General features: G+C 44.1%; 2 protein-coding genes and 1 pseudogene across 6 annotated transcripts; 1 reads left to right on the plus strand and 2 right to left on the minus strand.

Moving 5' to 3' along the window:
- Positions 1–2,334: 2,334 nt before the first annotated feature.
- On the minus strand, positions 2,335–109,873 carry LOC147443060 (Nuclear transport factor 2 (NTF2) family protein). 5 transcript variants are annotated; one of them, XM_086528987.1, is made up of 3 exons: positions 109,737–109,873; positions 109,583–109,660; positions 2,335–3,037 (listed from the first exon to the last, which is right to left on the minus strand). In XM_086528987.1, exons 1-3 carry the CDS (start codon positions 109,780–109,782, stop codon positions 2,451–2,453), a joined length of 711 nt encoding a protein of 236 aa, XP_086385113.1. In that variant the 5' UTR covers positions 109,783–109,873; the 3' UTR covers positions 2,335–2,450. The 5 variants fall into 5 exon arrangements, with proteins under 5 accessions (XP_086385113.1, XP_086385115.1, XP_086385112.1 ...); XM_086528989.1 differs by having other exon boundaries at positions 109,579–109,660; positions 109,737–109,867; XM_086528986.1 differs by having other exon boundaries at positions 109,583–109,663; positions 109,737–109,849.
- Positions 25,431–27,863, minus strand: LOC147443061 (uncharacterized; the record flags this gene model as incomplete). The annotated part of the gene is made up of 1 exon (XM_086529907.1): positions 25,431–27,863. A coding segment is annotated over exon 1 (1,044 nt), but the record flags the coding sequence as incomplete, so codon positions are not given.
- Positions 74,123–77,045, plus strand: LOC147443062 (uncharacterized; annotated as a pseudogene).
- Positions 109,874–144,179: the final 34,306 nt, after the last annotated feature.

A 144,179-nucleotide genomic window follows, 5' to 3' on the forward strand; every position in this document is an offset into this window, starting at 1 on the left:
AAGAAATTGTTTTAGAGTCCCAAAAAGACAAACATTAAATTCGAAAATATGATTTCTTGAATCACTTTCAGCCACACATGAAAAGGCCATCCCTACATATCCATGATCTTGTCAAACAAGTGCCAGATATCAAAGACACCAAATAAATGACAATAACGTACACATCCACTCAACTCTCTCTCCCCCCCCCCCCCCCCGCCTACATGTATGGTATATAGGAAAAGAATGTAAGAGTGAGAGCCTTGATCCTCTCCTATGGAAAACCACCATGAGCCAATTATACAGGTGTGCATCTAAATATCAATTCTCCACTCAATGTATGGTGCATTGTACCGTGACTAGGCTAGAGGACATATCTATGATGGAGCTTCTCATCCAAACACAAAATCATATGGAAATCTCCATACAAAAAACACATTCTATTGTCACCTGGCAAGTCAACAAAAATCCCCTTGAAAAAAAGTGAGACCACTCAGTTACATAGGATTCATCTATTCTATTGTATGCCTCACATATCAATTCATCTTCCATATAATGGAGTTGAGCATGTGGCTTCATTTAGATTTATGTAACCCACACAAGCTTTGGCTTTTCCCTTTTCTTGGGTGTAAAAATACATCATAACCAAGTGGCCTTGGCCAGTTTGAGCATCACGGACCTTATTTGATTATCTAGCTCCTTTACTACCCATTTTTCATTCTTCACCTAATTTTGAAAACTTATCTTTGGGATTTACAGAAAGATAAATTAGGACTTTTTGTGTTCTGTTGGAGTACGACATTATTTGATGTTCTAGGACCCCCCCCCCCCCCCCCCCCCCCCCCACACACACACACACACACACTCTCTCAAAAAAAAAAAAAGATCAAGAACATCTATGTGATTGTGTCATGCAAGGACACCTTTGTGCAATTTTGTCCCCAAAGCCCTTGCTCAAACGTTACATATTTTTTGCATCATTATCTTAATGAAGTATAACTTTGCCGAGCTTGCCCTTAAAACGTATCACTTTTTAGGCTCCTCCATCAAGTGACATATGTCAATATCTTAGTAATTTTTTGCAAACCTTTCTTGTACATACTAATCTCTCCACCCCTCCGGATCCCATTTAGAAGTCAACGTTTTGTTTTTTGGCAAAATAGTGAATGAGGCAAGATTGGAGTATGAGGCAAAGCTCATATCCAACAACCCTCGTTGCAATTAGGGCTAATTTATCGGTACATGTTGAATGGTTCTCTTGGATACATCATTGTAATTCACTTTAGATACATTAACCATAGTTCTTTTAGATTCATGTTTTGTAGGCTTGAATGATGGGTGTACATAGGGTGTTAGTCCAGTTTTGGTAAGTGACTCCGCTGAAATGTGTTGCCACAATTGACATTAATAAGTACAATAGTGACTACCACTATGCCAATTAATATGAATGGAGTAACGGTAGATCAAAATAGTATAAAGCCATGGCCACAGAAGGTGTGAGATAGAGGGCAGCTCGTAAGATCTTGTTTGTTTGCTCTTGTCACATTGAATATCAATTTTTGAATTCTTGAAATTAAAGGGGTTTCCTATATTGAGGCCCAAGCAAAGGCTTATCCCCAACGTTCTTTGGCAGACGTCAAAACTACTTTTGACAATGGTAGTTAATATATAGCTGCCAGCATTGAAAGAAAGCTTAATGACTATCGGACTGTCAAAGTTATGGGAGTCCAGAGAGAAGGCACAAAAGCAGAGACATGCCTTTGAACAAGAAACAGCCATCAAATATCTACAATATACTAGAGATGGCATCCAAGTGTTTTGTTGCCCTATCATTTAGGACCTATTTGCTCTTGTCCAATGCCACCTATCTTTCAAAAAACTATCATTACTACGTTTTAAATACCTCAGCAAACAGAGGTTGTAACAATGCCACTTCAATATCCAAAGGAAGATGACTAGCCCATGAGAAGGAGACACATGAACATTCCACAGACACTCTCCCACGACCTGCCATCAAGCAATCGACACAGGGTGCCCTACAGCTTTTAATTTGGTAGAGACCTGAATGCACACAAAATGCAAGCTCAATGAGAGAGAGAGAGAGAGAGATGCTTCTCTGCTCATCAGTGACAAAAAGAGGCTGATGTATTTTGTGCGTAAGTAGCGCACTTTCTTCAGTAACTACTTTTTGTTGAAAAAGCTCTGCATCTATTTTCCTAAAAGACAGACATGGGTCAAAACTTGCTCTCTGCATTTACCATGCAGCGTTCAAAAAAAGGCCTAACTTGATTTACTGTCTCCTCATAAGTCACTCCAAAAGAAATCACAAATTAAGGAATGAATGCAGCAAAGAAAGGCACAAAGACGACATAATTTACAGCACTTTTCTTAAAACATCCAATGGAGGCACCTGCATACTACGAGGGGAAGCTAATGCATCCCTGCAGCTTCATATAAGCATCAAAAAAGCATCAGATGGTTATGTGAGAAGCATGATGCACACATATATACCAAGTCCCATTCTGTTTCTCAAAAATATTCGTCGCCAGCTGTTTTCCCCAGCTGGAACCGCTGGTTCGCACAACCTCCAAGCATGTAACATACCCCATGTTTCCTTTCACTTGCACATCAAGGTTGTGTAGCTCAATCTTCAGCGGTATAGACGTATCTGGGCCCAGCATCAACTCCCAGCTCGCAATGACCATATCATAGCCAGATATACGGCCTGCACCAGGGTGTATACAATGCGCATTGTCTCCACAACACCACACCTCTCTCATCTCCTTCATATTGCCCGTCATGAATGCTTCGTAGAACTTTGCATTTGCAGCTCTGACACCCGCCCTGTTATCATCCTGCAAGGCTCTAAGCCGGTCCCTTAACTCAGCAGCTTTTGTGTAATTCTCTGATTCTACAGCTTCTCTCAACTTGGCCTCCAGCGCATACTCATCCACTTGTGTAGGTTTTTCAATCTTAACCTTGTTGTCCAAATCCTCGCTCATGGACCCCTCTAAACATCTCGATACAGAAAGCTGCCGCCGTTGTTTTGATAATTGAACTGCATATATACACGAGATCAGTAGAATCAGTTTGAGACCCAAATGTGTTGAAAGCTCTATCTGATCAGTATCTTGAAATGCCACAAAAAATATATGAGATAAATCTTGAAAAGCAATGTGTAAATTCAGGTGACATCCGGACATACAAGGGCCACATAAATCTGGAATTTCAAATGGATTGATCGCAACTTATGGAGAACCCATCCCTTTCAATGCCCCTTCCTTGGATCTTGAGCACAAATGTAACCGAGATACAAAAAAATGCACATTCCATTGACTACACCTATTGCATTGCACATGAATTCAATGTAAATGTGCATCTAACAATGCCTACAGTGCAATCAAGGGTTTGTGTTGTGTGCATGCATGTCTGCACACAATGAGAAAGAGAGGTGATATTAATCTCCATAAAAGGCCAACATGATCTACAGGACAAAATTGGGACATTTGATGGTCAGTATGTTCCACTTTGGGACGCCAACATGCAAGTTGCGAACTTTAGATGTATTGATCTCTCCAATCAATGCTTTTCCCCCCCTGTACACAGCCCATAATGCATAGCTCACAAGCCGCTGCATTACCATCCTAAGCTCACATTCCAAACCTTACTTACCTGCACTTTACACTCACTCACTCACACTCACATATATTTTGATGATACAATACAAGGGGGTAGGGGTCCTTATATAGGGAGTCCCCTAAGTTGCCCTACTCAGTATCCTACAAACTGCCCTGATAAATACTTGGGCGCTCCATAAATATGCCCCATCATCTCACATGATAATAAACTAGCCTAGGGGAGCAGAGCAAATTGTCTCCCGGCTGGCCGGAGAGGGGAAAACTGCAGATAAATAGAGACTCGCACCCCAGGGGTGGTGTCACAGACTTGGGCACCCCAAGTTGAGAATCTGACACGACACACAAGAGAATCACTTATAATACTTCACAACTTAAAAATTTGAGTCGACACGGCCCGGTGTAGTTCCATGCCCAATGGTGTTGGCCCCAAAATTATGGCGCCCCTTTTAGTATTTATTTTTCTATTAACACTTGCGCAAAGTTACAACTCCCGAGGACCTCTACTCTTAAGACTCTGTGTCCAGATGCTCTGCAGAGTGAGGCCCCAAGGGTCTATTTATTCTTACAAGGTATGCCCCAAAAGCAGAGCCCCAAAAGAAATTAAACTCAAAAGCAGCCAAATCCCAAAAGCACCTGGTCCCAAAAACTGCCAAAAAAGCAATCAACCCAAATTACAGAACTCTGTACAGCAACCACGTCAGCATGTCAACGCATAATGCGGAAATCCGTACTAGTGCTATGTGGCACCTATCAACGCAAATCACGGATTGTCGTATAGCATGTCACGTCATCTGTCTGTACTGTATGTCCATGTCAACGGTTTGGTACCGGGTGGTAATGCCGCGTCAACACTTTTGTCCTCTTGAAAGAATTGTAATCGCCTTCGATTATGCCAGCAAAATCAGACATAAGCCATAAAGCAGTTTAGTAGACACTGGCTCTAAGTACCGTCACACTAGACGACATTAAATCCAACCAGCGTAACCGCGAAACGTTTCAGACCCGAAACGTTTCACCCCGAAACGTTTCACCCTAGGCTAAGGCCTCACTGAAACGTAAGACCGAAACGCCAATTTTGTGTGTATATAGTGTTATGTATAGACAAAATAGGTGTTCACAGTGCAGTGAGTAAAGAGACATGCTATGTTAACCTTGAAATAGCATATACATAATAAATAAATAATTATTTAATGCCCAAATTCTCAAAAGGGATTTCTTTTTAAAAAGGCGTTTCACTCCAGGCGTTTCACCTGGCAGGTGAAACGTTTCGGCCGTTTCACCCGTTTCGCGTTTCAGGCCTGTTGAAACGCGTTTCGCGGTTTCGTTGAATCCAACACTTCTACAAAGACAACAGTCACATCACATCACATTCAGATTGAAACACTCTGTTCAGTATGAACTAAGTGTGTGATTCGTGAACTGCATGGAAATTTCCCAAGATGAAACTGATTTATATATTAAATTAATATTTTTTGGAAGAACTTACTAGTTGTGTGCAGATTAGGTGAAAATTGCGAATGAGATGATGATGAATTCGGAGCAATGACAGCTCCAGAATGAACCTCATAACGATAAGAATCAGGAATTTTGAATCATGTTGAATGATTGAATGAAACTGTCATGAGCACATCAAGAGTTCCCGAGGGATGAGATGGCCACACAGCTAGGACTGAATGATTGAAACATTCTGTACAGTGTGAACTCAGTGTCTGATTGATGGATTGGATTTCCCAGAAATGATTACTCAAAGATAATTGTGTTTAAGTGTAGATGTTATGATTGACGAAATGACTGCAGTATTTCGGTCTAGAGAAATCTATGGACATGATCGCAATATGGGATTAGTTAATCTGACATCAGTGAGGTCCGATGCGGATTTAGATGCGATTGTCTGAATACGTTGCTACGAATCATGGTCCTAGATCAGAATGAATTCTATGTGATATGACTTTGTTGTACTAGAATCTTAATTCATCATGCATCATCATTCAAATTTCAAAACAAAATTCATCATTTTTATCTTGAATCGACGGATTCATTCCTGAGCTACCGTTCCTCCTGATTGCTTTCAGAGCAAATTCCTTGCCATGTGATCCTCGATTTCACTTGCAAAACATGTAAAACTTCAAGCAAATGATTCACCTCGTTGCAAAAGAGTCGATGTCAGGCTTCATGCTTCCAAATGCTTTTATATACATGTTCCTCGCCCCTAGTAGTTATCTGCACACAGATAACAAGAGCTTCCAAAAACATTAATTCCACACTCCTGATTTTTTTTGCAAAAACCATAATTTTTCAAAGTTGTTGGATATAAAATTTGTTCGTGTCAATGCGTAGAGCTTGTTGAGAGGATCAACTTTGCCTTCTGTCGCATATCCAAATTCTCAACCATCAAAGAGATTTTTGAAGGTGTTCTGGTAAACTTCCCTGCCAAAAATTTGTCATATTCTTAATTCTATTCTTCAATTCTTGCACCAGACTTCAATTTTTCTTTGCCTGCCCACCGAGAGATGTTCTCTCTGTCCGATTCTCCATGAAAACCCATGTGTACTCTTGGGTTTTTGATGGCTTTTGCCCTGTAAAAAAGAGCAATGAAGACGGGAGCGCACCCGATGCGCGATGAAGTAAGGGTGGCAGTGGCTAATAAGTCCGGGGTCGGAATACAAAGATTCTTTGATCAGATTTCATGTAAACTTTGGAAGCCCCAAAGCGCTCTTTGGTAGGACCAGTGTGCTTTGAGAAAAGCACACGCCTAAAGCTCTGATATCAACGTCACAGACTTGGGCACCCCAAGTCGAGAATCCCACACGACACACAAGAGAATCACTTAAAATACTTCACAACTTTTAAATTTGAGTCGACACGGCTCAACATAGTTCCGTGCCCAAAGGGTGTTGGCCCCAAAATTCTTGTGCGCCTTTCAATATTTACTTTTACATTAACGCTTGAGCAAAGACAACTCCCGAGGGACCTCTACTATTAGACTCTACGTCCAGATGCTCTGCAGAGTGAGGCCCCAACGGTCTATTTATTCTTACAAGGGATGCCCCAAAAGCAAGTAGTCAAATCTCAAAAGCATCCAATCCCAACAATTGCCTTAAAGGCAGTCAGCGCAAATTATTGAATTCCGTACAGCAGCCACCTCCGCATGTCAACGCATAATGAGGAAATCCGTACTACTGCCACATGGCACATGTCAACGCGAATCACGGGTCTGTCGTACAACCTGCCACGTCATCTATCCGTATTGTCTGTCTACATCGACAGACTGAACAGGGGTCCCCTCTCATGCCAACCTATCAGGAGGGCACAACATGTGTATGCCCACCACCGAGAAGGTACATCTATCTCAGGTACGGCCAAGCATAGCCATAAAATAGCCCTCACTCCCTAACCTGCTCCAAGGAGATATTGTAAGAAATATAGAGGATGTAGGATCTTGTAGCAAGGTGAGTAGAGAGAGATACGATGCAAAGTCGATTAGTGGCAAATCAAAATTCAGATTAGCACTAATACAAAGTAATGGCGTTATCCACCCTTGCGCTCTCAAGGTAGAGCTTAGATGGCGATATAGACAAGTATAGCTAGTAAGCAAAAATACAAGGGACTGATGCCATGGTTCATGGAGATGGCCTCCTTATATAGATGCAAAGGAGCCTCTATGGTCTGCGCTCTCTCATGAGAGGACAGTCCATGCACCCATGCGTAGTTGTCCATGTGTAGCCAAGTCCACCTAGAAAACGGGCCTTTGAATGCCGCTTATCGCTCATTGACCTCTGGCCACCGGCCCGGCTGTTTACCGATCGCTTTGCAGTCGCCATCCAACCAAGATATTCCGAGTATGAATTTTTGGTTTTCTGGCCAGTGATTTTTCTTGGCTTATGAATTTTCTTTGTCCCATCCATGATCACCGATTAAGACCTAATCGGCGTGTCAGCTAGAATCCACCAAATATAAATGTGCACTATTGGCTTCTCCTTATATGGGGGCCTTACAAACTGTGCAACATACATTATGGTGTGCAAAACTAACACGTGGGCTGAAACGAACACTCGATCTCCCGGCTACACGGACCGCCTACAAACATGCATCGGACGAACCACCCAACCATAGCCACCATCCGGCAGCACCCCCGTGCTGGGCAGTGTCATAGGACGTAGCTGTGCACCTGTAAGACCGAGCGTCGCATACCACCCGGCCCCACCTCCTCGAGGTAACCTCGCGCACTCCTAGCCTCACGGGCTAACCACTTGCACTCTCCCACTGGGGGTCAATAACTAGAAATGAGGCCTTGGCCTCCCTTTTATAATAGTGGCCGACCACACCGATCGGGTTCACACTACGTCCGCTCGGACACTGGACGCCTATCCCGACGATGTCTTAGACCAAATCCCCTCTCTTGTGAGTGGGACATAACATACTTCCCCCCTTCAGAACCATTGATGTCCTCATCAATGAAATAGGGATACTAAGCTTTCAAAGCTCTAATTGATTCCCAAGTAGCAAACCTCTCAGATTAACCCCTTCATTTAATTAGGTACTCATTTAATTAGGTACTCATCGTAAGCTTTTGGCACAAATGATGGGTACGATGATCTAGAACGGCCTCTGGTTCTCAAGGAATATACTCAGTTTTGATATCTTGCCACACATTTTTCCTCAATGGGCACAAGAGTGTCGGCTTCGCCTAACTTTTCATAAAGGCGGCTAACATGAAACACTGGATGTACACTAACATCCGAAGGAAGAGCGAGTTTTTATAGGCAACCTAGCCAATTTTCTTTGTGATCAAGAAGGGACCACAAAATCTAGCTGAAAGCTTATAATGCTTTCTAGTTCGCATGGTCTATGGAATCCTTGGGTATCTTCAAATAGACCCATTGTCCCACCTCTAGAGTTCTTGGAGATCTCTTTTAATTAGCATAAGTGGTAATTTGATCACAAGCTGTCCTTTTCCTATCCTTAGCCAATTCGAGCATTTCTTGCATATCATACAAGAAATCACGAGCTTGGCGATCTTTGACTTTCTCTAAGCCAATAGCAATAGGGGATTTAGGTTTAAATCCATACATCAGCGAATAGGCTAAATCTAGTAGCAGAATGCTTGCTACTAATATAGGCAAACTCTAATTTGGAAGATACCTTTCCCAATCGAACTTTACTTGGCGCACATTCTTCAGAATGGGCCAATTCTGCATTTTATCCAGTTTTTCATGGTCAACGCAAATTGCATTGCGAGTAATGATATGACCCAAATATAGAAGCTCTTTCTTAAAGAATTCACACTTAGAAGCCTTAGCATAAAGCTTCTCCGCTCTCAGTACCTTAAGAACAACACGTATATGCGCTAGATGCTCAGACAAACTTTGGTTGTAAATCAAGATGGCATCGATAAATACAACAACGAAGTTATCTAGAAACAACCTCACAAATCATTGATCATCTGCTAAAACGTAGGTGGAGTGTTGGTCAAACCAAAAGGTAAGATCAAAAATTGGTAGTGACCATAACGCGTATGGAAACCTGTTTTAGGAACATCTTCAATTTTGATTAGAGCGGAGAAGCTTTATGCTAAGGCTTCTAAGTGTGAATTCTTTAAGAACAGCACGTATATGCGCTAGATGCTCAAACAAACTTTGGTTGTAAATCAGGATGGCATCGATAAATACAACAACGAAGTTATCTAGAAACAACCTCACAAATCATTGATCATCTGCTAAAACGTAGCTGGAGTGTTGGTCAAACCAAAAGGTAAGATCAAAAATTGGTAGTGACCATAACGCGTATGGAAACCTGTTTTAGGAACATCTTCAATTTTGATTCATATCTGATGATAGCTTGATCGCAGGTCTATCTTTGTAAAATACAACGCTCCATGGAGTCGATCTATCAGAACATCCATACGCGGGAGAGGATACTTATTCTTGACAGTGAGCTTATTCAACCCCTTGTAATAACACAAAAGCGCAGTGTTATCCTTCTTTCGAGAAAGTAACACAGGTACTCTCCACGGTGATTTACTTGGCCGAACAAAACCCTTGGCAAGAGCTATTGCTGAATCTCGTCCTCTTCGGTTTTACTAAACCGATAGGGTTGCTTCGAAAAAAGCTGAGTATCAGCCACTAGCTCGATGGCATGATCTACTCCTCTCCAATCTGCAAGCCAAGCGGTAGATCGTCAAGAAAAACATCCTTGAAATCAGTCATGATTTCTTGGATAAGGGTGGATTGGTCAGAATCCAGAAGTTCAACAAAAGAAAACGAAACATTTTTACGAAATTCAATGACAGAAGTACTAAGCGCTAATGAATCAAACCAAGCACTAAAACCAAGTAGATGGTATACACAGATAAAAGTCAACATCAAAAGACTTTGTATCCTTAAACATTTCCAGAGCAGTAACAATCGGTATTGCAAAACCATTATTCACAAAAATCTGATTATAAAGCGAAACAGATACATAAGGCATGTCTTGTTTAACAAAAACAAGAGAGTGATGTACACACTCTATATACAACGTATCTTGTTTATCATAAAATCATGGAATTCCTATAATAACATCTGCTCTATTTAGGCGCATGATGTGGGAATCTAAGTTCTCTATGTAATTAGATAGCTTGAGCCTCAAGTCAAGAACCATCTAATCCCATACATCCGTATCCTCGCCACGAGCCATCTTCGCGCAATACTCATGGTCACTGTCCCGCGTCTGTAGGTACAGTTACTGAACTTTGAGGAGCTCTACGCGTCGGCTTGAGTGACCGGAGGCGAGAAAGTCATAGAGGGAGCCCGTGAGCACGAGCAAATGGAGAGAGGAGCGTCGAGAGAGTAGCAGGAGTTTAGAAAGTTCATGGCCACTTAATACAATAGAAGTTGCAGCGTTAGAAAAAACTCAATGCAAGGGAGGGAGATAGCGTAAAAAAAATCGAGCGTTAGTAGCCTGCGTAGATACCGCGTGGAGGAAGAGAATCGAAAGCGTGCGTGTGCCCGCTTGTGGTCGACTCACGAAGTGCCCCAGCTTGGATACCAGTGCTACACAACCCTCTTCCACGCCAGCAGCTTCTTTCCAGTTATTCTCTTGCGCAGAAGTTCAAGCCACGTTGCAGAGAGGGAGGTACTTCTCTCTCTCTCTCTCTCTCTCTCTCTCTCTCTCTCTCTCTCTCTCTCTCTCTCTCTCTCTCTCTCTCTCTCTCTCTCTCTCTCTCTCTCTCTCTCTCTCTCTCCCCTTCTCCTTGTACCAAAATGCGAGGACAAGGAGGTGTAACCGTAATATATAAGGAAGAGCTTCAAAAGATGGTTGATGTATGCAAGGTTGACGAGCACAAACGCTATATATGGGTTAAGGTTTGCTCATCAAAAGGATTGATCTTTATCGCAGGATGCTATATCCCGCATCGAGAGTCACCTTTTTATGACACAAACCAGCTACCTAAAAAGGATTCCTTTGCTGACCTATGTACAGACATTGCAATGTATGCACGTGAGGGAGCAGTTGTCATTCTTGGGGATCTGAATGCCCGGATTGCAAACACACAGGTCCAATTGATGGACCATTCACTGCACCCTGTGGATAAGAATGGAGAACTTATGCTTGGTCCTATGTGGGACAGATGTTCAAGTGATAACATCATGAATGCACAGGAGTCAGCTATGATAAGTATGATGAACTCAATGCAGCTTGTAGCCATGAATGGTGCGGATAAGTTCATACACTCTGGATCATACACTTGTTACACGGCAAGTCATGGGAGGAGTACAAATGACTGCCTTGGTGAGATACGATGCATTGGACTTGGTCCACCGTTTTGAAGTGGGTAGCAGGTTACCGACCTCAGACCATACACCAATCCATATATGCCTACACATGCCAAGTATGCCTATTGTCAACATAATGGATACACCGAACTGGTCATACAAGATGCAACTCACAAAAAAAGAGGACTATGCTAGTCTCTTAGATAGCTTACTCTTTGACCGGAACATGCCTTGTGACATTGAAGAAACGTGGAAGATCTTCCGACATGCAATGGAGGAAGCGGCAAGAACCATTATGGGAAAATATCAAAGTGGCAAACAGATTAGGAAGGGTTTACCTCATAATCCTTGGTTTGATGCAGAATGCAAGGAGGCCAAACGTAAGATGAGAGGCCTATCACAACACTCAAATGAATGGGAATGTGCTGCTAGAGAATACAATACACTCACGAGGAAAAAGAGACGCATGTATGAACTCTCAAAAGAACAACTAGACTTGAGCAGGTTCAAGAAAGAGCCAAAGAAAGCTTGGCGTAACATGAAGGGGAAGAAAGGGGACGTGAAGGGAGATTTCAGCCCACACGAAATGTATGCTTATGTACAAACTCTGTATGCCCCGCCGAGGGCTCAAGAGGTGATATACACAGGGCCTCAGGCTGAATATCCAAAGCCCATCACCTTCCAGGCAGTCATTAAAGGCCTCAAAAGCCTGACGAATGGGAAAGCAGCTGACACATTATGATGAAATGTTGAAATGGTCAGGTAGTGAGGCTAAGAAATGGATACACCATATGATGAATCAAGCAATCAGCCAATACCTACCTCAAGACTGGCAAGAGAACTTGGTGAAAGCGCTCTTCAAAGGAGGTGACCGCAATTTGCTTACTAATTATCGCACCATCATGGTGAGCTCATGTATGGCAAAAAATTTTGGAAGATTTATCGAGAAAGATCTTAGCACATGGGCTGAAAATAACGGGAAACGCGCCATTGGACAAGCAGGATTTAGAGCCCGTCATAGCACAGTAGACCACCTGATGACACCCCGGGTCTTGATGGAAGAAGCCAGGCTAAAAAGCAAAACTCTATATTGCTGTTTTGTGGACTTCAAGAAAGCGTTTGACACAGTACCCCGTCAAGGTCTATGGTCACGTATGGAAACTCTAGGAGTTCCTATGCATATCAAGGCAGCCGTAGGGCACCTATACCAAGAGGTCAGATGCAAACTCAAGACAAAAACAGGTTTCTCACAAGAATTCAGGAGCACCATGGGAGTTGAACAAGGATGCCCTTTGTCACCTACGCTTTTCGGACTATGCATAGACAAGCTTGATGACTTCATCAACGAGGCTATGAGAGAGGGGGGAGATCACCCTAGTATTGGCACTTTCACGCTTCTTCTCCTCATATATGCCGATGATGTAGTTCTCCTTGCCTACAATGCCCTCATTCTACAGAAACTTCTGGATGCAGTACATGCATTTTGCAATGCAACGGGCCTGTCAGTCAATAGCCAAAACAAAGATTATGTCAGTCCACACATGTAGAAATGAGATTCAGCCCATCATCACGTATGACGGGCAAACACTCCAAGCGGTTGAGAGTTTCAAGTACTTGGGCATCTATGTTCCCTCAAACCATGCATGGGGGAGTTGCGTGCAAAACAGAATTGATGCATGACATGCAAAATACTATGAATTTGAGAACATGTGCAAGCAGAGTGTCACAAAGCGATGGGAAATTAAGTCTATGGCATTTGATGCATGTGTGGTCCAAACAATACTTTATGGTGTAGAGGTATGGGAGGGGAGTATCCCCGCTAGCACTTGGAACGGCATTGAAAAGATACAGAAGAAATTCCTATGTAGACACATGGGGATCAAAACTACCACCCCATACTCAATGATGCTTTTGGAGACAGGCAAGAGACCTTTGGAAATGCAAGCCTTACAGAGAGTACACAGATACCTCATGAAAGTTAAGATGATGCCAGAGAGCCGTCTACCCCACATGGCATGGCAAACCGGATGTAAGCCGCAAAAGAATTACAAGAGTAAGTTTCTCACATCTAGTCTTGTAGAAGACATACGGAAATGGTTCTCTAGATGGAATGTGGGAGACCATGTGGACATGCATATAGAGGAACACACCGAACATGAACATGGGCTGAATTTTGACATAAGCATACTTGAAGCCCTACACACCAGATGGAAGACAACAGTACACAGGTCCAAATTTGAGTATTACTCCAAGCACATCAATACACAATACTGGGAGACCTACAAGACTGGGGACACTCAGATGCATATAAAGACACCCATGTCCCACCAGGCAAGACGAGCCATTACTTTGATGCGGACGCGATCACACATGCTCAAGATTGAAAGGGGAGGGTGGCTGAATATTAAGGAAAATAGGAGGACATGCCCACAATGCAAGTTGAACAAAGTGGAAAACGAGGCTCATGTCACCGTTGAGTGCCCAACATACACACACATCCGTGTTGAATTTCCACAACTCTTTCAAGGGAATGTCACCTTTGAGGAGCTTCTCTCTCGGATACACCCCTCCCCGGTAGCTTTAGGCATCTACTTTGCCAAAATATTGGATCATCACACAACACTCACACACAAGAAAGCTACTAGCCCACTACCCCCTCTCACATGAGGGGAGCATCTTGTAGACCTTTTGTGGTTCCATGGGTCATTTTGGCCCCCCGAGGACGTCAATACAACATCAATGCCCTCTGAATGCACATGAGCACAACAAGTGTCTGCTAGGTGTAGGCATTGGAGAGTGTTCCTATACATTTGCATTAGTACCCAACCTAGGTATTTATCTGCATGTGAAGCACCTCTTATTAGTAGTTCATCAACTTATCAATAAGTGATATTTTAGCCAACAATTACCAAATAGTGGGATTTTTAATGAGTTTTCCTGACCCAGCCTTAATCCCATATATAAGTGACCCTAGGGTTCACTTCCAAGGCATAAGTCAGTACCCTCAGTACGAGCACCAAGTACCCATGTTTTTGCACCAACAACTCAATAAAACTTGTGAGCTGAAAACTGATGCTACATAGCACTCCCCAAGCATCCCTAGATGCAACCTCATGCATAGATGCAATGCAGACATAGACTTCCTCCTGGGAGAGCATCTGCTTCCCCGGAAAGCACTTAAAAACATCCTGCTTTTTATCAAAAGCTTCTAAGAACCCATCTTTATTATGTGCTTACATCTTTACAAGTAATCCTTTACCAAGTTCGGATTTCCTCCCAAACTGATGGCACTCCCCAGGCATGCTCTGATACCACTATAACAGACTTGGACGCTCCAAATCAAGAATCTACCGCGACAGCACCAAATAACCACTTCAAAACACTGGCCCGGTGGAGTTCCGTGCCTAGAGATATTGGCCCCAAAGACTGGCACCCCTTTCGGTATTTCTTTTTGTATTAATCTGAGTTCAAAGTACAAGAGTGTGAGCAGGCCTCTCACAACTCAGAGCATCTGATACCTAGATGCAACCTCATGCACAGATGCAATGCAGACATAATTTCCTCCCAGGAGAGCATTTGCTTACCCAGAAAGCACTTCAAAACATCCTGCTTTTTATCAAAAGCTTCTCAGAACCCATGTTTATTCTTGTGCTTAAACTTTCACACGTAATCCTTTACCAAGTTCCGATTTCCTCCCAGACCAATGGAATACTCCCTATCCGATGCTCCCGTCATCCATCCTCTGACGCATCAAGAATATCCATTTACCGGTCTCTCCCACCGAGCTTACATAACAACTCCTTCATGATGCTTAATGTCACATATCATATGATACATCGAAGATGTCCATTCCTCATGGCTTTTATTAGTTCCAATAAATCTACAATTCCTAACTTTATCAGTTCAAGTGTACACATTTGAATTTCCTAATTTCATTAAATAGAAATTAATAGGAAAATAAGAAAATAGTCCATTTAGCGACATTCCTCAAGCTTCTAAACAACTATCCTCCAACTATTGTGCTTGTACATATCCTTCCAAAATCTCGGGATAAGATGCTAACTCTTGCTCGGTCATCCACTAAGCGTCCAAAGTAGAATAATTCTTGAACTTTACCAAATACCCATGTAATCTTTCCGGACTTGAGTAGCTGCTCCTGATGATGGATAATTTGCTTCGGTTGGAGTATTTGTTCTATTTCCTCAACCTCAGGGGTTCCTCGGCAATAGGTTGACTTGGAGGCGGTCCCACATATGGCAAGAGAAAACTAACATGGAAAGCATTATGGATCTTCCAATTAGGCGGTAGCTCTAATTGGAACGTCCACCATTCACTTGGTGAATTATCTTAAACGGCCAATAATAACGATTGGAAAGTTTTACAACTTTCCTCTTATGAGTCGCTTCTTTCTTTAGCCTTGCCTTCTCAAACTTGCGTAAGATCAATTGACCGACTTTTAAGTCCAAGTTCCTGTTGTGCTTGTGTGCAGCTTTCTTATGGTTTTCCTAAGAGTGTAATATCACTCTCTTAACTTGCCCATAGGCCATGTCCATATCCCGAACAAACTCATCCGTTGCAAATATCTTATCCTTAGTTAAAAGGATTGTGGAAGCAAATGCTTACCATAAAGACTCTCAAAAGGTGTCTTCCCTATAGACGAATGTACGGTATTGCTATACGCGTACTCGACAAGGAGATACTTTTCTCAATCTAATTGTCTATCTGACACATAGGATTTCAACATTCCAATATTGTGGAATTGGCGATCTCACTCTACCCATCCGTTTGGGGATGGTATGCAGAATAAAAATTCAACTTCATGCCAAGGTTATCAAACGAAGTGCACCAAAAACTTATTGCCATGCTTGAAAATCTGTGCCAGAAAAACCCTAGCCATATGATCTGTTTTGATCGTTTTTACGATTGGATTAAAGTGAGTTTGCTTGCTAAATCAGTCCATATTGGTCCATATCGAATGGCTTCCAGTTTGAGTCTTAGGGAGATCCATAATAAAATCCATGGCAATACTCTCCCAAGGTTGATCACGTGCAGGTAAAGGTTGAAGCAACCAAGGCGTCTTATGCTGATCGTAGTTGACTTTTTGGCAAACTAAGCATTCCCTAACATACTGATTGATGTCTTCTTTAAGGCTTGGCTAAAAGAAATATCTTTCCAATGCTAAATTCGTAGGGAGAAACCCCAGTCACCTACATAAGGCGAAGTTATCCATGATTTTCTTCCTCAATGGCACCGCCATGCAAATTGTTTGACAGAGGTAGAGGTAACCATCCCAAATGGAATAGGGATATTCATTCTCTCTGTTTCGTAACTTGCCCAGAATGGAGAAGAAGTCTGGGTCGTCTGGGTACAAATCTGGAAGCGATTCTACTTCTTGGTGATATACAGAAGTGATTGCATTCACCCTTGACCGTCTAGTCAGTGCGCCTGCAACCACGTTCTTACTTCTAGTCGTATGAAGGATCTAGAAATGAAACATGGACAAAAAGTTTGCCCAGCTCATCTGGTTCTCAGATAATTGCCATTCTGTGAAAAAATACCGCAAACTCTCGTGATCGATTTTGATCACAAAGTTTGCTCCTAGTAGATAATGCTTCCAGGTAGACAAGGCATAAATCACGGCCATAAGTTCCTTCTTAAGCATGAAATCATGCATCCTACCTACATCATGTACCATAGTAGGAGTTGGCCAGTCTTATACCACCTAGATCTTTGTTGGATCCATATCACTTGGTTGTGAGGAACTATATGGCCGAGATAGTGTATCTTCATGAGAAAGATCTCACTTTTCTTTGCATTAATATGCAACTCATGCTTTCGCATTTCCTGAAACACTATATCCAAGACAAGTATGTCATCAAAGAATACTCCTGTAAAAGCTCGGTGTCGGCTGAAAATCCGATCCATCATTTGATTGAACGCGGCGGGAGCATTGGTCAACCTGAAAGGCATTAGCAAATATTGATACACTTCAAAGGTAGTGCGAAACACAATCTTATAGACATCCTCACGATCGATTCGTATCTAATGATACCTGCTCTATAAATCTATGCGACAAAAGATGCTTGCACACTACAACCTATCCAAGATATCATCAATCCGAGAAATCGGAAAGCGATTCTTGACGGTGATCTTGTTTAGAGATCGGTAGTCTATGCATATTCGAAACGTGACATCTTTCTTCCGCACCGGTATAGAGAGCAGTAGGGCGAAGTACTTGGTTGTACTATACCTTTTTCCAAAAGCTCGTTGACTTGCTTCAAAATTTCCTCTTGTTAAGCAAGACTTACCCTGTAAGGGGGTTGAATAGAAGGAGAGCTACCCAATATGAGATCAATGCAATGATCTTCTGGACGTTCCGAAGCTAGCTTATTAAGAAGACCGGTTGCATGTGGAAGTGTCATGCCATACCCAAGACAATATCACATCCCTCGATGGGTGCTATCAAAGATAATTCGCGGTCCTCGTACTCGCCAATCCGAAGATCGAGTGTCCTTGCACGAGAGTTGCATTGGTGGTCAACCCCTAAAATGTTGATCCGGATGCGACGAGAGTGCCTAACTCATCCGATGTGTGTAACAAACTTGGACACCCCAAGTCAAGATTCTACCGCGACAATAGAGTTCACTTTAACACAGTTCACAACGACGACACGACCCGACGTAATTTCGTGCCCAGAGGTATTGGCCCCAAAGACTGGCCCTCCTTTCAATATTTCTTTTTATATTAGTCTGTGTTTAAAGTACAAAGAGGGCCCGCGGGTCTCACTCTCAGACTCTGCGTCCAAATGTTATAAGAAGTGAGCCCCAAAGGCCACTTATAAAGGTTACATAGGGTTGCTAAAAGCAGAGCCCCCAAAAGCTTCAAACTCCAAAAGCAATCAGTTTCCAAAAGCAATTGGGTGTCAAAAACTGCCAAAAGCTGTCAGCGTAATTTCCGACAAGCTGTATGGTAGTCAGTGCGAATTGTGGAGATCCGTACAGTCAGCGCTATTTGCGGAATTCCGTACGCCAGCCTCGTCAGTAGCCGCTTGCTTTAAGTTTCTTGTGTCCCAGGGGGTCCCCTCGTCACTTCGCCATAAGTTGGGACAACTTAAGGGGTTGCCATGTCACCAGTTTGTGGCATACCCCCCTCTTGAAAGAATTGTAATCACCCTCGATTACGCCTGCAAAACAGACAGAGGCCATAAACTGTCTTAGTAGACACTAACTGTTAGTACGGACGCACCAGACACGAGACATCTAGTACTTGTACAGATCGACAGTCACATCACCGGACATCACTTGACATCATCGGACATCACATGACAAATCACATTCAAATTCATTCTAAATCTCAGACCATGATTAATCGGCAACATATTTAGTAATCGCATCTAGATCAAGTCGGAACCTCACAGATGCCCGATTAAGTAATCCTTATTGCAATCATGTCTATAGAGATTTATGAGACCGAAATGCTACAATCATTTCGTCTTTCAGTTCTTGCACTCAAACAAGTCAAGTACAAATCAATCAATTTTATTTTTGGGAATTCCAATTCATAAAGTCATACAGCAGAATACTGTCAGCCCAACAATATCCTTGAAACCCAAAGGGACATCAGTGACTCTATATCGAAAATCGGGGTAATCTGTTGACAAAGGAGCGGAGCGACTCCCCTCTTGTGCAAGCCCGCTGCACTAGATTCACCCATGCTAAACTCAGGGTTCTATCGGAGTCGGCTATGCTAAACCGAATGCTTCAAGGTAAAGTTCCAAAATCTAAGTAGTATCTGCTAGGTCCTCCTCCTCCATCCACTTCACATCCAATGCAGGATAATTCTTGAATTTAACCAAGAACCGCCTAATCACTTTACCTTTAATCTTTCTATCTTTATGTGCGAGTATCTGTTCTGGAACGAGTATCTCCTCGCTTTCCTCCACTTCGGGTTGCTCATTTGGCTCCCCTTCATCGGGCACATCGCCTTTAAAAGACTTCAAGAGACTCACATGAAAAGCATTGTGAATCCTCCAAGTATCGGGCAACTTCAGTCTAAAGGAGACATCATTTATCTTTTCTTTTATCTGGAAAGGTTCATAGTATCTCATGCTAAGCTTTGGAAAAAGCCGCTCTTTTCCCTTTTTCTTTCTTCGGCATGCCTTCTCAAAACGTAACAACACCCAATTGTCTTTTTTTAATTTCAAGTCGCGATGGTGTCGATCTGCTGCCTTCTTGTGTCTTTCCTGAGATTTCGCTAAAGCCTCCCGGACCTTGGCAACAGGAGTGTCCAAGTCCCTCGTGTACTGGTCGGCTTAAAAAATCTTATCTTTCGTGCCAAGGGTGGAACCCTCGTAGCACCTGCACTAATCTCAAATGGCCCCTTCCCCGTCGAAGAGTGGATCCTTTTATTGTAGGCAAATTTTACCAAGTGGAAAAAAAAATTCCCATTGAGTCTTTTGATCAGAAATGGAAGACTTCAATAAATCCAGTACGACTGAATTTGCAATCTCAAATTGCCAATCTGTTTGCGTGTGGAAAGATGACAAGAACTGCAACCCTGTGACAATGTTCTCCCAAATAGCCTTCCAAAACAAACTCGTGAATCGGGGATCTCTATCAGAGACTATTGTCTCAAGCATGCCATGTATTCTAAAAATCTGTGAAATGAACAAGCTCGCTAAATGATCCGGCTTGATTGTTTTCTTCACTGGAACGAAGTGAGCTTGCTTGCTAAATCTGTCGATGACAATCCAAATGCCATCATACCCACTCTGTGTCTTCGGGAGATCAAAAATAAAATCCATTGCAATACTTTCCCAGGGGCGGGTGGGAATGGGTAAAGGCTGTAACAATCCCTATGCTTTATGCCTGTCAAACTTGACCTTCTGGCATACCAAGCAACTACATACAAAGTCGTCCACATCCTTCTTGAGTCTCGGCCAAAAGAAGTAACGCTCCACACCTTTCAAGGTCGTGTCAATGCCGCGATGACCCGTAAAAGGTGGACAATGGCATTCAGTTAAAACCTTTTCCCTCAACGACTGTGCAACGCACAACATCGTTTTCTTCATCAAGTAGCCATTCTTTTCTTCATCAAATAGCCATTATTTTCTTCATCAAGTAGCCATCCCATATGGAATATTCCGCTACTACCTCTCCATTCTGTATTCGAGTGAATACATCAGAAAAATTTGGATCTGTGGCATACTGATCGACCATGTCCTCGAAGCTTCTATGGTGAATCGCCGAAATAGCCAAGACTAACGGCTTCCGAGACAAAGCATCTGCCACCAAGTTCATTTGTCCCTGTACGTGGACAATCTGGAAGTGAAACTGTGACAAGATGTTAACCCACCGCATCTGCTTTTCCGAAAGCTGCTTCTGTGACAAGTAGTAGCGTAAACTCTGATAATCAATGAAGACCGTAAAATCGGCTCCGAGTAGGTAATGTCGCCACTGAGTAAGAGCATGCATAACCGCCAATAGCTCTTTCTCATAAATCTCTACAGTCAATTCCGGCCTTACAAACAATCGGCTCTCATAGGCAATGACATGGCCTTCTTGCATTAAGACCGCACCAGACTACGACCAAAAGCATCACAATATACTTCGAATGACTTTTGAAAATCCGGCAAAAAATCAAAATTGGTCCTGTAGTCAATTTCTCTTTCAAGTCTGAAAGGCAGTCACCTCTGTGGGTCCCCACGAGAAAGGGACTCCTTTCTTGTGTCAAAATGTGCAAAGGGGAAGCAGCCTCTCCAAACTTTCTAATGAATCGCAGGTAGTAAGAACATAAGCCAAAAAAGCTTCTAACTTCATGAACATTCTTCAAATCGGGCAAATCACGTATAGTCTCAATCTTGGCCAGTTCCATCTGTACTCCTGCTGTTTGAGACGATGTGTCCCAAAAAGTGTATCTCTGGTAAGAAAAATTCATTCTTCTTGGCATTGATTACTAACTTGTGATCTCGCAATGCCTAAAAGACCTGTCGCAGATGATGTCTATGTTCAGCCTCATCCTTAGAGAAGACTATAATATCATCAAAGAAAGTGCCGACAAAAGATCTATACTCTCTAAAAATCCTATCCATCATTCGGTTGAAAGTCGTTGTAGCATTGGTAAGCCCAAAAGGCATCACCAAAAATTCATATAAACCGAAGCTCGTCCAAAAAGTTGTCTAATAGACATCTCCTAGCACGATTTTGCTCTGATGATATCCGCTTTTCAAATCGATCCTGCTGAAACAAGAGAATCCTTGAAGTCGGTCAAGAATATCATCGATCCTCCGAACCGGAAATCTATTCTTGATGGTGATTTTATTGGGAGCTCTATAATCAATGCATTTTTACTTTTTACTTTTTTGGGCTAGAGCCGGCAAGCCAGCAAGGAACTGCCTTTGCTTCGCGTGCACGCAAACGAGTCAAAGAAAAATTACCTTGCGGACTTGCCGACAAAGGGAAAAGCGCTTCCATGCCGTATCGTGGCATGTCAACGGGGAATGGAAGCAAGTTTCCCCCTCGGGGGAGTAAAAAGTCTTTTCATGCCATGTTAGTCAGTCCATGTTCCCTTGTTAGTCACGCCACCCGAGGGTAACGTCGGGAAATCACCAAACGAATTCAGTGATGCATTTAAGGACCAAGGCTGAGAGAGAGGGACAAACCCTTGTAACTCACAGACCGTACTGAATCTTGCCCAGGTACTCCAGGATTTTCGCCTGGTAGAAAAAGGCCCCCGTCCAGCGAATGTCCGGTAGGACTGCCATACCCAAGGTGGGCGTCGGCTCAAAGGAGGCATCCCGATCCGGCCAACCATGGTCACCAAGGCCCGCTCGGAAAGCCCCAGGACCATGTTAGGCGGGACCGCACCGTACGCAATAACTACAAGCCCTACGAGCTTTCAACACCCTCACGGGCCAGAGCATTGTAGTATCGCGGTACGGCCCCGCAGAGGAATGCTGCAACGTTATCCGCATAGGCACTCCTCAGCTGCGGTCCACGACGACCATTATGGGCCCCACGGGGGACAACCCATCTTGGCAATCGCTTTCCACTAATCTCCCCTCCCAGAAGTAACACTTCGGTATCTTCACCGCTCGGATTGTTTAACAGCCGTCTAGCATGTTCCAAACAGGGTCGTATTGAGCTTCTGAGATTGTCCAGTTCAGGGCACTGTACCAACAAGTGCGTAAGTGACCTTGAACCTTCTTCCATTCCGCATAACGGGCAAGTCCTCGACTGTGCCCGTTCAATCTTATCCTTAAGCCTTAAGCCATCCACTCTTGCTAGTAACAAGACTTTCTCCTCCATCCCACCGGGGTTCTTCCCAATGCTCTGCCTATAGAGGTATCCACGCGTGTCCTCATACTTCCTCTCGATATAAGGATCAAGGGAGACACATTGATGTGAGTGTTCCCAGAGCTTCCAGCTCTCCTGCCTTGCGGTTTCAACAGAAGCGCTGTTGATATACCTTTGCCCCCAAAACTTTGTCCTTTTACACCAGGTCCACTTCTTGAATTGGTTCCATTCTGGTATATTATTAACCAAATCTGCAATCCAAGTCTTTAGACCTGCGTACTTGGTAAAAGCTCGTACCCTCTGTCTTGCACAGTAAGCTGGTACGGGGGGGAGCCCTAACTCCCGGTGAAGAGTCGCTGCTGCCACAGAACTCGACTTCACGGCCTTACCGACTACCCACCTCATTCCAGTTGCTATAAGCGTCTCTAATGGGTTCAACTTCCTCATGTCATGTGAGCCCATAATCTCCGCTCCATAAGTCGCCACTGGGAAGACGCACGCCTTGAGAAAGGCCAACCTTGACCACATCGGAATTTTCTTAGAGCATAGAAGGTGTTTATGGGCATATAAAGACTTACGTGCGCTCTCAATCCTATCCTTAAGGATAGTATCGATCGAGACTTCGCTGTCTATTAAGATGCCCAAGTATCTATATTCCGAAGCTACCTGAATCTCCTCAGGTCCGATGTGGGGTTTGAAGGCAATAAGTTCCTCAAGGTCCCCGTTGAACACGGTCGCCTGGCATTTCTTTATGCCGAACTTCATCCCCCACTTCTCCGCCCAACTATGCAATCTATCTAAACTAGCCTGCAACTCCTCCTTAGACTTCGCAAATAAAACTAAATCATCTGCAAAAAGCAGGCCCTGGATCTTCAGGAGTAGGCCTGGAATAGCCACCCCAAGGTCAGTCGCACTCTCATCCAAGATGTCATTAATGAATATATTAAAGAGAGTAGGCGACGCGGGACACCCTTGACGCACGCCACGGGCGATTTGGACCTCCTCACTCAACTTCGCTCCCACCCGCACTCTGACCTTGGAAGATTGGTACAAGGCTCGAAAGAAATTCAAGCAGCGACCTCCAATCCCTATGGCTTCCATCTTAAAAAAGAGCGCCTCGTGTGGCACTGTATCGTACGCCTTTTCAAAGTCAATATATGCCGCAAACGTCGGTTTCTTAACAACCTTTCGTCTGAGCACAATCTCTTTCAAGGCAATCACTTGTGCCACACACTCCTCCTGAGTCCGAAATCCGGCTTGACCACGCAAGAAGAAGTTTCTTTCCTCAAGTTTCACTGAGATCCTATTGATCACGAGTGAGGTCAAGAGCTTCAGAGAGATTGGAATCAGAGAAATCCCTCTGTAGTTGTCCGGATTAGAAAGATCACCCTTCTTCGGGATATACACCACTACCGAGGTAGATGATGCCTCCGGCAACTTCCCTGAATCAAACCAAGTACATAGCAGTTTGAAGACTACTCTTCCCATGTCTGTATTTGGTTTAAATCGATCCGATCTAGTTCCCTTGTCTTGCATAAGGATCTTGAAAAATTCAGGGGGAATGCCATCTATCCCAGCTGCTTTATGCCGCTTGATCTTGCGGCATCCCTCTCGAACTTCAGTCCATTTAATAGAGTCATTGATGTCCTCTATTCTAGGCCAAAGTCGCACAGCATGGTTTTGCCAGTGTTCTGGGTCCTTGCTGTGTCCGGAGGGATCGGCAAAGACGCGAGAAGCATGATCCTTCCAAATGTCTCGGATCTTCTCTTCGTCCGCCTGCAGCTCGCCGTTCTGGTCTCTTAGGGGTTGAGCGGGCCCTCCTTTTCTGCTCCCCCCTAGAACGGCTTTCATATGCTTCCACCAAGCATACCATTCCTTGCGTCTTGCCAATTCGACGCTCTTGAGCATGAATCGTTTGAGAGCCTCTCTCTCGCTTCTCTTCGTTTCAGCTCGCGCCTCTTTTCGGCATTCAACAAACTTCCTCCACGCCCTATCTTCACTAGAGGAATCACTCTCTGCATCCCGCAGAGACTTCCACGCTTCCCGTCTTCGGTTGATGGATCTCCGGGCTCTCGGGTCTAGCCTAAAGCCTCTATTAGGCCTCTTGGGGGGCCTTACGGAGAACGCACCAACATCTCGAGAGACTCTTTCAGCTGCCTCCTCAAAGCTCTTCGACTGACGGTTCACCGCCGCCTGCGTGATTTCCCCCTCCTCCGCTGCTTCTGGTAGGGAATCCCAGAAGTTGTGGTGTAAAAAGAGTTGAGCCGCTGGCTCAATTCTAGTCGCATCAATGGAGGGGGGGGGTGGTGGGGGAGGCTCCGCACACACCGCATCATACACCAACTTCACCTTAACAGGCCAGTGGTCCGAAACATCCACCGATCTCTGGACACTGGCATGGCCGAGGAATTGAAGGGCCAGATCATTGGCCAAAAAGAAGTCAATGTCTGATCGTCCTTTACCACGGGAAGAGTGATACGAGAGTCCAGAGCCTCTCGTTTGGACAATCTTAAAATCAAGGTCTTCATTCCCCAGCCATCTCTTCATCGGGCGCCGTCTAAGATTCCAATCCCCTCCGATCAGGAGAGGAAGGCCCTTTCTGCCCAACCTACGAAGCTTCGAAGCTAACGCACTTAAGACGTCTGCTCGCTCATCCACTAACTGCCTCTGCGGGACATAAACATTTCCATAAATCCAACCATCCTTCATATTTAAAGGGAAGAGTTGAACAAACAAGGAGTTTACGTCCGACATTCCCAACTCAAAGGATCTGAGCTCCTGGAGACCAAGGTCACAAGTCCCCTGGCCCCTGGTTTATCAGACCCTGGCACTTGGAATGTCGAATACCCCGCCATTCTAAGGGGCCATGCACCCTGAAATAGTCGAGTCTCTTGGAGACCCACCACATTCCAAGTCTTTTGTAACATTATGTACTCCAACTCCCCCCGCTTCGACCGGAGTCCATTAATGTTAAGCGTGGCAAAGATCGGCGATTTCAACACTTCCATCGCCGGCCTCAAACGGTTCCTATCTCTCCTAGCGAAAGGAAGCGAGATCTTAGCAAACCACCTAAGCCTACTCTCCGATTGGATGACCTGGAGGGCATCTAGGGCTGCTTGTTTACTAGAAGTGAAAACATCAAAGCGGGTGCTCCCCGTCCGATTGTTAAGGAATCGATCCAAAAGCTCAATACTTGCAAACAGGGAGGTTGATCTCAGTGCGCGCCTCAAGGCCTTGCTGAATGACACTTCGGTGTGTTCATTAGCGCCCCAAATGCACAGCTTGCCAACCGTCCCTTCTGAAACACCCCTCCCAAGCCTGCCTCTCATCATTACCCGTTCCTCTCTAGCCGGCCTGCTTGGGGCGGTGACCGGGTCAATCTCGGGTACCGACAAGGATCTTAGCCTGTTGGTTTGAAGTTGATCGGCATTCATGACCTCAATGTACCGTACTTCCCTTGTTGAGTTCGTTCCATCTTGGTCTATGCCCCCGCCCCTCAGCTCCTCAGATGGTTGCCCTTCCGAGTTAACTGTGAGGCGTCCAGTCTCAGCCATAGCTAGTGAGTTTTGCTGCCCCGCTACGCACTGGTTCATCCCGTCCTTCCCGGTTTCTGTGAGTTCGGGTTCACCGTAGCAGCGACCAGCGGGGCCCCGCTCCCCACTTTCTGGGGTGCTGTCGATCGCAGTACTCGGGGAAGCTCCCAGCGCCCGCCTCCCCGAGGGTACCTGGTAGCAGCCCTCTTCCACGTCAGCCCAGGTACCCTTAACTGGTGCTCTTGGATCGTTTATATAATATGGTTGTGAATTCATAGAAAATGCACGACTATACTTAATGAACAGGTTGTTCACCTTAAATTTGGAGGGGTCCGGGTTAGGTATGTCGTTCCCGGGGGATCGACCACCCACTTTCCGGACTATGGTTATCCTGCATGTAAGATTTCATGGTCACAACTGCCAACGTGTTGACGAATCAACTCCATCCTCTAAATTCGTGGATTCACATGAGGTATCGGTACAATCCGCACAGCGTTTTGCTTCTCAATCGGTGGGCGAGACCGAGGGACAAGCGGGTCCTTGATCTGGGTGTGGTCCATAACGGTCCCGTGTTTAGCAAGACTTTAGAATCCACACCCTACTGTAACTCATCACGTAGTTGGTACACTTGCGGGTGGATCACCAAGCCCGAGGGTCCATGATTTTGGCTCGAAGTAGAGGGTGTTCCGTGAAATGGGATGGGTCAGGGGAACTCGGCGCCTCACCTCACCCGTCTCCCGTTTCATGGTGCACCCACCCTTCCGCAAGCGTTGACTGTTCCGTGGAGGGTGACATTGGCACCGCCCCGAGGGAGGGTGGATCGTGAAATGGAGTGGGTCAGGGGAACTCGACGCCTCACCTCACCCGTCCCCCGTTTCACAACCCACCAGTCCGTCTCAGGACGTCACCGCCACCCCTCTAGTTTGGAGTTTACTCTCTCCGTGAGTCAAGGGGGGGACCAGCGGAAAGGTTACACAAGGAGCGCTTTCAACCCACCAACCTCAGCTGTATGAAACACCCATCCGCTGGTGGGTCGTGAAATGAAGTGGGTCAGGGGAACTCGTCGCCTCACCTCACCCGTCCCTCGTTTCACAGTCCACCAGTCTAGGTTCTGGTCTCAGGCCGTCACCGTCCCCCCTTCCGCTGGGTAAGTGTTTCACACCACTGGTGCGGAATTACGGCCAAAAGCCTCTCCCCCCAAGCGGTCCTCCAGGGATTATGTCCCTCTTGGCTACCACCGGTTGTGTCATGAGGTACATTCCTTCTCCCCTTGCATTCAAATATGAGAAGCCGAGCCTTTACACCTAAGGGGGTTGGTTGTAAACCGACGGAAAGTATCTGGGCGTTCAGGGTGTTCCCCCCTCGAGTCCACTCGACATCCTTGTATGATTTTTACAGAACTTTCCCTGAATGGGTCCGTTCGACATTCTCGGATGATTTTTACAGGGCTTTCCCTAGGTCCGACCATCCTTCTTGCCTTCCATATTCTCCCAGTTTCAACCCCACCCCGATCTAGCTTTGCAGCTCATACTCGTCTTTAAGGCATTATGATCACTAATGTCCTCTCCCCTCCCCTTTGGGATTTTACTCCTACACACGGAGAGGGTTTTTCAACCGTACGTGGTCCCCCCATTGAGGTTTTGAGAAGCACTTAGTCGACGTCCAGTCCCGCCACGTGGAGGCGGCTTCCCGTTGGGACCTCTATAATCAATGCACATTCTCCAAGATCCGTCTTTCTTTAAAACCAACAACACCGGAGAGCAGTAGGGTGAAGTACTTGGCTAGATAAGACCCTTTCCCAAAGGGTCTTTCACTTGGTTCATAATCTCTTCATTCTAGGCTCGACTAACATGATAAGGTGGCCGGTTCGGTGGTGTGCTTCCAGGTATCAGATCAATAGTATGATCCTCACGACGAGATGGTGGAAACTCGCCTGGCAAGGCCCTCAGAAAAGCAATCAGCATGAGTGTGGAGAAAATCTCGGCGTTCTTTATCTAGTTCAGACATATTCGTTCTGTGTTCATCATTTAACTCTTTCAAATAGGTCGAGTAAACAAACAAACTGGATTTCATTATTTGGAAACGGCCGAAGCCAATACAATAGGGACAAACTCGCCCTTTAGTTTCACATCAAGTTCAATGTTTCGGCCCTTTTCATTTATTAAAGTCGCTTTCTTCGCTCGATAATAGACCACGGCGTTGTTCTTATGGTACCAAGGGACTCCAAGGAGGACGTCACAACCTTCCAAGGGCATTATTTAAAAGTTCTCGTACCCCAAATACCCATGACAATGCAACCGAAGTTTACCAATGACAGGTGTTATGGCTATGTCCTATCCGGGTGTCGCTAGAACTGCCGATCGGGTGTAATCTCAAGCCGCGCCGCCAATTCAGGTGAAATGAAGTTGGCCTTAGCTCCTCCATCAAAGAAAATCGAGGCTTCTTGATCTTTCACTTTGCCCCAAGCTCGGCAAAGTTCTGTACTTTCATCGATCATGCTTGGGTCAGTACCCATGCGATCTGGAACTATTCCTGCTTTCATCTTGCCTTTTCTGCCACGTTCCTCAGTTGCTCTCGAACTCGCTGGCCCGTCTCCATGTGGTTCTTGCTGGGCCTTTTTAGGGCACTTCGCGGAGACATGCCCACATCCAAAACACTTCCCTTCTTTGATGTAATTGGCCCTCTCTCGAAGAGTGAGCCGGGGTCATGTATCCTTGTCTTTCTTTTCTTGGGAACTCTTTCTCTTTTTACTTTAATTGTTAGAAGTCTGTTGGGTTCTCTAAGTCAAGATCTCATCAGTGGGGTAAGTCAAATTTCCCGAATGTATCGCAAAACCTCGTTTTGCATGACCCATCAATTCTTGAATAGAATTTGACGTTTGTTCCAAGCAGTAGTCTCGTATCTCTGTAGAAAGTCTGCAGCAAAACCGCTCAATCTATTCCTTAAACAAGACCTTCTTAAATGAAGAGATTGGTAGAAAAGAGTTCCAAAATCTCTCGCAATAAGCCTCCAAAGAATCTCCCTTGGTCATCCGAAAATGATTCCAAGCGGTTTGTATATCTCGTTCGTACTCCCGAGTCAACCAAGAGAGCCTTTTGAATTTTAACCATTTAACTGGAGATTCCTGCCTCAAAGAAGAGTGGACCACTATCTTCGAGTATTTCCCTTGAAGAAAGATGCAGCCCTCCTAATCTTGGAGTGCTTTGAGTAATGCCCTCCAGAGAAAGCTATGTCAAACTGTTGAATGAAGGCCAAAGCCCTCGGAGCATCTCGGAACCAGAAAAGGAATCAAACTTAATCGACTGTCCACCTTCTTTGAATACTTCTCCTTTCTTGCTTTTATCTTCGAGAAAATCATATTGGTTGGCTCTATAAAAATGCTTCTTCGTTGCATAAAACATGTGATCGTCGGAGTCCGAACTACCTGAGGATGACTCCTCTATAGAACTGTCAAAAACTAGGCGAAATCTGGGCTTCTTTGCCTTTTTCTTGCCCTTTCCGAAGCTTCGCTTTTTGCCTTCTCTGTCTTCTTCGCTCGAGTTAGAGAGCTAGAAGAACTGTCAGAAGAAGAAGAAAAAGAAGAACTAGGTAGTCCTTCAAATCGTTCACGCTTCTTCTGCTTTCTTGCCGATGCAAAAGAAGATTGACGACCCAAATAACCCGGAAAGTTAGTCCCTTTCTTGTGCTTTTTCTCTCGCTTTTTGGATTTGTTGTTTGCGTCCAAAAGCCGATTGATCTGTGTCTGAACCACCTCTTGTAATTCTTGCTTTGTAAACATCCTCGAAGAAAGAGGTTTCTTGCTTGCCGGTTTGATGGGTGGTTCTGTGGCTTTCTGCCACTAGGTGTGCACTTTTGCGATGGATTGCTAAGACAAAAATTTTGCAAATTTCGGATCCTTCGCAATTTTAGTCATCTGCATCGTTGCCTCGCTAACCAGCTGTCGACGTTCCAACTCTTCAAGCTCGAACTGAGTAGGCCGAGGTGGGCCGTACTCTTCCTTTGTTTGATCATGAGAACCTTCTTCGTGATCTCCTCCCGCATTCGCATATGCAGAAGAAGTCAAGTGATTCTTGTTGGAATCCATAAGCGCCGCGAGAAGAGGATCGGATTTCCCCGGTAGAAGAGAAATCGACCGCGCTCTAATACCACTGTAACAAACTTGGACACACCAAAATCAAGATTCTACAGAGACAACAACAGAGATTCACTTCAAAACAGTTCACAAAGACGACACAGCCCGGTGTAGTTCTGTGCCCGGAGGTATTGGCCCCAAAGACTGGCGCCCCTTTCGGTATTTCTTTTTACATTAATCTGCGTTCAAAGTACAAAGAGGGCCCACACGTCTCATTCTCAGACTCTCCATCCAGATGCTCTAGGAAGTGAGCCCCAAAGGCCACTTATGAAGGTTACGTAGGGTTGCTAAAAACCAAGCCCCCAAAAGCTTCAAACTCCAAAAGCAATCAGTTTCCAAAAGCAACTGGGCGTCAAAAACTGCCAAAAGCTGTCAGCGTAATTTTCGACAGGCAGTACGACAGTCAGCGCCAATTGCGGAGATCCGTACAATCAGCACTATTTGCGGAATTCCGTACACCAGCCACGTCAACAATGGCTTGCTTTAAGTTTCTTGTGTCCCCGGGGGTCCCCTCATCACTTGGCCATAAGTTGGGACAACTTATGGGGTTGCCACGTCACCAGTTTGTGACAGTGTGAGGCCCAAGCGTTGTGCAATATTTAGTGAGATAAAGTTGTCTGTTGATCTGGGATCATAGAGGATCAATACCCGCTAGTTATTCAGAGATCCCCAACCCTTTAGAGGCTAACGCTTCCCTTTTTCCGTTTTCGTATTCCCTTGTACATCGGGAATAGAATTCGAGCTCGGTGGAGCAAGTTCCTTCTTCGTTTTTTCTTTCTTCGAAGATGCATGTTCCTGTTATTGCTACCAAAGAGAGTAGTCGGGCTTAATGTGTCCTTTCTCACCACAGTAGAAACATCTACCTTGCTCTTTGAAGGTTCGTACTTGGGCGGACGAAAGATACTTAAGCCGCTTTCCGGTACCCTCTGGCTTGTTAGCCTGATTTGGGTCCTCAAAGGGACGCTTTTGCCTGATCACCGTGGTCATCATAGACCGGTCTTTGTCTTCCACGATACGTGCTTTGTTCCATCCTTCTAGAACTGAACTGAACTGAACTGAATGAAAGAGAGAGACAAGAGAGAGAAAAGAGACGACACATGTATGTCAGGTCCCAAACCCTCAAGGGCCCCCTTGCTCTGTTGCCAGAGCAAGTACTTTCTTTATTCTTGCACAAATGCTCATACAATGACTGAATGTTGAGATACTGATGCTAATGGGTACCGATACTACTGATGCTGGGTACTGCTGAGTCTATGTCAACGACAATGACGACGATGACAATGACGATGATGGCCTCGACAACGACAATGATGTCAAGGCTGAAAGCTGAAAACGCTAGGTACTTCTGTTGTGGATCTGCAATTTGCGGCAGTACAGAGGCGAGGATCTGCAATTGCCAATGCATGCAAAGCTGAAATGCAAAAACGCTAGCTGATCTGGGCTGAATCTGCAAAGCACTGGCTGCTTTGGTCTGAAACCAAAAACGCTAGGCTGATCTGGGCGTTAATGGTCGATGCGGCGAGCTTTTGCAACCGGGAAGGGTGCGGTACGGCGAGGTTCACGGCTGAACTGAAAACGCTGGTTTTATGGGCAGAAAACGCTGGTCTTCTAATGCTGAAAACGCTGGGCTGATCCTGGAGAAACGCTAGAGGTCCTAAGGTGCTACCGATCGGGTGCCTGCATCCTTGTGTCTCTACGTTCATCTGCTCTCTATTGGCGCCCCTTGCTTCCTTTTATAGTTCCTTTAGCCATTTGCCCTACCTACATTCCAACAAGGATAAATGAAAAGTCATAAATGACCTATGAGAGGCTTTTCCTCATCTTGGATTACCCTACCTACTGGTAGGACACCATCCGGTGGTGGTTCGTGTGGTCTCTCGGTGACTACTGCAACTTACGGTAGCTTCTACAGTGCGGACTGTTTAGTCTGGCATTCCTTGGTTCGAGGGAGTTTACGGCGCAGATTGCTACATCTGGCCTTCCTAGAGTTTTACACAGCTTAGCCACTTGGCCACATTGGGTTGCAAGTTCATGCATTGACAGGCTTTCGATCATTCTCATGACGATTCCTGCGCTTCTCCATTTTCTCTAGCCGGTTTGACTACAGACACCACAGCTCCTATTGGGCAGGACACTTGCAGGTCTATTGGCACTTCTTTCACGACAAGGAGTTGCTTTCACACTTAGTTCGGGACCTTTACGCAGTATCTTCACCCTATATAGGCGGAGTACAACAGTTTGCTACACTGCTCGTGATGGCACTTTACCATGGAGATTTCTCATAGGTTGAGACACCCCAAACTGCTACAGATATCGCAACGGACATCTTCATCATTTGCCTCACATCTTCGGCTTCATACGGTTTGTTCAGCATCCGGTGCTAAGAGGGGGTGTTAGACTTACACCACTCTGCTGCTTGACAGGTCTAGGGCATACTTGTACGGCTAGAATGTCTCCGGGCTGGCCATCCATAGTCTAGGTTGTACCTAGTCCGGCCACCTGAGTTTGGGGCCGGCTGCCCACTTTGTTTGGTTGCCCTCATATATTTCCATATATCATTTTCTTGTTGGGTTGTGGGGGATTTTTCCAAGCATTGCCCTACCTCCCCTTGGCAACCTATTTATGGGGCCAAAGGGGTACCCGCTTCCAATATATCTGATGTATTGACAGGTCTTGTGGTTGATGGTAGTCATGGGGGGCTGATCGACCCCTCCTCTCACACCTTGCGTTTATGGTCTCTCTCTCTCTCTCTCTCTCTCTCTCTCTCTCTCTCTCTCTCTCTCTCTCTCTCTCTCTCTCTCTCTCTCTCTCTCTCTCTCTCTCTCTCTCTCTCACATGCGCACTCTCACAGAATTGCATGGAAGCATTATCTTCTAGGAGCGGAATTTGTGATCAAAACCGATCACCAGAGTTTGCGGTATTTCCTTACGCAACACAAATTATATGAGAAGCAGATGAGATGGGCCAACTTTTTATCCATGTTTCACTTCCAGATCCTTCATATGGCTGGGAGAAAAAATGTGGCTGCAAACACATTGTCTAGACGGCCTAGGGTGAATGCAGTTACTTCTGTCTATCACCAAGAACTGGAATCACTTCCAGATTTATATCCAAATGACCCCGACTTCTCCCCCATTTCGAGTAAGCTACAGAACGAAGAAAAAGAATATCCCTATTCTATTCGGGATGGTTACCTCTATCACCACCAAGCAATTTGCGTGGTGAAACCATTGAGAAAGCAAATCATGGAAGAAGCATATCACCTTATGCGAGTCATCGGGAAATTCTCCCTACGCCTTTAGCATTGGAAAGATATTTCTTTTGGCCAAGCCTTAATGTAGACATTGATTGATATGTGAGGGAATGTTTAGTTTGCCAAAAAGTAAAGTACGATGGTATAAGACGCCTGGGTTACTCCAACCTTTGCTTGTGCCTGATCAACCTTAGGAGTGCATTGCCATGGATTTCATTGTGGATCTCCCAAAGTCTCAGACTGGAAATGCGACCTAGACCATTGTGAACAGATTTAGCAAGCAAACTCACTTTATTCCAGTCAAGAAAACGATCAAAGCGGATCGTATGGCTAGGATTTTTCTAGCACAGATCTTTAAGCATCATGGGATGCCCAAGTCTATTGTGAATGATCGAGATCCTCGCATGACAGGAGACTTTTGGCATGCCTTGTTTGATAACCTTGGCACGAAGTTAAATTTTTCTTCGACATATCATCCTCAAATAGATGGGCAAAGTGAGATCGCTAATTCCACAGTATTGGATATGCTGAAATCTTATGTGTCAGAAAGACAATCTGACTGGAAAAAGTATTTGCCCCTTGTCGAGTACGCCTATAACAATACCATACATTTGTCTACGAGGAAAGCACCTTTTGAGATTCTTTATGGTAAGCCTTTGCTTTCACCAATCCTTGTCACTAAGGATAAGACTTTTGCAGCAGATGAGTTTGTCCAAGATTTGGACACGGCCTACGGGCAAGTTAAGAGAGCAATTTTGCGCTCTCAAGAAAAACATAAGAAAAGTTGCGGACAAGCACAAAAAGAATCTGGACTTAACAGTCGGTCAATTAGTCTTACTCAAGTTTGAGAACGCAAGACTAAAGAAACAAGCACCTCATAAAGGGAAAGTGGTAAAACTTTCCAATCATTATTTAAGATAATTGATCAAGTGAACGATGTGACATTTCGATTAGATCTACCATCTAATTGGAAGACCCGCAATGCTTTCCATGTTAGTTTACTACGGCCATATGTGGGACCGCCTCCAAGTCAGCCTATCGCTAAGAAACCTCCTGAGATTGAGAAAACGGAAGAAATACTCCAACCAGAACAAATCATTCATCATCAGAAGCGGCCACTCAAGTCCGGAAACATTATGTGGAAGTATTTGGTAAAGTTTAAGAATTATTGAAACCGGCCCGTAGGGCGGTAGACGTAAGCTTTCACCCGAAACTTTACTTTAGACTTTAAGGACACGGAGAAACTTTGCAAAAGAAAACCTGTAACAGGAATTGATACTTCAAACACACACGGTTTGGAAGCTAAAGCGCTACCAAGCAGACGCCGACACCTGTTGGCCCCAAAGACTGGCGCCCCTTCCGGTATTTCTTTATTGTATTAACAGGGGGAATAAAACCTGTAATTTTTTACGAGCTATCTTGTATAATCCGGGCTGAAAACCACCCGTTTTGGCCCGATTTCGGTAATATAACTATACTAGGACGCTTCACAGACAGTACCCCCACGCAATAGATGACTTTCACGACACATACAGGCGCTTTGCAAAACCTGGCGAGAATCTGCAGCACGCTGAATTCTCTGTTTTCTGCCCTGAAAATGCGCCAAATCACCTCTATAGCGACCCCCTCGCATCACGGGACCTCCTAGGGGTGTTTAGGGCCGAAACCCTAAACCTGCAATATTACACAGCAAGCTGTATTTCCCTGTTTTGGGCTCCATTTCGCGAGCCGCTCGCATCCGTAGCAATTCCTCGAGCTCCCGCACCTGTAGGGCTACTTGCCCTTTGAATCGGACTAGATTTCTCACGTGAAACCTCCTCGACTTCACCTGTACCTGCGGGGGATAAGCAACTAACTAATCCAATACCTGTGCAAGAGGCTCTTGCCTCAGGAACCCCGCATGAACCCACACAAATGTACATACGTCAAACGAAAAGCCCTCTTGTGGAGCATCACATAACTGCACGGAGGGGAGAGAGAGAGCAGTGAATGTTGTGCAAAGCTTCAGTTCTTGCACTTCACTGTACATAGAGAGTAGGCAAGCACACAGTAGCTTTGGTACCTGCAACAATCCACCATACAGCTAAAAAATATAGCCCATTGTTTTAATGTTTCTCTCTCTCTTTAGTTGGAAAAGTGCCCAAGAATGTGCCAAGTGGCACTCATGCATTAATTCCCCGCTTTGGACCTTCTCGTCTAAAAACATCTCAACCAGTTGCTCACTTGACTTAGCAGCAGAGTAATGAAATGTTCCTCTTGTCATTCCGGAGCTAATGACGCGAACAGATTTCATCGCCATCGACATCATCCCAGACATAGAGTCAGAATTCAGCAGATAAAGATTTGCAGATTTCAGCCCTTAGAGTTTTCAGATTTCAGTCCGTCTCGCAGTCGTCCTCATCGTCGGCAAGTCCAAGCATTGTAGAGATTTGTGCAATCATAAGTAGCCCACTCTCGCCATAGAGAGTGGGGCCTTCGGAGGAGGGTTTTACAACGTCTCTGGTGTCGTATTCTCTTCTCTATCTCTGAGTCTCATGTACTTCCATTCACAGTGTCCATTCACTTTGTTTGTGTCCATTGCACTCTCTCATTATAGGAACGGAAGGCTCTCCCTTCCATAAGTAAAAGGAACCTTAAGCACAGTTCGGAGCACTCATCTTGAGCAAAGTTCAAAATTCACTTCCGCTGCACCGTACATTGGTATCAGAGCTTTGGCAATGTTCTGTATCACTCAAGGAAGGAACCACAAGAACCACAAAAAAAATTTGATTGTTGAGGTCGCACGAACCCAAGTTCACTTGGGCGTGTCAATGCCTAATCGTGTTTTTGAAGAGTGACAGGAAACCCAAGACAGAAGGGCTTGTCCAGCCTCCCCTTGTGTCTTTTTTCACTCATTGAGAGCGAACCGTGCACTTAGCGGCCGGCCATTCGACATGAGATGGGAAAAAGCAACCTTGGTGTGAGCGCAAGGCCGCCAAGGGGTGCGCCCGCGGAAAAGAGCAAAACTAGGGTGAAGAGAAGATCCTTCTCTAACACAGATTGCAAGCGAAAGAAAAACCTCAAGAACCTCAAGCCCCTCAAGAACACAAGACCCCCAAGAACTTAAGAACCCAAGACCACAAGAACCCACGACTTTAGTGGATGGTCATCACTCGAAGCGGAATGGATACTTCGCTTGGAGGTGATGAGCATGAGAGAGGCGAAGAAGAATTTTCCCCACCAGGAGGTTTTTCCGACCCTCCCCCTTCCCCATCTACGCCAAGGATTGCACTAACTCCTATGGAGGAGTTGGAGCAATTGTTTATGGAAAGGAAGTTAGAACGAGAAGAAAGAATGGAAGCCATAGCACGTGAACGCGAAGAAAGAAGGGCAGCCATAGAGTGTGAGCGCGAGCAAGCACGCTTGGAAGCAAGCAAGAAGAGCTGAAATGGAGCGTGAGCACAACGGAAGGAAAGCCGCATTGGTCCTATTCTTTTCTCAAGTGCAGGCACAGATGCAAGAGATTCGGGAAAAGGAGACTCTCTCTGTCTCTTCTTCTCCCACGCATGACACACATGATTTGCATGATGATGATTTGAATGACAATGATAAGCATGATGATTTGGATGATGATGATGAGCATGATGATTTGCATGATCAAGATGTGATTTCTCACAAGCATGATGATTTGCATGATCAAGATGTGATTTCTCACAAGCATGATGAGTTGCATGAGGACGATGTGATTGTTCACAAGGATGATGTGTTCGTTGATACTTTTTCTAGTGAAGCTAATCTCATTACAGATTCGATCAATCACCAAGAACCAATCTTGGCTCTCGAGTAGAGGTCCAAAGAACCCCCTCAGAAAGAACGCACTCAGAAAGAACACACTCAGGAGGAACAGATCTTGGCTCTGGAACCTAGGTCCAAGGAACCCTCACAGGAAGTATTATGTGTTCAAATCATTAGTCAACACGCATTGTTTGAGTGTTTCATTCGTGATCGTTTCCTGTATTTTAGTCAGCGTCTTTATGTGATCCCTTTTCCTAGGCATGACATATTGTACGTTGAGCACGTTTCACTCATGAATGAGCACGGATGTAAGGTGCAGCGGAATGAATGTTGTTCTTTCTCAAGATGAGTGTTCCGAACTGTGCTCAAGGTTCCATTTTGTTCTTATGGAAGGGAGAGCCTTCCGTTCTTGATGAGAGGTGCAATGATCATAAACAAAGTAAATAGACACTATGCGTGCAAGTGTATGAGACTGAGAGATAGAGATAGAAGAGAAATACGACACCAGAGACGTTGTAAAACCCTCCTCCGAAGGCCCCACTCTCGTTGGCGAGAGTGGTCTACGATTGATTGTATAAACTGGTACAAAGTGAATGCATGTGACTGATGCAAGTCTAGGCTAGATCGATGATGACGACGGGGATGGCGAGACCCATCTAAGGGCTGAAAACTGATGCTTTTGTACTGCTGTCCAAAAACACTACTGGCTGAGATCTGTCGCTGATTTGCTGCTATCCCAAAAATGCTAATGGTTGAAAATCATTGGAACCAAAAACGCTGATATGGCTGGGTGTCTGATGGCTGAAATCTGATGTTCCTTTAGGTGGTCAAAGGCTGAAATCTGCTAGTTCTTTATCTGCTGAAAAAACGCCATGCAAATGGGGCGATTTGGGGGTTCTGGAAAACGCCAAGGCTAAGGTGGTCTGAGCGATGGGTGCTTGATGGAAAACACTAGGGCTAGGATGTCTTGCTTGGAGGAGAAACGCCACCAAGGGGGATCTTGCTAAGAAGTTGCCTGTTGAGCAATGGTGCTCCTGCTGCCTCTTCTACCAATTAGTGCTAGTCTAGGTTTGCTTATATACAAACTTACTCAATTTGCCCTCCCTACTTTCCAACAAAAGTCACTTACATTAATAAGTGAAAAATGTCAAAAATAGGGAAAATAGGTAAAATGCACTGGAAAATTCCCCTGAAGGATTCTGATGGATTCTGATGGGAATGCTTATGATCATGTTGTGTGCAACCAGAGGATATGCATCTACACTAAGTGCCTGGGCATGCACGGTCTGCGAACAGACTCACAAAAGTCCCAGAACACTTCTAATCTAGACTGACTGGACTGACTGAACCCTCATCATGCTGTAGCTTGTCCACGGACACATAAGGTTGGATGTGTCACGTGACAACGGATGTATGCAGATTGTTTATGAAAAGCTGAAAAGTATGCATTCAAGGAAGTCACATTCGCTGTCTCTCCCTTGGCACGACACAATTGTAGAAAGAGCACATGAAAGTATGAGCACCAAGCATGGGCATTTCCGTTGTGAATTGCCACAGTTGATTGCTTTAGATCAAAAGAGAAAGATTCGATCTCATTGTTTGCGTGTGTGTGGTGAACGGTTTGGCATTCAGTTCTACATTGCATGCACAGTCTTTGAGGAAGACAAGATTTAATGGAAGTGCATGAGACTGAGAGATAGAGAGAGAAGAGAATACGACACCAGAGACGTTGTAAAACCCTCCTCCGAAGGCCCCACTCTCTATGGCGAGAGCGGTCTACTTATGATTGCACAAATCTCTACAATGCTTGGACTTGCCGACGATGTCGACGACGATGAGGACGACGACAAGACGGCTGAAATCTGAAAACGCTAATGGCTGAAATCTGCAAATCTTTATCTCCTGAATTCTGCCTCTATGTCGGTGATGATGGTACGACAACGGTGCGCTGAAAACGCAGATGCTGAAATCTGCATTTTCCGGGCTGAATCTGCAAACTTCGTTGGATCTGACCGTGTGGCGAGGATCTGTTGCGCGAAGGTGAGATCTGCGAGGTTCGGGACTTCTTCTGCGAGTGCTAAAGGCTGAAAACTGAAAACGCTGGTCCTATCGCTGATTCTATCGCGATGATCTGCAAAAACGCTGAGGTTGATCTGCAAACCAAAAACGCTAGGGCTGAAAACTGACCTTGCGGGGAAATCTGTTGTGTTGCTGTGGGAATTTGCTAATGCTAGGGCTGATTTGCTGTATACTGTCGCCGGGAATCTGCAAATGCAAAAACGTTGGCTGATCTCGTGCAAAAACGCTAGGCCTTCTGTTGAGAGAATACGCTAGAGTTGTCACGGGGGTTGGTCTGGCTGAGAAGTTGCATGTTGAGCAAGGTGCTCCTGTTGCCTCTTCTGCCAGAAAGTGCTAGCGCTAGGTTTTCTTATATATAACTTAGTAAACTTGCCCTACCTACTTTCCAACAAAAGTCACTTAAAAATAATAAGTGAAAAATGTCAAAAATAGGGAAAATAGGCCTATGCACTGTAAAAATGCTACTGATGGGATCTAATGGGAATCTGATGGTCATGCTGTGTGCAACCAGAGGATATGCATCTAATCTAAGTGTCTGGACATGCACGGTCTGCGAACAGACTCACAAAAGTGCCAGATCACTTCCTATTCTAGACTAACTTGACGAAACTGAACCCTGGTCATGTTGTAGCTTGTCCACGGACACATAGGGTTGGATGTGTCACGTGACACGTGATGGGGTGACGGGAGCATTGGAAAGGGAATATTTCGTTGGTCAGGCAAGAAACCCAAACCGGAAAAAGTAATATGCGTAAACACGCAAGCAAAAGAATAAAGATGGGTTTTGAGAAGCTTTTTTTTTTAAAAGCAGAATATTTTTAAGTATTTTCCGAGAAGCACGAATGCTTTCCCGCGAGGAATCTGTGTTTACATTGCATCTGTGCTTGAGGACTACACGCCTAGAATGTGACTGCACAGCATCAATTTCACTTCATTGAGTTTTATGAAGTTTTGTCAAGGTTCACATTATTTAAATAAGTGACCGGCCGCCCATTAATAAGTGGGCAGCCCACTTAAATTAAAGCAAGAGCTTATAAAAAAAAGACCAACAATCTCTGTACTGCTGCAAAAACAGCCAGCGCAAACTTTCTCTTTCCTCTCTCTAATTGCTGGCCGCTAGCCCTTAGTCTCTCTCTCTCTGCTATCCTTGGCCGAGTTCGGACCGGCTATTCCTGTCGGTCCTCAGAGCCTATAAAAGCAACACTTGTCCCACTCTCTGAGAGAGAGATTTTGCCAGCGCTAGCTTGGGAAGAGACTCTGTCGTGAAGGAGACACGGGTGATCATGAGACTACGGAGCACGGAGGTCGTTTTTTTGTGCAAGGAGCGACGGGTATCAATTGTGAAATCGCCATACAAATTTTTGTCTCGTGTTTGTGTTTTTGCAGGTACTCCACGGAGAAGAAGCAATAAGGCCTCTGCCTATGCTCAGAGATTCCACGAACGGAATCGAAAACGGTCTGTAGAGGTTTTACGCTCTGGGAACAGACGGAAACAGAATTGAGAGCTTGTCTCTCGGGAAACTCCCGCACGAGAAGGAAACTGACCATCGAGTCGGAAGATCTAGAACGGAGGGGTCACTCCGGTTCTTGTGCAAAAGATTCTCCCGAATAAAGATTCTCTTCAAGGGGGGAGACCAGCCCATCTTCTGGTCCAAAATACTGTGTCCATTTTCTCCTTCAACTCTTTTTAGTTGAAAGATTATTTATTTTCAGCTTGTTGATTACTCATGTGCGCTCCCGTTTGTGACACGTGCCCATAGCACTTAAAATACGCGTATTTTATTTAGAATACACGACGTCCCGTATTGAAACGTACAATACATCTCATAACGTTTTCTATTCTAACGTTTTTTGCTCAAAACATATGTCTTTTTCTAATTGATCAATTGTGTTTTAGAGCTTCATGGTGCTTGTTTATGTATGCTATGGCTAAATATAGAAGATTCATTGAGGAGGTCCATGAACCGCTTCGTTTGTTCTTATTAAAGTATCATATCTAAAAAAGTTGACGTATTTTATTTTTGATTCTCAAAAATACGTCTAGTACACGTATTGTACACCGCGTATTAAACGTCCCATCCCATACTGTAGCTGCTATGCACATGCCACACAAAGAGCCTTGAGGAAAATAAAGGTAACCATCCTTAATAGAGCAGGGAAAATTTGAAGTACCAGTTTGTAGCTGTTTCCAGATTTCACTGAAGTCGAAGTCGAAGTCGAAGTTGTCATGGTACATCACAGGTAGAGATTCCAACTCTTAATGATGTATACTCGTTATAGCATTTACTTGTGACCATAGAGAGAGAGCATATGCCAACACATTCTTGCTTCCGAATGTGTGTAGTATTTGAAAGTGAAACATGGAGAGAAAATTGGCCCACCACATCTGCTTCTCAAACAACTTGCATTGAGAAAGAAAGTATCAAAGACTTCATTTGAAAGTGAAACATAAAGAGAAAATTGGCCCACCGCATCTGTTTCTCAAACAACTTGCGTTGAGAGAGAAAGTATTGAAGACTTTAATGATCCGTCTTGATCGTAAAATCTGCTCCCAAAAAGTAGTGTTTCCAAATTGAGAGAGCATGGATAACTGGCATGAGTTCCTTCTCATAGATGGACAAATAAAGCTCCGCATCACAAAGTCGCCCAGGCCCCACTTTCATAAGCTATTGCGTGGTCTTCTTGATGAAGAACTGATCCAATGCAATCGCCTAAAGCATCACAATGTACTTCAAATGGTTTTCAGAGATCAAGTACAATGAGGATTGGTCCATGGATGAGAAGGTACCTAAGCTTTTCAAAAACTTCTTTCTGTTTACAAAGGATATCTTTTTCTTTGTGAGATCGCAAAGGTGCAGCTACATGAGCAAAATGGCGAATAAAACATCTATAGTAGGAACAAAAGCAAGAAAACTTCGGATATCATGAACCGAAGCAGGATATGGCCAGCGTAACCGCAAAACGCGTTTCAGCAAGCCTGAAACGCGAAACGGGTGAAACGGCCGAGCAAGGTGAAACGCCTAGAGTGAAACGCCTGAAATAAAATATTTCCTTTAATGAATTTGGCCATTAAATAGTTATTTATTTATTATGTATATGCTATTTCAAGGTTAACATAGCATGTGTCTCTACTCACTGCACTGTGAACACCTATTTTGTCGATACATAACTCTATATATACACAAAATTGGCGTTTCGGTCAGACGTTTGAGTGAGGCCTTAGCCTAGGGTGAAACGTTTCGGGGTGAAACGCACGTTTCGGGTCTGAAATGTTTCGCGGTTACGCTGGCTATGGCCAATCTGAAATAGCTTGAACCTTTGTCAGGTCCATGCGTACTTGATTATGAGAGACAATGTGTCCCAGATAGTGAATCTCTATTAAGAAAAATTCACTCTTCTTAGCATTAACTTTAAGTTTATGCTGCTGCACTTCTTGGAAGACAATCTGCACGTGTCGGTTATGCTCTTTCTCTGTGTGAGAGAAGACCAAAATGTCGTCAAAGAAAATCCCAGTAATTGTCGATGAGGTCAAAAGATTTGATCCATCATTCGATTACAAGTTGCTTGAGCGTTAGTAAGGCCGAAAGACATTACTAAAAACTCATACAATCCAAAGGTTGTACGGAATGCAATCTTATGTATGTCTTCTGGAGCAATATGAATCTGATGGTAGCTGCTCTTGAGATCTCTGTGGCTGAAAATCCATGCCCCTTGTAGCCAGTGTAACCACGAAACGTTTCAAGGCCGAAACGTTTCACCCTGAAACGAGGTGTTTCACCACGAAACGTTTCAGTCCAAAATTTGAGCACAGTGAAACGTGAGACCGAATTGTGCGTTTAGTGACTTCGAAACTAAAACTATGGTGACTTCTTGTTAGTGAAACGGCTTTTGTTTCACTTACTGAGCGAAACGTTTCAAGGCCCAAAATGTTTCACCTGTCTCGACCCGTCGAAACGCGTTTCATGGTGACGCTGCTTGTAGCTTGTCTAAATATCATCGATTCAGGGAATCGAAAATCTATTCTTAATGGTAATCTTATTTACAGAACGATAATCAATGCACATTCAAAAAGTGTCGTCTTTCTTCTAAACAAGCAAGACTAGTGAACAATAAGGAGAAGTGCTAGGTCGAACAAGACTCTACTCAAGAAGTTCATTTACTTATTTAAGAATTTCTTCTTGTTGTAAGAGACTAGCTCTATAAGGTGGCTGATTTGGGAGTGAACTGCCCGGAGTTAGATCAATTCGATGATCTTCCAGTCTTTCGGGGAGGTAATTCATATGGGAGAGTGACGGTAAAACAATCCTAATACTGATGAAAAAAAGTTAACCAAACTTTATCTAAATTCGACAAGACATTTTCATCACTCATCTCTTTGTCTTTGACAAAAATCGGGTAAGCAGAAAGACACTTTTTCATTTCTTTTTTAATAGTGATGTAACTGTAAGGAGCAGCGGAAGTGAATGTTGAACTTTGCTCAAGATGAGTGCTCCGAATTGTGCTCAAGGGTTCCTTTTACTTGCGGAAGGGAGAGCCTTCCGTTCTTTAATGAGAGAGTGCAAATGATTACAAACAAAGTGAATGACAATGTGAATGAAGGTGCAAAGACTGAGAGAGACAGAGAGAGAGAGAAAGAGAGAGAGAGAGAGAGAGAGAAGAATGCGACACCAAAATGTTGTCAAACCCTCCTCCAAGGGCCCCTCTCTCGATGACGAGAGAAGTCTATGCTATTGATTGCACAAATCTTGTACAAAGGTGCTGATGCAAGTTCTTGATGCTATGATGCAATGACGAGCTTGTCGTGAGTAAGACTCTTGAGCCTTGCTTAGCCGAAGCTTCACACTCTCAGAAATCTCATCCAACGACTGACTTTCAACTTGGCATCACGTATCTGACTGAACGAGCGAGTCAAAAGTGACTGGAACGGACGGCAAAAAGCTGTCTCATACGGAGTTCGACCAATGGCAGAGGAAAAAGATTCATTCAAAATAGCCTGAACCAATGGGAGATAGAGCTCCCAATGAGATTGTTGATCATACACATATGACTTTAAAACATCAAAAGCCAATTGATTGTAAATCTCTGTCTGATCATCTGACTGTGGATGAAAAGCCGATGAAAAATTTAGCTTAGTGCCAAAAATTTCAAAGAGTGAAAGCCAAAAATTGGACGTGAACTTAAATCCCTATCTGAAACAATCGATTTTGGCAAACCACAGAGGGAGTACCAATGCTTAATGAGCAACCCCGTTACATCTTGCAACATGCAAAACTTGCTGAAACGATCAACAATTGTCAAACATTGAGTGTTCCTTGAATGCAAACTAGGTGGAAGGTTAAGTCACAAAATCCATAGAAATATCCTAAAAAGGTCCATCGGGAATAGGCAGCGGAAGCAAGAGGCCTTGCTGCTTACCCCGAGGAGCTTTTACCTTTTGACAAATAGTGTACTGTGTGACATAACAAAACACATCCTTTCGCATTTTAGGCCAAGAAAAGCATCTTTCAATTTTTCCAAGAGTGGTGTTCACTTCCTTGTGCCCACCCGTGAGAGAGTCATGTGCATCGTGCAATACGGTTGTCCTGATAGGGCAACACACATAGACAGTGACGAAAATATAACAAACCATCACGAATGAGATAGTTGTCAGGCCCTTAGGAAGCAAGAGCCTCCAACCATTGCTTACCAAACTCGGAATCTGCGTACTGGTTCTTCATGCTGTCAAAAGACACACCCTGAAGAGAAATTGTGGATCTTGACTCAAGAGCCAGGATCTGTCCTTTGCCACATCTGCAACAGAGTTAGCTTTTCCAGGCACATACTCAATCAAACCTAATTGCTTAAAAAATTATAACCACCGTGCTTGGGGATCACTCCAATTTGCACTAGGCATAGACTGGAGCCACTTGAGGGCTTGGTGATCTAAGCGAACTGTGAACTCTCTACCATACAGAAAATGCTTCCAATGCTTTAGAGAGTGAATGACAGACAAAAGTTCTTTATCATAAACTGAATAGTTCTTTTTTACACTATTCGGCTCTAAGGAATGCAACTGGACGGCCATGCTATTGAAACACAGCACCTATGGCCACATTGCTCGCATCCGTTCATACCTCAAAGGGGTCATCCCAAGAGACAAGGATAAGACACGGCGCTTCTGTCACCGCAACCTTGAGAGCTGCGAAAGCCTCAATGGCTGCTTCCGGCAATCCACGCACTGTCGCCGAGTCTTTACCCCTTTCAAAACATCTGTCATGGGTGCGGCAATGCGTGCAAAATTTTCTATGTGCGAACTATATGCTTGACATAAACCAAGAAAAGAACGCACATCATATGCAGTTTTGGGCAAATCCCAATTATGTACTTGTTCCACCTTCGCCGGGTCTAGCTTGACGCCTTCTGTAGAAATGATATAACCGAGATAAGTAACTTTAGTGAGAAAAAACTCCGATTTCTTAGCTACAATGTACAGCTGACACTCATCCAAATGGGTTAATACCCTTTCTACATCCTTTTCATGTTGTTCCCACGATGCAGAAAAAATGAGAATATCATCATCAAGAAAGATGAACACACATACACCAACCATATCGCCAAAACGGCCTACCATGAGACGGTTAAATGTACCCACGGTACCTGTCAATCCAAAAGGCATAACCACATAGTCCCATTGCCCTCTGCGAAAAGCGGTCTTATAGATGTCGCCTTTGAATACCCTTACCTGATGGTATCCATTTTTGAGATCGACTTTGTTGAAGCCCTTTGTCCCATTATCGACGATATACTCAATGCGAGGCATCGGAAACTTGTTCTTGACGGTCATCTTGTTCAATGCCCTGTAATCACACACAAACCAGACGAACCATCCTTCTTGCAAACACACAAAATAGGAGCAACAAAAGGACTTACACTACGACGTATGAATCCTCTGGCCACCAACTCTGTGAGTTGCCGGTCTAACTCTTCTTCTAGTGTCTTGTTCAAACAATAGGGAGCCTTAGTGACAAGCTGTGCCCCCTCCGTATGCTCGATGCAATGGTCCTCCGGCCACTAGGGTGGGAGACGGGGTGGAAGATCATCCTGCAAAAAGAGATGCTTAAACTTGGTAAACAAAGCTCAATACATGCCTGGAGCCTGAATGCTCTGGGTAACTAGAGAGGCATAGATGAATTCCGCTTATGCTCCTCTTCGTAATTCACGCTTCGCTTGCACATGAGAAATGAGAGGCAAAGAATGCAGGCCGCCCTCACCACAAATGATCATGGGAGAGTGTCACGGGGACGTGGTAGCTGTTAACTATGTCACGAGGACGTGGCAACTGCTAACCTTAATTGTTGGTTTCTTTCCAATAATTTTTGTTTTATTTTTGAGCCCCTCTTTTTGAAGTAGCAAACGGTCGCCCACTGTATGGCCATTGTGAACGGTAGTTTCACCCGCAGACGGAAAGTGGTCGGCACTGGAATTTGTATAGAAAGAGGATGTCTAGGCTCAGAGCAAGATCATGTAGGTCCCCTCGTCGCACTTAGCAAAGGATACTAGGAAGTGAACTCAATAAAGGCATAAAGTCAAGGTGGGATCATCAACAGAAAGTATCCGATAGTTCGGCCACATTGCACTTTTGGATGCGGTCCCAATGAGGATAGATCGTCAAATGACCAGTGGGATCACAATGAAAGCATCTCCTAAAATTTAGGGAAATTGCTATTTGGGGCCACGAAATCTATTCGCGTCATTAGCTTCAGAATGACAAGGGGAACATTTTATTACTCTGTTGTAAAGTCAATTAATGCACCAGTTGAGAGATTTTTAAGCGGGAAGCCCAATGCGGGGAAACTGCATGCATGAGTGCCAAGTGACACTTTTTGGCCAATTTACCAAGTTTGGGAGAACAGAACTCATAATTGACTTTTTGGACCACTTTTGGAGGCTGATAACTGTGATTTTCAGCCGTTTCTCTCCATTTTTGAGCTTCCCATTACCTTACCAAGGACCAAGAAACACGTGTTTACAGGGCTATTTTGCTGCGTTTTCAGCGATACGCAGGTTTTGGCAACCATGGAAATCTTCTCCTTTTTGCATCTATTTGTTCACAGATGCATTACAGGTCAAGCCCAGAAGAGGGGACGCTCGATTTATGTTGGGGGGATGCTTCATTGAGAACCTGTCACAGGTTAAGAGCTATGGAGTGCTTTCTTTCCACTCTATGTACAGTGTGGTGCTAGGAGTGATGCCCTGCACACTACACACTACTCTCTCTCTCCCCTAACTGCAGTTATGTGATGCCCCACAAGAGGGCTCTTCATTTGACTGATGTACAGTTGTGTGGTTTCATGCTTTTGTGCTGAGCAAAGAGCCTCTTTGAACAGGAACAGGGGTAGCTAACTGCTACTCCAAAGCACGCACCGGTGAGGGTCACAACCTCACCGTACAGGTGCGTTTTCAGCGCTGTGTATGCGCTGTAAATTGACTGTTTTTCAGCCATACGGATGCCAGAACCATTGGGAACAGTGCCCCACTGGCAGAGGACAATTTGGGGACTGTTTAGGGCTGAAAACAGGGCAAAAACCAGTAAATACAGCGTGCTGAATTTACTGTTTTTGAGCAGGAATCAGAGGGTTTATGCTAGTGGAAGTGAGTTCCAGTAGGGGAATTGGTTTCGCACAAGTTTTGGGGCTGTTATGGTGCCGAAATTTGGCCAAAACAGTTGGTATCTAGCTGGATACAAGTAAAGGATTCCCAGGAATCTACTTTGTAATTTACCCTCTTGAAGTAAAAAGAAATACCGAAAGGGGCACCAATTTTGGGACCTACAGGTTGTCGACGTCTGCTCAGAGCATTCTAGCTTCCGAGCCGTGTGTGTGCTTAAGTGTTAATTCCCGTCGCAGGTTACCTTTGCAAAGTGCTCTCTGTGTGTGTCTAAAGTAAAGAATTTCAGGTGAAAGCCAATGCCTACCGCCCCACAGGCCGGTTTCAGAGTGTCACTTTTGGCATTTAGAGCGCCCAATCAATGAGTGGGTTATGCTCACGAAACCGTCTAATGCCCAAAAGCATATCACATCCTGAGAGAGGAGACACGACAAATTTTCTACGGAAGGCAACTTGTTGAACTGTAAACAACACATCAAGACACTCTTGCCTGATGAGAGAGTCCATACCTCTAGGCGGGCTCTCTCTACAAAAGGGACACTAATCACATCATGCATACTGCCTGAATCAAACAATATGACAAATCGCTAACCCTTCACATAACCATAACAAATTAAAGAGAGACTCATGAATGTGTGTGTCAGAAACATGTGAAGATTTAGATTGGTTCATTAAAGTGCTTGTGGTAGTTGTTGGTGCATTCGGTTCCTTAGGTGGGGTTGTCTTAGGACAAGCCGTTTTAATGTGACCCTTGACGTGACATTGATAACGACGACCTTCCTTAAGCATAAATGACTTGCTCTTCTGCCGTTATGTATCCTCCTATAATTCCTTTTGCGGCTTTTTCACCCAAGGTTAGCTTAGGTTTAGCAAGTGTTTTAGCTTTCCCCTTAAATTCATTTTGTGAGTTCTTTTCCGATTAGAGGAAGATTAGCTAGAAAAGTTACCGTTCTTACCGTTCTGAGGGTTCTGAGGAGTCTAAGAGGTACTTTGAGGAGACTTGTTCTCCTTAGGCTTTCCCTTATTGTGCTTTATCTCCTGTGCGAGAGCAATCGCTACCGCCTTGTTGAGATCTATGGGATCGAGTACTTCGACATCATACTTGATATACTCGTCCAATCCATAAAGGATGCCTCTTTGTGCTCCTCATCCGATTTGCGTAATTGGGTGCCGAGTTGCAAAACACGATTAGAAAAAGACATATTGGCATACCATTTTGCTTGAGACTGCACCATTCATCTTTCAACCGTGCTAGGTACTGTGGTGGCATAAACCGTGCCTTGAGCTTGTCTTGGAAGTTGGCCCAATTGAAGGAAAGGGGCACGCCTTCTTCGGCTTTCTCTAGGTGCGCGGTCAATTGTGCCTCTTGCCATGCGTGGTACCAATTAGTGGCATCACTGGAAAGGTACATGGCTGCCGTCAAAACCTTGCTATTTCTTGTCTTCTTAGTTGTCGCAAACTAAGCATTAAATTGATACAACGAAGAATGAATAATAGTAGCATCCATCTTACCGTCATACTTACTGAACGTCAACTTCTCAATGACGGGTTATTGGAGTCTGAATCTCTGCTTGAGCTACTTGATGAACTACCAACATCTTTGACCGGCTCGGGTTTCGAGGTAAGTACTTGTAGGACCAACTCTTGCATGCGTTGGTCTCTATGCGCCTCATGCTCTAACTCCAAGGCCGCTCGTCTTTCTTCGGCCGCCAAGCACACTTGCTCACGCTAAAAGGCTAACCTTCGTTCGTCGCGCTCGCACTCCAAGGTAGCGCGTTGTGCCTCTTGTTGTAGCATCATGTCCATCATCGACTTGAACAAAACCTCCGTGGCGTAGATGGGGAAGGGAGAGGGTCGGAAAAACCTCCTAATGGGGAAAATTCTTCTTCACCACCTCCATGCTCATCACCTTCATGCAAAGTATCCATTCCGCTTCGGGTGATGACCATACACTGAGATCTTGGGTTCTTGAGTTAACGAGGAACTTGGGTTCTTGAGGTTCTTGAGGTTCTTGAGGTTCTTTCTTTAGCTTGCAATCTCTGTTAGAGAAGGATCTTCTCTTACCCGAGCTCTACTCTTTCCTGCGGGCCCACCCCTTGGCGGCCTTGCGCTCACACCAAGGTTGCTTTTTCCCACCTCACGTCGATTGGCCGGCCGCTAAGTGCATGGTCCGCTCTCAATGAGTGAAAAGAGGAACAAGGGGAGGCTGGACAAGCCCTTCTTTCTTGGGTTTCCTGTCACTCGTCAAAAACACGATTAGGAATCGACACGCCCAAGTAGACTTGGGTTACGTGCGACTGCAACAAGCAAAAAACTTTATGTGGTTCTTTCCTTGAGTGATACAGAACACTGCCAAAGCTCTGTTACCAATGTAAGGTGCAGCGGAAGTGAATGTTGAACTTTGCTCAAGATGAGTGCTCGGAACTGTGCTCAAGGGTTCCTTGTACTTACGGAAGGGAGAGCCTTCCGTTCTTTAATGAGAGAGTGCAAATGATTACAAACAAAGTGAATGACACTGTGAATGGAGAGAGAGAGAGACAGAGAGAGAGAGAGAGAGAGAAGAATACAACACCAGAATGTTGTCCAAGGGCCCCTCTTTCGATGGCGAGAGAAGTCTATGCTATTGATTGCACAAATTTGATACAAAGGTGCTGATGCAAGATCTTGATGCTATAATGCAATGACGATCTAAGTCAGAGACGAAGGTGACGACGAGGGTGACGACGACGCTATCGATTGCTGGCTGAACACGCTGCTATCTTTGGCTGAAAACACTGCTATCTTTGGCTGAAAAACACTGTTGTAGCAAGGCTGATGTAAAACGCTGACGCTGGCTGTTGTAGCGCTGATGCAAGCTGTGTAAAAACGTTGATGCAGGCTATGTAAAAACGCTGATACAAGCTGTGCAAAAACGTGCTACTGATCTGCAAACGCTGGCTGCTAATTTGCAAACGCTGGCGCTAAGTGCTGAAGACGCTTTTAGAAAAACGCTGGTCTTGATGAGGTTCTTGCTGAGGAGAAATACTAGAGGGCCTGATGTAGATTCTGCATGTGCTCTTGTAACAGACTTGGACACTCCAAGTCGAGAATCTACCGCGACACCTTATTCTTTGTGTCCTTATGTGCCAAAAATCTGTTTAGGAACCAGAATCTCCTCGTTTTCTTCCACTTCGGGTTGCTCATCGAGCTCCCCATCTTCAGGCACATCACCTTTGAAAGGTTTCAAGAGACTCACATGAAATGCATTGTGAATCCTCCAATGTGAATCCTCCAAGTGTCAGGCAGTTTCAATCAGAAGGAGACATCATTGATCTTTTCAGAGATCTGGAAAGGTCCGTAGTATCGCATATTAAGCTTTGGAAAAAGCCTCTCCTTTTCCTTTTTCTTTCTCAGGCGTGCCTTCTCAACACGTAAGAGCACCCAATCATCCTCCTTCAATTTCAAATCGCGACGATGGTGATCCGCTGCCTTTTTCTATCTTTCTTGAGATTTCTGCAAAGCCTCGCAGACCTTGGCAAAAGCCGTGTCTAGGTCGCGCGTGTACTCATCAGCTACAAAAATCTTATCTTTCGTGCTTAGGAAGGGTGAAACCTTCGCAGCACCTTCAATAATCTCAAATGGCGCCTTCCTCGTCGAACAATGTATCGTGTTGTTGTAGGCAAATTCCAACAAAGGTAGATACTTTTCCCATTGAGTCTTCTGATCCCGGATATAAGACTTCAATAAATCTAAAACCACTGAATTGGCAATCTGAGATCGCCCGTTAGTCTAGAGGTGGAAAGATGACAAGAACTGCAACCGCGTGCCAATGTTCTCCCAAATTGCCTTCCAAAACAAACTCGTGGACCTGGGGTCCCTGTCCAAGACAATCGTCTCAGGCATGCCATGTAATCTGAAATCTGGGCCACAAACAGTCTCGCTAAGTGATCCGGCTTGACAATTTTCTTCACTGGAATGAAATGAGCATGCTTGCTAGATCTGTCAATAACAGTCTAGATACCATCGTAACCACTGTGTTCTTGGGAGATCAAAAATGAAATCCATTGCAATACTTTCCCAAGGGCGGGTGGGTATGGGCAAAGGCTGTAACAATCCCTCTGCTTTATGCATGTCAAACTTGGCCTTCTGGCATACCAGGCAACTGCGCACAAACTCGTCCACGTCCTTCTTGAGTCTCGGCCAAAAGAAGTATCTCTCTACCCCTTTCATGGTGGTAGCAATGCCGCGGTGACCCGTAAAAGGCGGACAGTGGCATTCAGTCATAACCTTTTCCCTCAACGGCTGTGTAACGCACAACATGGTTTTCCTTATCAAGTAGCCATCCTGAATGGAATATCCCTCTATTGTCTCCCCATCTCGTATCCGTGTGAAAACGTCTGCAAAATTCGGATATGTGGCATACTGGTCGACCATATCCTCAAAGCTCCTATGATGTATCGCGGAAATAGCCAGAAGCAACGGCTTCCGAGACAAAGCATCTGCCACCAAATTCTTATGTCCCTTAACATGGACAACCTGGAAGTGAAACTGTGACAAGATGTTCGCCCACCGCATCTGCTTTTCCGATAGCTGCTTCTGTGACAAGTAGCGCAAACTCTGATGGTCTGTGAAGACAGTAAAATCCGCTCCGAGTAGGTAGTGCCCCCACTGAGTAAGAGCATGGATAACTACCAAAAGCTCTTTCTCATAAATCTGTGCTGTCAATTCCGGCCTTGAGAACAATCCGCTCTCGTAAGCAATGGCGTGGCCTTCTTGCATTAAGACCGCACCCAGACTATGACCACAAGCATCACAGTATACGTCAAATGACTTCTGTAAGTCCGACAAAGTCAAAACTGGTCCGGTAGTCGGTTTTTCTTTCAAAGTCTGAAAGGCAGTCACCTCTATGAGTCCCCACAAGAAAGGGACTCCTTTCTATGTCAAGATATTAAAAGGGGAAGCGACCTCTGCAAACTTTCGAATGAACCGCCTATAGTACGATCACAATCCCAAGAAGCTTCTAACTTCATGGACATTCTTCAAATCGGACCAATCACGGATAGTCTCTATCTTGGCCGGATCCATTTGCACTCCTGCTGCTGACACAATGTGTCCCAAAAAGTGTATCTCTGGTAAGAAAAATTCACTTTTCTTTGCATTAATCACTACCTTGTGGTCTCGTAATGCCTGAAAGACCTGAAGCAGATGATCTCTATGTTCTGCCTCATTCTTGGAGAAAAGAATGATATCGTCAAAGAAAGTGCCAACAAATAGTCTGTACTCTCGAAAAATCCTGTCCATCATCCGGTTAAATGTCGCAGGAGCATTGGTTATGCGAAATGGCATCACCAAAAACTCAAATAACCCAAAAGTCGTCTGAAAGGCTGTCTTGTAGACGTCTCCCGGCACGATTCGGATCTGATGATATCCACTCTTCAAATCAATCCTGCTAAAACACGAGGATCCATGTAATCTGTGGACTGTCGAGTATATCATCGATCCTAGGAATCGAAAATCTGTTCTTGATGGTGATTTTGTTGAGAACTCTACAATTGATGCACATTCTCCAAGATCCGTCTTTCTTCAAAACCAGCAACACTAGAGAGCATACGGTGAAGTACTAGGCTAGACAAGGCCCTTTTCCAAGAGGTCTTTCACTTGGTTCATAATCTCTTCGTTTTGTGCTCGGCTCACACGGTAAGGCGGCCGGTTCGGTGGTGTGCTCCAAGTATCATATTAATAATATGATCTTCATGACGAGCGGGTGGTAACTCGCCTGGCAGACCCTCTGAGAAACAATCGGCATGAGTGGAGAAAATCTTGGCATTCTTTATCAAGTTCAAACATATTTGTCCTATCCTCATCACTCAACTCTTTCAAAAAGATCGAGTAAACAAACAGACTGGATTTCATTGACTTTGAAATGACCGAAGCCGATACAATAGGGACAGACTCGCCCTTAAGTTTAATGTCAAGTACAATGGTTCTGCCCTTCTCTGTTGTCAATGTCGTTTTCCTCGCCCAATAGTCGACCACGGGGTTGTTCTTGTGGTACAAAGGAATTCCCAAGAGGACATCACAACCTTACAAAGGCATTATGTAAAAGTCCTCATGCCCCAAATACCCCTGACAATGCAACCGAAGTTTGCCAATGACAAGTGTAATGGCTACGTCCCTGTCGGGTGCCGCTACAACTGCCTCTGCAAGTGGTCCCATCCAATCGGGAGTGATCTCGAGACGCCACCAATTCCGGTGAAATAAAGTTGACCTTGGCTCCTCCATCAAAGAAGATCAGGGCTTCTTGATCTTTCACTTTGCCCCAAGCTCGGCAAAGTTCTGTACTCTCGTCCACCGTGCTAGGATCGGTACCCACGCAATCTGGAACCAGTCCTGTTTTCATCTTGCCTTTTCTTCCACGTACCTCATTTGCTCTCGAACTCAGGCCTTTCGTCGTCCTTGTCGTTTTGTTCTTTCTGTGCCTTTTTAGGGCACTTCGCAGAGATATGTCTAGTTTCCCCGCATCCAAAGCACTTCCCTTCCTTGATGTAGCGAGCTCTCTCCTGAGGAGTGAGTTTGGGTCGTGTATCTTTCTTTTCTGGGTTGCTCTTCCTCTTTCTACTTTCTTTTGTCGAAGTCTATTCGGCTCTTTGTGTCATGATCTCATCGATGGGGTAGGTCAAACTGCCTGAGATAATGGCAAAACCCCGTTTCACATGACTCATCAACTCCTGAATGGAAGCTGACTTCTATTCCAAACAGTGATCTTGGATCTCTATAGGAAGACCGAAGGTAAACCGCTCAATCTGTTCCTTGAACAAGATCTTCTTAAATGAAGAGGCGGGTAGAAAAGAGCGCCAGAATCTCTCGCAATAAGTGTCCACTGTATCCTTCTTGGTCATCCGAAGATGGTTCCAAGCAGTTCGTATATGGCGTTCATACTCTCGAGTCACCCAAGAAGAAATAAAAAGGCTCTTGAATTTCAGCCATTTAACTGGCGCAGTCTTGCTTAATAGAACCGTGGACCACCAAGTTCGAGCATTCCCCTTAAAGTAAGAAGCAGCTCTCCGAATCTTAAGAGTGCTTTGAGTAACGCCCTCCCGCGAAAGCGATGTCAAACTGTTGTACAAAAGACAAAGCCTTCGAAGCATCTCTATAACCAGAAAACGTGTCAAATTTGATTGATTGTCCACCTTCCTTCAACTCTCAGACTTTCTTGCTTTTGTCTTCCAGAAAGTCATACTGGTTGGCGCTTTATAAAAATTCTTCTTCTTTGCATAAAAGTTGCTGACATCAGAGTCTGAACTGTCTATAGGTGTGTCCTCTATAGAACTGTCACTCACGGGGCGAGATTTAGCTTCTTTGCCTTTTTCTTGCCCTTTCCGAAGCCTTGCTTTTTGCTTCGCTTTTTACCTTTTCTGTCTTCTTCGCTCGAGTCAGATGAGCTAGAAGAACAATCAGAAGAAGAAGAAGAAGAAGAAGAAGAAGAAGAAAAAGAAGAACTAGGTCCTCCTTCAAATCAAGCACGCTTCTTTTGTTTCTTTGCCTTTTCAAATGTCAACTGACGACCCAAATAACCCGGGAAATCAGTGCCTTTCTTCTGCTTTTTGTCGTGCTTTTTCACTTTGTTTTGCGCGTCAAAAAGCTGTGCAATTCGTGCATCAACCACCTCTTCTAATTCCTTCTCTGTATACTTCTTGGGAGTAGGAGGTTTCTTGAGAGCGGGTTTTGGGGGGTAGTTTTGTGGTCTTTTGCCACTGCGTGTGCACCTCATTGAAAGAAGTCTTGCTCATATATTTAGCCAATTTCGGGTCCTTGGCAGAATTAAGCACCATCTTTGTTGCATCACCGATCAATCGTTGACCCTCCATCTCTCGATGCTCCGCCGAAGTTGGCCGAGGCGAGCTGTACTCCTTGCCTGAATCTTCGTTGTGATCCCTTCCCGCATCTCCGGATGCAGAGGGTGTCAACTGATCTTTGCCTAAACAGTGAAGCCATAGGTGCCGCGGAAAAAAAAATTAAGGGATCGGATTTCCCGTAGAAGAGAAATTGGTCGTGCTCTGATACCATTATAACAGACTTGGACACTCCAAGTCGAGAATCTACCACGACAGCACAAATAACCACTTCAAAACAGTTCACGGTTCACAATTGATTCGACACTGGCCCGGCCAAGTTCCGTGCCTACAGATATTGGCCCCAAAGACTGGCGTCCCTTTCGGTATTTCTTTTTGTATTAATCTGAGTTCAAAGTACAAGAGTGCGGACACGCGCTCACACTCAGACTCTGCATCCAGATACTCTGAGTTGTGAGTGGCCTACCCACTTATTTAAAGAGTACAAGGGATGCCAAAAGCAGAGCCCCCAAAAGCTGAAAATCAAAAGCCCCAAAAGCTTCCCATAAAAAGCTGCCCCAATAAGAGGCTTGCAATTTAAAGCATCTTTAAAAATTGAAGCTCTTTCTCTCTCCCATGCTGGTTTGCGTAGAAAAAGCGAAAGCAAGAGCTCTCTCTCTCATCTCTGAGACTGCGTAGCCAAAAGCAGAAAAGCTGTTGTACAACGTTGCCACATCAGCAGTACAGACCTCCGCAATCTGCGCCGCGATTTGCCGGCCTGACCGTACTGTGCAGCCACGTCATCACTGCAGCCAGCCAGCCACGTCGCCTTTTTCTTGCCAGAGGGTGTGTGTATGGGCAGCCACGTCACCGAGTTGTGACAGCTCTCTTGGTTTCTTATGCTCTACTAAGTGACTACCAGGTTTCTTTCATATTAACTTAGCAAATTTGCCCTACCCAATTTTCCAACAAAGTCAATTATTAATAATAAGTGAAATATGGCTAAAACAAGCAAAATGGGTTCTGTGCACTGTAAATTGCTCATGATGGCTATTGACTATAATGCTGATGATCATGTTGTGTGCAACCATAGGATATGCAACTACTCTAAGTGCCTGGACATGCACGGCCTGCGCACAGGCTCACAAAGGTGCCATAACACTTCTTAAGCTGATCTCAACCCTGGACCTGAAGTAGCTTGTCCACATGCACATAGGGTTAGATGTGCATGTGACAGTAACTAACCATGGCTATAGACCAGTCACTAGCACTTGCATCTACATCATACCGTTGCCCTTTGAAAGAAAAGGACGATTTCTTATTTACATAATCTGGAATAGGATGGATTCCGTAATGCCAAGGTATTCCCAAAATAGCATCACATCCTTGTATCGAGACAGCTAGGAGAGACTCTCGATCAGATTACTTTCCAATCTTCAGATTTAAATGCCCTTGCACTAGAGTGGAATCCGTAGTCAACCCTTCAAACGATGATCTTGACCATGGGTATAGGCCAATCACCATGTCACAAACTGGTGACGTGTCAAGCCACTGAAGAACGGAGCCAACCTTCAGATCACGGTCGAGGGGCCTAAACCCTAAGAAGAACAAGCAACAGAAGAAGAAGAAGTCCTACCAACTTATGGACCCCCTCCGATGGGGCCCAAGTCCAGATTTTCCGTTGCCCAAGTCCAGATCTTCCGTTGACTACTGACGTGGCTGAACTGTACGGTTTTCCGCAAAACGTGTTGACAATGCTGACATGGCAGTTGTCTGATTTTCGCAAAACATACTGGCAGATTTTTGGGCATTGCTTTTGGACCAGATGCTTTTGAGTTTGAAGGCTTTTTATGTAAATTGCTTTTGGGCCTAGGGCCTTTAAATATGAGGCCATGGGCTCATTCTCTAGCATGCTTCCTGGAGAAGGTGCAAAGTCTGGAGTACTGACTTGTACTATGTTGATGCAATATAAAGAAATACCGAAAGGGGCGCCAAGGTTTGGGGCCAATACTCTCTGGGGTGGAATTCCGGCACTCCGTGTCGCGTGTTGTCTCTCTCTCTCTCTCTCTCTCTCTCTCTCTCTCTCTCTCTCTCTCTCTCTCTCTCTCTCTCAGTTCAATTGTTATTGAAGTGCTCAAAGTCTGTTTAGTTTTTTCTTCTCTATTGGCACGTGGTGCCCGTCTTGTGACACACTAGCACTTGAATCCACATCATATTGTTGCCCTTTGAAAGAAAAGGACAGGTCAGTTTCTTATTTACATAATCTCGGATAGGATGGAATCTGTAACGCCAAGACATTCCCAAAATAACATCACATCTTGTATTGGGACCGCTAGTAGAGACACAATCAAAGTACTTCCCAATCTTCAGATTTAAATGCCCTTGCATTCGAGTGGAATTCATTGGAGTGGAATTCGTAGTCAACCCTTCTAACGCTGATCCTGAATTGATTAGAGTTTTCAATCTCTCGAGAGTAAGTCCAAGAGATTCTGAGGTATCCACTAAAATAAAATTATCGTTTGAGCCTGTATCAAACAAAATCAATTGTCATATGCACATCTAACCCTTTGTGCACGTGGACAAGCTACTTTAGGTCCAGGGTTCAGGTCAGCTTAGGAAGTGTTTTGGCACCTTTGTGAGCCTGTGCGCATGCCGTGCATGTCCAAGCACTTAGAGTAGTTGCATATCCTTTGGTTGCCCACAACATGATCATCAGCATGACAGTCAGTACCCATCATGAGCATTTTACAGTGCACAGAACCCATTTTCCCTATTTATCCATTTTTCACTTATTATTAATAAGTGACTTTGTTGGGAAACTGGGTAGGGCAAATTTGCTAAGTTGGTATAAATAAAACCTAGCGCTAGCATTTTCTGGCAAAAGAAGCAACAGAAGTTCCAGCAACTTGCAGTGCACCTTCTTAGCAAGACCGGCAGGAGGCCTAGCGTTTTCCAACCAACAAGAAGCAGATAGCGTTTGGTTGCAGATCAGCCTAGCATTTTCTACAACAGAATCAGCCTAGCGTTTTCAGCAGTTACCACATCAGCCTTGGCGTTTTTGCCACACATCCACTAGCATTTTCAGTTGCAACAATTGACCTAGCGTTTTGCAAATTTCCGGCGTCAGATCAACCCCTACCATCAGCGTTTTCAGTTTGCAGCACTTAGACACCGCAGAATCAACTCTAGCCTCGCAGATCTCACCTACTCGCAACACATCCTCGCCGCGCCGTCAAATCAGCCAGTGTTTTCACATTCAGCCCATCCTCGTCGTCGTCACAATGTCACAATTCAGCAGTTAGCAGATTTGCAGATTTCAGCCCTAGCGTTTTCAGATTTCAGCCCATCCTCGTCGTCGTCACCATTGTCGTCGACATCGTCGGCAAGTCCATTGCATCTAGACCATTGTACCAGATTTGTGCAATCAATAGCATAGACCTCTCTCACCATAGAGAGGGGGGCCCTTGGAGGAGGGTTTGAGAACCGTCTAGTGTCGTATTCTTTTCTCTCTCTCTCTCAATCTCAGCACCTTCATTCACCGTGTCATTCACTTTGTTTGTGATCATTGCACTCTCTCAGTAAAGGAACGAAAGGCTCTCCCTTCCATAAGTAAAAGGAACCCTTGAGCACAATTCGGAGCACTCATCTTGAGCAAGGTTCAACCTTCACTTCCGCTGCACCTTACATCAATACTCTCTACCCATTCAAGTTGCCCCACCCTTTAACAGTTGCCTTTATCCTTTCTCTTTCTTAGCATTAGCTCGTACGTCAAGTACTGAAATTGATGCAAGAGCAAGAGAAGCTTTCTTAAGCTGTGGGCAATCTCGTCTCCTATGGCCTTTCTCGCCACAATAGAAACATTTGCCCTCCTCCATGTAGGCCTTCAACTAAGAGGGAGTGAGGAATTTGCTTTTCTTTGCCCCCTCTGGCTCTTTCTGGGCCTTTGGGTTGATCTAAAGCCCGCTTTCATGTGGAGGATTTTGTGGTGAGAGCCTTCTGTTTGCATGAAAGGTACTAAACTCATGCTTACGAGGAGTTCCTTTCAAATGCAAGTTACCACATAATAGGGCCGATTGCATCATAATTTGAAGGGTGCTCCGACGGTACAACTTCATGCTTTCTTGAAGTACCAGCTCAAGTCCAGCTTCAAACTTGAGCATCTTCTCTTCATCAAAAAGTTTCATAAAAGGAGTGACCTTGAGAAGGACCTCCCAAAATTTGTCGACGTAGTCGGACACAACTTCATTCTCTCTATGGGAGAGCCAATCCCATTCTTTCTCACATCGATGTCGAAGTCCAGAGGAAAGAACTGAGCATAGAACTCCTTTTTGAACTCTTCTCAGTCTTTGGGTTTGCGTTTTTCCAAAATTGTGATAAGCCACCAGTTGCTAGTCGTTTCTTTCAAATACATGCTAGCTTGGCGTAGTTTTGGGATGTCAAAAGAAGAGCCTCAAAAGCTTCTAACTCAAAAGCTTGCACATCCAAAAGCATCTAGCTCAAAAAGCTCACGTAAAAACTGCCAAAAATTTTGCCAGTAAAAAACATGGAAATCTACATTGCTTCCACGTGGCACCTGACAGCGCAAAACGCATAGTAAGCCACGTGTCACTGTCAGTGCAAATTGTGGGTCCATACAGCTAGGCCACATCATCAATTGCGCAGGGCTGATTTTAATCTGCTAGAGAGCCTTTTATTATTTTAGGCCACTTGGAAAGAACCTGTAAGTTGGTAAACTTTCTTATTCTTCTTCTCCGTTTTAAGCCCCTCGGTCGGTTCCAGCAAAACTCAATAAAGTTAGTCCAAGATCCGAAGGTCACTCAAATCTCCTAGTGTCATGCAAGAGATCACAGATGCACGCACCACATAGTGTCACGTGACACATCCAACCCTATGTGTCCGTGGACAAGCTACTTCATAACAAGGGTTCAGTCAGTCTAGATTAGAAGTGTTCTGGCACTTTTATGAGTCTGTTCGCAGACCTTGCATGCCCAAGCACTTAGTGTAGATGCATATCCTCTAGTTGCACACAACATGATCATAAGCATTTCCATCAGAATCCTTCAAGGGAATTTTCCAATGCATTTTACCTATTCTCCCTATTTTTGACATTTTTCACTTATTAATGTAAGTGACTTTTGTTGGAAAGTAAGTAGGGCAAATTGAGTAAGTTTGTATATAAGCAAACCTAGGCTAGCACTAATTGGCAGAAGAGGCAGCAGGAGCACAAGCTCAACAGGCAACTTCTCAACAAGAACCCTCTTGGTGGCGTTTTCTCCTCCAAGCAAGACACCCTAGCCCTAGTGTTTTCCATCAAGCACCCATCGCCCATAGCCTCCCAAGCATTGGCGTTTTCAGCAGGCATCAGCATCGCCATAGCCTCCCAAGCATTAGCGTTTTGGATCAAGCACCCATCGCCCAGACACCTCAGCCCTGGCGTTTTCCAGAAGCCTAAATCGCCCCCTTTGCATGGCGTAAGAACCAGCAGAATTCAACCTTTGACCACCTAAAGAAACAGCAGATTTCAGCCATCAGAGACCTAGCCATATCAGCGTTTTTGGTTCCCATGATTTGCAGCCATTATTAGCGTTTTTGGGACAGCAGCAAATCTACGTCTGATTTCAACCAGTAGCGTTTTTGGACATCAGTACAAAAGCATCAGTTTTCAGCCCTTCGATCAGTCTCGCCATTCCCGTCGTCGTCATCGATCTAGCCTAGATTTGCATCAGTCACATGCATCCACTTTGTACCAGTTTGTGCAATCAATAGTAGACCACTCTCGCCGATGAGAGTGGGGCCTTCGGAGGAGGGTTTTACAACGTCCTTGGTGTTGTATTCTCTTCTCTCTCTATCTCTCAGTCTCATACAATTGCATGCACAGTGTCCATTCACTTTGTTGTGATCATTGCACTCTCTCAGTAAGAACGGAAGGCCCTCCCTTCCATAAGAACAAAAGGAACCTTGAGCACAGTTCGGAGCACTCATCTTGAGCAAAGTTCAAACATTCATTCCGCTGCACCTTACATCGGTATCAGAGCTTTGGCAACGTTCTGTATCACTCAAGGAAAGAACCACAAGAACCACAGAATTTTTTTGCTTGTTGAGGTCGCACAAACCCAAGTTCTCTTGGGCCTGTCGATTCCTAATCATGTTTTGAAGAGTGACAGGAATCCCAAGAAAGAAGGGCTTGTCCAACCTCCCCTTGTGCCTCTTTTCACTCATTGAGAGTGGACCGTGCACTTAGCGGCCGGCCAATCGACGAGAGGTGGATAAAAGCAACCTTGGCGTGAGCGCAAGGCCGCCAAGGGATGCGCCCGCGGAAAAGAGCAGAACTCGGGTGAAGAGAAGATCCTTCTCGAACACAGATTGCAAGCAAAAGAAGACCCTCAAGACCCTCAAGAACCCAAGAACCCAAGACCCTCAAGAACCCAAGTTCCTCGTGAACTTAAGAACCAAAGATCATAGTGCATGGTCATCACCCAAAGCGGAATGGATACTTCGCATACAGGTGATGAGCATGAGAGAGGCGACGAAGAATTTTTTCCCACCAGGAGGTTTTGCCGACCCTCCCCCTTCCCCATCTACGTCAAGGATTGCACTAACTCCTATGGAGGGTTGGAGCAATTGTTTATGGAAAGACAGTTAGAACGCGAAGAAAGAAAAGCAAAAAGAGAAGCAGAAAGAAAGGCCTACGAAGAACGAAGGGCAGCCATAGATCGTGAATACGAAGAAGGAATGGCAGCCATAGAGCGTGAGCACAAGCAAGCACGCTTGGAAGCCAAAGAAAAACAAGCAGAATTTGATCGCGAGAACAAAGCAAGAAAAGACAAGAGCGACCAACACATAAAAGAGTTCTTGCGACTCTTTTTCATTGTGCACGCACTGTTTGAACAGAATCAGGAAAAGGAGACTCTCTCAATCTCTTCTTCTCTAAAGCATGACACACCGAATTTGCATGATGATACGCATGATGATTTTAATGATAATGATGAGCATGATGATTTGGATGACACTGACAAGTATGATGATTTGCATGATCAAGATGTGATTTCTCACAAGCATGATGATTTGCATGAAGATGACGTGATTGTTCACAAGGATGACGAGTCAGTTGATGCTTTTTCTAGCGAAGCTAACCTTGTTGCAGATTCGATCAATCACGAAGAACCGATCTTGGCTCTTGAGCCTAGGTCCAAAGAACCCTTACAGGAAGTGTTATGTGTTCGCATGATTAGTACGCACGCAATGTACAAGTGTTTCATTCGTAATCGTTTCCTATATTTTCGTGAGCGTCTTTGTGTGATCCCTTTTTCTAGGCATGACATATTGTACGTTGAGCACGTTTCACTCATGAATGAGCACGAATGTATGCGGATTGTTCATGAAAAGCTGAAAAGTATGCATTCAAGGAAGTCACATTCCATGTCTCTTCCTTGGCATGACACATTCGTAGAACGAGCACATGAAAGGATGAGCACCAAGCATGGGCATTTTCGTTGTGAATTGCTACAATTGATTGCTTTAGATCAGAAGAGAAAGATTCGATCTCATTCTTTGCGTTTGTGTGGTGAACGGTTTGGCACTCCGTCTCTTTGTTCATCTACATTGCATGCACAGTCGTTTAGGAAGACAAGATTTTTTCCAGTCACTTTACATGGAATAGGTATATTCATGGTTTTGTGTTGAAAGTGGTTTCGGCAATTTTCAGCCTCGGAGATTCTTGAAGGTGGACTTACGTCCATAGAAGAAGTGGAAGCATTGAAGGAGACTCACAAGACTATCGCTTTCGGTGCGGCCCAAAGACGCAAGCGTTGCAAACCTTTATGAAGTTCAAATACCGCACGACCCACACAAGTGTGGGCCAGCGAAGAGTCCCTTCCAGGATTCTGAATGCTATTGGCGATCTCCCTCGACGCCATACAGTTCAGTACCAGTACCTCACTTTGAAAAGGAGGGGATGTCACGTGACACATCCAACCCTATGTGTCCATGGACAAGCTACTTCATAGCAATGGGTTCCGTTAGTCCAGTCAGTCTAGATTAGAAGTGTTCCGGCACTTTTGTGAGTCTATTCGCAGACCATGCATGCCCAGGCACTTAGTGTAGATGCATATCCTCAGGTTGCACACAGCATGATCATAAGCATTTCCTGGGTGCTTAGTGCATGATCATCCTCAGGTTGCACACAGCATGATCATAAGCATTTCCTCTCAAGCATTAGCGTTTTACATCAAGCACCCATCGCCCAGACCACCTCAGCCCTCGCGTTTTCCAGAAGCCCAAATCGTCCCCTTTGCATGGCGTTTTTCAGCAGATAAAGAACCAGCAGATTTCAGCCTTTGACCACCTAAAGGAACAGCAGATTTCAGCCATCAGAGACCCAGCCATATCAGCGTTTTTGGTTCCCATGATTTGCAGCCATTAGCGTTTTTGGGACAGCAGCAAATCTGCGTCAGATTTCAGCCAGTAGAGTTTTTGGACAGCAGTACAAAAGCATCAGTTTTCAGCCCTTAGATCACTCTCGCCATTCCCGTTGTCGTCATCGATCTAGCCTAGATTTGCATCAGTCACATGCATCCACTTTGTACCAGTTTGTGCAATCAATAGTAGACCACTCTCGCCGACGAGAGTGGGGCCTTCGGAGGAGGGTTTTACAACGTCCTTGGTGTCGTATTCTCTTCTCTCTCTATCTTTCAGTCTCATACACTTGCACGCACAGTGTCCATTCACTTTGTTGTGATCATTGCACTCTCTCAATAAGAACGGAAGGCTCTCCCTTCCATAAGAACAAAAGGAACCTTGAGCACAATTCGGAGCCTCATCTTGAGCAAAGTTCAAACATTCATTCCGCTGCACCTTACACATAGAGAGAATTACGCACAACACAGAGGGTTCTGGCTTTGACCGCGAAATTGGCATGGACCACCTTCCTAGGGAGAGTGAGTCTGGGACAGACCAAACAAACGCATTGGATCCATGCGTCTATGACCTCGACGCAGAAACCCTAATCCTAAAACCCAACACACACCGCCTTCTAAAATCAAAGCAATCGTCCTCGATTGCAGGATGCAAAAATGTTCACACTTCTAACATTCATGCAACTTAAAATCTCACAATGGATCATTCACTCATGCATTCTTCTGTCATGATGGTTGTGCACACATAAAAGCTAGTTGCAGACAAGTTTCTTAGCCAATCCTATAAAAGGTCATTAGATCGTGGTTGGATGTCGATGACACCCCCAAGATCTTAGCCAATGCCTATAAAAGGTCATCGGATCCTGCTCATGGTGCTTGTCACAAATTGCTGACGTGTCAAGCCATTGAAGAACGGAGCCAGCCTACAGATCCCAGTCGAGGGGCCTAAACCTTAAAAAGAAGCAACATAATAAGTAGAAGTTCAACCAACTTATGGGACCCCTCCGATGGGGCCCAGAGGGCCTAAAGGCATTAATATAATGCAGGACCACACGCATACACTCACCTGCGTAAAGGATGATGACGTGGCAAAGCTGTACGGATTTTCGCAATTTCTACTAACAACGCCACGTGGCAGTTATACGGAATCCGGATTTCCGCAAAACGCGCTACTTGCTTTTCGGGTGCCAGCTTTTGAGCCACTTGCTGAGTTTCAAGCTTTTCATGTAACTGCTTTTGAAGGGCAAGGGCCTTTAAATATGCGCAGAGGGCTCAGTCTCTGGCACTCTTGTAGGTGAAGGTGCAGAGCGTGAGTACTAGCATTGTACCGAGTTCAAGTAATATAAAGAAATACCGAAAGGGGCGCTAAGGTTTAGCGCCAGTACTCTCTAGGGTGGAATTTCACCACTCCATGTCGTGTGTACTCTCTCTCTCTCTCTCTCTCTTTCAATCCAATTGTTATTCAAGTGCTGAAAGTCTGTTCAGTCTGTTCTTTTCCGTTGGCACGTGATGCCCGTTCCGTGACAACGTGCACACACCGAAGATCATAATCATAATCATAATGTTTATTAATCATAAATTTGTACAAAAGAATTCTCAGTTCATGAATAATCATTACTCATAATTTCTTTCCTTCGATTCGTGATTCTAAGTTTGTAACTTTGTCGTCACTCCTTGAGGAGCTTGATTACAGAAGTTCAACACCCACTCTATGTTCTTGTGCTTCGATCAGATTGTTCGTTCTCTTGTAGTCAAAGTGGTCCAATCAATGGTGTTAATGACGTGTATGTTCCAATAGCCATTTGTGCTTCAACTTGTGTCCCTTGGCATATTCTTCAATACCTAATCTTGTAGCTAATTCTGGGGAGAGAAAATTTTGCATGGAGCCTAAAAAGAGGATGAGGGCATCTTGATCTTTGACGTTTCCCATAGCTTTACATGGTTCATTGCATGCGTCGACAGTAAGAACACCTATTAAATCAAAAATCAATCCAACTGATGCTCAGAATTTCTTCTTTCCTCTGCTTTCATATGTGAATGATCTCTTGTTATTGGGGTTATCTGGGTAGTCCCATTCAATATGGCCATGAAGGCCACACTTGTAACACCCTCCTTCTGATCAGTATTGTGTCATCCCTTCAACAGTCCGCCGTCGAGTAGATGTGTTCGCAACTACACTAGTTCATGGTTGTTGGGTATCTTGAGTCGAGAATTGAGGATTTGGGTTCCTCTTTTGGGAAGGAATGGTAATGTCAGTGAATACGAGTTCTTTTCTTCATAATGTGATACCCCACTCTTGCATGTGACATAAGTTGTCGTATAATGGACCACTTTCCCTATACAGTAATCTCAAAGTGGAAAGGGTAGGCCCACAGCGTACTTCTCAATATGTTCCGCAAATTTAATATCTCTGAAGGTGGAAATTGGCAGATAGGCGTCCCAAAATCTTTGATTGTAAACCGGAAGGCGTCTGAGGGGTACATTTCGAGGCTAGACCATGCTGCAATTATATCTACTTCAAATGTCTCATTGAGGAAGCTTGGGTAGAAAGTGAGCTGAAAGTCATGTCAGGTCTTTGGATTGTCTAGTTTCTTGGTTAGGGCAGCCCAACATGTCAAAGCACTATCTTTGAGAAAAGAATGACTCATAGCACCTTAGATTCTTCTATAAAGTTTCCGTTACTAAGCAGAACGTCAAACTATTGTAAGAACTTGAGAGCATTGTGGGAATCTTGGACGCTTGAGAAGGTGAAAAAAGCTAACCGTAGCCCCACCATCCTTCAAGGGTTTTAGACTTCAATCGGGCACAAGAGGTGCTAAGTATTAATAATAATGGTGATGATGCCCATCCATTGAATAGGTGGCACAGTGGATGATGGTGGGACATAGGGGGGTAAGCAGTGGGTATCGGTAGTGGTACTTCCGGAACCACCCGTAGTCATTCTCCTGAAGTTCTTGAAAATGCCTCCCAAAAACTGAGACGTCTCCAAAGTTATGTCGTGAAGTGGTAGTCACGTGATTGCGAGAAGGAAGAGAGGAATAAATCTGAGAAGGTTGGGGTGGCATAACAGGTTTAAAAGGGGGATTTAAAGTGCTTAAATAGCTTTGCAAAGCTTCCAAGTCAATCATGTCATCTATCAGCCTCTATCTCTGTTGTTCTGCTAATATACCAATTGTTGTACCACATACTGAGAATGTGTCTCGTCAAGGATCTGAGTGGATGGACTCAGAGGATTTCCTCCCTCGACAGTGTGATCTCCCGATGCTCAGTCTATGTCGATAGGATCATGTTCTTGTTTGCAGAGGGCAAGGGAGCAAGCTACGCTCTGACACCATTGTAATCACTTTCAATGAGGGATCGGAAGTAATTACACAGAGATAACTGCAAACTTCACACTTTACAATTCAACACTTAAATATCTGAGAGAGAGAGAGAGACGACACGACTCGCAGAGTTCCAAGCCGAGACGCATTGACCCCAAAGATTGGCGCCCCTTTCAATATTTCTTTATTCTTAGGGCACGCAAAGTACAACTTTGTCACGGGAACGTGGCAGCTGTTAACTATGTCACGAGGACGTGCAACTGCTAACTTTAGTTGTTGGTTTCTTTCCAATGGGTTTTGTTTTATTTTTGAGACCCTCTTTTTGAAGTAGCAAACGGTCGGACATTGTATGGCCGATGTGTAACGGTAGTTTCACCTGCAGACGGGAAGTGGTCGGCACTGGAATTTGTATAGTAAGAGGATGTCTAGGCTCAGAGCAAGATTATATAGGTCCCTCCATCGCACTTAGCAAGTTGGTGGATACTAGGAAGTGAACTCAATAAAGGCCTAGAGTCAAGGTGTGACTACCAACAGAAAGTATCCGACGGTTCGGCCACGTTGCACTTTTGGATGCGGTCCCAATGAGGATAGATGGTCAGATGACCAGTGAGAGCCCAACAGAATCATTTCCTAAAATTTAGGGAACTGCTATTTTGGGCCGTGAAATGGGTTCGCATCATTACCTCCGGTATGACTAGGGGAACATTTTACAACTTTGCCGCGAAGTCAACTGAGCACCCAGTCGGGAGATTTTTAGGCGGCAAACCCGAAACGGGAAAATGCTTGTAAATGCGCCAAGTGGCACATTTCTGTGCACTTGCCTTATGCATCAAGAAGTGCCGCTGAATTTATAGCTGGGAGGCTCATTTTTTAGTTTCCTGCCATAGGTTAAGAGCTATGGAGTGCTTCCTTTCCCTCTTTGTACAGTGTGGTGCCAGGAGTGATGCCCTGCACGCTACACACTGCTCTCGCTCTCCCTTACGTGCAGTTATGTGATGCCCCACAAGAGGGCTTTTCATTTGACTGATGTACAGTTGTGTGGGTTCATGCGCGATTGCCGAGGCAAGAGCCTCTTGCACAGGTACTGGGTTAGCTAGTCGCTAATCCCCCGTAGGTACAGGTGAATTCGGAGAGGTTTCACGTGAGAAATCTCGTCCGATTCAAAGGGCAAGTAGCCCTACAGGTGCGGGAGCTCGAGATCTTGCTACAGATGCGACCGGCACGCGAAACGAAGCCTAAAACAGGGAATTACAACCTGCTGTGTATTTTTGCAAGTTTAGGGTTTCGGCCCTAAACAGTCCCTAATACCCCCAGGAAGTTCGGGGACACGCGGCGACCGCTGTAGAGGTGATCTAGCGCATTTTCGGGGCAGAAAACAGAAAATTCAGCGTGCTGCAGATTCTCGCCAAGTTTTGCAAAGTGTTCGTATGCGTCGAGAAAGTCATCTATTGCGTGGGGATACTGACTGTGAAGCGTCCTAGTACAGTTATGCTACCGAAATCGGGCCAGAACAAGTGTTTCTCAGCCTGAATTATGCGGGGCAGCTCGTAGGAGATCACAGGTTTTATTCCCTCTGGTAAAGAATAAAGAAATACCGAAAGGGGCGCCAATTTTGGGGCCTACAGGTTGTTGGCGTCTGCTCAGAGCATTCTAGCTTCCAAGCCGTGTGTGTGCTTAAGTGTTAATTCCCGTCACAGGTTTCCTTTGCACGTTCTCTCTGTGTGTGTCTAAAGTAAAGAATTTCGGGTGAAAGCCAACGCCTACCGCCCTACGGGCCGGTTTCATGGCTCCGTTGCCGGGACATCAATCGCTTTTTCCTCAAAGAGTGAGCCTCGGTTGTTTTGGGTAAAGACACAGAGTGCAGGAACGCGGGATTACACTATGGCCGACAAAGGGAAGGGCATTATGGAAGAGGGTTCCTCTTCAAAGGTCAGATAGGAAATCCCTATGGTCTTTGAGATTGGCCAGAGCTCACGGCCACGTCAATCTGTACCTCTTGTCAATGTGAATGTCCCTCCAGTAGTACAAGGCTTTATGACTGGGCAACTTGAGGATGATGCGTTCAGGACTCAGTTAGTTGCCGCGGTGAATGTCTTTTCGCAGCTGGTGCAGAACCCAAGGTTTATGGAGTTCTTGCAAGCGGCACCAGTGAAACAGCAAAATAAGCAACCTACGCCGCGTACGGACCTTGTTGAGGCTCAAGCCCAGGTACTTCTGGCGGCTCAGGAGGATAGGGAACACTCGCATGTTGCGGAGTCAAGGGCTCCAAAACAAGTTCCTTCCGTGCTTGAACAGGTGGCTAGAACGCCTCAAGCACGGGTGGCTAGAACGCCTATTCCACAAGTTATGCCAATTCAGCCCGCCACCTTTCAGAGCCAGTATGCTGTCGTGAATGGACAGGGAACTGGATACTACGCAATGCACCCAGTTTTCCCACCACCCACGGTGCATCCTGGGTATTTCGGGGGTGGATCAGTGTTCCAAAGTATGGCTGGTTATGCGCCTGGAAGTCAGCGGTACATGCCAGGAACAGTGTTTGGGGGTATGCAAGGCATCATGCCAAACCCCATGTATGGTAGTATCGGCATGCAGCAAGGTTTTCAGTGCAACCAGGGCCAGATTGGGGTGCCACAGGGTCATTTTGGCATGGCTGGTTTTTCCAGACAGCAACCAGATATCGTACCTCTGACGCAAAATGTGAATGGCCAAGATGTGCCGATCATGCATACTACAGTGCCCATGTTGCAGACCATTCCTTGTGACAACTTGGGGGCACTAGAGAAGCCAAAAGCTTACAAAGAAGGTGGTGTAGCTCTAAAGTTCAGTACCTTCAGTGGTTTCAAGGATAAGACAAAGGCTCTCACCTTCCTCCACCAGCAGTTTGATATAGCATATGCAGGAGGGAATTTTACAGAGGCCTCGAAAGCCAGGAAAGCTGCCACTTTCTTAAAGGACAATGCGCTCACATGGTGGACGACATTGTTAATGCAAGGACGGGCACCCGCCACTTGGGTTTACTTCAAGCAAATGTTTGCATCTGCTTGGCTGTCAAATGAATTTGAAGCCGACGTCATGACAGATGGGCACCAGCCTACTTCAGCTTCATGCAAGAGCTTGCTGGAGTACAATAGGAGGTTTTGTAAAGCGTTACTCTCAGTGACCTCCTACAGATTTGTGTCATTGACAGAGCAGATAGAGAAGTACTGTTGTGGGCTGGCTAAAGGGCTTCGCGATTACTGTACAAAGAACAGAGTGGCTACCCTCACTCAGCTTATGGAAGTTGCGAACACTGGTATTGCCTTGTTGAAAGGAGAGGACAGTGGGTTTCCGAGCAACGACAAAGGAGGGCAGCAAAAGAAAAATTCAACGAAGAAGCCCTTTGTGAAAATGGCTCCTGATGCGTCACAGGGGTCAGAAAAGGCCACCAAACAAGGATTCAGCCGGGACTTCTGGAGCGCAAGCAAAGAAACAGAAAAGGAAGCCTTTTGTGCGCAAGTCGCTCGAGGAAAAGAAGGTCCTAATGGCTGAAAACAAATGCTTTATATGCGAGCAGCCTGGTCACTTTGCTACCAATTGTCCACAAAGGAAAAGACCAGCTGACTGAGAGGATAAAGAGGACCAGAAAGGCAAGAAGCCTAAACCCACGGCAGGTTTAGTGCCAGACATGGTGGGTGACAAGCCCAGCACAAATGCCAGTGAGTTATGCAGGACATGGGTAAAGTTAGGGATCAGACGGCACTCATCTTCTTTGATCCAGATGCCAAAGCCAACTTTATCTCACCAGAGTTAGCTATAAAGCTAGGCATCAGAGCTGAAGAGATGGAGTACACAGCAGAGGCAGGGTTGGCATGTCCTGGCCACTCAGAGTGTGTTACTCCCATCATTGGAAAGCTGCGTCTGCATATTCAGTCATATGTGGACACAGAAGAGTTCTACATCATGCTGCTGGAAGGATATGACGCCTTGCTGGGGATCCCGTGGATGTTCCGAGTGCATGGAGCCTTGGATGCCTACAACAAAAAGATCATTGTACAGCATAGGGGCAAAACTCACATCTTGGATGTAAAGTTTAAAGGAGAGTCGGCCCCTATTGTATCTGCTTCTGCTATCACTTCTGTAATAAAGAATCATCTTTCTGTGTACTTGATTTTTGCACGTGATGTCTCAGATAGTGATGAGTCAAATTTATATGTGTTAGATAAAGAAAGGTCAGCATTTTTGCAAAAGTTTAATGATTGTTTTTCAGATTCATTACCGTCGCAATTGCCGCCAGAGAGACCTGAGGACCATCGGATAGATTTGGTGCCAGGGTGTAGCCCACCAAATAGACCTCCCTACAGGGTTAGCGCGGCGCAGCAAAAAGAGATTATGGGCAAGGTTGAGGAGTTATTAGAGAAGGGGCTGATTCAGCCTAGTTCTTTACCCTTTTGCTCCCCAGTGCTCCTAGTGCAGAAGAAGGATGGCTCATGGCGCATGTGTATTGATTACCGTGCGTTGAATAAGAATACCATCAAGAATAGGTTTCCTATTCCTCGAATTGATGATATTCTCAATCGTTTAGAGGGTGCTCCAATTTTCAGCAGGATAGACCTTAAGAGTGGGTACCATTAGATTCGTATTAGGCCAGAGGATGTGGACAAGACTGCGTTTAGAACAACATTTGGTCTTTATGAGTTTCTAGTGATGCCATTTGGGCTAACAAATGCTCCTGCCACGTTCAACAGAATGATGGACCGGATTTTCCGCTCGTATCAACACTTTGTTGGGACGTTCTTTGAAGATATGATAGTCTATTCGAAGAATGAAGAGGAGCATAGGCGTCACTTGACCATTGTGTTCGAAGAGTTGCGCAGTCATAGGTTACTTGTCAATGATAAGAAAAGTGAATTCTTCCTCGAAGAGATCCACTTTCTTGGCCACATAGTCTCAAAGGATGGTGTGAGAATGGATCCCGCAAAGGTCGAAGCTATCAAGACAAGCCCAGACTTGAAGACTGTGCACGATGTCAGAAGCTTCTTGGGATTGTGTTCCTACTATAGAAGGTTTATCAGAAATTTTGCAGAGATAATATCGCCTCTTCACGCATTGCAAAAGAAAGAGGTCACTTTCAGATGGACCCAAAAAGAGATTTCAGCTTTTAGTCTCTTACAGGAAAAGTTGACTTCAAATCGAGTAATTGTTTTGCTAGATCTCAGGAAGTCATTTGTGGTCCAGTGTGACGCGTGTGGCAGTAGCATTGGAGCAGTGCTAATGCAAGATGGACGGGTAGTAGCTTATGAAAGCCGAATTTTGCAAGGGCTAGAGAGGACCATGCAAGTCTATGAGAAAGAGCTCTTGGCCGTGATTCATGCGCTTTCTAGCTGGAAGTACTACCTCTTACGTGCTGATTTTGTTGTCCAAACAGATCATCAGACCTTGCGATACTTCTTGACACAGTCAAAGTTATCCGAAAAGCATATGCGATGGGCAAACATTCTTTCCATGTTCCACTTCCAGATTATGCATGTGGAAGGCATTAAGAATGTTGTGGCTGATGCGTTATCAAGAAAGCCACAAATTTCAGCTGTGTCAATTCCTTATCATCATGAGCTAGATGACATGAAGGAACAGTATACTGCTGATGAAGATTTTGCAAGGATCTTTGAACAGTTACAAGAGGGGCAACATTACGAGCACTACCTCATCAGAGATGGTTTTATAAAGATGCATGGCAGACTTTGTCACTAGGCCACTACGACATAAGGTCATGGAAGAGAGTCATGTCCCACCGTATGCAGGGCATCGTGGCATTGATGCGACAGTTAAAGCGGTAGAGACATTCTTCTATTGGCCTACCTTGAGGAGAGATGTGGATGCCTTTGTGCAAGCATGCATAGTTTGCCAAAAGGTCAAGTTTGATAGGCAAAAGGCACCAGAGTTGTTACAACCACTGCCGATTCCGGATAAGCCATGGGAAAGCATTGCTATGGACTTCATCTTTGATCTTCCAAGAACGCCAATAGGGAATGAGGTATATGGACCAAATGCCATGCTTTGAAGCCAAATGCCATGCTTATTGCCCATGGGCCATTGGCACATTGCCATGCTTATTGCCCAAGGGCCAATGCCCATTGCTCAAATGTCAAGCCTCACATGCTCTTCCTCTCCTATTTAAGCAACCCTTCCCCTTTGTTATCCAACACAACCTACAACTACAAGCTACAAGCTTTAGTCCTAAGCCTCTCAATGCTCTACCCTCTCATCTCCATGTGCTTCCATTGAAGCTTCAAGCTCTCAAGCTCTCGAGTCTCCATTGGGTCTACCATCTCTCTCCTTCAAGGTCCCTTGGGTGACACCGTGACGGGTCTCTCCTTCAAGCTTCCTTGGGTCTCTCTCTCTCTCCCTCCCTCCCTCTCTCTCTCTCTCTCTCTCTCTCTCTCTCTCTCTCTCTCTCTCTCTAATCTATTGATACATCGTACATCATACTAGTAGCTACTAGCTACATACTACATAATGCCGCCTCCTCTTCATGAAGCCTTTGAGAAGCATTGCCGATATTTTGAGCGGGTGGGGGGCAAGCAAAACTCTTGCAAGTGGTGGTGCAAATATTGCCCAAAAGCTATGACCTCTTCCGTCACCCGTCTCATCATCCACTTGACAAAGATAGGAGGACAAGCGGGGCCATGTCCTAATATCCCCGAAGATATCCTTGCGGAATGCAAGAGAAAGTATCTTCCATTGAAGACACGCAAGGGTAGAGTCACCTCGGATGAGTTCGTGTCGCCGGATGTTGATAGCTCCGATTCGGAGGAAGAGGCCTCTCCAACTATGTCCATAGCTACCGGTGCCACCGCGGCCTCATGTGATGGTAGTGCCTCCTCCAAGAAGTCCAAGAAGTCCAAGGGGTCTTCAAGTGATGGTGGCCGGCCTCCGAAGACGGCAAAGCAAACTTCTCTTGCGAAATCGGTGGGTGGATGCTCCGGCCCCTTGTCTTTCCTCAAGGAGAGACAAAGAATCGCGGAAATAGAGATTGCCGGCACGGTGATTGAATGCAATCTCTCCTTCAACATTCTTCGGTTGGAGCGATGGAAGAGGATGATCATAGCAATTGCGGCGGTTGGTCCATGCGAAGGGTGGACGGGTGTGTCATACCATGACATGAGAACAAAGAAGCTTGATGAAGAGGGCAAGGATTGACAAGTCACTTGAGCCCGTACGTGCGGGTTGGGCAAAGTATGGATGCTCTATCCTCTCCGACGGATGGAGCGACCGCAAGAAGAGGGGCATCATCAACATTCTTGTTTCTTGTCCTCTTGGCACGTACTTCTTACGGGCGGTGGATGCGGGTTCGAGAGGGAAGAAAGTGACCGGGGCATTCATTTGGAAGCACATTCGCCAAGCCATTCTTGAGGTAAAACCGTAAATCGAGCCTTTATGTCTTGAGCAATTGCCAATGAGTCCTATGTTTTAATTTTTAAGTTTTAACTCTTCTTGTCACAAATGCCTCTTGCGTAGGTTGGTGTGGAGCATGTCGTGCAAGTGATTACCAACAATGCTTCAAATTGCAAGGCAATGAGTAAGAGGCTAGAGAAGGAATTTCCATCCATAGTATAGACTCCATGTGCCTCTCATTGCCTTGACCTTCTCTTTGAAGACATAGGGGAGCTAGGTTGGGTGAAAGATATCCTCAACCAAGCACTCTCCATCATCAATTTCATCAATGGCAAAGTGAGGGTGCTTGCCATTTACCGCACCTACTCCGACCTTGAGTTGAAGAAGCCATCGGCCACTCGCTTTGCGCCATGTGGCTACTTTTAGAGCGGCTCTATGATGTGCAAAACAAAATACAAAAGACCATGGTCTCCGATGAGTTTAAGGAGTGGATGAATGGAGAGTCCGCCGCTTCCCAACAAGATGCAAAAGCCATCCAACGGCTTTGCTTGCGGGAGGAGTTTTGGCAAGAAATTAAGGGTCTTGTCGTTGCGATCTTGCCCTTGTACAAGGCTCTCCGCATGACCGACATGGTAGGGGCAACTATTGGGCTTCTATGGCACTTCATGGAGGAAGCTTACAAGGAGATTGAGAAGTCTACAATCCTAGATGGGGCTCCCGATGGAACACGGTATAACTACATATTTATTATTACATATGTCATTCTCTATATATTTAAATTCTACATGCTTGTTTCTCTACTTAGTACATTTCCTCTCTCTTCTTGTAGTGATTACCTCGAGGACTCTCCCAAGAGAGACGACATTCTCCTCCTAATCACAAAGCGGTGGGATTGGATGAAGAGACCTATCCATTACTTTGCGGCTCTCTTGCATCCGGCTTACAAGAAGCCCGAACTCTTTGCAAATCAAGAGCTTATTGAGGAGCGCAACAATTACCTCTTTAAGGTGCTAAAAGAAGAGGACATTGGAGCATTTCTCCAAGAGGTAATCAACTATAGCGACCAACGAGGCACCACATTTACTTCCAACTTGTGTTGGAAGCGGCAATCCTTGGTGAAGCCTTTATTTTGGTGGGAGAGCTTTGGCTATCAATTGCCTACTCTCAAACGACTTGCTTTGAGGGTTCTTGGCCAAGTAAGCAACAAGCCTCAACCTTTTACATTTTATGCTTAATCTCTTCAACTATTGTCTCTTATAGCTTATGCCTCTCTTGATGTGTTATAATTTGCTCATCGGGAGCATGTGAGCGTAATTGGTCCGCATACTCCCTCATCCACACCAAAATCCGAAACAAGCTCTCAACGAAGCAATTAGAGCGACTTATCTATTGTCGCTCCAATTTACGCATGTTGCGCTCTATGCATGAGATGCCTATGGCTCGACAGGTATAAGTTATAAATTATAATCACTACTCACTCCATTTTCTATACTCTAGAGTCTAGTCTTTAATTAGTTTGAATATACTAATTATGTTTTCATTGTCCAATGTTGTAAATGTCAAATAGGTCAACGTGGATGAGCTCACACTTACCATTGACACTCTAAAGAGTGTCAATAAAGAGCAAGACCCTGAGGAGCAAATGATTTTTCGTGAGCTCTACTTGGAGCTTGAGGAGATTGATCGCCGGGTTTCTCGCACACGATCACGCAAGAAGGTCGTCATCCATGGAGTTACATCGGCTACAAGAGACAGAGGTGCCAAGGCTACAAGAGGTAGAGGCAAAGCATCAACAACACCCACGGAGGCTCCTAGGACCTATGTGCGGCGAGGCTCCGGAAGCGGCTCTTGTGCGGCGGCCATCACTATGGAGGATAGAGAGCCTCGAGAGCCAGAGTATGATGATGAAGGCAACCTCATTAGTGATGGAGATTATGAGCCGTCATCCTTCGACTCTTGTGAGGAAGAGGATGATGTTGATGAGCAAGGCTCAGAAGAGGAAGATGAGGAAGATGATGAGAGCACTAGTGACTAGTGACTTTACTATTTAGTCTCTCCGACTCTCTCTATTATAGTGTGTCACTTTTTGAGTACTTTGTAGCCCTTGCCACTTGGTCTCTACTTATCAAATTTCAATGATCATTTTGGTTTACGTAATGCTCATTCTCTTTAGTCTTTGAGTCTTGACTCTTTACATTGTACTATGTACTATGTAGTATTGTAACTACTAACTTGTAATCTATACAAATGTCAAGTTTCTATAAGTAAGTATTAAGGCCTAAGCCTTAGGCCCTTAGACTTGAGAATTATTTGTTTTTTTAAATTTGAACGTACATAACGTCATCGTACATCATAATTTTTTTTAGTTCGTTTAGTACCGCACATCATCGTACGCGTACAAAACGTACGGGACCGTACGAGACTACTATGCCTTGAAGCCTTTGGGTTACAGCCTCCTTATGCCCCAACCCAACGCGTGCAAAGGAGGGGTAATGATGCAGCTAGTACATCAAATGTACATATGAAATAAGTGTAATAGATAGAACTGACAAAAGTATGAAGGTCTCATTAAGTCATTTGTATCTATGTGTTACGACCTTTCTTGCGGATATGTGCGATGATAAAAGAGTGTTAATAGCACAAGATCATCAGTGGCGTGTATTTATGGTATGCAATCGAGGACGTTTGCGATTTCAAGAGGGGGGTATGTCACGCGGACGTGGTAGCTGTTAACTATGTCACGAGCACGTGCAACTGCTAACTTTAGTTGTTGGTTTCTTTCCAATGGGTTTTGTTTTATTTTTGAGACCCTCTTTTTGAAGTAGCAAACGGTTGGACATTGTATGGCCAATGTGAACGGTAGTTTCGCCCGCAGACGGCAAGTGGTCGGCACTAGAATTCGTATAGTAAGTGTCACAAACGGGAGCGCATAACAATATAAAATATACTCGGATAAATAAAATTTATCACTTAATATTGAAGCCAGAGGATATAGAGAGAAATAGATAGAGAGAGAGAGATAGAGTGAGAAGATCGACACAGTACTGGGGACCAGAAGATGGGCTGGTCCCCCCCCCGTAATAGTATCTTTATTACTGAGGAGAAGTCTATACAAGCACTTGAACCGAACGTATTACTACGTTCGTTCTAGAATAAGACTTGATGGTTTCGGGAAGCCTCAGCTTCCGATTCCTAGGGCAAAACCCTATTCCAAGGAACTTCCGTTCCTTATTCCAATTCCTCGAGAATCAAGGTTCTCGCCTCTGGATCTCACCTTCCAGACTCAGGGCATGGCATCCCTGCAACTCTTCTTTCCAGAGTCCTCTTCCCGCAGAACAACTCTGCTTTTCCGGACACGAAGTCCTTACTTGGGAATCCCAACTTCCGGATCACAACTTGAGAGACTACCTCTCTCCGATCCGTTGATCTACTTCCCAAACTCGGGTAGGAAACCCTTGGGCTGATCTGGCTCTAGTTCCTCAGAGCGCTTTTCTCCTGCAGAGGCTCATGCCTTCCTCTGCTCCTACTCCCTCACGAAGAGGAAGTACACCTGCAATCAAATACTCAAAGATCAGAACATGAAAATCGTTACCTTCAAAGTCTCGACGCTCGAAACGCAACTCGGTTCTCGAAAAAGCAATTCCCCGGAAGAGATCTCTCCATAGAAAATCCTCTCTTCCTTCTCGTAAATCAGCCCCGTCTACGACGTTTATGGGCTGAAAACAGAGAAAAACAGCAACTTGTCACGATGGAAACACGCTTCGTAGGCACTTCTTCGCGAGGGAACTCGCGCACTGGGTCTTGGCGACATCTGGTACACTTGGGGCAGCCATGGGCGTCACCGGCAACATCTTCTTTACGGCTGAAATCTGCAATAGCATCTCCTCCTTGCAAAGATTGGTCCTCCTCTCTGAGTGAGGGCATGTGATGCTTTTATAGCTCCTAGCCGCGGGCACGAATAGCTGCTCGCGTAGAGATCGCGGCCGGTTTTTATTTTTTTTCCTTTTTTTTTATGTTCTACCAGAAAAAGAGAGAGAGAAAACACTGGCTGATCTGTTGCCTTATTTATCAGATGGCTGCCCACTTATTAAGTGGGCGGCCGGCGTATTTTAAAAATAGTCTGAACCTGCCCAAAAACTCAATAAAACCTTATAAGCTAAACACAATGCTTTCACAGCACTTCCCAGGCGTCCCTAGATGGAATCACATGCACAGTTGCAATGCAGACATAGACTTCCTCGCGGGAACGCATCTGCTTTCCCGAAAAGCAATCCCGCTTTCTCAAAAAGCATCTGTTTTTCCTCAAAGTTTCCTCTGAACCCATCTTCATTCAAGTGCTTGCTTTTTCCTTGTGCACAATTCTAACACAGTTCGGAATTTCCTCCCGACTATGGATATTCCCTTTCCGATGCACCCGTCACCCACCTTGTGACGCATCAAGAATACCCATCACCTAGTCCTTTCCTACCGAACTTACGGTACAATCTCCTTCACGATGCTCTATGTCACCCATCCTATGACGCATCAGAGATGTCCATTCCCGGATGGTCGGATACTTCTTCCCGATGCTCCCTGTCACCCATCCGATGTGACGCATCAGAAGTACCCGTTCCTGGTGGCCTTACAGATATTACCGTTCTCAGTGCTCCCGTCATTACTTTGAATGACGCACTAGGAATACTCTGTACTCGGATGTCTCCAGTGAGAAAAGCCCTCTCACTTAAAATTCCAATAATTCATTTAGAATTATTTTTCCTTGGTGTTCCAAGCGAGAAAACCCTCTCACTTATAAATCCAATAATTCATTTAGAATTATTTTTCTGTAAGATAAAGCCAATTTAGCAACATCCCTCTCACTTATAAACAGTTGTCCTCAACTGTAGAGGTCCAACTGAACTGCCGGGGAGAAACCGGAAAGATTCCAAATCTTGCTCAATGGTGAGTTGAGCTAGTTCTTTCTCAAAAGAGAACTTTAAAATTAATTTAAACAGAAATTCAAAAATTCAATAATTCAATACTTACCTTACCGGTTCATGTCCTTCCTCTAGTACCTCGAGGATATCCTTCACCAATTATCAAACTTACGAGCCATGGAAGAACTCGTCATTCGCGTCTTTCCAACAGATCGGAAGTTTCCTCATCCGAGAATCTATTAACTCAATTCCACCTTCTCAATCCCGAGAAGAATAATCCTCCTAGAAATCAATCTAGGTATCTATCCTTGCGCATAATCTTGCGCTGTTAGTCGAGAGGGTATTAAACCTCTTGTGTCCTTCCACATAGGGAATGCCCAAATCATGAGTATTAATCTCGATATCTTCCTTCCCAAACAAAGTCTGCGATCACCTTAAAGAAGGTTCTTGTTCCGGGCCGTCGCTCAACGTAGGCGGACGATTCCAATCCGAAGATTCCTTGTGCACGGCGGCACTTCCTTCCAATCTTATTTTCCTACGAGTTATTACCACTAGCAGTGTTTTCCCGACGCCCATTAGCGTCTCTTTCTTGCAAAATCATAAAAAATGATTCACCTTGCAAGCATCAATGACAACTTGCAAAATCTCAGGCAGATAGGATTCTAGCCATAGCATTTTCTGAACGTAAGTTCAAACCCGGTTCACAATAGAGCGAACCCTCTTTGAATCTCAGGGATGTTCTCCCATATATAATTCTTACCATTTTGAAACGGTTGGCGAACTATATTCTTACGAACATAATAGTTCGAATTTATTCCAGCAACGTGTAAATGCTACTTGACCTTCTCATGGAGAAACATATATCGCAACCAAAAGTTGCTACTGTAATGGTAAAGGCACATAGCGTACTCAATGATCAACGACCATCGGAAAACCTCTTCTCCGTAGAGAAACTCAAATTCCTTCCACCAAACACATCTCAAATAGAGATTCTCGTGTCGGAATATTCTTGCGCGCAAAAAGACGCTCAAGAGAGTATAACAAACTCTCGTCCAGTTCCTTGACATAGGTCTGCATCTTCGTGTGTTATCCATGTACTCAAAAGTGTACATAATTCTTAAGCTGTGTTAAAGTTTCGGTGAACCTGGGAAATTACCTTCCCTTCGTAAGATCCTCACAGCGAAGAAGCTCAACTTGACGATCACTTGGCTCGATCTTAGAGCAAAACCCGCTCATCAAATAATCTAGGATTTTAATCCTTGGATTCCTCAAGCACAGGCCGTAGTCGTCGCTTGTTCCTTCCCTCGTAAAGAGAGTGTTCATTCAATTGTGCAAAAAGCACTACCATATCTTCCCTTACCGAGTAGGGGGTGTGGGCTTAAAGAGTACTCAAGCTTCATGAAAGCTTTTCTTTGCTTGAAAACTCAGAATGGTTCCTTCATAATTTCCTACCCGCAATAGCAGGTAATTTGTTGGAGAACTACCGGATACCAGATCAATCATGGACCTTCCGGATGATTAAGCAAAGCAGTTCATCGTATAAACAAGGTTCTGACTCAACCTTACTCTCATAAACACTCGAGAGTGATTGTCCTGGTTAGACACAACCATACCTCGTGCAAAAGAGCAAACAAGCATAATGCACTTTATGATTTCCTCAAAGATGTAACTTTGATTAAAAAACCTGCCCTCTCACTTAAAGTTCAAGGGTCTTCTATTCAAGAACTCAGGAGTTAGATTTAATTCCCTTACTCCAAACTTTCTCCGGATAGCAATGTATCCTTCGAGGAGAGGTAACAAAATTTCATTGTTTCTGTGTTCAATGGTTCCCGTCCCACTGCGGGGATTGCTTTTATTGCTAACTCCACCATCTGCTCCAAAGTATCTTGCAGATGGGTTCACAAATTCGGGCAAAAGTCCTTCGTTAAATTTGTTCATCTTTCCTTCCTCAGAGAGGATCAAGAATGGTCCTACCTTGGCAAGAGTGAACCACTACTTGCTTTGACTCACTCGTGTTCCTATTGGGCAAACCGATCCCAATCTTCTTGGATGCCTTCTTCAAAGCATAGAGGAAAAAATTTTGTCAAAAAATTCAGCCTTGAATTGAATCCAAGTCTTGTTGTAAGTTCCTTGCAGAGCTTTGGTATACCACCAAGTACTTGTGCAATCCCCTTGAGGTGTTTAATCACATGCCTCATCTTCGACGCTTTTTCAGAAATTGCCGTTTGCAAAGGCAACTTCAAACTTGTCGAATCAATGCGGTAGCTTTCGGGGCATCTTCCCTTCCGTCAAAAGTATCAAACTTGACTGGAAGTGTTCCTAGGTCTAGAGACCTTCTTCATATCCTTCCCGGAATGACGAGATTTCATAGCTATAGTTCTGGATTGACGTTCATGGATATTTTCTGGATTCTGAAGAATCTCGAGCATTCCGCTCCTTGGATTCTCTAGGTTCTTGAGCATCATGCTCTTGTCGCCTTCTCAGAGAATCCCAAGCCTTGTGTCAACTTCTTGCAAAGAGAAAAAAAAAATTCAACTCTGCGAGCTTTTCCTTGCAGGACTTAGGGTTCCGCCTGCTTACTTCTCTCTTGGCTTGTCATGGCTTCTTCCCGTATCTTCCCAGAGTCGTCCTCCTTTACAGAGAAAAAGAGGAGACCATGCTCTGATACCACTGTCACAAACGGGAGCGCATAACAATATAAAATATACTCGGATAAATAAAATTTATCACTCAATATTGAAGCCAGAGGATATAGAGAGAAATAGATAGAGAGAGAGAGAGATAGAGTGAGAAGATCGACACAGTACTGGGGACCAGAAGATGGGCTCGTCCCCCCCGTAATAGTATCTTTATTACTGAGGAAAAGTCTATACAAGCACTTGAACCGAACGTATTACCACGTTCATTCTAGAATAAGACTTGATGGTTCCGGGAAGCCTCAGCTTCCGATTCCTAGAGCAAAACCTTATTCCAAGGAACTTCCGTTCCTTGTTCCAATTCCTCGAGAATCAAGGTTCTCGCCTCTGGATCTCACCTTCCAGACTCAGGGCATGGCATCCCTGCAACTCTTCTTTCCAGAGTCCTCTTCCCGCAAAACAACTCTGCTTTCCCGGACACGAAGTCCTTACTTGGGAATCCCAACTTCCGGATCACAACTTGAGAGACTACCTCTCTCCGATCCGTTGATCTACTTCCCAAACTCGGGTACGAAACCCTTGGGCTGATCTGGCTCTAGTTCCTCAGAGCGCTTTTCTCCTGCAGAGGCTCATGCCTTCCTTTGCTCCTACTCCCTCACGAAGAGAAAGTACACCTGCAATCAAATACTCAAAGATCAGAACATGAAAATCGTTACCTTCAAAGTCTCGATGCTCGAAACGCAACTCGGTTCTCGAAAAAGCAATTCCTCGGAAGAGATCTCTCCATAGAAAATCCTCTCTTCCAATCCTACACACAAAAGAGGTGTGTTCTCGGGTTCCTTCTCGTAAATCAGCCCCGTCTACGACGTTTATGGGCTGAAAACAGAGAAAAACAGCAACTTGTCACGATGGAAACACGCTTCGTAGGCACTTCTTCGCGAGGGAACTCGCGCACTGGGTCTTGGCGACATCTGGTACACTTGGGGCAGCCATGGGCATCACCGGCAACATCTTCTTTACGGCTGAAATCTGCAATAGCATCTCCTCCTTGCAAAGTTTGGTCCTCCTCTCTGAGTGAGGGCATGTGATGCTTTTATAGCTCCTAGCCGCGGGCACGAATAGCTGCTCGCGTAGAGATCGCGGCCGGTTTTTATTTTTTTTCCTTTTTTTTTATGTTCTACCAGAAAAAGAGAGAGAGAAAACACTGGCTGATCTGTTGCCTTATTTATCAGATGGCTGCCCACTTATTAAGTGGGCGGCCGGCGTATTTTAAAAATAGTCTGAACCTGCCCAAAAACTCAATAAAACCTTATAAGCTAAACACAATGCTTTCACAGCACTTCCCAGGCGTCCCTAGATGGAATCACATGCACAGTTGCAATGCAGACATAGACTTCCTCGCGGGAACACATCTGCTTTCCCGAAAAGCAATCCCGCTTTCTCAAAAAGCATCTGTTTTTCCTCAAAGTTTCCTCTGAACCCATCTTCATTCAAGTGCTTGCTTTTTCCTTGTGCACAATTCTAACACAGTTCGGAATTTCCTCCCGACTATGGATATTCCCTTTCCGATGCACCCGTCACCCACCTTGTGACGCATCAAGAATACCCATGACCTAGTCCTTTCCTACCGAACTTACGGTACAATCTCCTTCACGATGCTCTATGTCACCCATCCTATGACGCATCAGAGATGTCCGTTCCCGGATGGTCGGATACTTCTTCCCGATGCTCCCTGTCACCCATCCGATGTGACGCATCAGAAGTACCCGTTCCTGGTGGCCTTACAGATATTACCGTTCTCAGTGCTCCCGTCATTACTTTGAATGACGCACTAGGAATACTCTGTACTGGGATGTCTACACGCTTCGTAGGCACTTCTTCGCGAGGGAACTCGCGCACTGGGTCTTGGCGACATCTGGTACACTTGGGGCAGCCATGGGCGTCACCGGCAACATCTTCTTTACGGCTGAAATCTGCAATAGCATCTCCTCCTTGCAAAGATTGGTCCTCCTCTTTGAGTGAGGGCATGTGATGCTTTTATAGCTCCTAGCCACGGGCACGAATAGCTGCTCGCGTAGAGATCGTGGCCGTTTTTTTTTTCCATTTTTTTTTCTGTTCTGCCAGAAAAAGAGAGAGAGAAAACGCTGGCTGATCTGTTGCCTTATTTATCAGATGGCTGCCCACTTATTAAGTGGGCGGCCGGCGTATTTTAAAAATAGTCTGAACCTGCCCAAAAACTCAATAAAACCTTATAAGCTAAACACAATGCTTTCACAACACTTCCCAGGCGTCCCTAGATGGAATCACATGCACAGTTGCAATGCAGACATAGACTTCCTTGCGGGAAAGTATCTGCTTTCCCGAAAAGCAATCCCACTTTCTCAAAAAGCATCTGTTTTTCCTCTGAACCCATCTTCATTCAAGTGCTTGCTTTTTCCTTGTGCACAATTCTAACACAGTTCGGAATTTCCTCCCGCCTATGGATATTCCCTTTCCGATGCACCCGTCACCCACCTTGTGACGCATCAGGAATACCCATCACCTAGTCCTTTCTTACCGAACTTACGGTACAATCTCCTTCACGATGCTCTATGTCACCCATCCTATGACGCATCAGAGATGTCCGTTCCCGAATGGTCCGATACTTCTTCCCGATGCTCCTTGTCACCCATCCGATGTGACGCATCAAAAGTACCCGTTCCTGGTGGCCTTACAGATATTCCCGTTCTCAGTGCTCCCATCATTACTTTGAATGACGTACTAGGAATACTCTGTACTCGGATGTCTCCAGTGAAAAAAGCCCTCTCACTTAAAATTCCAATAATTCATTTAGAATTATTTTTCCTTGGTGTTCCAAGCGAGAAAACCCTCTCACTTATAAATCCAATAATTCATTTAGAATTATTTTCCTGTAAGATAAAGCCAATTTAGCAACAGTAAGAGGATGTCTAGGCTCAGAGCAAGATCATATAGGTCCCCCCGTCGCACTTAGCAAGTTGGTGGATACTAGGAAGTGAGCTCAATAAAGGCCTAGAGTCAAGGTGTGACTACCAACAGAAAGTATCTGACAGTTGGGCCACGTTGCACTTTTGGATGCGGTCCCAATGAGGATAGATGGTCAGATGACCAGTGGGAGCCCAACGGAATCATTTCCTAAAATTTAGGGAACTGCTATTTTGGGCCGTGAAATGTGTTCGCGTCATTACCTCCAATATGACTAGGGGAACATTTTACAACTCTGCCGCAAAGTCAACTGAGCACCTAGTCGGGAGATTTTTAGGCGGCAAACCCGAAACGGGAAAATGCTTGTAAATGCGCCAAGAGGCACATTTCTGTGCACTTGCCTCATGCATCAAGAAGTGGCGCTGAATTTATAGCTGGGAGGCTCATTTTTTAGTTTCCTGCCACACAGGTTAAGAGCTATAGAGTGCTTCCTTTCCCTCTATGTACAGTGTGGTGCCAAGAGTGATGCCCTGCACGCTACACACTGCTCTCTCTCTCCCTTACGTGCAGTTATGTGATGCCCACAAGAGGGCTTTTCATTTGACTAATGTACAGTTGTGTGGGTTCCACTACAGTGCCCATGTTGCATACCATTCCTTGTAACAACTTGGGGGCACTAGAGAAGCCAAAAGCTTACAAAGAAGGTGGTGCAGCTCTAAAGTTCAGTACCTTCAGTGGTTTCGAGGATAAGACAAAGGCTCTTACCTTCCTCCACGAGCAGTTTGATATAGCATATGCAGGAGGGAATCTTATAGAGGCCTCGAAAGTCTGGAAAGCTGCCACTTTCTTAAAGGACAATGCACTCACATGGTGGCGTCTGCTCGGAGCATTCTAGCTTCCGAGCCGTGTCTGTGATTAAGTGTTAATTCCCGTCAAAGGTTTCCTTTGCACGTTCTCTCTGTGTGTGTCTAAAGTAAAGAATTTCGGGTGAAAGCCAACGCCTACCACCCTACGGGCCGGTTTCATCCCAAGGGTCCGACTCTCTCCGAGACACTACATCCAAATGCTCTCCAAAGAGGGCCCTCCGGGCTCTTATTAACAGTACAATCGGATGCCAAAAGGAGAGCCTCATAAGCTTCCAACTCAAAAGATTGCACATCCAAAAGCATCTAGCTTGAAAAGCTCACGTAAAAACTGCAAGAAATCTACCAGCATAACCCAGTATTTCATATAGCTGCCACGTGGCACCTATCAATGCAAAACGTGAAAGATGCATACAGTCAGCCACGTGTCACTGTAAGTGCAGATCGGGGTCCCGTACAGCTGGGCCATGTCATCATTTGCGCAGGGCTGATTTTAATCTACTAGAGGGCCGTTTATTATTTTACGCCACTCAGAGAGAACTTGTAAGTTAGTAAACCTTCTTTTTCTTCTTCTCAGTTTTAGGTTCCTCGGCCGGTTCCTGCAAAACTCAATAAAGTTAGTCCAAGACCGGAAGGTCACTCAAATGTCCTAGTGTCATGTAGATGATTACAAATGTGGGCACCACATAGAGAGAATTGTTCACAGCACGGAGGATACTAGCTTTGACGGCCAAATTGGCATAGACCAACTTCGTAGGGAAGTGAGTCTGGGGCGGGCCAAGCGAACGAATTGGACAGATACGTCTTGACCTCGAAGCAGAAACCCTAACCCTAAAACCCGTCACATAGTCTATTGAGACCTTTCATAGGTGAAGCGTCAGTGGACAGGGAGTGAGAGGAGTAGCCCGAAGTGAAAGAGATTGAGGAGATTCTCATTCCAGAACAGAACCTGGCTCACAAGGAAAGAAAAGTGAAAGGTAAGCTGACACGCCGATAATTAGTCAAGTTCAAGAGCTATCCAGCTTTGGATGCCAAGTGGATGGAGGAGGAGGACCTATGTCACGTGCACTGTGCACATCTAACCCTATGTGTACGTGGACAAGCTACTTCATGACTAGGGTTGGGTTCAGTTCAATTCAGTTGGCTTAGGAAGTGTTCTAGCACTTTTGTGAGTCCTGTTCGCAGATCGTGCATGTCCAGACACTCAGAGTAGATGCATATCCTTTGGTTGCACATAGCATGGCCATCAGATTACCATCAAAACCGATCAAGAGCATTTTTACAGTGCATAGACCTATTTTTCCTATTTTGGCCAATTTTCACTTATTATTTTTAAGTGACTTTTGTTGGGAAACTGGGTAGGGGAATTTTGACAATCATGTATATATGAAAAGCAAGCGCTAGCACTTTCTCGCAGAAGAGGCAGCATGGACCAGACATCCAGCAGTGCACCTTCTCAGAAAGACCCCCCCGCACGACAAAACCTAGCGTTTTCAGCTAAGACAAAGCCCAGCGTTTTCAGCATTGCAGATCAGCTAGTGTTTTTGCACTTGCAGATTCCCTGACGACAACAGGACAAATGCAGTCCTAGCATTTTTGGATCATGCAGCAAACCTTGCGTTTTGCAGTTTCCGCACGACGGCTTCAGCATATGCATTAGCGTTACCGCAAGTCCCAAACCTCGCAGATCTCACCTTCCCGCAGCAGATCCTCGCCGCACGGTCAGATCCACCGAAGTTTGCAGATTCAGCCCGAAAAACGCAGATTTTAGCATCTGCATTTTCAGCATGTCGTCGTCACATCGTCGTCATCACCGTCGTCACCGACATAGAGTCAAAAGTCAGCAGATAAAGATTTGCAGATTTCAGCCATTAGCGTTTTCAGATTTCAGCCCATCTCGTCGTCGTCCTCATCGTCAGCAAGTCCATTGCATTGTAGAGATTTGTGCAATCAATAGTAGACCGCTCTCGCCATAGAGAGTGGGGCCTTCGGAGGAGGGTTTGACAACATTCTGGTGTTGTATTCGCCATAGAGAGTGGGGCTTCCGAGAAGGGTTTGACAACATTCTAATGTCGTATTCTTCTCTCTCTATCTCTCAGTCTCAACACCTTCATTCACAATGTTTACCACTTTGTTTGTGATCATTTGCACTCTCTCACTAAAGGAACGGAAGGCTCTCCCTTCCGTAAGTAAAAGGAACCTTAAGCACACTTCGGAGCACTCATCTTGAGCAAAATTCAACATTCACATCCGCCGCACCTTACATTGGTATCAAAGCTTTGGCAATGTTCAGTATCACTCAAGGAAAGAACCACAAGAATTTTTTTTGCTACCCAAGTCCTCTTGGGCGTGTCGATTCCTAATCATGTTTTTGAAGAGTGACAAGAATCCCAAGAAAGAAGGGCTTGTCCAACCACCCCTTGTTTCTCTTTTCACTCATTGAGAGCGGAACGTGCACTTGGACGCCGGCCAATCGACGTGAGGTGGAAAAAAGCGACCTTGGTGTGAGCGCAAGGCCGCCAAGGGGTGCGCCCGCGGGAAAGAGAAGAGCTCGGGTAAGAAAAGATCCTTCTCTAACACAGATTGCAAGCTAAAGAAGAACTCAAGAACTCAAGGACTCGAGAACCCAAGAACCCAAGACCCCCAAGAACCTCAAGACCCTCAAGCACCCAAGAACCACAAGAACCCAAGTTCCCCGTGAACTTAAGAACCCAAGACTTCAGTGGATGGTCATCACCCGCCGAAGCGGAATGGATACTTCGCATGGAGGTGGTGAGCATGGGAGTGGCGAAGAAGAGTTTTCCCCACCAGGAGGTTTCTATGACCCTCCCCTTTCCCCATCTACGCCAAGGATTGCACTAACTCCTATGGAGGCTTTCGACAAGATGATGATGGACAGGAAGTTAGAACGCGAAGCAAGAAAAGCAGAAAGAAAGGCAGAACACACATAAAGAATGGCAGCCATAGAGCGTAAATACAAAGAAAGAATGGCAGTGATAGAGCGTGAGCTCGAGCAACTACGCTTGGCTGCTGCAGAAAGAAAAACGGAATTGGATTGCGAGCAATTTGTTCATTCTTCATCTCTCATTTCTAATGTGCAAGCGAAGATTGAAAAGAATGAGACTCTCTCAATCTCTTCTTTTCCAAAGCATGACACTCAAGATTTCCATGATTATGATAAGCATGATGATTTGAATGATAATAATAAGCATGATGAATTGGATGATAATGATGACACACACGATTTGGATGATACTGACAAGCATTTGCATGATCAAGATGTGATTATTCACGAGCATGATGATTTGCATGATCAAGATGTGATTACTCACAAGCATGATGATTTGCAAGAAAAAGATGTGATTGTTCATAAGCATGATGGTTTAGTTGATGCTTTTTCTAGTGAAGCTAGCCTCATTGCAGATTCGATCAATCATGAAAAACCGATCTTAGCTCTCGAGTCGAGGTCCATAGAATCCCCACAAGAAGATTTGATCAATCACGAAGAACCGATCTTGGCTCTCGAGTCGAGGTCCAAAGAACCCCCACAGGAAGTATTATGTGTTCAAATGATTAGTCAGCACGCATTGTTCAAGTGTTTCATTCGTGATGCTTTCCTGTATTTTAATCACCGTCCTTATGTGATCCCTTTTCATAGGCATGACATATGGTACGATGAACACGATTCACTCATAAATGAGAACGGATGTATGCAGATTACTCATGAAAAGCTGACATGTTTGCACTCAAGGAATTCACAATCCATGTCTCTTCCTTGGCATGACACAGTATCCGAAAGAGCACAAGAAGAAGTGAGCATGAAGAAACGGCATTTCCATTGTGATTTGCCACAGTTGATTGATTTAGATCAGAAAGCCAAGTTTCGATTCCATTGTTTGCGTTTTTTTTATGAACGATTTGGCACTTCGTCTATATGTTCATCTACATTGCATGCACAGTCTTTAGAAGAATTTTTCCAATCACTTTACATGGAATGGGTATGTTCATGTTTCTGTGTTGGAAGTGGTAGTGGTTTCAGGAATTTTCATCCTCGGAGATTCTTGAAGAAGGTAGACGCATGACTATAGACGAAGTTGAAGCATTGAAGGAGCCACAGATGACTTTGTGTTGCTATCGGCGCGGCCCAAAGAAGCAAGCATTGCATACCTTTATGAAGTTCAAGTATCGCATGACCCACACATCCGAGTGGGCCGGCAAAGAGTCCTTTCTAGGATTCCAAGCACTGTTAGCGATCTCCCTCGACGCCTTACAATTCAGTATCAGTATCCCACTTTGAAAAGAAGGGAATGTCACGTGCACATCTAACCCTATGTGTACGTGGACATGCTACTTCATGAGTAGGGTTGGGTTCAGTTCAGTTCAGTTAGCTTAGGAAGTGTTCTAACACTCTTGTGAGTATGTTCGCAAATCGTGCATGTCCAGACACGTAGAGTAGATGCATATCCTATGGTTGTACACAGCATGGCCATCAGATTACCATCAGAACCCATCAGGAGCATTTTTACAGTGCATAGACCTATTTTTCCTATTTTAGCCAATTTTCACTTATTACTTTTAAGTGACTTTTGTTGGGAAACTGGGTAGGGCAATTTTGACAATCATGTATATAAGAAAAGCTAGCGCTAGCACTTTCTGGCAGCAAAGGCAACAGGGACCAGACATCCAGCAGTGCACCTTCTCAGCAAGATCCCCCCCCGGCAACAAAACCTAGCATTTTCAGCCAAGACATAGCCCAACATTTTCAGCATTGCAGATCAGCCAGTGTTTTTGCACTTGCAGATTCCCTGGCGACAGCAGGACAGATTCAGCCCTAGCGTTTTTGGATCATGCAGCAAACCTAGCATTTTGCAAATTCCCCACAACGGCTTCAGCATATGCATTAGCGTTTTCAGTTTTCAGCAGTTAGCAACCGTACCGCAAGTCCCAAACCTCGCAGATCTCACCTTCCCGCAGCAGATCCTTGCCGCACAGTCAGATCCACCGAAGTTTGCAGATTCAGCCCAGAAAACGCAGATTTTAGCATCTGCGTTTTCAGCATGTCGTCGTCACGTCGTCGTCGTCACTGACATAGAGTCAGAATTCAGCAGATAAAGATTTGCAAATTTCAGCCATTAGCATTTTCAGATTTCAGCCCGTCTCATCGTCGTCCTCATCGTTGTCGACATCGTCAGCAAGTCCATTGCATTGTAGAGATTTGTCAATCAATACTAGACCGCTCTCGCCATAGAGAGAGGGGCCTTCGGAGGAGGGTTTGACAACATTCTGGTGTTGTATTCGCCATAGCGAGTGGGGCCTTCCAAGGAGGGTTTGACAACATTTTGGTGTCGTATTCGCCATAGCGAGTGGGGCCTTCCGAGGAGGGTTTGACAACATTCTGATGTCGTATTCTTCTCTCTCTATCTCTCAGTCTCAGCGCCTTCATTCACAATGTTTACCACTTTGTTTGTGATCATTTGCACTCTCTCACTAAAGGAACGGAAGGCTCTCCCTTCCGTAAGTAAAAGGAACCTTGAGCAAAGTTCGGAGCACTCAACTTGAGCAAAGTTCAACATTCACATCCGCTGCACCTTACATTGGTATCAGAGTTGTCACAAGACGAGCACCACGTGCCAATAGAAAAGAACAGACTGAACAGACTTTTAGCACTCCATTAACAATTGAGCTGAAAAAGAGAGAGAGACGACACGCGACACGGAGTGGCGGAATTCCACCCCAGAGAGTATTGGCCCCATACCTTGGCGCCCCTTTCGGTATTTTTTTATATTGCATCAATACAGTACGAGCCGCTACTCCAGACACTGCACCTTCTCCAGGAAGCATGCCAGAGAATGAGCCGTGACCTCATATTTAAAGGCCCTTGGCCTGAAAAGCACTTACAATGAAGAGCCTTCAAAACTCAAAAGCATCTGGTCCAAAAGCAAAGCCAAAAGCTGCCAGTGTAATTTACCGAAATCCATACAGTCTACCACGTCATCAACGAGCGAAAAACGCGGAAATCCGTACAGCTTGCCACGTCATCATGCCAACGCAATTTTCCGAATCTGCCACGTCATCACTTTTTGCTTGCGTGCGGGTCTTGCTTTATTCTAATCCTTTATGTCACTTGGGGCCCAATCGGACGGGGTCCCCATAAGTTGGTAGGACTTCTTCTGTTACTTGCTCTACTTAGGGTTTAGGCCCCTCGGCCGGCATCTGTAAGTTGGCTTCATTCTTCAGGCTTTGACACGTCAACAGTTTGTGGCAATCTCCCCTTTTTGAAAGAGAGTAATCGTCCGCGATTACAGCATATCTGCAAAACAACTCAAGTTAGCTCAAAAATTTCCAAGGGTCATTCCGAGGGACATTCTGAGGGACAATCAGTTTGCTCTTTTTTTGTTAAGGAGTTAGCTTCTCCTTTCTGCTCTTTTGATCAAGGAGTTAGCTTCTCCTTTCGTCCAGATCGGAACTCTTGATATTTCAGCGTAGTAAAATTAGCCATCACACCCAGACCGTACTGATCTTCCACGAGTGTCTTGATGCACTAAAATTACATACCCAGGCAATTTCATCCAATCAGGAATATTCAGTAGTTGGCACATCACAATGCAACACAAATGCTTACATATGCATGTTACAAGACACAACAAACAACGTTGAGCACTCCCCCGAGACAAACGGTCTGCGGTATGAAGCTACTCAACAACTACCTCGTCATTGCCCTCGCAAATAACCTAAAAAGGTCCGGGCCATGAGCTCAGAGGACTATACAACCAAACGCTCCCAAGACCGCAGTCTACGTCGCTTCGAGGTTCAAGCATACAACCAAACGCTCCCCAGGCATCGGCCTGCGTCGTTCGGAGGTTTCTAGCATACAACCAAACGCTCCCCAGGAATCGGCCTGCGTCGTTCCGAGGTTTTCAAACAATACCAAAATAATATTTCTCACTTCTTCACCCGGGAGTAAAATCACCAATCATTGAAACCGGTATTTAAAACCAAAGTCAAACAATGCAAATCGGCACCAAGACAGGTTTAAAACAGATAGCATCCATTTCAAACAAATTTCAAACAATACTTTCTCAAACAATGTTCAAAAGTATCTAACTAGAAAACAACTAGAGAGGTCATTCAGGGTTTTGTTCGGACAACCGAACTTTGAGGACAACGGGCTTGCCCTTTTGCATCATGATGATGGTTCGGTTCCGGACCTGGAGAGTTGCATCATTCTTGTCGTGCCAGGGCATGCCCAAGAGAACGTCGCAATTGCCCAACTTCATAATGTGGAAATCGGCTTTTCCATGATAATCTTGTATAGTCACTGGAAGTGCACCAATGAGTGGTACCACTTTCTGAGTTTGCCCCGTGGCTAGCTCAGCTTCAATTTCTCCACCCTCTGCATCATAATCAAAGTGTATCTGCTTCAAGAATTCTGGATGGATGAAGTTCTCCATAGCTCCGGGGTCAAAGAAAATAAGGGCTTTCAAGCCATTGACTTTTCCATAAGCTCTGCATAATTCATTAAAACTCTCAAGGTGTATACCATAAATATCGGGTACTAGTCCAATAGGAGGTCTAGCCTTCTTGGCCGGAGGTGGCCCCGGGGATCTGACTGTCGTGGGAGCAGACAGTTGCACTGAGGACGTCGAGGCTCGCTCAGGACATGTATTGAACGTATGCCCTGTTTGGAAACATTCGAAGCATTGGCCTTCTTGTAACAAGGCGTCTCGTTGACATTGTGTCAGACGAGGCCGTTGAGGTTGGTTTTCACGGGATTCCCAAGAATTTGTTCGTTGTTGCCGGGAGTTCTGGTTAGTGGCCGGAGGTTCTTCTTTGGTAAACTCCAGCTTTCCTTTCATGAGCTTGTAGCCAACCACGGCATGGTCCATAAGCTCTTGCATGGTAGAGACTTGCTTGGAGAGACAATATTCCTACAATGGTGATGGTAGTCCAATGGTGTAACGCTCGCACTGGTCCTCCAAGGGAATGAACTTAAAGAAGGACACCGGAAGGTACACGTCGAGAAACCTTTGGTTATAGTCGTCCATGGTTTCCGTGGCAAGCATTTTCAAGTTGCCCCACTCTGACAAAATCCGGACTTCAAACATCGAAGTCATGTAACTACGTGCAAAAACTGTCTTGAAAGCTTGCCAGGTCCTTGGAGCATGCGGTTGTGTCGCAATTGAACTCCACCATTGCATAGCATTATCTTTAAGAAATCCCGCTGCTTGAGAAATCTTGGATTCTTGTGTATAGTTCCCCAAAGCATAGATGTTGTCGAACTGCTGTAGAAACTGCAATGCTTTCTTGTGATCTTTCACCCCGGAAAAAGTGAACAATTTGACTGTCGTGCCACCATCTTTGAAATCTTTGGGTTGGTTAGGCGCACGTCCCGGGTATGGATAATAAGGGTATCCATATGGGCTCCAAACATTGTAGCCTAGTGGCGGTGGTGGTGGAGGTGAGGGCAATGGCGGTGGCAAAGGCGGTTGCACTGGATCAAGGTCAGATGGCTGCACCATATTCCTGAAGACTCCCCCGATTGGAACAGATGGCTGAGAAGGTTGTCGGTTGGAAGCTATCGTACTTTCTGGTGCAGGAGGAGGAGGTACCACCTGGGACATCAGAGGGGGTAACATGTAGCTCAAAAATTGTTGAAAACTTTGCAACATCGCTAAATTCTGCTGAGGATGCCGCGAAAGAATGTAGTGAAGCTCGTTGAGCAGAAACTGCAAATATTCTGCTGAATCCATGAATTCCAAGTCTTGGATTCTTTATGGCTTATGCCCTATAAGACACAGCGATGAAGACGGGAGCGTGCCCGATGCGCGATGAAGTAAGGGTGGGAGTGGCTAATAGGTCCGGGTTGGAGGGCGAAGATACCTCGAATAAAATTCCAATCCAATAGCTCAGTCTGTTCTTTTGTAGGACCGGTATGCTTTTAGAAAAGCAAACGCCTGATGCTTTGATACCACTGTCACAAGACAGGCACCACGTGCCATTAGAAAAGAACAGACTGAACAGACTTTTAGCACTTCATTAACAATTGAACTGAGAGAGAGAGAGAGAGAGAGACGACACGCGACACAAAGTGGTGGAATTCCACCCCAGAGAGTATTGGCCCCAAACCTTAGCGCCCCTTTCGGTATTTCTTTATATTGCATCAACACAGTGCAAGCCGGTACTCCAGACTTTGCACCTTCTCCAGGAAGCATGCCAGAGAATGAACCCTAACCTCATATTTAAAGGCCCTTGGCCTGAAAAGAACTTACAACGAAAAGCCTTCAAAACTCAAAAGCATCTGGTCCAAAAGCAAAGCCAAAAGCTGCCAGCATAATTTACAGAAATCCGTACAGTATGCCACGTCATCAACCAGCGCAAAACGCAAAAATCCGTACAGCTTGCCACGTCATCATGCCAATACAAATTTCGGAAATCTGCCACATCATCAGTTTTTGCGTGTGCGGGTCCTGCTTTATTTTAATCCTTTATGTCACTCGGGGCCCCATCGGACGGGGTCCCCATAAGTTGGTAGGACTTCTTCTGTTACTTGCTCTTCTTAGGGTTTAGGCCCCTCGGCCGGCATCTATAAATTGGCTCCATGCTTTAGGCTTTCACACGTCAGCAGTTTGTCACAAGAGCTTCCGCAAGTCCATTGCATTGTAGAGATTTGTGCAATCAATACTAGACCGCTCTCGCCATAGAGAGAGGGGCCTTCGGAGGAGGGTTTGACAACATTCTGGTGTTGTATTCGCCATAGCAAGTGGTGACTTCCGAGGAGGGTTTGACAACATTCTGGTGTCATATTCTTCTCTCTCTATCTCTCAGTCTCAGCACCTTCATTCACAGTGTTTACCACTTTTGTTTGTGATCATTTGCACTCTCTCACTAAAGGAACGGAAGGCTCTCCCTTCCCTAAGTAAAAGGAACCTTGAGCAAAGTTCGGAGCACTCATCTTGAGCAAAGTTCAACATTCACATCCACTGCACCTTACATTGGTATCAGAGCTTTGGCAGTGTTTTGTATCACTGAAGGAAAGAACCACAAGAATTTTTTTTGCTTGTTGCGGTCGCACGTAACCCAAGTCCTCTTGGGCATGTCGATTCCTAAACGTGAGTAACAAGAAACCCAAGAGAGAAGGGCTTGTCTAGCCTCCCCTTATTTCTCTTTTTACTCATTGAGAGCAGACCATGCACTTAGCGGCCGGCCAATCGACGTGAGGTGGGAAAAAGCAACCTTGGTGTGAGCGCAAGGCCGCCAAGGGGTGCGCCCGCGGGAAAGAGAAGAGCTCGGGTAAGAGAAGATCATTTTCTAACACAGATTGCAAGCTAAAGAAGAACTCAAGAACTCAAGGACTCGAGAACCCAAGAACCCAAGACCATCAAGACCCCCAAGAACCTCAAGACCCTCAAGAACCCAAGAACCACAAGAACGCAAGTTCCTTGTGAACTTAAGAACCCAAGACTTCAGTGGATGGTCATCACCCGAGGCGGAATGGATACATCGCATGGAGGTGGTGAGCATGGGAGTGCCAAAGTAGAGTTTTCCCCACCAGGAGGTTTTTCTGACCCTCCCTCTTCCCCATCTACGCCAAGGATTGCACTAACTCCTATGGAGGCTTTCGACAAGATGATGATGGACAGGAAGTTAGAACGCCAAGCAAGAAAAGCAGAAAGAAAGGCAGAACAAACAGAAAGAATGGCAGCCGTAGAGCGTAAATACAAAGAAAGAATGGCAGTCATGGAGCGTGAGCTCGAGCAACTACGCTTGGCTGCCGCAGAAAGAAAAACAGAATTGGATTGCGAGCAAGTTGTTCATTCTTCATCTCTCTAATGTGCAGGCGAAGATTGAAAAGAATGAGACTCTCTCAGTCTCTTCTTTTCCAAAGCATGACACTCAAGATTTCCATGATTATGATAAGCATGATGATTTGAATGATAATGATAAGTATGATGAATTGGATGATAATGATGACACATGATTTGGATGATACTGACAAGCATTTGCATGATCAAGATGTGATTATTCACGAGCATGATGATTTGCATAATCAAGATGTGATTACTCACAAGCACGATGATTTGCAGGAAAAAGATGTGATTGTTCACAAGGATGATGGTTTAGTTGATGCTTTTTCTAGCTTGAGTCAAGGTCCCCAGAACCCCACAAGAAGATTTGATCAATCACGAAGAACCGATCTTGGCTCTCGAGTCGAGGTCCAAAGAACCCCGAGACGAAGTATTCTGTGTTCGAATGATTAGTCAGCACGCATTGTTCGAGTGTTTCATTCGTGAGGCTTTCCTACTTTAGTCACCGTCCTTATGTGATCCCTTTTCATAGTCATGATATATGGTACGATGAACACGATTCACTCATGAATGAGCACGGATGTATGCGGATTACTCATGAAAAGCTGACATGTTTGCAGTCAAGAAATTCACATTCCATGTCGCTTCCTTGGCATGACACAGTATCCGAAAGAGCACAAGAAGGATTGAGCATTAAGCATCGGCATTTCCATTGTGATTTGCCACAGTTGATTGATTTAGGTCAGAAAGACAAGTTTCGATTCCATTGTTTGTGTGTGTTTGGTGAACGAATTGGCACTCTGTCTATATGTTCATCTACATTGCATACACACTCTTTAGAGAAGACTAGAATTTTTCCAATCACTTTACATGGAATGGGTATGTTCATGTTTTTGTGTTGGAAGTGGTTTCAGGAATTTTCATCCTCGAAGATTCTTGAAGAAGGTAGACGTGTCACAAACTGCTGACGAGTCAAAGCCTAAAGAATGGAGCCAACTTGCAGAGGCCGGCCGAGGGGCCTAAATTCTAAGAAGAACAAGTAACAGAAGAAGAAGTCCTACCAACTTATAGGGACCCCGTTCGATGGGGCCCCAAGTGACAAAGGATTGAAATAAAGCAGGACCCGCACACAAGCAACAACTGATGACGTGGCAGATTTTCGAAAATTGCGTCGGCACGATGACGTGGCAAGCCGTACGGATTTCCGCGTTTTGCGTTGGCTGATGACGTGGCAGGCTATACGGATTTCCGTGATTTACGCTGGCAGCTTTTTGGCTTTGCTTTTGGACCAGATGCTTTTTGAGTTTAAAGGCTTTTCACTGTAAACTGCTTTTGGAGCCTAGGGCCTTTAAATATGAGATTAGGACTCATTCTCTGGCATACTTCTTAGAGAAGGTGCAAAGTCTGGAGTATCGGCTTGTACTGTGCTGATGCAATATAAAGAAATACCGAAGGGGGTGCCAAGGTTTGGGGCCAATTCTCTCTGGGGTGAAATTCCGCCACTCCGTGTCGCATGTCGTCTCTCTCTCAATTCAGTTGTTATTGAAGTGCTAAAAGTCTAATCGGTATGTTCTTTTCTATTGGCACGTGGTGCCCGTCTTGTGACAGTGATATCAGAGCATCAGGCGTGTGCTTTTCTGAAAGCATACCGGTCCTACAAAAGAGCAGACAGAGCTATTGGAATTTGATTCGAGGTATCCAGGTATCTTCGCCGTACAACCCGGACTTATTAGCCACTCCTACCCTTACTTCATCGCGCATCGGACGTGCTCCCGTCTTCATCACTGTGTCTTACAGGGCATAAGCCATAAAGAACCCAAGACTTGAAATTCATGGATTCAACAGAATATTTGCAGTTTCTGCCAACGAACTCCACGACATTCTTTCGCGGCATCCTCAACAGAATCTTCCGATGCTGCAAAGTTTTCAACAATTTTTGAACTACATGTTACCCGGACTTATTAGCCACTCCCACCCTTACTTCATCGCACATCGGACGCGCTCCCGTCTCCATCACTGTGTTTTACAGGGCATAAGCCATAAAGAACCCAAGACTTGGAATTCATGGATTCAACAGAATATTTGCAGTTTTTGCTCAACAAACTCCACGACATTCTTTCGCGGCATCCTCAACAAAATCTTCCGATGCTGCAAAGTTTTCAACAATTTTTGAACTACATGTTAGCCCCTTTGATGCCCCAGGTGGTACCTCCTCCTCCGGCATCAAAAATACGAGAGCTTCCAATGGGCAACCTTCTCAACCGTCTTTTCCGATTGAGGGAGTTTTCAGGAATATGGTGCAGCCATCTGACCCCGACCCAATGCAACCGCCTTTGCCACCGCCATTGCCCCTACCTCCACCACCACCACCGCCACCAAGCCACAATGGTTGGAGCCCATATGGATACCCTTATTATCCATACCCGAGATATGCGCCTAACCAACCCAAAGATTTCAAAGATGGCGGCACGACAGTTAAATTTTTCACTTTTTCTGGGGTGAAAGATCGCAAGAAAGCATTGCAGTTTCTACAACAATTCGACAACATCTATGCTTTGGGAAACCATACAGAAGAATCCAAGATTTCTCGAGCAACGGGATTTCTTAAAGATAATGCTATGAAATGGTGGAGTTCGATCACGACACAACCGCATGCTCTAAGGATCTGGCAAGCTTTCAAGACAGTTTTTGCACGTAGTTACATGACTTCTATGTTTGAAGTACAGATTTTGGCAGAGTGGGGCATCTTGAAAATGCTTGCCACTGAAACCATGGACGAATATAACCAAAGCTTTATCGACGTGTACGTTCCCGTGTCTTTCTTTAGATATGTTCCCTTGGAGGCCCAATGCGAGCGATACACCATTGGACTACCATCACCATTGCAGGAATATTGTCTATCCAAGCAAGTCTCCACCATGCAAGAACTTATGGACCATGCCGCAGTCGGCTACAAACTGATGAAGGGAAAGCTAGAGTTTACCACAAAAGAATCTCCGGCCACTAACCACAACTGCAACAACGAACAAATTCTCGAAAGTCTCGTGAAAGTCAACCACAAAGGCCTCATTTGACACCTCAACAGCGAGACACCTTACTACAAGAAGGCCGATGTTTTGGATGCTTTCAAATAGGACATAACTATTTTAGTTGTCCTCAACGCACTGACATACCTGCGGAGCCGACTCCCGCATCGACGGTCGAAAGAAACCGAAGACCATCTCCAGCCAAACCAGCTAAACCGGCCATTGGATTAGTACCTGACATCTATGGCATACGCCTTGAAAGTACAAATGAATTGTGTCGAGCATATGGCAAAGTCAACGGTTTGAAAGCCTTAATTTTCTTTGACCCAAGAGCTACAGAAACTTCATCCATCCACAATTCTTGAAGCAGATGGACTTTGATTATGATGTAGAGGGTGGAGAAATTGAAGCTGAGCTAGCCACAGGGCAAACTCAGAGAGTGGTACCACTCATTGGTGATCTTCCAGTGACTATCCAAGATTATCATGGAAAAGCCGATTTCCACATTATGAAGTTGGGCAATTGTGATGTTCTATTAGGCATGCCTTGGCATGACAAGAATGATGCGACTCTCCAAGTTCGAAACCGAACCATTACCGTGATGCAAAAGGGCAAGCCAGTCGTCCTCAAAGTTCGGTTGTCCGAACAAAACCCTGAATGAACTCTCTAGTTGTTCTCTAGTTAGATACTTTTGAACTTTGTTTGAGAAAGTATTGTTTGAAGCTTTGTTTGAAATTTGTTGGAAATGGATGGTATCTGTTTTGAACCTGTCTTGGTGCCGATTTGAATTGTTTGACTCTGGTTTTAATACTGGTTTCAATGATTGGTGATTTTACTCCCGGGTGGAGTAGTGAGAAAAGATGTCTGAGAATGCTTGTTCATACTCATGGCCCGGACCCTTGTGGTTATTTGCGGAGGGAGTATTGAATGATTGAAAAGTGTTGTTTTTACTCATGGCCCGGACCCTTGTGGTTATTTACGAGGGGAGTATTGTTGTTGTTACTCATGGCCCGGACCTGCATGGTTATTTACGAGGAGAGTATTAAGAAGTCTGAGCAGTGGTTACTCTCAGCACCTCCAAACGACGCAGGCTGCGGTCTAGGAGGCGTTTGGTTGTAAAAGGCCTCTATATCTCATGGCCCGGACCTTTTTAGGTTATTTGCGGGAGGAGTGATGCGGGAGTCGTTGAACAGCTCATGGCCCAGACCTAGATGGTTATTTGCGGGGGGAGTGTTCATCGGCGGCTTTATGTTTCTATGTCTTGTAACATGCATATGTGAGCATTTGTGTTGCATTGTGATGTGCCACTTACTGAATATTCCTAATTGGATGAGATTGCCTAACTATGTAATTTTTTAGTGCATCAAGACACCCGTGGAAGATCATTACGGTATGGGTGTGATGGCTAATTTTACTACGCCGGAGTATCAAGAGTTTCGATCTGGACGAAAGGAGAAGCTAACTCCTCGATCAAAAGAGCAGAAAGGAGAAGCTAACTCCTTGATCAAAACAACCGAGAGGAGAAGCTAACTCCTTGATCAAAACAGCCGAAAGGAGAAGCTAACTCCTTGATCAAAAGAGCAGAAAGGAGAAGCTAACTCCTTAATAAAAAGAGCAAATTGATTGTCCCTCGGAATGACCCTCGGAAATTTTTGAGCTAACTTGAGTTGTTTTGCAGATATGCTGTAATCGTGGACGATTACTCTCTTTCAAGAAGGGGAGATGTCACAAACTACTAACGTGTCAAAGCCTAAAGAATGGAGCCAACTTGTAGAGGCCGACCGAGGGCCCTAAACCCTAAGAAGAACAAGTAACAGAAGAAGAAGTCCTACCAACTTATAGGGACCCCGTTAGATGGGGCCCCAAGTGACAAAGGGTTAAAATAAATCAAAACCCGCGTACACGCAAAAACTGATGACGTGGCAGATTTCTGAGAATTACGTTGGCATGATGATGTGGCAGGCTGTATCATTTTCGCGTTTTGCACTGGTTAATGATGTACAGGCTGTACGAATTTCTGTGATTTGCGCTGGCAGCTTTTTGGCTTTGCTTTTGGACTAGATGCTTTGAGTTTAAAGGCTTTTCACTGTAAACTGCTTTTGGGGCCTAGGGCCTTTAAATATGAGGTTAGGGCTCATTCTCTGGCATGCTTCTTGGAGAAGGTGCAAAGTCTGGAGTATCGGCTTGTACTGTGTTGATGCAATATAAAGAAATACCGAAAGGGGCGCCAAGGGTTGGGGCCAATACTCTTTGGGGTGGAATTCCGCCACTCCGTGTCGCGTGTTGTCTTTCACTCTCAGTTCAGTTGTTATTGACATGCTAAAAGTCTATTCGGTCTGTTCTTTTCTATTGGCACATGGTGCCCGTCTTGTGACAAGACGCAAGACTATAGACGAAGTTGAAGCATTAAAAGAGCCATAGATGACTTTGTGTTGCTTTCGGCACGGCCTAGAGAAGCAAGCGTTGCATACCTTTATGAAGTTCAAGTATCGCATGACCCACGCATCTGAGTGGGCCGGCGAAGAGTCCTTTCCAAGATTGCAGGCACTGATGGCGATCTCCCTCGACGCCATACAGTTCAACACCAGTTCCTCACTTTGAAAAGAAGAGAATGTCACGTGCAAATCTAACCTTGTGTGTACGTGGACAAGCTACTTCATGACTAGGGTTCAGTTCAGTTAGCTTAGGAAGTGTTCTGACACTCTTGTGAGTCTGTTCGCAAATCGTGCATGTCCAGACACATAGAGTAGATGCATATCCTCTGGTTGTACACAGCATGGCCATCAGATTACCATCAGAACCCATCAGGAGCATTTTTACAGTGCATAGACCTATTTTTCCTATTTTAGCCAATTTTCACTTATTATTTGTAAGTGACTTTTGTTGGGAAACTGGGTAGGGCAATTTTGACAATCATGTATATAAGAAAAGCTAGCGCTAGCACTTTCTGGCAGAAGAGGCAACAGGACCAGACATCCAGCAGTGCACCTTCTCAGCAAGATCCCCCCCCCCGGCGACAAAACCTAGCGTTTTCAGCCAAGACATAGCCCAGCATTTTCAGCATTGCAGATGCCAGCGTTTTTGCACTTGCACATTCCCTGGCAACACCAAGACAGATTCAGCCCTAGCGTTTTTGGATCATGTAGCAAACCTAGCGTTTTGCAAATTCCCCACGACGGCTTCAGCATATGCATTAGCGTTTTCAGTTTTCAACAGTTAGCAACTGTACCGCAAGTCCCAAACCTCGCAGATCTCACCTTCCCGCAGCAGATCCTTGCCGCACAGTCACATCCACCGAAGTTTGCAGATTCAGCCCAAAAAACGCAGATTTTAGCATCTACAGCGAGTGGGGCCTTCCGAGGAGGGTTTGACAACATTTTGGTGTCGTATTCTTCTCTCTCTATCTCTCAGTCTCAGCACCTTCATTCACAACGTTTACCACTTGTTTGTGATCATTTGCACTCTCTCACTAAAGGAACGGAAGGCTCTCCCTTCCGTAAGTAAAAGAAACCTTGAGCACAGTTCGGAGCACTCATCTTGAGCAAAGTTCAACATTCACATCCGCTGCACCTTACATTGGTATCAGAGCTTTGGCAGTGTTTTCTATCACTCAAGGAAAGAACCACAAGAATTTTTTTTGCTTGTTGCGGTCGCACATAACCCAAGTCCTCTTGGGCGTGTCGATTCCTAATCGTGTTTTTGAAGAGTGACAGGAAACCCAAGAAAGAAGGGTTGTCCAGCCTCCCCTTGTTTCTCTTTTCACTCATTGAGAGCGGACCGTGCAATTGTGGCCGGCCAATCGACGTGAGGTGGGAAAAAGCAACCTTGGTGTGAGCGCAAGGCCGCCAAGGGGTGCGTCCGCAGGAAAGAGGAGAGCTCGGGTAAGAGAAGATCATTTTCTAACACAGATTGCAAGCTAAAGAAGAACTCAAGAACTCAAGGGCTCAAGAACCCAAGAACCCAAGACCCTCAAGACCCCCAAGAACCTCAAGACCCTCAAGAACCCAAGTTCCTCGTGATCCACAAGAACCCAGGTTCCCACAAGAACCCAAGTTCCCCGTTTTGTGACAAACTGGGTAGGGCAATTTTGACAATCATGTATGTAAGAAAAGCTAGCGCTAGCACTTTCTCGCAGAAGAGGCAGCAAAGACCAGACATCCAACAATGCACCTTCTCAGCAAGATCCCCCCGGCGACAAAACCTAGCGTTTTCAGCCAAGACAAAGCCCAGTGTTTTCAGCATTACAAATCAGCCAGCGTTTTTGCACTTGCAGATTCCCTGGCGACAGCAAGACAGATTCAGCCCTAGCGTTTTTGGATCATGTAGCAAACCTAGCGTTTTGCAGATTCCCCACGACGGCTTCAGCATATGCATTAGCGTTTTAAGTTTCAGCAGTTAGCAACTGTACCGCAAGTCCCAAACCTCGCAGATCTCACCTTCCTGCACAGCAGATCCTCGCCGCACGGTCAGATCCACCGGAGTTTGCAGATTCAGCCCGGAAAACGCAGATTTTAGCATCTGCGTTTTCAGCATGTCGTCGTCACATCCCCGTCGTCACGACATAGAGTCAAAATTCAGTAGATAAAGATTTACAGATTTCAGCCATTAGCGTTTTCAGATTTCAGCCCGTCCCGTCGTCGTCCTCATCGTCGTCGACATCATCGGCAAGTCCATTGCATTGTAGAGATTTGTGCAATCAATAGTAGACCGCTCTCGCCATAGAGAGTGGGGCCTTCGGAGGGGGTTTGACAACATTCTGGTGTTGTATTCGCCATAGAGAGTGGGGCCTTCGGAGGAGGGTTTGACAATTCTGGTGTCGTACTCTTCTCTCTCTATCTCTCAGTCTCAGCACCTTCATTCACAGTGTTTACCACTTTGTTTGTGATCATTTGCACTCTCTCACTAAAGGAACGGAAGGCTCTCCCTTCCGTAAGTAAAAGAAACCTTGAGCAAAGTTCAGAGCACTCATCTTGAGCTAAGTTCAACATTCATATCCGCTGCACCTTAGAACCTAGCACATATTAGAGTTTTACCTTGATGCTTTTGGTTTAGCATCGACTATTCCAAGAGTTATCGATGAATCAACAGGTTGAATTTAGAGCGGTGCAGACTACACAAGAGGGAAGTTACTCCGCTCCTTTGTCACAGGTTACCTCGATAAAATAAAGTCATTGATTTCTTTTGAGATTTCAAGGATACTGACGAGCTGACAGTATGACTTTACATAAAGAAGTACTTTAAAATGGGATTCCTAAAATGAATCTATTACATGTACTCTCTCATGCTTGAGTGCATGTTTGAAAGGCAAAATGAATGCAGCATTTTGTCTAATTCACCTAAGGGGTGATGTGGATATGATAGTAACAAGATTTAGTAGATCAAGACATTCATGGAAAGATCACGGTGGTCTGGATGTGATTGATAAATAAGTTACAATCATCATGATTCTCATCTAAGATCTCGACGGAAATAGTGATGTGAATGTGATGTGAATGTTTAGTGACTGTCGTCTTTGTGCAAGTGCTAGACATATGTGGTCTAGTATGTCGGTACTTAGAGTCGATGTCTGTTGAACTTGTTTTTGTCCTATGTCTGTTTTGCAAGCATAATCAAGGGCAATTACAATTCTTTCAAGAGGGGTATGTCACAAAGTGATGACGTGGCATGGCCTAAAGGACTAAACCCGGACAAAAGAGGGCTTGAACATCACAGGCTGAATCAGAAGAAGTTTTAACCAACTTACCGAACTTAGCCGAGTGGCCCAAGAGAAGGAAGTTTAAAATTTAATAAGTTGTTCCAACTTATGGACCCAAGCCGAAGGGTCTAAAACTTATAGAAATAAAGCGCGGACCCTAATTTACGAAGGGAATGCTGACCTTGCAACGTTGTACGATAGGCCGCATATTTTGATGACTGCTGACGTGGCACTACACGGACGCCCACGTTTTACGGAAGCTGCTAGCAGTGCCTCGTTTTGGGATTTGGAGCTTTTAGGGACCAGTGCTTTTCATGTAACTACTTTTGAGTCAAGCCAAGGGCCTTTATATTAGTGTGTCAGGGCCTCCTCTTTTGACAGATTTGCTTGCGAGCACTACAAAGGAGAGGATCCTCGGACATTGTACTTATTGAAGCATAATAATAAAGAAATAGAGAAGAGGGACACCAGTCTTTGGGGCCACTGCATCTGGGCGTAGAACTCTGTTGTGCCATGTCGTCTCTCTCAATTTTATTAAGTTATTTCAGTTTCTCTCACGTGTGTTGCATTAGATCTTTGGCTTGGAGTGTCCAAGTCTATTACATTGCCCTACTCACTACCCTACAACACTGCCCTTACAGATAGTTGGACACCCCATCAATATGCTAGCATAGAAAACTGCAAATAAATAGAAACTCTCGCTCCAAGAAATCCTAGGAGCGGGGGTCCCGCCTGATGCGGGCCTACCAGGTGGACACAACACATATGTACCATAGTTGCCACTTCTCCAATCACCGAAACTTATAAAACGTTTCAAACATTTCGAAATGAATGTTTCATACGCGAATGCTTTCTACTAATGTGGAAGTCACTTGGTCTTGTCCATTGTTAATTTGATTGAAGTTTTCTACTTCAAAGTAACTTTTTGGATCTCTTAATCTACTTTGTTGATTTAAGACTTGAGTGCTCATAAGTGTCACGTGACACATCCCAACCCTATGTGTCCGTGGACAAGCTACACCACAGCAGTGTTCAGTCAGTCCGATCAAGTTAGATTAGCAGTGATCTGGCACTTTTGTGAGTCTATTCGTAGACCGTGCATGTCCAGTCACTTAGCATAGATGCATATCCTCCGGTTGCACGCAGCATGATCATCGGAATTCCCATCAGAATCCATTAGCATCAGTTAGGGGAATTTTCCAGTTCAATTTGCTTGTTTTCCTATTTATTGGGATTTTCACTTATTATTTTTAAGTGACTTTCCAACAAAAGTAGGTAGGGCAATTTTGCTAAGTTAATATATAAGCAAACCCAAGTTAGCACTTTCTCGCAGAAGAGGCAGCAGGAGCTTCCCGCTCAACAGGCAACTTCTCAGCAATACCCCCCTCTCATGACCCCCCATCGCCATACCACCCATTACCTGGCGTTTTTCTCCCCTTCCATCAAGACCATTGCCTAGCGTCTTCCCCTTAGCCTCAACCGCACCATTAGCGTTTGACTTCATGACCCAGATCAGCCATTAGAGTTTTGCTAACGCCAGACAAGCTGAGATTTTCCAGCGTTTTCAGCCAGGTACTAACGCTAGCAGATCTGCAAACATTCAGCGTTTTGGATCAGCAGCCCCAGCGTTTTTGATCAGCAAATTCAGCAGTGAGAAAACGCAGATTTTCAGCCTAGACACAGAAGCAGGTCAGCCCCCAAGTTGGTTGCAGATGCTCCCCCATTTTCAGCCATAAAAACGCAGCCAAAACAGTCATTTTCAGCCACCGAAACAGTCCCGAAATTCAACAATTAGAAGATCCCAGATTTCAGTCACCACCGTCGTCGTCATCGGCATAGTCCCATTGCATCAGTCCTTTGCATACGCATTGTAAAGACTCGAGTGTTCATAAGTTATTAGTGTAAGCTCTAAGCATACATATTTATGGCCTGATACTCAAGAGATTTTAACGAAATTTCGATTGTAGTGTTTCATAACTTTTGAAACTCATTGCATACGAACATTTCACAAACTAGCAAAACGTTTCGGAACTCCATGGCTACTATGATATGTACCTAGATGAATCCAAGATAAGCCCAGATTCACTTTAAAAGAAAGTGCAAGGTATAGACTCATGGTAGTCATCCATAAGTCAATATGATCATCAGCTCCATCATGCATAGTATTGACTAAATACTACAACATCCCCACTAACGTCGTTAGTGCCCAATAGTGGGTATGAAACTGGGTACCAATGCTCACCCACACCCACACCACATACACACACACACATGCATGCATTAAAATACTAAGTTTTCGTCATAAGTCTAGAGATTTAGAGCACAATAGGTGTCTTGTCACCGCCAAGAAGGTATGCCTACCTCAGGTACGAACTTCGTATTACGCTCTGAACAGTTCGTACTCTACAAGCTAATACTGTGTCATTCAATCAAGTTACAAATGGCCAAAGGCAAAACAGTCCTCATTCCCTAATCTACTCATGGGAGGTACCAGAGCCACCACAGTACAGAAAGATGTAACTCTAGCCGCTTCTAGTGCATCAAGAATTCTGTTTGGATAACATGGCTAGATAATGATCCTAGACTCTAGTGCATCAACAATTCCGTTTGGATGAGCTGATTGAATCATGATTATAGTGCATCGAGAGTTCTGGATCGGGTAAGATAACTAGATGGATTGTTTGCATCTGATTGTTCAGTGTGAACAATGTGGATGTTATCTGACATCCAGTCTGCAGCAACAGGGTATGTGCGGACGCATGCATTGTGGCCACTTGATCTCTCTTTAGTCGGGCAAAGGAGCATTTGCATGGATTCCAATACATTAAAATTGTATCTCATACATGAGAGTGATATGTTGTAATCTCCACGAAATGAACATGGATCACGTGCACTTTGAACTTATTTCTCAAAGCAATGTGGCTCTTTCAAACCTGTTTAACATGAGATCTGCATCCTCTTAGTCAAAAGTATGAGCATCGCGATAGCTTTCTCTGCGTCTAAAGGTTGGTGTCGAACCAGGCAAGGAGAATCATTTATTCAAATCAAACTGCTACACAATTGGGTTGATATTGGCTTGGCAAATATCTACAAAAGATGCTATCTCTAGGTTCATGAATAGACCTCCTACTAAACTTGCCAATTGGAAGCTCACTACATGACCTCTACATTGTAGATTACAACTTGTCCATGACCACTTCTTCATGTGAGGTGCACATTTTCTTAAAATCCATAATAATAAACAGGCCATAGTTTGTTGCAATCTTCAAAGCAGGAATGTTTTGTCTGAAAGTATTGCTGTCTCTGTTTCAGTTAGGTTATGAGAGTAGTATGGTATTTTTGTTGCTTGGTTTCCACCTGTAGGTATAAAGGCTTATCTAAGATAGGGAACAAACCACAAAGTGCACATTACATTCTACATGCTCCACTGAGAAGGAGGAATGTTGGGCCGACCACAATCCAACATTACTCACAAGAAACTGGTTTGGTTAGCATAAGTCTAAAAGATCACAGTGAGTCTGACAATGATGTGCACAAAAATGAACAGCATGCTCCACTCAAGAGGACATAATGTAAGGACGTCCACTATTCAATGCACACAAGTACACGAGAGAGTCTTTGGGGGTCCTTTGGTAAACTGCAAACGAGAAATCTCATTACCCGAAAGAACACCAAAAATTTGCAAAAGCAACTCACCCACCAATTCTCTGCCCTGAAAACCCTCCTCCTTTGACACATAGCGTGCCATGCATCTCCATCTTAGGCGGGAAATGCCCACCTGCTTCAAAGAGCATATCCAACTGCTGTTGGGAAGGTAGTTCAAACTAGACATGGCGAGACCACATGCTCCTAACCTGGAAATACGTAGCAAGGAATGTCATAGTAGGCACTCGAAGGCATGGTTGGGAATTTCTTCTGCTCGCGCTAGTGGCAACCCTCCCACGACTTGCCCTTAAGTTTTTGAAATCCGAAAAATACTTTTCAAAAATTCCTAAAATACTACGAAACAACGATTACTTCTTCCCAATTGATGGTACTTTGGGCTCATGACATTAAATAATTTATTGCTTGTAAACAGATATGCGCTTTTTGTGAGCTCATTGGTGAGAAATTTTTGTCCAAGGTACTTAGGATAGTCCTCTACAAGAAAAGTGGATAAACTATTTGAAAATTAGAGCTTCCATTTAAGATTGGTTCACAAAGATTTTGGGTATCTTTTAAATATCAATAATATTTTGGAGAATTACGGAGGGGTATTTTGGTCATCATTCGTTGATTTTAAACTAGAGACTCTACACACTATTGTTGCGCTAGGGCCCACAAATTCACTCCACATAGCCTTTGCTCTATGCAATTTACACACATCCACATGTATAGCTTATGTGGATCCCTACTAGTTGTCATGTCATCACCACTTCTAATAACTTTTGGATGGAGGCATGTGGCTGCCCGAACATGGCACCTTTGTCATTGATTAATCAATAAACTTCCTTTTCATTTTCTCGAAGTATCTAACCATTGTTTTTTATGTCTTGCCCGCTATTTCAATCAGAGGGCCAAGTTTTGGGTTGACGGCCATCTGAAAATGGTAATGCATAGCCCCCCATGGTGGTTAATGGCGATCGTGAGCCATCTGTAAATTGGGGGGATCAAGGTTAAGGGACACTATCGACCATTCCATTACTTTTGATGAACTAAGTGGTGAAGTAGGGACCCTAAATAGACGCTTGTGATGACATTTCTTTATTATATTTAAATTCGGCACTAATGCAATGTGTTTTGAGAGAGAGATGGCACCCAGAAAGTGACCAAAAGACCTCCATAATTGGCTTCTTTAGCTGTGTAAACAGATGTGTACCAAGTTGAGATATTTGTACCACTTGTCTATACTTTCCATACAAAGACTACATGTGTGTGGTCAGCTGGTATCTGTTATTCTTGGAGTACCTATGTGTCCACTTTCCATGCAAAGATTGCATGTGTGTGGGTCACGTGGTATTTGTTATTCTTGGAGTATGTATGGGTCCACTTTCCATGCATGCACACTTGTGTGTCCACTTTCCATGCATGCATTGCTTGTGTGTCCACTTTCTAGGCATGTGCTATTAGTGTGTCCACCTGTGTGTCAAATTGCCATACATGAGGTGCCAATGTGGCCACTTGCTACTAGTTTTGGATCACCACTTCAACCACCTACTATTTTTGGATTACCAAATTAACCACCCTGCTATTTTGGATTACCAAGTCCCACAGTAACAAAAAACTTTCTGTGTGTCTTGTCATTTTGTCATTTCGACACATTTCGTTTCCTTTCATTTCAAAGATGCCAAGAAGAAACAATTTGGTTTTGTGGGACTATAGAATACATAATAGCTAGATTTGAGCCTTTTAATAGTAGCTACATATATTTGCATTAAAGGGCATTGGAATATAAATAATGCTCATATTTTCACCATAAAGGTCAATAAAGAGCCATAGAGAACATGCAGTTCATGTGCAATGAAAGAAGTGGTAACATGTCATGAGTCCTAGTTAGCCTTGTATGTGTATGTGTCTATTAGGAAATTCACACACACACACACACACAGATAGATAGATCGATTTTATTATCGTCCTCGGAGGTCAAATATGACCTATGGGATGAAATGATGTAGTATGTGTGTGACTGATGAGTGACTCTTGATGCTCCAAAATCATGGTGATGAGAGTCACGATGGAAAGCCCACATTGTGGTTGGGAGAGGAAAGTGTGTAGGTCTAAGTCATGGTTGAAAATGTGAGGGAAGCAAGTTCGGATGTGACCAAAAGCTAAGCACTCTAGTAATGTGTGCTACTCAGACTCTTGAACTTGCAGTGAGCATAATGTGCACAATCGATTTGACTATTCTCCATTGCCCTAACGCCATATCTCACTTCAAAGGGAGTGGGAGCTAAGCCGAATGGCTACGATAGTGTGTGTTGCTGACAAGGGGATAGGCTCAAGCATGTAAGTGTGAGTAGGGTTTCCCCTTTCAGTGAAGAACATGGTTTTGTAGTTAGGGGCAATATGGGTGGTGTAATGTATGAAGCGTGACCCACCCGATTCCTCCCAAGTCGTAATACATTGGCGTTGTAGAAAAGCTTCATTCACTTGCGAGTCAATTGAGGCATCATGTAGCAAGTGTAATGCATCCCATCTCCCAAACCACTTCTTTATGTCTTGCATCCATCCCGTGCTCAAGATCTTGCTTTTATGCGTCTTTTGAACTTTTTTGCTTGCTTCCCATGAAATTGTAGGAAGTCGATGTGAGGGGTTTTGACGCATCTTTATCATGTACTCCACAACCCTTTCCATGCCCATAACTTCAATTGGAAGAGATCCCGACTCAAGAAGTAGGAGCATATATGGTGTTTGTGTCTTAACTTGGAGAAAGTTTGTAAGAAAACGCTTTTAGACATTCTCAAACTCTTTCCAAGTAGACTTTGAGATGCTCCTACCCCACACTTGAACTCCATAAAGAAGAACTGGTGTCACCAATGTGTCAAAAAGGAACTTCTTGAGAACTCAACACTTGATGTTTCCTGCATTACACATGTTCTCAAATGCATAGTATGCTCTCTTTCCCGCTTCCAAACGACACATGGCACATTCATGCCACTTGTGATTGGCTGGAACCTCAACGCCAAGGTACTTAAATCTCTCAACAACTTCAAGTGTCTCATTGTTGTACACAATGCATGGCTTCTCCTTATGGTTGGTTTTCACAAGCATAACCTTTGTTTTGGATTCATTCACAATCAACCCACTATGCAAGCAAAAGTTCTCAAGGACAACCATAAGCTTTTGTGCATATTTCAAAATGTGTGCTAGAAGCACTACATCATTCGCATACAACAAAAGCAGGATTACCGCGTTGCAAATAGTGACCTCTTCAATGCCTTCTTCTTGCATAAAGTCAACTACAATTTGTTTCAGTTGATCGTTGCATAGACCAAAGAGAGTTGGTGACAACGGACATCCTTGTTTATGTGAGAGTGCGCGTGTGCGGAAGCGTGAGAGAGAGAGAGAGAGAGAGAGAGAGAGAGAGAGAGAGAGAGAGAGAGAGAGAGAGAGAGAGAGAGAGAGAGTAGACACAAACGCCAAAGATGGCGAAGAGAGGGGCGACCAGTCCCCCACTGACTACCATGAGCAAAAGACCCTCAATACAATCAGTATATGATGGAAGTGGGTACCCCCCTTGACCCATAAATAGGTGCCCAAGGGGAGGTAGGGCAAGGCCTAATAAAAATCCCCACGACTCAACAGAAAAATGATATATGGAAATATATGAGGGTGCCCGGACAAAAGTGGGCGGCCGGCCCCAAACTCGGGCAGCCAGACTAGGTACAACCTAGATTATGGGTGGCCAGCCTGGAGACATACTAGCCGTACAAGTATGCCCTAGACCTGTGAAGCAGCAAAGCGGTGTAAATCTAACACCCCCTCTCAGCACCTGATGCTGAAAAAACCGTGTGAAGTCGAAGATGTGAGGCAAATGATGAAGATGTCTGCTGCGATGTCCACTGAAGGATACTCCATGCGTGTTGCAGCAGTCTGGGGTGTCCCAACCGCCGAGAGATCTCCATGGTAAAGTGTCGTCATGACAGTGTAGCAAACTAATGTACTCCGCCAATACAAGGTAAAGATACTGTGTGAAGGTCCTGAATTGAGTGTGGAAACAACTCCTTTTCGTGAAAGAAGTGCCAATAGACTTGCAAGTGCCTTGTCCAAAAGGATATGTGGTGTCTGTAGTCAAACCGTCTGGAGAAAATGGAGAAGCCCATGAATCGCCATGAGAATGCACTGAAGCATGTCAATGCATGAACCTGCAACCCAGTGTGGTCAGGTGGCTAAGTTGTGTAAAACTCCAGGAAGGTCAGATGTGGCAATCTACGTCGTAAACGTCCTCTAAATCAAGGAAAGCAAGACTAAGCAGTTTGCACTGTAGAAGCTACTATAAGCTGCAGCAGTCATCGATAGACCGCATGGACCACCACCGGATGGTGTCCTATCAGTAGGTAGGGTAATCCAAGATTAGGGGAAATCCAAACTCAAGAGTATGCGTTGTGAAGGGCCTCTAAGAAGAGGTGTGATCAGACCAAGCTATCTGCACCGTAATCATCCTCTGTGAAGAAGGGAAAGCCACACTCAGCAGTCTACGTTGTGAAGATCCTCTGAGAAGAGGAAAGGCCAGACCAATCTGTCTACATCGTCTTGCTTACATCTCCTGCCTCCAATCCTCCGCTATCAACCAAAACATAATCTGCGCCAACAACGCCACCAAACCGCATCTTGGTGTGGCTCTCAATGTGAATGAGCTGGGAGTGACCTACTGCCCAGGTCGAGGGATAAGTCTGTTGTAAGGTTACTAAGGGTGAGTGTAAGCAACTCTGAAGGTAGCAATCAAATGATCAGGAGTGTAGAAGAGCAACTGCACTACCTTCCAAGCCAAGCTCCGGGTGACTCCAAATGTAGTCGCGTAATGCCTGATCTCCCACATCTCACAAGTAAACTCTCCAAGAGAGTCCAAATCATCGAAGCCACACTCCAATCTATAGATCCAAGAAATGAACCTGTCCAAGAAGAGATCTAAGATCCTCTCCCTAAGTCCATGTAGATGCTCCTGTGTAAGCAAGTGATCTGACGTATCGAGGTCAAGTGGTAAGTGTCTGTCCACCCAAGATGGTGGTGTCTTCTCTGGGAATGTCGGAATCCCATATGCCATGAGCATGGCCATATCTTGTGTGAACTCCTCTGATGAGTGCATAGGTGTGTCCAAAACAAACCACAAGTCACCATCCCCTCTAGAGTGCGCAACCGTTGAATGATGGCTGAATGAATGGATCTCCCAAGGATCATACACCCATAAATGATCAAGCCGATGTCAAAGATACCGTGTACTGCAGCAGCAGTCACTAAGAGAGGTTGCATACACCATCAGATGGTGTCATGGCAAGAGGTAACTTCATCCTCTGTGAAAAACACGAGCCATGTGGTTGTTGTCCACCTAAAAACGCAATTGCGAGGTGATGAAAACGCTATTGTCCAACGATTTTTAGCATGCTCGTACGCTCCCGGCAGGTCGAGGGTGGTGCAAAGGAGTATGGGAAGGGGAAGGGTGGTGAATCACTGTCACTGCCCCAGATGGGCTGAAAACAGAGAAAATAGCAAGGAGTAATGGCTGAAATCTGATGAAGACGGAGAGGATACTTGCCAGCAATGCACCAAATGCAAAGCCGGGTGGGTGGTGTCGAGATCCGAGGTCCAGAAGTTGAGCGTTGCCCTCCTTCTGCAAATACGCAGGTCAATTTGCAGCCCACTTTTGCTACACATTTTGGCACCAAAAACCTTCTGTTTGCTGAAAAAACTAAGGCTTGATGGGTACCCTAGGTTCCTAGCAACCTGTAGAAGGTGTCAACGACACAAAATGACCAATAAAACCGTCAAAAATGGGCTGAAAATTAAAAAAACGCAGATGAAGGTCAAAAACGCAAATGGATCTGGAGGGGTTTTTCGCGACAAAAATGTCCAAAAATGGTAGCGCTAGCAAGGAAATCAGTAGATCTGATGTTTCCTGCAAAAAATGTAGGTTGAGGTGAGGTTCTCTGTGATAGAATGCTCTTGTTTCTTCGCTTGCCTAGCTGATGCAAAAACGTTGGCAAATCTGGCTCCAATTTTTAAAAATGCTGGCTAATCCAGACCTTGGGAGAAGAACCTGATGCGATGTAGCGCCTCAGAACAGGCAGAGCCTGAAGCTGCTGATACCATGTGAGAGTGCACATGTGCAAAAGCGTGTGTGTGTGTGTGTGTGTGTGTGAGAGAGAGAGAGAGAGAGAGAGAGAGAGAGAGAGAGAGAGAGAGAGAGAGAGAGAGAGAGAGAGAGAGAGAGAGAGAGAGAGAGAGAGAGAGAGAGAGAGTAGCCACCAACACCAAAGATGGTGAAGAGGGGGTGATCAGTCCCCCCACTGACTACCATGAGTAGAAGACCCTTAGTGCAACAAGTATATGATGGAAGTGGGTACCCCCCTGGCCCCATAATTAGGTGCCCAAGGGGAGGCAGGGCAAGGCTTGATAAAAATCCCCACGACCCAACATAAAAATGATATATGAAAATATATGAGGGGACCCGGACAAAAGTGGGCGGCCGGCCCCAAACTCGAGCGGGCGCAGTCCAGGTACAACCTAGACTATGGGTGGCTAGCCAGGAGACATACTAGCCGTACAAGTATGCCCTAGACCTGTGAAGTAGCAAAGTGGTGTAAATCTAATAGTTTAACCCCAATAGTGCTTACAAAAATTTCTAAAATTCCTTTTTCCTTGCGCAATCAACACATCACCTTCTCATATATTCGAGAAACCACAAGCATAAACTCACTTGGTACTTGGAGTTCTTCCATCCTTCTCCACAAATTGTTAAGTGGAATCATATCAAAGGCTTTCTTAGAGTCCACAAAACAACAATACTATCATAAAATCTAATATCTAACCAACCCAAATGATTTTCTCGTATTAAACTGATCATTTAATGTGGGAGAATAAATGGGAACAAGGATTAGAATATAGACAATGTGCTTATGGATCTATCTCAACACGGGGCCAAAATCAAAGGGTCCAAATGAGAGAAAATTAGTCAAAGAGCAATGCTAGAATGGAGCTTAAAGACCTTAGGGTTAGCTTTATTAAAGACCTCCAAAGGTTAGTGTTAAAAGTTCTTAAACCTTAGGCAAGCTAGGGATGTGCTTCAGGTGGAAACCCGGCCTAAGCTTGAGGTGCTTGGCGTGCTTGTTGACTAAGGTGCTCGAGGTGCTTGCTGATTGAGGTGCTTCAGGTGCTTTATGACTAAGGTGTTTATAGTGCTCCATGGCTAAGGTGCTTGCGGGGCTTAAGGTGTTCCAAAAGTCGACCAAGATCCCTACTCATGGGGGGGCGAGCTCTAATTGTATGAGCATGAGAGAGAACACACACACACCCTCACACAAGGCAAGCCTAGTCTAAAGAAGCATTAAGAACACATGTCAAGTTCCTCTCCATGTTGCCGTCATAAGGTGCCTAAAGCCTATTGGTTGGCCTCTAAACGGGTCCAATAAGATTTTAGCTAATTATATTAATTGTTTATGCATTTATCAAGTCCTCTCTCCTAAAGGGGAAAGGAGGACACTTGTCCTAATGTTAGCATGGTTGCTTGATATGCACTATGCATGTGATTTGCTAGGCTTGTAGGGGTCCAATCAAATGCAAGCATGAACTAGGAAGAGGGGTCGACCAAAGCAAGCTGGGGATGTGCTTGGGGGGTATACTCTCTCTCACACACACTCACAAGCTCATTCTCACTTAGTGAAAGTGCAAGAACTCCATCTCCTTCTCCAAGCTTGTTGAGAACTTGAGAGCCTACACCAACACTCTTGGCTATGGAATGCAAATCCAACCAAGAGCCATGCTTCAATGCTTCAGCTTGTCATCTTCTCCGTCTTCATTACTATGCTATTATGCTATGCTAAGCAAGAAGAGTGATGATAAGTGAGGAACTATTTCTTTCTCATATAAATGTTTCTTCTTCCTCTTCCCTACCCTCATTCCTCGCTAGCTGGTGTTTGAGGCCTTGGGACTGAGGCCGGGGATGGTTAATGCTTTTACAAAGGTTATTTTATGCTTGTGATGCATGAAGTTTTCCATCTTCATTGCATCACTTAGGTCTCAAGGAAACGAAAGATTGTATTCTATCAATCTCTCTTTATGGGAGAATCTATAACAAGAGCCTATTGGAGGGGGGGCCTGCTCCACATAAATCCGGCCCTCAATTGTTGTCAAGTAATCTAACTCTCTCTCTTGCAAAAGTATTGTTCATGCCAAGTTAATTAAGTATATAGCTTATGTTGCTACCGCTAATTAAGTTTACCCTCTATGTTCTCAAAGTAGTCTCATAAAAATGCTCACTATAGTTCTCTTAATTCCGCTATTCTCAATGTTCATAGGCCATTTACATTACAATACAATCGCTTGCCTTTCAATTGACTTTCTGACATAAGAACACGAAGAGTGACGAGATAATCAATGGTGTTATGGCATCGACAAAAACCCGCTTGCCCTTTTGCATGCTTGTCATTCTCTTCAGCCCAATCATACCCAAACAACTTTACCATAAGAGACCCAATCATCATAGTTCGGTAGTTGTTTGCATTCCTTACATCCCCTCCTTTATGCAAAGGCTTGACCCAATTAGTACTCCAATCCTAAGGGATACCATGTTGAAGTGCAAGGTTGAACATATCACACATCCACTCATGTGTAAAATCTCCCGTACATTTAATCATCTCCAGCTTGATACCTTGAAGATCTCCTGCTTTTCGAGTGGTCAACTTTTCAAGCCCAACGCATACATCCTAAATAGTAAAAAAAGAGGACATACACATAAAATGACATTTTTTTGAGCATTTGGTTGATCATATAGTGGCCTACAATGTGTATATATATTCACACGACTCAAGTTACCAAAATTCTCAACCCGCTTGCCCCTCAAGTTTCTCCAAAATCTTCCACATACACGTGTCTTTTTTTAGCTTGAAAATATTGTTGCTTTACTTCCAATCTTCTTCTCTTCTTTTGAATCAATGCCTTGTATGTATGCAAATGACTTTGATAGTTGTCTTTGTCCAGAGTTGCATCAAGCTTTATCAAGGACTTTCAAGCATCTTGACATTCTTTATCAAACCACCTTTTGCCTGATCTATCTTTGTTGATACCATGGACATGCTTTATGGCAAAGCATTCTTCGGCACAAGAACAAATCATTTTCTTGAAAGCTTCCCATTTAGTTTCCAATGGTGCATCATATTGAAGCTTTGTCATCCATAACTTTTGCTCAATCATTTTAATGTACATTGGTGTCTGTTTGAAATCCATACATAGTGATAACTTCTCTTCCCTTTGGCTGAGATTATTATGCTTAGTTGCTTCTCCACATGCAAAGTCAATACATAAGGTCCGATGGTTTGATTCCGGGGTCCATTGGCCAAACATAAAACTCTTTATGCGATACATGATGGCTTCGGAGAGTAGCATATAGTCAATCACACTATCCCCATTATGTTTTCTACATGTAAATCCATTGGTTCACTCCACAAAGATACATCATTGGCAATGAGCATACACGTGCTATTACACATATGTAAAAGTAATTTTCCATAGTGATCCTGCTCTTTCTCATTCATTGAAGTACGATCATACAAGTGAACTTCCTCCAACTCCCTTGAAATGTATTGCAAATCAAATTGATGAGTATCATGCAATGTTTTTGTGTGAGCATTCATATCCCCAAAGACAATAACATCACCTCCGACTTTGAAATAAGCAATGTCCTCTTCTAAATAAAAAAATGGTTGATCTCAATCCATACAAGCATAAAAGGGGGAATCATGATGAGGAATGTAGCAATCGGCTACAAAAATGGATACTCTTTTTGATGTCACAATTTTCAACCATACATAACATTTGTACTTGTCATCTTTCACAAATTGATACAAAATCTTCCAATACTTTCTTAACCATACATGCTACCCCTCCTTGCCCTCTTCGTTGCTTGAGATTCTTTGACCACAACAATGAATATACATTGTAATCCTCCAAGGTGTTAATCCTTTGTGTATCATGCTCCCAAGTTTCAACAAGAAGTGCAACATTGTCTTTGCTTGTTAGTTCATCAATGCCAACCCCCGCATTCCATGGGTATCCATTGCAATTCCAAAAGCATATTTTTAATTGTAACTCGGCCTCGTAGGTCACGCATTCCTATTTGCTTGAGGACTTGCCTCCTCCTTGGGCACATTTTCTTCGTGAGGGATCTCCTTGTTTTTCTTATTCCTTTCCTTATATGCCTTGCGATACCTATTTTGTTGCTTAATAGTGCAATCTTCACATACAAAACATTTTGTATCCCTCAAATAGATACAACTATTATCAAGGATAATCTTTCGTTTGGTCTCATCCAGCATGGTGCATACAATTGGCCGTTCTCCTGAGCAAGGAGCTCCTTGCTTACCCATTCTATGTGCTCCATGGACCATAACTCTGGACATGACAAAGTAGGTTTTGAAGAAATATTCCATAACAATGGCAAGAGAAGGAGAGGTCTCTAACTTCTCTTTGGGAATTTCACAAATAACAATGTTCTTGGAACGTCCCGCCCGTTCCTTCAGCTCCTCCGCATCCACATTCTCAACATTCTTTGTTTGAGCCATAGCTTGCATGAGGGAGGAATTAGGAACCACATTGCTACCACATACATCAGCCCAAGACTTGTTTGTGCATACATTTTTCATGTCGCATACATCCCAGCTCATGATGTCAAATTTCTCATCTTTCAATACATAGTCGTGCGCTACTTTGCTCATGTGCTCCTTCAAAGCATTCAAGTCTACAAGAGAGCGTTTAAATTCCTTGACTTCCTCTTCAAATTGCATCAAATGTGTTGTTTGCATCTCAAGTGTCCTCTTGAGATTCTCATTCTGAACCACAAGAACCCTTAGTGTGCCATTCTCCATTGCAAGTGCCCGTAAGTCTTCACCTTGTTTGTTTACGATCTCTTGCAACGATACCAAGTATTCCATGATCATGGTTTTTGATGTTGTTGGTTGAGTGGTTGCATTGTTGTCTGCACACTTGGGATATTTTGGATCATTTTCTACAATGGTTGTGGACCTTGTTAAGGGGAAGAACCCTTGTGAGTGCCGGAATACATTGTATATAAAATAAGACATGAGAGTCAACTTTCCTAAACCTGCTCATTTCACAAATGCTGCTATAGATATGTCTTTCATAACTTTGAAATTTTTTGTCTTTACATCAATAGGTAGAGGGAATTGTGATCTTCAATTGAGGCTATAGATCACTCAAATCAGAGTTCGAATGAAGAAATTATGATCAATGGACTGCTATCTACTAGGTCAAAAAACGGCTGCACGAGGGGGGGGGGGGGAGAGAGAGAGAGAGAGAGTCTCAAGGAGGCTTCATGTCTTTGTGTTGGATGAAGAGCACGTTAATGCTGAAGTTATGTGGTGCAAGTATGCATGCTCGGTGAGTAAAGAGTGATAGACTACGTAAGGGTGGAGTACTCACTACTAAATGAGTGTGACCTCTTATTATTTTATGTAGAAAGAATATGGTCAGTGGGCAGCCAAACATCACATGTCTAGCCACCTCAAGGCAAAGCCACATTCGCCTTTGATCCCCAATGACCTCGCACGTAAAGGCAAATGTGTTGATAAGTGGGTCATATTAGCTAAACCACTAGTATGTACAATAAAATAGGTGAGAGACTCTCAGCTTACGTCCACTAGCTTGCTCATTGGATCTACATGTAGTCGTGTCGATTGTAGTGACAAGCAAGCATGTGTATCTACACTAGAGCCTGCATGTAAATCCTATAGAAATCTCAGTATGGTTATCATAGCTCCACAATGCATCATGCTAGTGTCATTCATCGTACGATCAACAATCCCTGCAAAATGTTCCCATTGTAGTTGCTAGGTCAGGTCTCGACACTAGTAGGTCGTACATGAGATGCTCGAACATTTCAAAATCTGTGCAAACTTGGGTGTATTAGTCTCCTCAGTGCTATCTGCATAACTACATCATAAAAGCTACTCATTACGAATGGATGTGTCATCACTGACACTGGGATGGCTATGCCCCTCTCATCCACATGTAAAACTATGTGCCTTGGCATCAACTCATCAGCCTCTAGCATAAGCATATCAAAGAACACCATGTTTGACATTTCTGCTTGTGTCTCTAAGGAGAAAACTTGCTCTACCTCTATCTCCACAAACTCTGATGATACTTGTTGTGTCTCACTAGAGCACTGTTGCTTTACCTCTGTCTTTATAGAGTCTATTAACATGTCCTCCAGCTAAAAGCTCTATCTCATGAGCATGGTGGAGCTCACTTTCAAAGGAGACATGTTCGTCTCTCGCTCATCGCATGCCAACAACAAAGTTGATACTACGCAACTATCTCGTACCTTGGATACATGCATCTGTTATACCAAATCACTATGGCTCCCATGGCAATCACTAGTAATCTACAATGCATGTAGCACGACTTCTCTCTAAGCATTATCTTACACCCACAACTATCTCAACTTGATCTCAATTGAGGAATGTAATGCACATGATAAAGCGTATATAATGCTCCATTGGGCAATGACAAGCAAACATCTTTTGCACTTGCAATGTCAATGTCAAACATCAAGCTATTGTCCAAGTGCACACAATCAAAGCTCCCACTATAGAAAGTGCTAAACTACTCACGATGTGGTGTGACATGGAAAAATGCACCCTCATATAGAAAATAACGGGAAGAAGTGCCACCTCTTGAAGATATGTAAGCAAGAGGAATGCTAGAGGTAACATCACATCACCCCCACCCCCCTTTCTTTTTTCACTTCCTCTCAACCTCATTCCATTTTCTTCCAACAACGGGGTAAAAAAAGAATCTTCAAGAGATTTTTCTCTTAAGAAATGTTTTTAGAAATCAACTGACATCAATGTTCAAGAAAGGTTTGCCTTAGGTTAGCCTAGAGCCGGTTGGGATTGGGGAAAATCCTTTTTTTTTTCTCCACTAATAAAGACGAATTGAGTTCCTTTCAATTTTGATGTAGAAAAGGAAATATGCCTGCTCTCATACAAACAAGCAAGAAATTATATGTTGAAATTATTGTATAATAGGAAAATATCCTCACACATCAAAAGCAAAGATACCTAATATGCCCTGTGTGACCACAATGTCAACAACACAAGTATCGGCATGAATGAGACCCACGTCTCTCATGAATCATCAATACACTCTGAACCATCACAATATATCTGCTATATATAGACGTGAAGAAACCAAAGAAATCCTAGGAGAAATCTAAGAATCTCCCCTGTAAACTGAGCAAAATCCCAATCATAAAACGGATCAAAGATGCCAAAGTGGGAGATTACCTCATTATTCAATGCTTTCATATACACAATGTGGCTCTACCAAAGCAATGTATAGTAGCAGTGTCCAAAATTCAATGTACTACGATGGAGTAACCTTTGATATACCAAGAAAAATCTTTGAATAGACAATCGGGGGATGAACTACTCTCAAAGAGCATAAAAAGCATAATCATATGCGTAAATAACAAGCATTTGCGATGCTCAATATGCATCCCACAAAATTCCGTGCACAATTTGACAGTTACAAGTAACTTGTACCTGTAACCTATAGAATATGTGACTACCTATAAGCTGTAGTCATATTATGAGCATACAAAAATCTCTCTCCTACAAGACTGGTTACAAGAACACCAATCTATGTCCAAAATTGACAAAACATATCAATGTGGGAGTCAAAACTCAATCACTGTCAAAGTGGGACTAAATTGACCGCTATAGTACTTAAGAGTAAATTATAAATATATAGAAAATATGCCAAGCACCTGGGAAAAATCTAACAGAGATCGGCATACACAAAACTTGCGAAGCCAACTACTATGTACATTAACAGAGATCAAATCTCTTATCCATCATTGTCATTGTCAAAGTGGGACTAAATTGACCACTATAGTACTTGAGAGTAAACTATAAACATGTAGAAAACATGGCAAGCACCTGGGAAAAATTTGATAAAGATCGGCATACACAAAACTTGTGAAGCCAACTACTATGTACATTAACATAGATCAAATCTCTCATCCATCAATTGTCATATACCTAGCTAAAATTGACCATATAGCTCTCTGAAACCTACAAAGAGAAGCAAGACAAAGCCAGCAGGTCAAAGCAAAATGCATAAACCTGTCGAGACAAAACCCTCACAAAATTGTCTCAATCACAAATCCACATGAGGCATACATCAACTGACAAGAGCATGGCAAAATGGAGCTCACTATCATACGGGTGCCTCTTTGGACATCTCCACCTGTCGGTAACATGTACACCTTTGAATTTATAAAATCCAAGCTATAATGAGCTCATATGTATCCGTATACGTCATACATGACAATAAACCGCAAAAATTTGTACATAAATCTCTCTGAAAATCCCACAGTCTTAATGCGCACAAAATTGCAACTTATATCAATTCCAAAGTCACATCCCAAATCAACACTTAAATACACAAATGCAAGGTAAGTCATCTCTCAAATAGCACCACACTGTGATACATATCCAAAGATGCAAGCTACATAATGCTCTACAGTGTAAGAGTCCCACTGTCAAAGCATCTATGCATAGAAATTATTGCAGGTTACTACCAAAAAAATAATTATTTATAATAAAAAATTATGATATTTGCAATGCATCCAAAACATTGAGAAACCCTGGGGTAGACTCTTAGATCATATAGATACGAGTCCAAGTGTGAGAGATAAGCCAAAAATAGTGTTTTTAGTGCAAAACAAAACCTACAGCTGCAACACTTGCTATAATTCTAAACAAAATTCTAGAAAATAAACATCTCCATCACATCCATAACATAACAAAATTCTAACTTAGACTCATGGATCATATCTGTCTAAATTCGTATGATGGAGATATGCAAAAAATGGTGGTTCAGAGCTAGAAAATGGAAAAAAACGTGTTGCTAAAATTCTTGTTTCTACTTTTGCTCCGCTCTTTGTGATGGAATTTCAAGGTTATCGTTTCCACTCTCCATGTGCTCTAATACCAATTGAAGAGCACAATCGTGTGGACGCTATGTGGTGCGGGTGCGTGATGAGTGGAGTGAGAGACTATGTGTGGGTGGAGTACTCACTAGTAAATGAGTGAGACCTTTTATTATTATATGCAGAAAGAATAAGGTTATTTTTCAATGAATCAGTGGGAGGCTAGACGCTGGGCCCCCCAAGGCAAAGGCATATCCACCTTTAACCCCAAAATTGGAGGTCTTGTCTATGAACGGAGAAAAAACACTTGCTTTTCACTAGAAACGTTGCCAATTATGACATTCTAATTAGATCCAAAACTTTCTATAAAACCTTCTATAGTTGTTGTTTGTATAGAACTATTTTCAACTTGTTTCAAGTTTGTTTAGAAAATTTTCAGATGTTTTGAGTTTTATTTCGTTTTGAGGGGATGAAACAGATTTTCATGTTATTATGTCAAGTCCATCACATGCTATGTTTGGATCCCCATCTAAGCCACCTGTTATTTTTGGTCTCCAAGTCCACAAGCTACTAATTTTTTATCACCATCTCAACCACTTGCTATTTTTGGTCAGCAAGCTTCTCTCTAACAAGGAGCATGTAAGCACATTGATATGCTCAATGTCCTCAAATAAAGTTTTCTTAGTTAGCACTTTGTGATAGAGATCTCTCTGTATTAATGAGCTTTGGACTGGGGGGTGGTTGTGAATTGTCAAATGCATTGGAATTGAGAGAATATGTAGAATTTGGCAATCATATTATCGAATGTTAGGAAAGAATGAGTAGTTAAGTAGAGATTAGAATGGTTTACTTAATGGAGAGAGATAATTTTCACACACGAGAGAGAGAGAGAGAGAGAGAGAGAGAGAGAGAGAGCACGGTATACGTGGTTCACTCAAATGTGGGCTACGTCCACAGGAAAGAAGCCACTCAATGGCTTTGCACTTCAATGTTGAAATATGTTACAAAGGGATTAGCAACCCTTAATGGAACTCCCACCTTGCTTCACTCTCTTTCACCACCTCACACATACCACACACCTTACCACCTTCACCACTTCAATCCGTTTTGTGTGTAGAAGAGGCCTCCTTTTATAGGCCAAAAGGAGCCTCTATGGACTGCCCTCTCTCATGAGAGACACCTGTGTGTTGCCTCCCTTGTGTAGACAAGTTCAAGTAGAACTCCCCCATGTGCCCATGTGTAGCCGCCCTTGGGTAGATAAGTCTGCTTAGAAATTGGCCACCACCAGCAGTTGAACGCTAGCCATCAACAAGTGAGTTTGGCCATCGGTCATAGACTTTTGACCAGTGGCTAACTGGCCATTGACCACCAACCACCGGCCACCGATCGGCCATTTTTCAATCACATTATGAGCGTCGTTTGGTCATAATATTTCATTGAAAAGGAATGTTTTGGTGAGATTGTGTTTGAATATTTGGTTTTTTGGCGAGTGTTTTTTTAATGCACAATGGCTTCTCCTCATAACGGGTGCCTTACAAAAGTGTGCTTTTAAGAATAAAAATTACAAGGGGTGAATCAGGCTCCATACTCAATAATAAAGAAGAGAAGACACACCAATAGGGTCCTAGCCAACCCTCTCAAGGCGCCCCCCCCCTCCCTACCCCAAAAACACACACACACACACACACACACCATTTTTATGTGGTGTTTGCTTCAGATTGCATAAATAAAATGTACATAGATGCAATACCTCAATGCATGACTTGACTCTAGGAATAAGATTGCCTCAATAACTCCTAAACATGAAGCACCTCTGGAGCTGATTTGATGCACCGATGAGATCCAGATCCATGTGGGTAGCGTAGTGCTTGGACACTAATGTGCAATGCAAAAATGCAGAAGATCTTGATGCTTATACAAGACCAAAAACACATTGCTTAATGAGCCTGGGATGAGGTAATAAAGGCATCACTTTGTGGCCAAGAGGAGGCACTAGATGGAGGTGGCAATGGGCTACCAGACACGCTTGAGAGGGCAATTTAGCTGGGGGGGGGGGGAAGAGAGGATAGGCAATCTTGGGCAAAAGGTCTAAGAGAGACCTTTGTAAAGGGCACCCGGATAATGCATGTATGTGTGAGGGGGAAAGGGTCGGTTTTCACCACCTAGTGCTCCATAAGTTAGTTACTGCCTAGTAAATGCAAATGTGCACATCGTGAGTTTATGGCACTATTTGGACATATCTCATTCACCATTGATGCATTTGACCTAGAAATTGGACATAAGTGTTCCCCTAAACTTAAGCTACATGTTAGTGTTGCAAAATGCCTGCTGCCTAACGACACCCATCAAAGACGTGTGAAAACCATTTATGCAAGAGGGTCCCAAAACTAGAAATCAAACCTAATGGACTTATTTGAGCATGCAAATTTTGCAAACAAGCTCACAAAATTTGTAACTTATTACCCATGGGATCTATAGAGAAACCTTGGCTTTGAATATGCTGCAATAGCATGTCCAAGCCGCACATAGATCCATGTGCACATGACTTGCAAATTATATTCTTAGATACATCATTGGCTCGTGTACATAGTGAGGAGGTTGTGGAGCTTACCCAAGATAGTACAAGGGGAATGAATATCTCCCAAGCATTATATGTGCCTCGTCTTGGATATTAGTCTTGTCAGTGCATGAGTTGAATGACATGCCAAGGCCCTATGACAAGAAAGAGGAAGAGAATGAGGCGACGAGATGCAGTGAATAAAAAGGCCAAAAAATCACATGACAGCCCCATGCAACGCAGCCAAATGTATGCAACAAATTGATGACTAATGATGCAACAACATGGCGATAGCTTCTCGATGACACTTTTTAGCAGCATTGACTTTTTGGGCTTTTAAGAGTACCAACTTTTGTTATCATTTGATTTTGGGGCTTTTTAGCCAAGGTAAAAGCAAGAGGCCAAGGGCTTATAAAATAGTGCCTAACGGAAGCATTATACACACCAATACATTTTGGAGTAGAACTCTACCACTCTACATCTCGTCTCAAGTGTTAAGGTCCCTTTCAATCTAAGTAGTAAAAGTCTTTGCAGAATTGTTGCGTTTGTTTAAAGTTTATTCTAGTTGTTCCTTTTATCAGCATGTGGTGCCTCTTTGGTTTCAAGCTTTGGAGACTTGGCATGGTGGCAGTATTTGACAAGTCTAGAGCATCGGTTTGATATAGTCTCTAGAATGGTGAATGGATTGTACCAACTTTAGTCTCTTTCTTCATATCTGGACTCACACCCACTAGATGTTCCTCCCAAGCAAGATAGTTCACACCAGATGTTACATGGCGTGTCATGCGAGGGTTTTAATTATGTGAAGGAGTAGTGACTTGTATTTTTTTATTCTTATGGATGCCTATATATAGAACCATCTGCAAAATCTATCTTTTTTGCCTTATAAAACCCCCTTATTGTACACTCACCTGATACCATATGGTAACCATTAGTTAATACCTCCACTATTTAGAGACCATAGGATTGGCCATCCTAATCTTGTATATCATCCTTGCAAGTTTGGTTGTATTTGGGTATCATTTGGTTGGCAAAATGGTTGAGATTGAATCGCAGGCCTAGTTTAGCTTTGGATGGTTTGGTTATTATCTAAGAGTGGGTAATTGATTGTAGTTTACATTGATATAGTTTTCCAAGGACTTGACAAGTCCTTGTTACCTACATGCCCCTGTGTCTACTTCAACTCTTGTATTGACAGTATGTAAGGTTCTCACAATATCTGCAATAAGATAAGTTGGGATTTTGGAATTCTGTTTAACATTTGGCATCGTTGCTAGGGATGCAGCCACCTAAGCTAGTGAAGACATTCACTCTTAGTTGTTATCTCTTAAATCTTCCTCCAATTTACTCGAGAGTAATCTTACTTTTTGCACATAGGTAGCCATTGGGTTGGTTATCCATGTTTAGGGATTTTGGGACATTGGGGTATCAAATGGAGACCTTTAGATTATGGTTTGGATAGGTGGAATAGGCTCTTAGGTAGGAAAAGGGATATTCATTGAGTTGGTGAGAAAATTGTGTTGGTTTGTTGTTTTGGAGATCTCTTGATATTTTTAAGTTTTTTGCATAGGAGTAGAGTAAGTAATCGCTCATAAGGGTTGTGAACCATCCCTAAATCTAGCATTAATCATCAGAAACAACCATAGTACATTTTAGAAATTCATCTCGAGTTGTGGCCTTGAAGTGTATCCTTGAGGGGGGGGGGGGGGGGGGGGGGGGGGGGGGGGGGGGGGCGCTATCACCTTCGTTCATTAGTAGGGATTCTTTTTTTTTCTATATTTTCTCTTATTATCACATACACAAGGGTGTTGAAAAAGTGAATTTGAAAAACAATTTGTAGATTGAATAGAAAAAGGGTCCCTTTATTGGTGAAAAAATCACAGCACACAATGTATAGGTCTTAGATATAGTGAGTCCCTTGAGAATGTGGTGTGTAATTTTGATTGAAAATTTGATATTATAAATAGTTGCCAAGTAATTGGATGAATGCATAGAGAGCACTAGCAACTTGAAATCTAAAGTTTTACTCTATAATATTGCACTTTTGAGCTGAAACTAGATTTTGACTTTGCATCTGGCTTATACATGTTGTGTACATAGTTCATACCAAGTTTGGGATGATTTAAACTTTGAAAGTGATACCAATAGAGCAAACCAATCAAAAGCGCAAAGATACACAAAAAAAAAGTGAAAATTAATTGAAACAAGATCCAAATTGCACTTAAGGAACATAATTGTAAACATCTAGTAGAGGACAAACACTCTAATAAGTCTGGACAAATTTTGGGCTCGTAGACCAATATTGTGATATTGGTCTTTTTTGCCAAAACTAAACGCTTTTGTTAAAGCCTTTGGTAGACAAGTCAGAGGAGCTATGAGACTCTTCCCCAATTGACCATGGACTTGGCAACACCTTTAATAGTGGGTTTGAGAAAAATCAAAACATGTATCAATCATACCAAGCCTTTTAGCTAATGAAACTTCAATGAGTGGTTATCCGGCTCGTGTGGATCCATACCAACCACTACATTCATCACCTTAAATGTGTACATCTAGAAACACAAATAAGAGCGAGACGACTGGTGACCAATCTAGTCCAGGAACAAATACCATGCAACCATTTGAGATATTGTTGAGACTTGAGGTCCACAATCATAATCATGTTGATTTCTCTCACATTGAGGGCCAAAGATACCTTTTGAGCAATAAAATCTGGAGTCTTAATGGACAAATTCTCCTAGCCGGGGTGAAAGCAAATCATGAGCATCCTAACTTTGATGAGGAATCCAATTGGAGTGTTGTATTGCAAACTTAAGGATCATGTGCAAGTTCACATTAGGTATTATGATACAATTCAAGGAATTATGGATTCACCCAACAAAGATTCCTCAACTACAACATCATGGCCGGGGGATGATATATATGGATGATGAAGGCAGCTTTTACCATAGAAGGCCACATGAGCCCAATCATGCAAAAGATCCAATTATCACTAGTGTCATGGAACAACCAAACCAAAGAAGGTATAGAGGCATAGATGGAGCCGACTACAATCTTTTCTTGTGTCTCTCAAAGGAAAACAATGACCATAAAATAAAGATGGAAGCTGTATAATCATCAAAAGCAGGAGACCAAGTCCAAGCATAGATGAAGGGCAACTTGAGTATGAGTTTTGATTCAAAAAGTACAAACTCTACAGCAAATGTAGGATAGACCGTTCCAATGTGTACATAATGAAGGCACATAGAATGAGGAGCCAATAGGTGAGCATGCCTTAGTGCCCATAACTACATATGATGAGGGTATTTCTTCTTTGTTTATTAAGAGGGATGGTATGTACCACAAGTGTACCAATGGTAGGACCAAATTACTATGCATAACCAAATGTTGCTCCATTGTATTTTCTTGCAAACCAAGGGTTTAGACCATCGATGGTGAGACAATAGCCACAGCCTAAGAAAAGGCCTGAGATTTGTGGTTTCCATAACTATGGAGCATATGATCACTAAAAGAATGAATGTACTCATCCTAATAAAAGCCTAGTGCCACCAACAATCTATTGTTGTGATTGTTGTAAGAATGGGTGGAAAATTTCTAGAGGATTGTCCCAAAAACTTCAATAACAAGGGTAAAGTATCACATATGCGAGCTCCTAGAAAATTTTGGAAGGTTCTAGAACGAAGATCCTAGAAGATTCTAGAACTTTTTAGGGATTGTCTACATCATCACTTATGTCAACATCTATGTGGCATGCCATGTGTCACCATCCATGTGCACCATGCATTGGCATGCATGTCATGCCATGTGGCACACTTTTGTATTGACACATGTCCCTCTTAACCTCCATAAGCACTAGTATACATAGAGGTCTTAGGCTACAAGACCATCACTCTTGCCAACACTAGTTGTGAGGCTCGTGTGAGGTAAGTCCTCTCCCAATTCTTGCCACATGCATGTGCCTTGAACTCTGACCTCGAGTTTGAACACCAATAAATTGAACTCCAACACATGGGCTAAATCGTTTGTAGGGAGCACCTTCTGCCCCTCTCTAATGCTCACAAGCCTCTCTGTCTTGCTGAAGCGGCCACTTGACTAGAAATCTGGCATCGTGGCTAGCACCATGTGTGCCATGCCAATCTTCTCTATTAAATATTTATCCTTTGTATCTTTGTCAAGATTTCCTTTGCCTTGATCTTGTAGGTACAAGCCTTGGCTTTCACCTTGCACTCCCAAAAAGCTTTCAAAAGTCCCCCAAGTTGTTCCAAAATAGGGCTCTCCAATACTTCAATGTTCATCCTTTAGTCGTGCCAAACAGCTCAAGGGTCTTCACACACTTGGGCACCAAGGTCCTCACCTTCAATACTCCCAGGGCTCTATCATTTCAAAATGTTGCCGTAGCTAAGGGAAAAGGGGGCTCCAATATGTGCAAGCATTGTAGATAATTGTCGGTGGTACGGGGGAGGGTGTGGCACTGAAGGGGAGTCTTTGCCAAGAGTGCAAGTGGCATCTCAAAATGCTCACCAGAAAGGTGCCAATGCCGATGGTGTTCTAAAACCTCGTTGCAAGAGGCTCTTTGTCGGTGCATCGATCACCATGGTGAAAATGCCCGCCTAGAGTGTTGATGCCTAGCATTTAAAAATGTTGTGATAGCAAGTGCCACAAACAAGGAGACTAGCATTGATCAAGCTCCTCTTCTTCTATTCCACTTTGTCGTGTGGCTCTGTGGGGATCAAAATGAACTTGCTCTAATACCATGCCAAAGTCGACAATGCGGAAGCATAGAGGAGTGGGGAGAATACACAAGACATAGAGATAGATAGATAGATAGATAGATAGATAGATAGAGAGAGAGAGAGAGAGAGAGAGAGAGAGAGAGAGAGAGAGAGAGAGAGAGAGAGAGAGAGAGACTCTGATGAACCAACCAATTTGGTCATGAATTAGTGATTATATAAAGGGGGTAAGGTGGTGCTTATATACCAGCCTGGGGGCTTGTAAGTACCCCCCTTAGTAAATTGCCCCACCCAAGACTTTGACAAATAAGTAAAATAAAATACCTAAAACCAAAAAAAAAATTGGGATCACATTGGGCCATTCACATAAGATGCTATAACTTTACTAGGAGCTTGCATCTAACCCCCATCAAGCACCGACCAAAGTTTGTGAGTTTCGTCAACAACATCCATCGAAGCCTACCCCAACCTCAAGAGGCAAAACCACTCCTTGTGGAACTCGTCACTAGAATAGGGGTATTGTCGCATTTGTGAACTCCCACAAAAGTCTGGAAGGTTCTAGAAGGAAGATCTTAGAAGATTCTAGAAGCTTGTTGTAGAAGCTTCTAGAGGATTTTTTGCATTATTACCTATGTCAATATCCATGTCACGCCATGTGTCACCATGCATGTGCACCATATGTTGACATGCATGTCATGCAATGTGACACACTCTTGTATTGACATATGTCCCTCTTAATCTCCCTATGCACTAGTATAAATGGAGGTATTGGCCTACAAGCCCCTCAATATTGCCAACACTAATTGTGAGGCTCCTATGACTTGTTCAAAAGATAATAAACCAAGGGCTTTATATGTTTTGCGCGCGCGCGCACACACACACACACACACACACAAAGAGAGAGAGAGAGAGAGAGAGAGAGAGAGAGAGAGAGAGAGAGAGAGAGAGAGGGAGTTCCCACTTTACATATTTAAATGCCCTAGGTACATCTACAAGTAGTTACACAAAAAGCACTTGATCCACACACACACACACACACACACACACACACACACACACACACACACACAGAGAGAGAGAGAGAGAGAGAGAGAGAGAGAGAGAGAGAGAGAGAGAGAGAGAGAGAGAGAGAGAGAGAGAGAGAGAGAGAGAGAGAGATAGATAGATAGTTCTATTATCGTTCTGGGAGGTCAAATATGACCTATGGGACCAAATGAACATGTCACGTGGTGTGAGTGGAGTTCATAAGTGACTCTCGATGCTCAAAAATGGCTGAAATGAGCGTCGCAATAGAGAGTCCACATCGTGGTTGGGAGAGGAAGGTATGTAGGGAGAGATCATGGCTGAATATATGGGGAAAAGAGGACCTAATGTGGTCAAAAGCTGAGCACTCAAGTAGTGTGTGGTACTCACTCTCTCGCACTTGACGAGGGCATAAGGTGCAAAGTCGATGACACTCCTCGCCATTGCCCCAACGTCTCGCAGCGTAGAGAATGGGAGCTAAGACGAATGGAGGCAATGGTGCGGATCGCACTCAACGGGATGGGCTCAAGGATGTAGGAATGGGTTCGGTTACCTCGTTCCGAGAAGAAGAGAGATTTGTAGTTTGGGGCAATGTGTGTGGTGTAATGGCTGAAGCGAGAACCTCCGGATTTCTCCCAAGCCGTGATACATTGGCGTTGTAAGAAGGCCTCATTAACTTGGGAGTCGATCGACGCATCCTTGACCAAGTGACATGCATCCCATCTTCCAAACCATTTCTTGATATCAAGCATCCACCCCGAACTTAGTATTTTGCTCTTGCATGTCTTTTGAACCATTTGACTTGCTTCATATGCGATTCTAGGAAGTCGATGCAAAGGGCTACGTTGTGTCTTACGCATGTACTCCACAACCCTTTGCATGCCCAAGACCTCAATGGGAAGCAATCCGGACTCAAGAATTAAGAGCATGTAGGGTGTTTGTGTCTTGACTTGGAGAAAGTTGGTGAGAAAACGCTTTTGGACATTCTCAAACTCTTTCCAAGTAGACTTCCCGATGCTTCCACCCCACACCTCCACTCCATAAAGAAGCACCGGTGTCACCAATGTGTCAAAGAGGTACTTTTTGAGAGCCCAACACTTGATCTCTCCTGCATTGCACATGTTCTCAAATGCATAATAGGCCCTCTTTCCGGCTTCCAAGCGACGCATTGCACAATCCTTCCATTTAGGATTGGATGGAACCTCAAGGCCAAGGTACTTGAAGTGATCTACCACTTCAAGTTTCTCATTGTTATATACAATGCATGGATTTTCATCATTGAGGGTCTTTACAAGCATAAACTTGGTTTTGGATCCATTCACGATCAGCCCGCTATGTAGGCAAAAACGTTCCAAGACACTCATAAGCTTTTGTGCATCTTCTAAGGTATGTGCCAAGAGCACTACATCATCGGCATAAAGCAAAAGCATGATCACCGCATTTCCAATCTTAACCTCTTCTATGCCTTCTTGCTGCATAAAGTCAAGAACCATGCATTCCAATTCATCAATGAGTAGCCCAAAGAGGGTTGGGGGAAGTGGGCATCCTTGTTTGACACCAATAGTGCTTGCAAAAAATTCTGAAATTCCATCTTCCATACGTAATCGACATATCACTTTTTGGTAGATGCGAAAGACTGCATGCATAAATTCTCTCGGCACTTGAAGGCTTTGCATATGTCTCCAAAGATTTCCTCGTGGTACCATGTCAAAAGCTTTCTTGAAATCCACAAAGCAACAATACAACTTTTTTCCTTTCAATCGAGACGCTTCCATAAGAACTCGAAGAGTGACAAGGTGATCAATAGTGCTATGATGCTTTCGAAAACCTGCTTGGCCAAGTGCACGTTTGCCATTCTTTTCAGCCCATTCACTTATCTTCATCTCCATGATACATCCAAATAACTTTGCCATTAAAGAACCAACCATTATAGTGCGATAGTTGTTCACATTGTTTACATCTCCTCCTTTGTGCAAAGGTTTGATCCAATTTGCAGTCCAATCATGAGGCATGCCATACTGAAGTGCAAGGTTAAACATATCGCATATCCAATATCGTGTTTTCTTGCTTGTCCATTTAATCATTTCAGCCTTGACACCTTGAAGGTCACCTGCCTTACGAGTAGCAAGTTTCTCAAGCGCGCGGCATACATCTTCAATGGTAAAGAAGGGAGACATAAACGGAAAGGAGCTACAACACTCCATCTTATCAACATTGGGTTGCTCATAGAGATTCTTACAATGCATATACATATCCTCAAGAGTCAAGTCACCAAAGCTCTCAACGCGCTTGCCTTTTAGATTTTGCCAAAACTTGCCACATGCATGTGCTTTCTCTTGTGCTAAAAGAAGTTGTTTTTCGAATTCCCACCTTCTCCTCTTCTTTTGAACAAGTGCTTTGTATGTGTGTGAACATTCCAAGTAAATTTCCTTGTCTTTGATTGCATCCAATCTTAGCAAGTGTTTTCGGGCTTGACTACATTCCATGTCAAACCATTTCTTCTTGGTGCTACCCTTCTTAGACCTTTTGCAAGACATGTGTTTCACCGAAAAGCATTCCTTCGCACAAGAGAAAATTACTTCTTTGAAAACTTTCCACTTGCATTCTAATGTTGGGCTCTCTTGATGCTCTATCATGCTTAACATTTGGTCCACCATATCAGCATATATAAGTGCTCGTTTAAAGTCTAGACGTAGGTACAAATGATTCACATCATGATTGGAGGCTACATGATCGGGCCGTTTACCACACTTGAGGTCAATACATAACATCCTAAGATCCGATTCCGGATTCCATTCACCAAGTGTAAAGCTTTGTATGCATTCTAGAGTGGCTTCCGAGAACAACATATAGTCAATCACGCTAGCACCGTTGTGCTTTCTACATGTAAAGTCATTGGTGCCTTGCCATAGAGATACACCATTTGCAATGAGCATTCCGGTACTATTGCACATATGTAGAAGTGACTTTCCATAGTGATCCACTTCTTTTGCATCATTAGAACTTCGATTATACATGTATGAGTCATCCATTCTTCTTGAGACATGCGGCATGTCTACTTGTTGTGTGTCGTGTTGTAGCATATTTGTGCGAGCATTCATGTCTCCAAAAACAATGACTTCACCTTGATCCTTGTAATGAGCAATGTCTTCCTCTAGTTCAACAAAGGGCTGATCTCTATCCATATTCAAGCAAGCATAAAAGTTGGAGTCATAGTGAGGAATGTAGCAACCGGCCACAAACATGACTTGACCATTTGGTGGGCTGATTTTCAGCCATAAGTAGCATTTATACTTATCTTCTTTGACAATGGAAACATCTTTCAAACCATTTTTGGTCATACATGCTACGCCTCCTTGGCCTCTTCGTTGCTTTGCATTTTTGGCCCACATCAAAGAATGCACATCGTATTTGTCAAATCCAAGAATGCGTTGCGCATCATGCTCCCATGTTTCGACAAGAAGTATCACATCGCAGTCATTGGTAAGCTCATCAATGCCAATTCCCGCATTCCATGGATACCCGTTACAATTCCAAAAGCTTATTCGCAAGCGTGAGTTGGTCTCATAGATCATGTGTCCCTATTTGTTGGGTGGACTTGCATCCTCCTTAAGTGGCTTTTCTTCTTGAGGTGATACCTTAACCTTCTTGCTTCTTTCCTCATATGCTTTGCGACGTACATTTTGTTGCATAATAGTGCGATCCTCATATACATTACAACCTGTTCCTTTGAGGTAGATCCAACCATTGTCAAGGATGATCTTTCTCTTTACCTCATCAGCCATGGTACATACAATAGGTCTTTCTCCCGAGCGAGGGACTCCTTGTTTTCCAACTCGATGTGCACCATAAGCCATGATTCCTGACATGCCAAAGTGTGTAGCAAAAAACTCTTCAATAGCAACTGCAAGAGATTGGGGTGTTTCCATGCTTTCCTCCTTGATTCCACGAATGACGATGTTCTTTGAGCGTTTTTGTCGTTCGTGCAATTCTTGAGTGTCCACATTCTCTACATTCTTTGCTTGGACAACGGCTTGCTTGATAGGAGATGTAGAAACCACATTATCCTTACATATATCAGCCCATGATTTGGATGCATTTCTCATCTCACATACATCATGTCGTATTGTATCTATTGTTTCCTCTTTCAATACATGATCACTCTCAACTTTGCTCAAGCGCTCTTTCAATACATTCATGTCAACAAGAGAGCATTTACATTCTTGAACTTCATTCTCAAGATGCATCAAGCGTGTTGTTTGCATTTCAAGAACCTTCTTGAGGTGCTCATTCTCCACAACGAGAACTCTTAAAGTACCATTCTCCATTGCAAGTGCGCGCAACTCTTCACCTTGTTTGTTGACGGTTTCTTGTAACGAGATCAAGTAAGCCATGATCATTGCTTCCGTTGTTGTAGATGATGTGGTTGGATTAGCATCCAAATTCCTTGGAGATTTTGCATCATTCTCCATGGCGAGTGTGGCTTTTCCACCCTTGCGAGTTTTGTCTGACATTGCCTTCAAGTCGGCAACAAAAACGCAAAGTTTTGACAGTTTTTTCAGTTCTGAGATGCTGTTACAGCAAAGCCTTCCATTACACACACACACACACACACACACACACACACACACACACACACACACACACACACACACACACACACACACACACACACACACACACACACACACACACACACACACACAGAGAGAGAGAGAGAGAGAGAGAGAGAGAGAGAGAGAGAGAGAGAGAGAGAGAGAGAGAGAGAAGAGTATGGAGCAAGCTTTTGGAGAGAGATTTTCTTACTAAAAATGGTAATCAAAGCACTAAACCAAAAAACTCCTCTAACTGGTTTGGAGCAAGCTTTTCTTACTAAATCTGGTAAGTAAAGCAATAACAAAAAAAATCTCGCTCCAAAAACTTGGTCCAAACCCCTAGTCAAGTCTTGTTCTTATAATATAGTCTTATCTCGTAATCTAGTCTTGTATCAATTTCTTTTAATCAAGTATTAGTCTTGTAATCAAGATTAAGTGTCACATCAAATTCCAAGCTCTTTTATACTGTGAGGGCCTTCCCTCGCTCTTCTCTAGCTCAACAAATTCTCATAACATAAAGCTACAATCAACATGGTGGGAGTAACCCCATCAAGTTCATCAAATAGTGATGTTGCTATTGAAAGTCTTAAGAGTCAAGCCAAACTCCAAAGATAGGAAAATGTAAAGAATTTGGATGATGATAAATAATCTTCTTGTTCTAGGGGAAGCTGACAAAAGAAAACCTCTTGAAGAAAAAGGAAACACAATTCCATGGAAAACCATGCTGAGACACTACTTGAAAATCCAGGATAATCAAGAATGGGGAATCCACTAACAATTCAAGGGATTCACTTTTGGTAGATAAAGTGTTTGGGCCTATAAATAGGACTTGAGAAGCGTAGCAAGCAGGGTTACAAAGCTAGGCATAATTTGAAAAATAAATGGAAACCCTGAATTAGAGAAAGCTAAACTTGATGCATATAAGAAGCTGGTACAAATTAAGCAAGAACTTTTGTGTATGCAAAAGAGAGGATCATCACCACTAGTGGAAACAAAAGTAGGGGAATCAAGCACTAGTGAAAAAGTGGATGATTCAAAAGGAAAAAACCAAAGCTCACCTATAGTAAAAGACTAGCCTAAACATCTTTGGGGTATTGTTAGAGATGCAACTAGACTTTAGGGTCGGTTCCATTTGAAGAGTTGCGTTTAGACCATCCACCCATGGAGGTGGACATGGAGATTGGGGTTCAAAAAGGTTAAAAAATACAAAGGCTTATACCTACATCTCTATTTGGGTGAGCATGAGGCTTGACACGAGGAGAGATCATTAGTTTGCAAGATGAGCAAAGTGGTAATCCTTGGATATTAAAAACTTACATTCTATAATGTCCACTGAAATGAAATTCACATTAATGCTAAGAGAATTGCTAAGGCTTATACCTAACTTGTGGATGACTTGCATAAAATTTTGGTGAAAATGGGGATAAAAGATCTAAAACAAGAGCACATTGATGAATTAAAACAAGAACAGCCTCTAGGGAAAGTTTTCAAACCTATTCCGTGAACAAGGTGGAAGACTATTGTGAGGATGAAGAGGGCAACACTACTCTACTTGTAGATTATGTTGGGGTGAAATCCATGGCGATACGAAAAAGCGGACATGTATTTCCATCACCTCCAAAAGAAATAAGGAATCTTGGAGAAAATTTTCTATTAGAAAAACATAAATGAAGTTGCAACTTGCAGATGGACATATGGAGCTAATAATGGGATTACTAGAGGGAGAATGTTTGATTCTTGTGGCATTGACTACCAGCATAATTCTGCAATTTTGGGTTTGGGATAGAAGGCCAATTATGATGTTATATTGGGAAGACATTTATACATCCATTGCAAATGATTCAAGACATGGGATATAGCTACATATTGTTACCATATATGTGTGGTAGTGATGTGTGTGAACACACTAGGACCACCGGGGCATTTTCTCCCTCTTTAGGAGGTTTTTTCCCCCGAGCATTGTATATACGCCCATCACTCTAGGGCTATCTATCTTTCCATTGCATACTAGCTTCCTTCATCTTCTCCAAGCTGTGTGCATTTCTCTGCAACCCTAATTCCAACAATTGGTATCAGAGCAGGTTGCATCCTCCCGGGCTTACTCGACAGCTACTCCTGAACACGCTTGCTCACTTTCTCCGATTTTAGTGAGCTTTGGCAAGCGTTCACAGGTCGACAAAAATTTCGGGATGGCTCATAGAGCTCAGTCTGCTCAGATTTTTGATTCGGGCTCATTTCAGCCTCCGTTTCCACTACAAGCAGTACTGCACATGCTATTTCGTCATTTTGTGCAGAATTTCTGTCAGTGCCATTTTATGCATAACAGGTGCCTCATAGTCTTCTACGGTTTGTGCTATATAGCACGTGTTGTTCCCGCTCCGTTTCTCCTATTTTCGGGCAGTTTTCACATCAGGTGCAACATTTACCATGGCTGACAACAACACATATGTGTTCAAGATGTTTGCTGCTGAGGACAGGTTGGATGGGGACAACTACCCTATGTGGGCTTATATGATGCAACATGTTCTTGTGTCAAAAGGTGTCTGGAACATTGTGCAGGGCATTGATGTACGTCCTGGTTCTGAGGATGTAGGCGATGTTGAGGATGTTGCAGGTCTTGCTGCAAGGATTGCTGCTATTATAGTTGTTTTGCCTATGACAGAACAAGCTTGTTGAGATGTAAAGGATGCACAGGCTCATGCATTGATTGCGTTGTCTGTGAAGCGGACCATTGTTCCTCACATTTGTTCAGCAAAATTTGCAAAACAGGCTTGGGATATTCTAGCAGGTCTTTGTGCAAGCTGCAATGAGGCTAAAATTGCTTTGCTACATAAAGAGCTGGAGTCAAAGATTATGCATGAGGAAGATGATGTCAAGGATATCAATGAGCAACTTATTTTTGCAGATGAAGTCATTTCAGACAGTTCCCTTGTGCAGAGTGTTCTTGATGCCTTACCAGATTCCTACCAGAATTTTGCTAGTACTTGGAGACCGATGACCCAAGGAAATCCTGAAGTTGTCAAGTTTGATGCATTATGCACATTGCTGTTGCAAGAGTCACTTTCCAGAAAAAATAGAACTAGGCAGCGTGCAGTTGAACAGGCTTTTATTGCTTCTCAAAGAAATGGTGGTAACAAGAATGCGGCCACTTCTTATGGTTCTGCTGCGAGTGGCAAAACTTCTGCCCCTAATGCTTCTGCTAGCATCAATTCGTCTGGAAATTCGGGTGATAAGGGAAAAAAGAAGATACATTGCCATTATTGTAAAGCTAATGATCACTTAATCAAGTTGTGTCCTAAGTTGAAAGCCAAAGAGGCTAAGAAGAAAGAGGGATGTTCCACTGCAAATGCTGGTTCCACTACAAATGCAGCTATTGTTGAGTCTTCTGTGAAAGGAGACTGTGTTGTTGATGTTGTTGTAGAATGGGCTTTTAGCACACAGTGCACTTACAATCCTGCTGTCCATGATGCATGCTTGTCAGTTGCTGCAGATTCACATGTGTGGTATTTCGATAGTGGTGCTACAAAGCACATTACCTCACATAGTGAATTGTTTACCTCTCTCGAGTCTATCCCTCATGGGAATTCAGTCACTTGTGCCAACAATGCCTCTTATCCGGTTCAGGGAGTTGGAAAGATTGTGCTTACTGCTGCAAATGGCAATTCCTTCACACTTGTTGATGCACTTTATGTACCTGGGATCAAGAAGAATCTCTTGTATGTATCCGCACTTGCTAGACTTGGACTTGTAGTTAAATTTGTGGATGACAGATGTACAGTTCATGATCTCAGTTTTGGTGATGAAATTGTTGCATCTGGCCTTTTGTGCCATGGGCTGTATAAGCTCACTTTGTATGACAAGTGTGGAAATTTTTTTGCAAATGCTATTGCATATTCAAGGGCTATTTCAGATGCAAAACTTTGGCATGCACGTTTTGGTCATCTGAATTTTGCCAATTTGCTACATTTGCAAAAATTTGATATGGTTGCTTCTTTCCCGCCTCTTGAAGCACTTGTCAAACATGTTTGTGAAGGCTGTATTTTGGGTATGATGTAGCATTCTAAGTTTCCAAAGGATGGTTCAGTTTGGGCCACATGCAGGTTGCAGCTTGTGCATAGTGATGTTTGTGGGCCCATGCAAACTCCGTCCTTGGGCAATTACCTTTACTTCGTGACTTTCATTGATGATTACTATAGACATGGGTATTTTCGCTTAAAGCGAAGTCCGAAGTTTTTATGTGCTTCAAACAATTTCTGGCTATGGCTGAAAATGTCTCGAAATGTACTATGGGCACCCTCCGTTCCGATCGAGAGGGGGAGTATACGTCTCATGACTTTAATGCATTTCTGGCTAGTCATGGGATAAAACACCAATGTATAGTGTCTTATACACCTTAGCAAAATGGTGTTGCTGAGAGGAAAAACAGGTCACTGACGGAAATGGCACGATGTATGGTCAAAAGTCAAGATTTGTCGCATTCTTTTTGGCTTGAGGCCATCATGTGTGCCAATTATGTACTTAATAGGTGTCCTATGAAAGCTTTGCAGTCTATTACTCCATATGAAGCATGGCATGATAGAAAGCCTTCTATTGAGCACATGCGTGTTTTTGGCTGTTTGGCATATGCTTTGGTGCCACAAACACAACGCAAAAAATTGGATGATACGGTTGTCAAATGTATTTTTATTGGTTATAGTGCTGAAAGCAAAGGTTACAAGTTATATCATCCGCAAACAAAGCGTATTCTGGTTTCACGGGATGTAGTGTTTGTGAAAGATTCTGTTCAGCCCTTGCTGTCATGTACTAGAGACAGTAATGTAAGCTCATAGGACATTTATGACACTTTGTTACCTCTTTTCAGTGGTGGAAATACGAATGTAATGTCCAATGAGGCAAATGTATAGCCTATGGGGGTTTCTGAAAATGTTATGGATCAGCCTATTACTGATGCAGATGTACATGATGTACTTGATGAGGAAAGGGCTGAAAATGAGCAGGCTAGAGGTATGCCAAAATGGCTGGTGCACACTTTGCATGACAGTAAATTGGATGCACCTTTGTCTAGTCGTACTCGTTCAGGCTCTCGCCATGCATCTTATGCATCAGATTGTTATGCTTTGGCCGTGTCTAGCTTACATGATGTTGAGGAGCCTCTGTCTTTTGATGAAGCACAGAATTCAGAAAATTGGTTGGCTGCCATGCAATCAGAATATGATGCACTTATAGAAAATGACACATGGACTTTATGTGATTTGACTCCTGGCAAAAAGGCCATTGGTACGAAGTGGGTTTACAAGTTGAAACGCAAGCCGGATGGTGAGATCGATCGCCATAAGGCTCGACTTGTTGCAAAGGGTTATGCATAGCAAAAAGGCATAGATTATGAAGAGACTTTTGCTCCTACTTGTCGTATGAATACTGTGCGTTTTCTATGTGCATTGGCAGCTCATTTTGGTTGGGATAAACATCAATCAGACATTGTTACTGCTTTCTTGAATGGTGACATATTTGAGGAAGTTTATGTAACGCAGCCTCGTGGTTTTGTCATAAAAGGACAAGAGGACAAAGTTTGTAGATGTAAGAAGGCTTTGTATGGGTTGAAGCAATCTCCTCGTGCTTGGTATGAGAAAGCTGACACTCATTTGGTTAAACGAGGCTTTCGTAACAATCCAACAGAAAGCACATTGTATGTAAAGCGTGAGGGTGATGTACTTCTCATTGTGGTTCTTTGTGTTGATGATTTGCTAATCACTGGACCAAAGGAGAGACATATTGCTGAATTAAGGCTGATTTGAATGCTACTTTCAAGATGAAAGATTTGGGGCTGTTGCATCATTACTTGGGTATACAGTTTAAGCAGTGTGATGGTGGTATTGCCTTGTGTCATAAAAGTTACATAGAGACATTGCTATGTAAGTTTGGACTTGAGGATTGCAAACCTATTGCCACTCCCATGGAAACAGGTTTGAAGTTGAGTCTACATAATGCTAGCGATCTTGTTGATGTCACTCTTTACCAAACTGCGGTTGGCTGCCTCATTTATGCATGCAACACGAGGCCAGATATTCAGTTTGCAGTCTCACAGGTCAGTAGATTTATGCATAGCTCAGGGTCTAAGCATTGGCAGGCTGTCAGAAGGATTTTGTGCTACCGTAGTGGCACTTTACATCTTGGCTTGTTTTATCCCAAGGGGGGATCATTGTCGCCAGACTTACATGCTTTTTCGGACTCAGATTGGGTTGGTTGTTTTGACACGCGAGTGTCCACAAGTGGTTTTTGTTTCATGCTTGGTAGTTCATGTATATCATGATTGAGCAAGGAGCAACCTACTGTGGCCACTTCGAGTTGTGAGGTTGAGTACAGGGCAGTCTTCACAGCTACGGTTGAGTGTGTATGGATCAGACGCCTTATGGCTGATTTGGGTGTTGGACAGGACACTGCCAACACTATCCACACTGACAGTCAGAGCGCATTGGCAGTTGCGAGGAACCCAGTTTTTCATGCTCGCACAAAACACATTGAGGTGCATTAACACTATGTCAGGGAGAGGCTCTCAGCAGGAGAGATCAGCTTGGCCTATGTGCCAACACAGGACAACCTTGCAGATCTTTTCACAAAGGCATTGTCTCGTGAGAAGCTTGAAGCTTTCCGCAAAGCTTTGGGCTTACTCCCCTTTGTGGACTGATGATGTCCTCAGGGCATTGCACTTCCCTTTACTCATGTGCCAGCTCTCGTTCACCGCATCA

This window comes from Adiantum capillus-veneris, chromosome 14, assembly GCF_014529385.1.
Source record: "Adiantum capillus-veneris isolate H3 chromosome 14, ASM1452938v2, whole genome shotgun sequence".
In the NCBI taxonomy this organism is placed as follows: Eukaryota; Viridiplantae; Streptophyta; class Polypodiopsida; order Polypodiales; family Pteridaceae; genus Adiantum; species Adiantum capillus-veneris.

Excerpts from the sequence above, each read along its gene's own strand:
- LOC147443060 (XM_086528985.1), bottom strand. The coding sequence starts at position 109,714 with ATGTCTAGTTTGAACTACCTTCCCAACAGCAGTTGGATATGCTCTTTG. Across the intron at positions 3,038-109,578 it reads TCAGGGCAGAGAATTGGTGG|TTCAATTATCAAAACAACGG; the intron begins GTGAGTTGCTTT and ends GTATATATGCAG.